Source organism: Seriola aureovittata, chromosome 22 (genome assembly GCF_021018895.1).
Source record: "Seriola aureovittata isolate HTS-2021-v1 ecotype China chromosome 22, ASM2101889v1, whole genome shotgun sequence".
Lineage (NCBI taxonomy): Eukaryota > Metazoa > Chordata > Actinopteri > Carangiformes > Carangidae > Seriola > Seriola aureovittata.
In genome coordinates, this window is record NC_079385.1 from 7,270,988 (window position 1) to 7,415,166 (window position 144,179).

At 41.7% G+C, this 144,179-nt stretch overlaps 4 protein-coding genes across 11 annotated transcripts; 3 read left to right on the forward strand and 1 right to left on the reverse strand.

The window, feature by feature from the left end:
• Positions 1-2,563: 2,563 nt before the first annotated feature.
• Positions 2,564-70,545, forward strand: LOC130163158 (proton myo-inositol cotransporter-like). 2 transcript variants are annotated; one of them, XM_056367067.1, is made up of 11 exons: positions 2,564-2,871; positions 2,981-3,557; positions 15,329-15,488; positions 17,063-17,271; positions 44,813-44,921; positions 62,749-62,912; positions 62,995-63,115; positions 65,000-65,125; positions 65,297-65,415; positions 65,891-66,043; positions 67,081-70,545. In XM_056367067.1, the coding sequence occupies exons 2-11, from the start codon at positions 3,008-3,010 to the stop codon at positions 67,305-67,307; spliced, it is 1,938 nt and encodes a 645-aa protein (XP_056223042.1). In that variant the 5' UTR covers positions 2,564-2,871; positions 2,981-3,007; the 3' UTR covers positions 67,308-70,545. The 2 variants fall into 2 exon arrangements, with proteins under 2 accessions (XP_056223042.1, XP_056223041.1); XM_056367066.1 differs by having other exon boundaries at positions 2,565-3,557.
• A 1-nt stretch (position 70,546) lies between these two features.
• LOC130163157 (uncharacterized) lies at positions 70,547-77,701 on the reverse strand. Of its 4 annotated transcripts, none has more exons than XM_056367063.1 (16): positions 77,683-77,701; positions 76,928-76,965; positions 76,789-76,828; positions 76,538-76,685; positions 76,053-76,182; positions 75,836-75,893; positions 75,594-75,708; positions 73,865-74,004; positions 73,014-73,135; positions 72,771-72,937; positions 72,619-72,691; positions 72,477-72,510; positions 72,182-72,209; positions 71,991-72,085; positions 71,021-71,729; positions 70,547-70,906 (listed from the first exon to the last, which is right to left on the reverse strand). In XM_056367063.1, the coding sequence occupies exons 2-16, from the start codon at positions 76,948-76,950 to the stop codon at positions 70,713-70,715; spliced, it is 2,076 nt and encodes a 691-aa protein (XP_056223038.1). In that variant the 5' UTR covers positions 76,951-76,965; positions 77,683-77,701; the 3' UTR covers positions 70,547-70,712. The 4 variants fall into 4 exon arrangements, with proteins under 4 accessions (XP_056223038.1, XP_056223040.1, XP_056223039.1 ...); XM_056367065.1 differs by lacking the exon at positions 77,683-77,701 and adding an exon at positions 77,091-77,377 and having other exon boundaries at positions 73,865-73,980; XM_056367064.1 differs by lacking the exon at positions 77,683-77,701 and adding an exon at positions 77,091-77,377 and having other exon boundaries at positions 73,865-73,989.
• LOC130163156 (ATP-binding cassette sub-family D member 2-like) lies at positions 77,651-95,581 on the forward strand. Its single transcript, XM_056367061.1, has 10 exons — positions 77,651-78,742; positions 79,459-79,639; positions 80,165-80,286; positions 85,026-85,188; positions 85,989-86,083; positions 88,228-88,373; positions 89,489-89,634; positions 90,587-90,671; positions 90,931-91,056; positions 91,251-95,581. The coding sequence occupies exons 1-10, from the start codon at positions 77,798-77,800 to the stop codon at positions 91,453-91,455; spliced, it is 2,214 nt and encodes a 737-aa protein (XP_056223036.1). The 5' UTR covers positions 77,651-77,797; the 3' UTR covers positions 91,456-95,581.
• A 1,455-nt stretch (positions 95,582-97,036) lies between these two features.
• On the forward strand, positions 97,037-139,964 carry LOC130163403 (kinesin-like protein KIF21A). 4 transcript variants are annotated; one of them, XM_056367583.1, is made up of 37 exons: positions 97,037-97,443; positions 111,496-111,718; positions 113,844-114,026; positions 114,516-114,665; positions 114,800-114,934; positions 115,047-115,211; positions 116,165-116,280; positions 116,467-116,662; positions 116,773-116,962; positions 117,799-117,862; positions 118,002-118,205; positions 118,951-118,998; positions 119,780-119,840; positions 120,114-120,225; positions 120,318-120,506; positions 120,651-120,850; positions 120,953-121,060; positions 121,341-121,409; positions 121,505-121,650; positions 121,737-121,881; positions 122,002-122,196; positions 130,889-130,990; positions 131,669-131,834; positions 132,134-132,154; positions 133,277-133,334; positions 133,905-133,959; positions 134,140-134,354; positions 134,604-134,774; positions 135,290-135,322; positions 135,528-135,664; positions 135,875-135,959; positions 136,075-136,164; positions 136,261-136,419; positions 136,529-136,646; positions 136,741-136,911; positions 137,056-137,255; positions 137,424-139,964. In XM_056367583.1, the coding sequence occupies exons 1-37, from the start codon at positions 97,400-97,402 to the stop codon at positions 137,479-137,481; spliced, it is 4,782 nt and encodes a 1,593-aa protein (XP_056223558.1). In that variant the 5' UTR covers positions 97,037-97,399; the 3' UTR covers positions 137,482-139,964. The 4 variants fall into 4 exon arrangements, with proteins under 4 accessions (XP_056223558.1, XP_056223557.1, XP_056223555.1 ...); XM_056367580.1 differs by lacking the exon at positions 118,951-118,998 and having other exon boundaries at positions 97,038-97,443; XM_056367582.1 differs by lacking the exons at positions 118,951-118,998; positions 135,290-135,322.
• The last annotated feature ends 4,215 nt before the right edge of the window (positions 139,965-144,179 follow it).

Below are 144,179 nucleotides of genomic sequence, written 5' to 3' on the forward strand. Positions count from 1 at the left end.
TGTTACAAAGGTCAGGGGTTGCCAAATGTTTAGCTGTGATTCACACCAAATTTGGGATTATCTGGCGAGCAGTTGCCAGGACAGAGTGACAGCCTGACTGACAAACATCGCCACCCTTAGGTTGTGCTACTAGCAGGGCTAAATCAGCTGGAATCACAAGGTTAATTTCCCTAGGAGAAACATTATAGGTTTTCACCACAAAAGCATGCACACCATATGTGCACAGGAACCCTGTCCCATTATTGCCCTCCTTCTCTAATGGGCTCAATCATGAGCCATTATCGGGCCATACTCATTCTCCATTTTGTGTGACACCACTGTCCATATATTGATCCACTTCATACATGAATGCACATTATGGATACATTTACAACCATGTCATTTCAAGCAGCACATTTACAGAGATTACTTTTTGTGTTTTAAACTTGATGAATAATGGAGAAGGTAGACAGCGATAATGAGTGTGTGAAGAGAGTTGTGAACATGACAGACAAAGGTTTTCATGGGACCATTGATACATTTTGTGCTTTAGAAGTCTTAAACTTTGAAAGGAGAGTGAGGTGTGAGCTTGAGATTAAACAAATGATATTTTGATAATCCGTTGATTGTGTTCGATATTTTTCGGGAAAATGCGATATATTGCTTAGTCCAAGGTTCCCATGTGCTAGTAAACTGCCTATTTTAAGCTGTGGAGCATTGGTTGAACAAAAGAAACAATTTGAAGACAGTGTGGTCTGAGAAATTGTGAAGGATATTTTTCACCATTGTCTGATAATTTACAGACATTTATTGTAAAATAATAATTAGTAGATTAATCAACTATGAAAATAATAATTAGTCGCAGCCTTTATAAAGATTATTCATTAAACCGTCTCACCTTTAGTCTTATGTCACTCAACAACCATTCGTTCTTTGGCATTGTGTTGGAAAAGCGAAACTGATATCATTGTTACGTAGTCGAAATGGTTAGTAGATCAATTAGTCGAATGACAGCAAATAAATTGCCAAATTTTTAATAGCCAGTTAATGGTTTCAGCTTCTCAAATGTGAATATTTACTAGTTTTCTTTGTCTTCTAAACTAAAGGTCTCTGGGTTTTGGACTGTTGGTTGGCAAATACAAGCAATTTGAATATGTCAGCTTGGGCTTTTAGAAATCGTGATGGGTATTTTTCATTATTTTCTTAGACTTAATGGGCCAAACAATTTCTAGATAAATCAAGAAAGTAATTTAAGTTGTTGTGTGACATATCTGCCAGTATTGATCATAAAGGTGTTCATTAGGGAGTGTCATGGTTTGCCATGGCAGACACTTTTTTTGTTAGTTTGTTTGGACTTTTGTGACTTCCTGTTTTATTTTGTAGTTGGTTTCCTTGTGTGTCTCAATGTTTTTACTTCCTGTCTTGGTCCTGTTTCTCTGTGTGGTGATTGTCTGCCCCGCCCTGATGTGTTTCACCTGTGTTCAATCACCCTGGCCTCCGTGTGTCTATATAGTCTCTGTGCTCCCCTTTGTCTGTGTCGGTTCGTCTGTTCACGTGTGGTTTGTCCTCGAGCTGTTCATGGCTGGTTTGTCCTTGGTCTGTTCATGTTGCCTGTTCATGTCAGCTTTGGTATCCCTTGTCTCCGGTTGTTGTTCCTTGTGTGCCCTCGTGCTTCGGTTTCCTGTTCTGTTGGTTCACCCTCTTTGTAAGTTCCAATGGTTTCCAGATTACTGTGACATAGTAAACTGAATTATCTTTGGCCCTTTTCACGACACAATATATCTCCATTGTTTTGGTTAATCAAAATGATTGAATATCAATGGAAAAATAAGATGAATGCACATATTGGGGATATCTACCTATATACTCGCAGCCCTTTTTGCAAAGTCCACATCAGAGTTTCAAAAGTTATAAATCCTTTTCCAGTCCATCTGTTTTTGTTGATCTACCAGTCTGACTTCACAGAATTAATTAGCCTATGTGAATAAAGTGGACAATACCTTTCACTATAGATTAAACTCTTTAGTGGACCTGAAAGGATCTCGCATTCAAAAAGTTTCAATACCTGAAGACAAACTTTTAATAGTTTAAAAGAAAACACTGAAACAAAGTGTCTATTCAGTTCCCTAGATGATCAACTGGTATGTTTAGAAAAGTTCCCTCTGCTCAACAGACACATGGACCTGTAGTACTATAGTCAGTGCTGCAGAGGGCAGCTGTTTCCCTATTTTACCTGAAGCTGCCTGTTGTAGGAGTATTTCAGGTGAAACATGATGGTATGAAGCTTATTTGAAATGTTTATAATTTATCATTAAAAATATGTATTTATATTTTTGTAGCCAAAATGTAATTTCATAAATAGGTTATCTACATTAAGTATTCTATTACTTATGTTTTAAGAAAATTGATGAAATTTCGTCACTGTTTGCAAAAAGCTTACATGCATCATTATCATGAGCTCTCAGTAAACAGAAGACATGTACATCCTAATTACCCTATATTTCAATATTGATTTTTAGTGTTTTTACTGAGCTCATTAATCTATGTTTTTTTTTTTTTTTTTAAATATGCAGTTTCCAAATTGAATTGTAGCAGACTATATCTCTCATCACAAATAACCCACTCTCTCCAGCATCATGCTTCCAAAACAATACTTCTTTGCGTCATGCCGACGCTGGTAGTGACGAACTGGTCCACTACACTCCTCCTATCTTACCTTTCCTCCCCAGTCCTCTTCAACTCTCTCATCAGGACCACAGGGATGTGATACACTGACACACACAAGGCTGCAGAACAACTTTATTCAGCAGCCAGCGTTATATTTGGGAGTGGGGTTTGGACAACTAACTTGGCTGTAACTCCAGACTGAGGGGGGGTAAATTAGTTAAGTGGGTGAGTGTGTTTTGGTTTTCTTTTTTTTTTTTCTTTCTTTCTTTTTAAGCAGTAAATACAACTCAGCAGCCCTGTCCTGTGTTGTATTTCCCATATGTCGCGGAAGCAGGTCGACCATGACTACAACCTCCGGAGTATGAGCAACCTGATGGGCGAGCGGTGGAAGAAAGTGAACGACGGAGGAGAGCGGAGTCTCATCAAGGCTCCGTCCAGCGCCAGCATCAGCAGCCAGGGCGCCTCCGCCGGAGCTTCCGCTGCAGGTGCCCCAGCACCACCACCACCACCACCAGCAGCCTCCTCCTCCTCCACCACTGGGGACCTGGAGAGGGCTGCCCGCAAGCAGTTCCAGCAGGATGTCACGCCCGGCTTCGTCTATGTCCTGGCCGTCTTCTCCGCCCTGGGTGGCTTCCTGTTCGGCTACGACACCGGGGTGATCTCCGGGGCGATGCTCCTGCTGAAGAAGGAACTGGACCTGAGCGCCCTGTGGCAGGAGGTGCTCATATCAAGTACTGTGGCCGCGGCTGCCCTGTCTGCCCTGCTGGGCGGCTTCCTCAACGGGCTCTTCGGGCGCAGAGTGTGCATACTGTTGGCCAGCTTCTTCTTCACCGTCGGGGGGATCGTGCTGAGCACCGCCCCCAGCAAAGAGGTGCTGCTGACGGGGAGGCTCATCGTCGGAGTGGGGCTTGGTAAGACGTGTGTCGTCATAATTAAACTAATAGATGCTTGTTTGAGAATTTTCCCTTTAGTCTTTGCAATATATGAATCCTACAGGCGAGAGTTAAAGCCTGTTTATGTGAAAGCATGTAAAATATCACTGAAAACAGTTTTCAATTACATTATAAAAAAAGACTTCATTGCATGAAGAGTGTCACTGAGGTAAAAAACAAAGTTGCTCTCACTGGAAATCAGTGGAATTATCTCACACCACTGGCAGCACTAATGATAATGTGATACTTTATTGATCTTTGTTTTAACATTTGCCCTGCACTTGCTCTCCATCAGAAAGTTCAAAGGTCAGAATCAGCTTAAGTGCCATATGTCTAAAAGCCTGCTCTTTTCACAGTGGTTTGGTTTGCTGCTCTCTGTCCTCCCTCTGCCTCTTCCTGCCTCAGGCCTGATATTTGCAATTACTCAGAGCTTCTGATTACACAGCATGGTCCTGCCGCTTGCTCAAGCTGCATGCGTCTGACTGGCAGACAACTTGCTGTCTTCATTATTATCCTCATTATGATTATTATTAGATTTGTGTGGGTACCATTAAGTGATAAAAAGAAAAGTCAATCTGACTGACAAATAAGAGGCGGATGATATCCCAGCATGCCCAAAGGAAGCTGAGATAAACCTACAAAGCACACAGGAGGCTTTTAGTCTCAGTAAGGTCGCCTTCATTAGACACTGATGTCAGAGTTACATTTATCAGATTGGCCTCCCCATCCCTGCTTCCTTCCCCCCCCCACACACACCTTTGCACATTCCCTTTCTGCTCCTTCCTTCCCCCACATGAATATTTTTCGCTCTCTGCTTTCTCCCCTTTGAATTGTCCCTCCCTTTGCACGTTCCTCCCTCCGCCCTGTGCATGCTTTTACATGCAATGCCGCCTTTTGATCAGAATTCAATGCACCCCAAATTATTTATAGCAGCTGCTGTTACTCATGAGTCACATCCTCTGTGGAAAGGGCTGTTAAAACTGGCTTTGCAGGCTGAGAGCCACGTTGATGGCGCTCGTCCGCTTGCATGCTGCCGCCTCCTTTGAGAGAAGTAAGCGCTCTTCTCTGTGATACGTGGAGGACCGTTATCCCTCCTCAGTCAACCTCTGGGATAAGAAGGGAAGATTAATTCTCTGATAAACATCCCTGTCCGACGTGAAGAGCTCTGTGTTTACTTCCTCTACAAACTGAAGCCCTTTGGTATTAATATTTGAATCAAGGTTTGCGTACAAAGCCCTCTTAGTGTCATTTCTAATGCTTCTCAGGATAAACTGCTGTAATTGGGATTTTTATTGTGTGTGTATATAATCCTACCACACTATTGTGAGCATTGTTTATCTGGTATCAGGGGTGTGCAGATGATGAATATTTCTTGGTTTTTATCCCACAATGAAGGAAGGTGTGAGGGCGTTAGTGCTGGATAAACAGCTGGGGAAGGCTAAGAGATAAAGTTAAAGCAGAATACCACAAATACTTCTGTCTACATCTAATTAGGATTTGCCATAATGATTTTGCAATGCATATTGGATGCAGTGTGATTTCTTTCCTAATTAGGAGAGAGCCTGAATGTGATTTTTAGGAACTTTTTTTTTTTTTTTTTTTTTGCCCGTGGGGGTCAGCTGATTGACAGGAGGTGCTGATATGAAAACACTTAACTCAGATGCAGTGGAGAAAAAAAACAACTGCAACTTTGATGAAACTAAATTAAAACGTCGTGTTTCCTGTTATGGATTGCACCTCTTGGGTCATTCACAAGTCTGTGGAAGATACTTTTCTCCCTAGACATGAATGAAGCCCATCAGTCGTTGACAAAGCTTGTGAAGGGTGAAAAATTTAGCCCTAATATCTTCAGCTACACTGTGCGTGACACCCCATTGATAAAAGCTCATAAAACACATTAACTTTTCCTTTTATACTAAAACAGTTCTTAAGCAAAGGCTGGTTTTGCAGAGGCAACAATCCTGGCTGCTCTCTTCTCTCTTATTTCCCCTGTGATGTAGGCTCATTCTTCAAACTTCTTTTTTTCGGTACAATCAATGGCAGATTTTACAGAAACAAGTTTGACTCCTGGTGGAGAAAAGGGTTCAGTTCATGACAGCAAACTGCTGCTACTTTTTCTGATGAAAATAAATAGAATGTGTAATTTTGAGTAGTGAACATAAATTAGACAGATGCTTCTGAATCTGCCTTGAATCCTATCCGTCATTCGTCTTGCACTTTCCAGTCACTTGTTTGTTTGTTTTTTTGGCACACTTGCTTTTGTGCATAAAGCAGCAGAATGAAACCACACTTCACCTGTCATGGGCAGTACTACTGTGAAAGCTGTCTTCTGTGGCTCTGGAAAAGCTTCATATTGCAGATATTACTGTATCAGTGTACATGTCATCCAATATGTAGTTTTTGTTGGGTGTAAAGTGTCCCTCTCAGTGGGTATCATTTGCCACAGTTTATGGAAAAAACAAGAAATCTAAGGGATCAATTAAGAACGATTAAATACCAATTAGTAATGGCCTCAAATATCCAGTATCTGCCTGGCTATAGAAAACATGTTGTTGATGGAAACTTCAGTTGGAAAGCATTTACTGTTTTCCGTACTCCAAATACAAGGACTTCCTGCTTTTCTCTGTTTTATATATATAAATCGGATGTATTTGGGTTTTGTACTGCTGGTTTAAAAAAAAAAAAAAAAAAGATAAATCATAAAAAATAACAGACAGATTAATTGATAATGAAAATAATTGCTAGTTTCTGTCCCACATCACAGGTTGCTGTCCAATTCCCACTGTTCTGCTGCTCATTCAGTTGCTGTTTGCTTTGCAGAATATTTGCGTACCTGTTGCTGGCAGGTGATCAACAGCCAGTTTCAAGTTGTAATATAATGTGATATTAACATAAACAATCATGGCAACGAAGCCAGTTTTGTGCTGTCCGTGTTTGTGTGCGTTTACATTCACTATTTTTAAAAGAATTGAATGTAAAAGATAATAGGTGAAGAAATGATGTCACCTTTTGCCAAATGAACATGTGAAATGAGGATTGAAAATGCTGCCATCGTTTACACACACACAAGCTCTAATTGCTAATATGAGGAGGAAACTAATCACCCGGGTCATTTCAGCTGTTACATTATAAGTGGCTGTTTCATTATAAGTTCCCCCTCCCCCTTCTGCCATGGAAATCTGTTCCCATACAGTGATCTTCATTACCCAAGCATGCATGAGCCAGGCCCTGGTAGGTAATGAAACACATTCTGGCACCACAATTAGCCGCTGGAGACACTAATAAGGCAACATTTTTCAGTGCATGCAATTATTCCGGCCTGTCACCTGCACACTCACATTAACATGGCCGCCGGTTCTCAGGGTAGCCGATTGCTTTGCATTTCTGAGCTGAACTCACCAAAAAGGTCGTCAGAGCTGTTTGTCAGACCAGGAAAGGCCATACACCACCATGCCCTGCCTCCCTGTATTTCTACCCACAAGCTTCTGGTATGTCTGCTCCTGGCCAGTTATTGTTGAGCTGACCTTTGTCAGAGCGAAGGGACTGTTGTGTGATGTGAGCTGTTAGTCTGAGCAGACAGACGATATTGAACCAGACTGTCAGGATTGACGAGGATTTATTACTTGACTTGGCAATTGCATTCAAATGAAGAGGTTTTCTTGGTGCACGGGGTATTTGTGGAGAGATGTTTCAATCTTAAAGGAGACATTGACTCTTGTTAGCTACTCAGACTGAACATCATCATAACGTAATGACATTCCTCCATTCAAACATTCCAAATAAAGTTACTGAAAGTCTTTTGTTAGACGACAGACCCACACATTAAGGTTATAATCCCTAATGATTTAATCATGGTTGATTGGGAACCACTTACGGTTACCGTGGTAACATCAAGTGCAGTGAGTGCTACTACTGCTTCAGTGCAGCCAAACAAAAAAACTCATGTTGTTTCAAAAATAATTGCAAACGCAAAAGCCACCCCATGTTTTGCCATGTGATTGCTTTTAATGTGACGCAGCAGCAGTAGGAAACGTCCTGGTTGCATCTGCAAATCTGAAATGAACTGTGAGGCTGCTATCAATGAGATACAGTAAAATTGCATTGTACCACATGCTGCATCATTTTCCTGTGAATTCCTTATGCTTTGCTTGGCAATCTGAATCCATTGCGGGAATGGCGGAGTCCATCACTGCCAATAAAAACTACTATTGAGAGAGATAATTACAGAACGTAAAGACAGTAAATATAGTATAATACAGATGTTTGAAAGTAAATTTTATTAAGGGACCCTCAGAGAGGTTTTCAATCTTCTTTGCATTAATATTATTGAATTGTATAATGTGGAGGGAGTTTAGCTGTAGTCTTTTAGTTTGATTCTGTCATAATGATTGTTTTTACCTTTTTTAAAGATTTGTATTTGCGATATTTGTAAGTTTTGCAATTCCTACATAGCCAGCATTAGCATTAGCAGCTGTTTACTTACCAGTCTTGCCAAGAGCTTCAGCCGTTGTTGCGTTTACATGACAATTGGTTATAACACCCTCTGAACAATGCTACTTCTTCAGGGCAGACTGGACGCTACAGTGACTCTGTATCGGAAAGTGACGAGACAGTCCAACCGGGACGGGGGTTAGGGTTATGATTGCATTCAAATTACAGTGATAAGAGGTCGCTTTGTTGGAACTGAATAGAGGTGAACTGATAAAGAAATTTTTCTGTAGAGTTTAATAGTTTTTCTTGGACAGCTGTTATTTGCTTTACTGTTTACCTAAAATGCAAGTGGACAAGCCAACGTGGTCATCAAAAAATTTGCCTTTTGAATACTTTGACACTCAGCTTAAATGCTGTGATGGTGCTTCAAGAATATTCCTCTTAAAGCAACTGATTATGTGTGAGCTCTGTGTCTGGCGAAGGTTAGCATTAAAGGGTTAACAAGAGCCATATATTTTTGTCTTCAAAGAAATCTGCTCTGACGCCTGAAGCTTAGTCATAGTCCATTCCTTCAAACATAAACACTGTTATGCGCACAAACAAAAGCACACACAGTCACCCTCACAGTGTGTGTGTATAATCATGTTTTCTGGCTAAATTATCTAGCAGTTGCAAATGTTGAATTGTTTTGTCCTTGAAAATAAAGGGTCTGAATAAAAAATAGTGCTGTTGATTACACCAGGTTAACATTTAATTATTACCTGGAGGCTTGCTAATTAATTGGTTGGTTTATATAATTAAGTCGCAGTTCTTGCAGTAACTAGGTGGAGGAGATGTAGACTTAATGAAGAGTGTTTTTATGTGCATATTATTGTTGTAATGTTGAGGATATAAGTTGTTTTTGGCTTGACATTTGCACATTTTAGTAGTGTTTTTTTTTTTTTTTTTTCAAAATGATTTTACAAGCACAAATAGTCACAGAATTTTGTCTGACAAATCTCTGGCGTGAAGTTAAGTCATATTATGTGATATAATATGCCTTTAGACAAACAAATTTCTTTGCAAAATCCAACATGAAATTAGGCAAAGCTAGTGAATTTGATTTAAAAAGGGCGCAAGCTCTCCTGCTTTTACCACTGAATTTAATCATCACTCACACCACTTACTTATTTGAAAGTCAACAGCAGCTTTCTCTTTTCCTCAGTCCGCATTTTCAAGGATCCTCCATTAGTCTCTAATTAGCTTCCTCCATCACCACCAGCTACTAAGTACCAGAAAATGTCCTGTCTGTGTCTTTACTACATCACAGTGATGGAGGATCTAGTGAAGTATCTCCCTCGTACTCTGATCAAGCGAGTCAGTCCCGAGCTTCGTGCCTAGAGGCTGCCTTCACAAGACCAGACAGATCCTTTGTTTAAGTGTGCTGTGCTGCTTTGAGGCTGAGCCTGACCAGACGATGACTTTAGAGTCATCGTCTGGTCCCTGGTCCCTGGTGCTGAAAAGAGAGCTCATTAATGACAAAGGGAACACGGGGCGACTGTGTTTGTAAGGGATTCACATACAAGCAAGTGAAGAAATGTACGTAGCCTTTAGTTGAGGTAGTTCTGCTTGTTTTCAGCAGCTCCAGTGGAGAAATTCAGAGGAATATATACATCCTTGAGACGGCTTCAGTTGTATCAAATAATACCACATGAAGAGACATGCCCTCGATGCAATAGTAGTGATATTGGACAAGAGCAACTCACATTGAATCTAGTTTGCTTTTGTGAGCTCTCACTATCTATTAGCTCTATCTAATCTAATCTATACATCTGTACTATGCTATCTATAGATATGTGCCAATGATCAAAATTAGACAACAACAACCAAAAACATTAATTTACATAAACTTAAAGGAAAATTCTTAACTTCACACTTGGCACATCTCTTGTAGAGATAAGGGAAATGTAACTCTGGCAATGTGTATGCGGGCAAGAAGTGTAAGCCTCTTAAAGCTTTCCAAGTAAGCTTTGGAATAAACTATTTTACATAAATCATTTGATTACATAAATCAAAAAATTTCCCTTTGAGTTCCACAAAAACTAGCTATCATAGCTCATGGATCATGCTAACTTTGCACTGGCTGCCTCTGTTGTAAAGATTTGGGAAACGCGACTCTGGCTAAACAACATCAGGGCTAAATAAATCAAGTTTTACTTTAATCAGTTGTAACATTTGTTTCTGAGTCTGTCCAAAAGTAAACACAGAAAGTAGGGGTGACCTGACGATCTTATATAGTGGATGACATTACTTTGACATATGATATACTTTTCAGATGAATCGTACAGATGGCATCATTAAAAGGTGCTACGTTTCTGTTGCTGCTAACCGACAGTCTTTATCCTACTCTGTAGTCTCTGCGACATGTGTGTAGCACTACTACATGTACCAGTTCTCCACCTGAGCAGCATCAGCATCACCGGCTGCAGTCCAAGACGATGGAGTTACAGTCCATCCATGGGACGAGAGACCTGACAGCAGGCAGAGAAGCACAAGGCAGGATGAGCCAGGGCTAGCTGGTTAGCAGTGACTGAACCTTCAAATTAAAATACTTACATATAACACCACAATAGATAAACAAACAAATAAATAAACAAATAATGCATTGTGGGTGAAATATAGCAGCGAGTGGACAAACACCCAAAAGAAACGTCAAAGTGGTAAGCTATGTATCATAACCTCTAGTCAGGACTTTCAAAATAAAATCGGAGCTGTTTATGACATTTTTGAGTTGGGCCTTTTGAGTTGAAGTGAGATGCTTTGTGTCCAAGTAACCGTATGCACAAGTTGTCACGTGATCACTAAATTTGCGGGGAGACTTGTGATTCAGATCATGGACTGTGATTCTACCTAAAAAGATTTAAAAAGCTAATGCAACATAAAATGACTACATTGCTGGACTCTAGAGACTATAGGCAAAAAAACTGTACAGTATTTGACCTTTTTACTGGCCTGTAACATATTTGCCATAATGGCCATATTTGTTCTGTCACCACCTGCAGCAAGATGTGAAATGGAAATGATCCATCACTCAGTAGGTGCATCAACTCAACATCAGCTGTAGTATCTCACTAACAGGCGTCTGTAGCAGCAGGCATGGCTCGCATGGAGACAAGCTGGTGATGCATATGGCTAAAATAGATAAAATAAGAGGAACAAGGAGAGAAAACTATCAGAGAAAAGGGGGGAGGAGGAGGTCTGAGGTGAATACAGATGGAGACGTTTACAGCTGATAGAGATCTCGAGGACTTGTTTGTGTTGGGCACGCTGAAATCTGTGCATATGTCTTTGTGTGTGTGCATCTCCATAATACCACATAAGTATACAAGCAAACACACAGGCACAATTCAGCTGTCAGATAAATAAGAGTGGAAACAGATTTTGTAGCTTTTGGTGTTTGCTGTCTCTGCTGATAGATGACTGAATGAAATGTGCTGCTGCTGTGTCTATAGGTTTAATCGTTAGTCAAACTAATGTAATATAGGCCTAGCTCTTTGAAAATGCTGAATGGACGTGCATTTTGTGAAAATAGCACATTGTTTATTTCATATTACTTATCTGAATAATTAATTAAGTTAAACTTCCATAATGTATGGTATTTAATTTCCTGAAGGAAACCAGATCATGTCATTGTTGAATAACTGATTATGGTGTTGGAGGTAATATTCTTAGGGCTGAAACTATCAGTAAATTAGTTAGATTTGTTGAGTGACAAATCTAATATAATCTTGATAATTTGTTTATTAATTGTTTACATTACGTTTTGAAGCAAAAAAATGTATTATTTATTCCAGCAATGTAAATATTTTCAGCTTTTCTTAGTCTTATAATAACTGTAAATTGAATATCTTTTGGTTTTGTACTGTTGGTCAGCAACTTGGAAGTTTTAATGCATATTTTTTCACAATTTCCTGACATTTTATAGTCCAAACAATGAATCAGTTAATACAAAAAATGATTTTCAGATTAACCTCTAATCAAAGAAATTATTAGCTGCAGCCCTAAATATGTTTCAATGCACTTGTTGGGAATATCACCCACAAGCAGTAATTATAAAAGAATTTTGTCTGTGATCGGATGGTTTTTAACAAACTGCACCTTGGGAGTCGTAGTTTACTTCATTCCTAATGTTTATAATGTACTGGTTGGAGCCTTGTTTATCAAAGAAAGGAAAATATATATTCTACTTTAGGATTCTTTGAGTTTCGTGTTCATTTAAGACTCGGAGGGTTTCCCCCTGCCAGTTACCAAACACTAAAAATGAACATGACTTTTACTTCCAAAACCCTGGACACCTGAAGTAACATAGCTGTCAGTATGCTTCTTACTTTTATAACTTAGAGATCAGTTCAATTCAGTGCACCTTTTTTTGAAGAAGGTTACACATTACAAATTGCTGTGGCATGTTTTGGAAATGGGTTGAGTAAAATTACTACTCTGCATGTTTTCCACAGCATTCAATCAAAAATTGTATGTGATGCCTTGTTGCTTTAAACTGGCGCAGATCAAATAGTTAGTGTCCATATGACAGGTATTAGGGGATATGTGTGACTCTACAGTAGCCCTGCTCAGTCCTGCTTAGGGGTGAAAAACAAATATGAATCTGCAGGTATTTGTCTAGTAGCAGTAAAGGGGGCTGCTAATGTTTCAGTAGTACAGGCTGCAGCTAAATGCTAAAGCCAGAGTGAAAATCTCCTAAGATGCATTTCTTCTACACACTGGCCACTAAATGTCGTTTCCTGCGATGTCAGATTATACTCAGAAACTTATGGGCAGTGTTGTGCCAGTTTAGAACCGTTTCAAATTTCAGTTCATACAGATGAAAATGAGCTAGTTCATGTTCATTTGTTCCATTTTTTAAAAATAAATAAAGGCCGATATTCCTTTTCAATAGAACTTCCTTCTACCCATCCGTCACCAGCCCCAAATCACTGCCACTCCCAAACTAAATGAATTATCGTACACCACTGACACAGCTACACCGATGCTACATGTCATGATGCCACTTGTTGGGCAAAACAAATACACCGCATCTATGACTGAAACCTGTTATTTTAAAAGTCCTAGCTCTGCTGTACCCTCTGCCATAGTGGTTATGGGTTTCTTGTCTCTCCTTCAGCAGCATCTCTCAAAAGCTTATGAATAGATTTCCATCAAACTGCCCTGAGCAGACAGGCTTCATGCCAAAGAGCAGTTGATTAGATTTCGGCGCTGATCCGGATCTTGGATTTCCTCTATCAGATGATGATGCTTTTTTAGCCTTAACTAAGATAAAGACTGGACTCTAAATCTTCAGGGTATGTTTGCATGGTCAATAAATCAATTTGGGAGAAAGAAAAATGTTTCTCTCCCCTTCGGTGGAACAGCAGGTTGGAGAACTGGTCTGGGTCTGTGAGTGCCTCTCTGATCATTCAGCACTGAAGGCTGGACGAGGCAGATACGTGACCACAGGGCTCTGAACCACTCCAGCCTTAGTACTGTGTGGTAAAAGAGTGTGTCCTTTTTAGATAATGTTGATGTTGTAATGTTCCGATGTTATGTACTTCTAAATGAGCTGCTTTGTAACGGTGCTGTGTTCTGTAGGTGATGGTGAGTTCCGCTCCCAGACCTCTCCACCCTCTCCTCTGTGGAGGTCTGGTGAAAAAAGGGCGAATAAAGACAGAAATCCTTCTCTTTCTCGGTTATCGATTTGTCTTCCCAGAGCTGCCACAGTGTGGTGCCCGCTCGGAGACGGCGCGGCTGGTTTCCCAGCAAGTGGTTTCCATAGCAACAGGTAGCGACGTAGTCATGGTGGCCGTTGAGGGCAGGGTGGTGGCAGTAGGGAGGGGAGGAGAGGAGAAGGGAGTTGGGGGGTGGGGGGTTGGGGGGGGGGGTGTAGAGAAAGCAGAGGTGGACTATTAATAGAGCTTATCAGGAGCCAGCTGCAGAAAGCTGCGGCCTCATGGTACCTCATCAGATTCATCCTGGGCAAACACACACTGTTTGCTTTGTGTGTATACAAGTGTGTGTGTGACTGTATGTGTGTGATGTTGTGACTGCGTACACAGTGTGTGTGTGTGTGTGTGTGTGTGTGTGTGTGTGTGTGTGTGTGTGTGTGTGTGTGTGTGTGTCTGATTGAATGGTCGCCAGATCAGAGTAGTGCACAACCCATGACTGAGATGGACTATAGTATTTCTCTGTGTGTGTTTGGTTTACTTTACATGCACATGACGTCATTATGGCTGTTGTTCATGTCAGGGTCATAGGTCAAAGTAATTTTAAACAATTAACTTTGTTACAGACAATAGAGATAATTATAATAATTATAATCAGTAATAATGATGTACACCCTGCTCATTTTGTAAAAAAACTTTGGTTTTGTGATTTAAAATTTAAAACTGATATATTCTCAAATCATTGTCTAACAAATGTATCAATCTTTGGCCAAAGTGATAACACGGATAAGATCAGTATCACAGTGATAATGTATATTTTCACAGTGGTTTTTATGGCATCAAATGAAAAGCAAAAAGTATACTTGTCTACAACAACTATGAAATTGCCATATTAATACATATAAGCTGAATTTGTGACCGTTTGTGGGATAAAGTGAGTAACAGCAATATTATAGTAATACTAGTAACGTTAGTAATTATGTTATAATTTAATTAGGGTTGAAGCAGTATTCATAGATTTTTTTATAACCACCTGGGGGGCAGCAGAAAAAGTTGTAAACAGCACAGTGACATAGTATTACCTTGTAAAGGTGTATGGTAAACATGCTTACAAACGGTTGCTTATTTGTGCATCCAGCAAACAGGTAGTAATATTACTTATTTTGAGCCGTGTTTCTGGCCATCTGACGAATAGGAGTCCAATATTAATTTTAGATCTCCTAACTCCGCCTATCTGCTGTTTGGTGCTGGGCATACAGTGGGTTTATCAAGGCTGTTTAGCTGAAAGCTGCGGGTAGCTGCAGCTCAGAACAATGCTGATGTGGGAGTGTTTACACTGAGCCAGAACAATGAGCTGAAAGATGCTAAAATGCCTTGTAGAGCAAAGAGGAACAGCAACGTTAGAAATAATTCTCTGTCTCTCTTGTTAAGATTGTAACATAAGGCTATAACGGCTTTGGCCATGGATCATATTTTGCACATCGCATACAGGTCATACAAAATGATGCAAATCCTTTCAGCCAGTCCTCAGTATATTCAGAAACATACATTTGAGAAAAATGCGTAACAGTACCTCTTGTTAACTGTTCTGATCATTGCCTCTTCCTCTCCCTCCTCGCTGTGCAGGTATCGCCTCCATGACAGTGCCCGTGTACATCGCCGAGGCCTCCCCGCCGCACCTCAGGGGTCAGCTGGTGACCATCAACACCCTCTTCATCACCGGGGGACAGTTCATCGCAAGCCTCATCGATGGCGCCTTCAGCTACCTGCAGCGCGACGGGTGGAGGTCAGACACACATTTCGCACATATGCACACAGACCAAAAGAAAAAAAAAAAAGGGACAAAATCTGAAAGCACCTTCAACACTGCATTTTATATATTCGGGTACTTGTGTTACTCTTACATGGGTATTTTCTTTAGGTACTTTTCAGAGGCTGAAAGGAATCCCGTCTCTCTTTATGATGGTCGTATGGTTAGATAAGATATTAGCGTCTTTTCTTTGGGTTCTTATCATATCAAATGCCAGAAAAAGTCATTCTGGCTCAGACTCTCACTTCAAATGTCAACACATGCGTGGGTCATCACCTAACATTTGCTGAGAGCAGCCGTACTGTACATTTGAAAGATACAGTATGCTGTTCACTCTGTTGTCATCCGTCCGTTACCTTCTCGGCTCTCTCCTGCTTCTGTTTGCGTCCTTTCCTGCCGTCACATGCAGATGTAAAGCCTCCGGGGGGTGGGGGGGGGGGGGGGTTGGGGGGGTGGCGGCTGTGAGATGCTGTGGATAAGAATCGTCCTTTTCGGAAGGATTTGCTTCAACTGTGGTTCTGACAGAGACAGTGGAAGTCGTTCAGACGGCCCTAGACTGGTGTGATTCATACATGATAATGGCTTTTTGGAGACACTTATTGAGCTCAGAGTATGAGCTACTGACGTTCTTTACCTGTGCAACGTGAGTATGTCCTTAAATGTTAGGTGAATGTCAAAAAAATATATTTTTTCCCGATCTCTGGATTATTGTAATGTATAAAAAACATTGGAGTTTGTATAAAGCAACAGCCCGCTCTTTTTCTCACTTCTCCTCTTGTAGAGATAAAGCTCTCTGTTAATTTACTTTTATTACAGTCTTCTCCTCCCTCGTTCACCTCTCTGATACCCTCTCATTCTTTGCCTCCTACCACATAAATTTTTAGACTTTCTGAGTGTCCCTTTTACAGAATGAGCTGAACCCTGATCGTGTGCATGAGTGCATACAGAGAGAAGCAATTTTCCTCTCAACATAATAGTCCTGTGTATCAGTGGTTTTGTTTGGGTAAAGATATAGTTTCGGTTTGCTGTCAGAAATGCAAAAGTTAAACATGAGGTCAATGAGTATGTTTTATAATATACACTAATGGTTAAATTTTCTCTTTAGCTGTATGGATCAGTCATCAAAGTGAATGTTTATACTCGTCTGCACGTAAATCCAATTACGATACTTACAATACTTCATCTGTTATGTTCAGGGTTGAAATTAAATGCTAAATGTAAATGCTTAAGGTTATTTTAAGCAGAATAAGCTAAGTGACGCCTTGACATTCTCCCCAGTCTTGCATTTTAATGAACTAAACCACCTGATGCCACCTGATGAAACCGCCTTTACATGAAACGTGCTGGTAAATAGCTCAACATAAATGGAAGACATGGGACGACCTCTGTGGATCCTATTACTGCAACAAATTCAAGATTTGCACGGCATACCCCAGACTACAATATTTATAATTAGCCAAAAGATAAAAATTTAAAAATCCTCAGAACACCTGGTTATGTAGTTTTCTATGATCATAACATTTTGATTCCTGCGTTCTCTACCTCTTCAGGTACATGTTGGGCCTGTCAGTGCTCCCCGCTGTGCTCCAGTTCATGGGATTCCTGTTCCTGCCGGAGAGCCCTCGCTGGTTAATCCAGCGCGGGCTGACCCAGAAGGCCCGCCGCGTGCTCAGTCAGATCCGAGGCAACCAGAACATCGACGAGGAGTACGACAGCATCAAGAACAGCATTGAGGAGGAGGAGAAGGACAGCGGAGGAGGTGAGCGGAGTTGTTCAGTGAGGCAAGAGAGGCAAAAAAAAGCTTTTTGTAAGAATCTTTAACATGTATTTTATTCATATTTTTGTAACGCCCATGTTAAAACAGGACCTGCACAGCTGCCCGTGCAGGTGGTCGTTTGCTTCAATGGGACATTAGTTTAGTGATTTGCGACTGGTGTTAACAGCAAGTGCAGTTTAATAATTCAGCAAACTTGAACAGTTTCCTCAGATCTTAGATCCTACTCAACAAGGACGATGTCTAACTTCTAACTAAAGGTCAACGCTAACTTCGATCCAGTGTGGGATTGTTGGACTCTGCCACTAACAAATTAAAAGCATTATACAGAGAAGTAATTACTGACTGTAAATACATCGTATGGCTCCTGTTGAAGAAATGCAGATGATAAACAGAATCAGATTTCATGTAAACTTTACTCTTCTACACTCTTCCTACCTGTGCGCATATATATGAAAGTACATACAAAGCACACAGTAAAATTAAAACCATTTGACATCAGCAGACTTAGAATATTTGATAGTGAGTTCCTGCACTGTGCAAAACCCACAAACAAAGTGAAACCAGTGTAAAATCCTGTAGCACTTTGTTTCTGCAACAGTCAGGTAGCTTTAGCTCAGCCCTGGTGTGGTTGAAGAACAAATTACTATCAATAAATAAAATCTGAAGTATTGTTACAAGTGTTTGGTGGTTTGATGTAAATGATATAAAGCTAAATTAAAACTGCATCATCACCTTCTAGAAGAGTAAAAAAAAGCATCGGTGAGGTAAGTGCTACAGGTTAGAGGTCATTCATTGTGCTGGCTTTCTGAAGGACTGGAATAATAGATGGCTTCCTCAACGGCTAAGGATGTGGGCGTCGAGGGATGAGTGGAAATATGTTTATAAAGAACTGGCTAATTCCTGGGCTCATATTATTAACACCTCACAGCTGACAAAGACACGACCCTGGGCCCTGAAGGCAGCAGCCTCCTTTTCAGTCACTCTGATTTCCTCAGTGAGGCTGATTAGACAGTCCCTGCTCTCCTCCTGCTGTGTGATGGAAGTCTGAAGCAGTAACAGTAAGTCTCTCAGTTGCTCTGTACCCAATCCCCTTGTCTCCTGTGGTGATGGTGGTGACCTGTCAGTCAAACAGTGTGAGCTGTACTTTGGCTACTGCAGTTTGAGTTTCTGTGGGTGGGGTTATTTCTATCCATCTGTTTTTAAAGATAACTCATAAAATCACCTGCCACTGCTCCTCCTTCCTCACACAACATCCGGTGTTACGAGCAACATATTATAGTCTTCACTTCACTGGACCTTTTGTGTCAGCCATACCATGAAATATCAGAGATTGCTACTTTGAGCTGAAGAATTTTCAGTTTTGAGATCCACAATGACGTTTCTGTGGTCAGCATTACATCAGTTCAGCTTTCGACAAGGTGGATCAGCTCTGTAACTGGACAGAAAAGACGAGGAGGTCACTGTGACAGAGCAAACAGAAATTTTCTTCTTCATGGTCGTTTAGTGTGTGAGCTGACCTTTTCTCAGACCACACGGATGCTGCTGTTTGATATGAGGCTTTGCCAGTGTAAGCAGATGTATTGAAGGAGGTTGTCAGAATAAAGCTGATGGAGTTTATTTGCTAATATTGCTGTTTCATTATCACCACTTGTGACAGACATGAGATTTTCTGTATTCAGTGGCTGTTCAGTGCTTGTGTGTGTGTGTGTGTGTGTGTGTGTGTGTGTGTGTGTGTGTGTGTGTGTGTGTGTGTGTGTGTGTGTGTGTGTGTGTGTGTGTGTGTGTGTGTGTGTGTGTGTGTGTGTGTGTGTGTGTGTGTGTGTGTGTGTGTGTGTGTGTGTGTGTGTGTGTGGCGCTCTTTTCTGAAACGCTATAAATCTTTACCCAACCTCTAATCTCTTTTCAATCCTTGTTCAAACCAGTCTAAGAAAGCATTCTCTTTCTCTCTCTCTCTCTCTCTCTCTCTCTCTCTCTCTCTCTCTCACGCTAGTATTTATATTTTATCATAATCTTTATCTTCCGTTTATGCGCGTGTGTGTGTGCATGCGTGCGCGAGATGGAGCAAGTGAAGTGAAGAAGTGAAGCACAATTAAACCCACAAAAGAGAGACATTATGCACATTCACACACAGAGAGCATATGGTGTCATAATCACTGCAGTGATGTGAATTTAAATTCAATCCCGAAAGCTGTCTTTGTCTTTGATTCACTCCTTGCAGAGGCTCAGTTTCTTTCTGGAACCCCGCGATCAAAACTGTCATATTTTATTTTTATTTTATTTATGTCGTATATGTAAATGTGCCAGTGTTACCCAAAAGACTAATTTTCAACTGCTGTCCCTTAGCCAGATGTTAAATTAGCCAATGAAATAACAATAAAGCAAACAACATGTAACAGGAGGAGGCAGGCAAAGCACCAAACACAGAGGATAAAAAACTGACATGTAGCGGGAAATATTTGTCGGGTCATGTCTTTGCTTTTCTAAAATCATAAAAAAAACAAAAACAGAGAACAAGAACAAAAGTGTAAAGAATTGAATTATATGATTTAAATGATTGTGCAAACTTTAGCATGTATGGCTAACTAACTTACTACCTATAGTAGCAACCTAACCCTGCATTACTTCCAAGGCCAAGCAGCATTTCATTAACTGCATTTTGTGGGGTTACAGGTTACATTAAAGTGACAGTAGACTAACTTTTTTTGTTTTGATTTATCATCCTGAAGTAAAAGTTGATTACACAATGTAATGGCTATAGAATAATGACACCATCTGCATTCAGATTGGATCCCTATTGTGGCACTTCCTCTATGCAATTCTGTCTGCCACCGGCTACGAAATCTCTTGGGGAAAATGAAGGCTTGATTTGTGACTGCGCAACCCGTGGTGATTGGTGGAAGAATCGGAGTAACTGCGGAAAACTCTACCACCAAAAGAAAAAAAGCTCCATTGCTGGAGGAGGCAAAGAAGAAGGAGGACAGAAAGTGACAGAAACCGAAGTAAACAAGAGTGTACTTTCCACATTCACTTGATGTAGAGAGCCATGGTCTGACTGGGACATAAATTCAGGCCTGGACTTATCTGTTGGAAGTGACTTAATGGATTTGTTTTCTGTCCACCGGCACACCGATGTGGCGGCAGCTGGCCAGGCTTTGTCCCGGTATTCCCTATGGCCAGTCTAATTATGGAGAGAGATCCAGGACTTGGGAGGGTTCAAATCAAGCATTCAGTTGGCCTTATTTCTACTAGATCAGTAATAAAATGTCTACTACTTATTAATTATTATTATTATTGTTATTATTATTGTTATTGTCAAATCCTTTACTTAAACAGGTAGTCTCATTGAGCACAATCAAAAACAACTACATGTTCAAATATACTGGAGGTATAAAAGCCAATAATATGGAATATAGTTCCCTGAATCACAGTATTCCAATTTCTCAATAGTACATTTGTTGTTTAATTGGCCATTACTTCTGTGCCTGAAAATCAAAGTGATAGTGTTTTTTTGTTTTATAGCTTTCTCTGCAGAGGTTTTTGTTTGTTTCAGCCTGACTTCAATGAGGAGACTCTTGTGAGTAATGGAGGGAAAAAGAGAGGATATACGAGGGTAATTAACAGTCAAGAGAGGACGAGTGGGCAAAAGACTGAAAGAATAGTAAAAGAAGGATGGATGAGGAGAGGAGAGGAGAGGAAACTGGATTCATCCTGCAGCTAATCAACCTTGACAACAGATGACACCATAACTCTGGAAGGTGTTGTATCCATAGATCCCACGGGTCGTTGTGGTCTGCAGTGAAGAGGAGCCTTTATCATGCATCACACTCACATAATCACACACTGATGTATAAAAACACACACTCCACATGAGCAGTGGAGTCTCCCTCTTGTGGGGCTTCTTGTGAGTCCAGCAGATTCATTTTCATTTCGGTGTCTCTCCCCTGCAGTCATCATCGGTGACTGTGTACCAGCAGAGACATAAGAGGCCGGCCTCCTGCTGCCTGCTTGTAATCTTGTGGCCAGTTGACACTTTGGTTTAATGTGAAATGTGAGTAATGGGCCCAGTGTCCAGACTTGGGAGTTGTTGTTGTTTCACTTGAGTTTGTTTCACATTTTGGTTTCTCACTAATTCCAATTAGCATGGCAGGAAATTTCCTGAGGAGACATTATTCTGTACAGAGCACATGTTTGAGTTGGTTTTGTTTGCAATGATGATGATGGAGCTTCAGGAATGAATTAGCAACATGCCCGGGGCACATTTATTGGGAAACTTACCAAATGAGTTGTGTAATGACAGCTGCTTGTTACTGAACTCTGAACACTGAACACTGAAAGAAGGTCCTGACAAGTTACCAACTAATGGAAAGTACATACCAAAAAACAGGCAAAATAAACATGACAGCAAATTAGGAGACTCGCATATGATATTTCAAAATAAATCTATTTATTATATAAAAAAATAATATAGAAATATATATAATATTTAAACTATTGTAAATAACATTTAAAGGCAAAATAGTTTGGTGTACAGGAGCAGAGAACAAAGATTTATATTTTATGAAGAAGCATCTTGTTCACATTAAACCAGCTCTGTATAGTATAAAAATCATGAGTCAAATACTTAATTTGATTAGTTCAGGAGCAAGTCAGAGATTTTGTTTTAAATCTCTGTTCAACTTTTATTTTGAAGGCATAAATGCGATCATAGCCTCCTGCACCTTGGGTGAGAATCAGGTGACACATCACTTCAAGTTGATTGCAGTATGAACACATACAGCTGCAACATTGTCATCCAACTGTCAGCTGTTTCTTGGCCCTCAACAAGACCACCAACGTCACTGTATTCATGGCCAGCTTCTTTCACCCTGAGATGCTTTTATTTTGTCAGATCACTTTGCAAAACTCTTCTAGTCTGAGATTAGAATAAGGAGGTTTCTTAAACTTTTAACCTGTCTAACTTTGCGAGGAAATAGACAGAAAGGGCAGACAGGACATGACACAAGGTTGTTTGACCTTTTTAATTTAGATCCACCTCTCGACAGAGCTAAAATCCAATGCTGCTTGTGTCTTCTCCCATTTCCTCTCCTGAATTCACTGCAGTTCTTTTCTTTTTGCTTTTTCAAACACTAATGTTTGTCCAGATCCATCGTCGCACGGTTTGGTCAAAAAAACATGAACACAAAAAAAAAAAAACCAGCCTATGTTTGGTGTTTTCTTTTGTGAGGCCTCAAGGTCTCACGACTAAATCCAAATTGAGTCTTTTACTGTGTGGCCGCCATGTGTGCCACATCATTTCATGGCTGCACCGCTAGTACGTTTGCAATTAACATGCTCTTTTTTAGGGCCAATGTACGACCTGAAGACCAGCTGTCGCCTAGCAACCAGACAGACAGGGTGACAGGCAGATGGAGAGGACAGAGAGATTGGTAGACAGACAGATGCTGTGAGAATTATCTTAAAAAAAAACTCATGGGTTAAAAACTGGTTACTGAGTCGCTTGATTGGCTCACTCATTGTCAGATTACATCAAACACACGCCTGATTGATCGGGGAGCAAGGTTTTTGTAGATAAGGAGACTAAGATCAGAGCACTGGAGTAGCAGTGCTTTTCTTTAATTTCCTTGATGAAAGCATGAAAGTTTGAGGTGAGTGTGAGGTGACATTGGTTCTAATTGATGCTCAGATTTCTTTTTTATTCGCTAAAGAACGGCCCCGTTTCCCAATAGCAATTCCTAAGAGGGAGATTATGTGCACGCTGTTAAGTGTTTGTTGACGTCAGCTTATCATGGTGCTGAAGAGACAGTTGAAAACACTTCAGTGTAATGTGGTGAATTTAACCTACCATGTTTGCGCTACTATATTGTTTATTAAGCATACCTAAATCACAAAGCATAAGTGTGGTAAATGACACATGAAACAGGGGTGGACGATTTGGCCAGAAGATCATATGACAATCTTTTTGCGTAGAATTGCAATCCGTAATGTCTGGATATGAGTGTCCCTCCCAGATTTACTGTGGTTAAACTTATATGATCGCATGATTAGCTGGGGCATATGGTTGCCTGGACACAAACCCTTTCACTTCAACTCAAGGCTAAAGGCCCAACTCACAAATCCCTGCATCCTCTTTCCGTCCTGATTTTATTCTGAAAGTCCTGACTGGAAGTCGTGATTCGTATCTTCCCGCCACTGTGACACGTCTTCCAGATGTTTGTCTGCTCTCTGCTATACTCTGCCCACAATGCTGTCTTCTGTTTACCAATTGTCTCACAACCAATCACACTTCTTGCCTAGTTCACATGGAGTATTTTTATGTTATGTCCCAGCTAGTGTGTCAGCGGTTAGCTTGCCAGTGATAGTAGTTCACCTACTAGCCTGGTGAGTAGTCACTGCATTACCAAGAAGACACATTGGTTCATTTTTCTCTGCCACTTTCTGCTGTAAGGATGCTTTTGGGCAACGGGCTCTGGATACTTGGTATCAGGCCCAAATAATTCTGTGTCCAACACAGTGAACAGAAAAGCTCGATTTTTTTTAATTCTTTTTATGTGCCGTGTAAAGCAGCTTGTGTTTAACACTTCTCAAATAAACATTAAAGGTTGTTATGTAATGTGAAGGCCGGGATAGCATGGGTAACAGAGTTTAACGAATAGCAGGCCCTCCATCAACGTGTCTCTTGCCCTATAGAGTTCTTATTTGAGTTCGGCTGTTACACTATGGTCAAGGTTTCTCTCAGAAACCTGGTTCACTCCACAAACCCCATAATTAACCTTTTCCTCTGAGAGATCTGCTCCTTTGGTTTGAAGTCCTTCTCTGTGATTGGCCCTTGGCCCTTCTAACTTGTGCTCAGCGGCTCGACTCAAGACTCTGGCAAAGATGTAGATGTTTGGATGTAGCCTTAGCGTGTGTGTGTGTTCTCACCTGGAAAAACAAAGGCGCACCATGCCCCTTCTGTGACATGTCGGTTACCATGGAAACAACACTTCTCACTTCCCCTCTTCCTCTCACCTCCGATGTAACAGTGATTATAGTGTGTATTACCCTCCCATCCTCCCTCTCACACACACACACACACACACTTAACACATCATGAATGTCCAAGGGTGCAAAAGGCCTAGTGGTCAGAAAGATGATAATCATGGAGGGATTATTATAGAATTAACAGCAGCACACATATCACATGGTTACCATCACCCTCTGCCAAAGTCTAGTCAGCATTATTATTATTTAAGACACGTCTTATATGCAATACAAGTTTCACATTTGCACAATAGAAACAAAAATCTACTCAGCAGGAATGAGTATGACCTTATAATCCTAATCAAAATCAGCTGTACTGTTGTTGATAAAAGCAAACCTTTCTTATTTTTCTTGAAATTGCTTAGCATTAATTATTGAATCCAAGACAACTCAGTCAGTTTGTATAGTAAATATAAATATGTAATATAAGGATATTGCAGCTAAAATTAATTTATTAATTTATTAATTTAAATGTGTGGGTTTTAATTTTAGGCAAGGGAAGGCAAGTTTATCTATACAGCACCATTTAAAAATTTTTACAGAGACATAGAAATACTTTTAGAATGAGAAATTAAAATTGCATTTAAAACACCATGTTCCAACAGATGAGGAGCATAAAAACTAAGAGCTTCACCTTGCTTGGTTTTTTATTCTGGGAAAACACTGAGTAAACCTGTCCCAGATGACCTGAGGGGTCCTGATGCTTCATAATGTACAAGTAAATCAGAGCTGTATTTAGGCCAGAGACCATTTAGAGCTTTATAGACAAATAATAGGATTTTAAATTCTACCCTTTGACACACAGAAAGCCAGTGCAGTGATTTAAGGAGCGGTGTAACGGCTCCATTTTCTTGGTGTTTGTGAGGGCTCTGGCAGCACATTTCTGGATGAGCTGTAGACCTGTGAAGACACCAGTAATCTACAGTAATCTAGCCTGCTGAAAATAAACACATGAACAAGTTTCACTGTATCTTGTTTAGACAGAAATCCTTTAATCCTTGCTATATCCAGGTGGTAGATTTTGTTTTTGTTATTTTGATTTTGTCTTGATGTGTCGAATGTGTGATGTGTTGAAATTTATGTCAGTTGCATGTCAGAAACAACTCCACTCATTGATTTGATCATGCACTTATTGTGTGCAGTCATGTTGTGACAGTGTTATGTAGACTTGTGTCATCTGAATAATTATGGAGAACAAAAGAGGCTCGAGGAGGAACCCTTGACGAACTCCACGTGATTTTTGTTTGCTCAGATTCATAATCACCAGTTGACACAAAGTAGTCCCTACCTTGTAATCATGACTTAAATCAATGTAGTACAGTTCAGGAGGCACTGATGCTGAGTGGTTTGTTTCTTAGAGGTATTGTTATAGATGTGAAGTCTTTTGATAGATGTTGTAATAAACCTGGAGTTTGGTTTTTCACCACCTGCATTCTGCCTGTATACTCTCTTTTTTGAGCCTTTACCACTGTGCACAATTCCTCCATTGTGCTTACTTCTTACCAGAGACAACTTTGATCTTCATGGGGACAATGGCATCAGTAACAACCTACAGCCTGCTGTTGTAGACATTATTCAATATTGTTTTCATTTAAAGTTTCAGTTAGAAAAATAAAATCAAGGTTTTTCTTAATAATAAAATCATTAATTAATAGTGGCAGGCCTGATATTTAATATAGCTAAGTTTAGTTTAGTGAAGGCATTGTCTGACATAGTCTGTGGCTGACGCACAACTGGAGTCAGATTAGATAAAGTAGCTGTGCACTTTGAGTACACTTTGTTAATCCTGCTACCCTGTGCTTGACCATGCCTCCAGCTGCTCAAGATAACCGGTATGTTCAAGGAAGCGGCATGAGGTCTGTCTCATCTCTGGTAAACGCCCGAGTCGTGGTGTCTGTGGTAACTGCTGTTTAATAGTTCAGCAATTTGACTGATCTTTATCTTGGCAGATTTAACTAACTCCTTGATTAATGGTGGAGGGGTGGCGTTGGGTCCTTGCAAGTATAGTCTATGGGCCGGTATTTTCTTTTGTAAACTGTCTTTTGGAACAGCTGATTTGCAACAGATAGTGTAGGCCAGATGCTTCCTCCGTAGCACCTGGCCTCCGATCATCACTCCTCCTGCCTAAACCTAACCAACCCAACCAACGAAGGTGACGAGTACTAGCCAATCTGAGGCACAGTAGGGTGGGTCATGCCTTCGCCATCTTAGGCAAAAAAATTAAATAAAAAATTGGCTTGCAGCAAACTACTGAATAATACACATCAGAGGTGATTTTAGAAGTGAGTAAAAATAATACCAACTGAAGAATAAGTGGGTATGTGCCATATACCTGCATATACACTGCACTACACCACTGGTTAAGTGGAAGTAATGAAAAGAACTCCGAGCGCCTACTTCATCTTTTGAATCAAACTCAAGATGATGATGTGTTGCCACCCTCAAGTCAATGAGCTATGATTACCGCCTTTTCAGCCTGAGAGGTGGCGAGGAGGTGGGGGGGAGGGGAGGTTTGGGGGGAGGGAAAGAGAGGAGGGGAGGAGAGGTCGAAGACAAAGAGAAAGTGGAGTGGAAAATGGAGGTGTTGGGGCAGCAATTATGATGGAGAAGCAATATTGTGGCAATATAGCAGGCCGGTTCTGTCAGCCATTATATTGCCATCTTTCACGAGAAACTTCATAGTGCACTGTATTGAGCACATTGATTTCTGTGGACGGCCTGTTCATAACAATTCTTGTTTCAAGCAACACTGAGCAGACTCAGATGTAACCTTACAATAACAAAGGGCGTGTATGAGTGATGGAGGCACCGTTAAGCAGTAGATCACTTTATACGCAGCAATTGCACATGACATTTCTGTGACAAAGATATATGGAGGGAATTTTTTTTTTAAAATACCAAAGCAAATTAGCAAAGCAATAAACATTAAAGGAAAATTCAATACAAGTCTAAATATATCTACATTTTGTTTAATCTAAGGGGGAGGAATATTGGTGATTAGAGCATTCAGCAGACTGGAAGTCAGCGTTCAAAGATCAGTTCACTCCTACCCATCATTATACAATGCTACTATAGAATCACAGGCAGATACTACTTTTAAAATTTAAGAAAAACCAATATACCGGCAGCTGCGTTATTTGTATTGCCAGCACTAGCCATTCTGGACGCATGCCAGGTGCCGTGAACCCTCAGGTGCTGCTGTGAAAACACAAGTTCTCTTCTGATGTTGTTTTTTTTTTTTTTTTTCGATAATTCACAAACAGATTTTTTGTGCATTACCACCACCTCCTGGTGTGTAAGCGTTATCAAGTCTTGCAAGAGTTCACGTTCATTTGCTGCTAATGGATACATTTGGGTCACTGTTCACCAAAAACATGGGCATGTTCAATGAACGAATTCTTTTAGCTACTGACCTACACTTAAGTTTGCTTTCTTTTTAACAGCAACAGCATGTGTGGTTGATTTAGATGAGGCTGTGAAATGTTTGTGTTTGCTGCTTGAATTTATGAATGGAGGCTGTAATCGGCCTGGATTCATGGAAGTTGTAATGGATTTCAATAGTAACCAATTTTCACAACAAAATAAAAGTATCTTCTCAAACCACTCTATTAGAACTCTCTACTTATCAGCTCTCACAAAGTGTGTATATTAGTTTATGCAGGTTAGATCATTACTGCTTATTAACTTAACTGCGTTATTCGTATTCTGTTCCTCCATTAAGTCTTGATCCTACTCCAGGATGGACACGGACAGCTGCTGACTTGCATGCAGACAGCTGACACGCATGTGCACCCATACATACTACAATCGGGTGTGTCCATATGTGGTAGCAGGTAGTGTACAGCGCGTGAAAAACAGCTGACTGCAGGTCAATGAGAGTGGGGAGAGTGAATCCAAACATTAATGCTGTGGCCGTGAAAACCGAAACAATGAGTTGAACGATCCTAAAACACTCCGTAGAAGTGAGGGAAATAACTTGATCTATTATGGATTTAGACATTTTTATGAGTTCAGCTTTAAAGAGCGATGCACAGATGTCTAGTGGAACATCCCTTTAAAGAATGATGGCTCTCAGTCTGTTTATCCAGTCTCCACAAATCACTTTGAATAGGAGAGATGAAAGAAATCACTCAGTGTCAAGCACTTTGACATCAATTTAGCACAATATAATCACTGCATTATATAGGACGTCTTGGCAGACAAACAGGCTCATCAAGATGCAGTTTAAAAATGAATACGGCTTCATTTGAAAGTTAGGAAAGCAGAGAGTGCTCAGATTGATTTAAAGTAGAGACTCCACCATTACACACATAATAAGTCGAGATGTTATAGAGTCTGTTTTGTATTTATTTATACATATCACTCTGAAGACAGTTGTTTTTTTTCCCTGTATTTATTTGCCGCCTCCTCCTTAAACCTGCCTCTGTGTTTGACTCATGATTGTTTTAACCATCCATCTCCAGGTAATTGAATGGTACACTGTGTTAGCTATCAATAAAAGTGTGCTGCATTTATGTTCCTGCTGCGTGTTTATAAATGATTAATTTCATGCCATTCTAATCGCCGCTTATTCATACTAACACGCGGGCGCAAACACCTCGCACACATACCTGGGTAGATGTCTGTGGGAGTTTTCACATCTACCCTCCATGGCAATCCTAATTCTCCCACTGATCTTTAATAATTCAGGATATTTGAACATTTTATGAAACTCCACTTCTGCTCTGGGTCTGTTTAAATCCACGAGGAAATCATAACGAGACCAGAGCTTTATACAGAGGAAGAAGTGTTTGGAGTCACAAAACAACAGCCCTATTCAGTGTTGTAAATTTTTAAACATGACCCATATATTTTAAAATTATTCTATTGGTCAAAATAAATGAGAGTCATTAAAAAAGACTAATACATTTTAAAAGGTTCGAGGGGCCTTATTTGATCAATTCCACTGGCTCCAGAGTTTGTAGCATCCAAACATCAAGATTTCGTGACGTAAGCTGGGTTCACGGCTCCGCTCTCAAATCAAGACTTAATTAAATCTGCACATCCTAAAGGCACTGTCTTCTCCTGTCTCCTAATTTCAATAAATATGCTTTCTGCTCTCGTCCCACCTCTTGTTCTTGGGCGTTAGGAAACCCAGGTGGGCTCCGTGTCAAATATGTGCGTAATATGAACAAATATTTTGATGTAAGACGAGTGGAAATGATTTTTTTTTTTTTCTTTTTGCCATCAGTTTGAGCAACAATGAGCTGATGGCGGTGGATAGCAAGGTGGAGTGCAGGCAAATGAAACCAACATCCCAACTGGGAAATTATTATGGAGGCTGCATTAGCAGAGGATGCAAAGCAAGGCAAGCTGCTCATGATGAGAGGGGAGATTAGGGAATTATCTTTCTCTTTACTTCAGTAATTGGTTTCTATCTAGGCCTACACGGCCCGAAAAAAAAACAAAGTATGAATGCATTCAACTCCAGATTCAAGTTATCCAATGCTGGTGCAGACTATGAATTCACTATTCATCAGCAGCAGAATTCTTATTGATCTTTATAAAATATTAGCAGACACTTGAAGGTGTTCACATTATTATACATTTTCATTACTTTTTTGTTGAAAAATCAATGCACTCAATACACAATGAGGAGCATGGGGATTGCTTTTTTTTTGTTTTCAGCATAAAGAATAGGAAAAAGTTTAGAGAATAGTTAAGCAGCTTAAAGGTTCGAAAGTTATGAGATGAGTTGTTGATGACAAAGAAAATGGATGCTTCTGGTAAAATACATTTTAATGGTGGATGTAATCTATCGTAGCAAAAGTAATGAGTTTTTTTTTAGTTTTGACCCAATGGCATCACAAGAATGACGAAACCAAAACATCAAGAGGAAATTGAAGGCTTACATAAATAGTTAAACATTTTGGGAAATAGGTGTATTCATTTTCAAGAGTTAGATGGGCAGATTGATAGCAGTCTCAACGTACCATTTGTTTCCACACTTTGTTTAATCTAATACAATCCATACAGCAGCCAAACAAGATACAACATTTTAATTTGGAAAGCTTCAGAGGTGCTGTTAGGCAGATGTTGTTACCATTGGGCAGAACCAGGTTAGTTTCCACTGTTGGTGTTGATTAGCTACAGGCTAACCATCTCCCTGCTCCAGCTTCACATATTCAGATGGTCCAGGATGCAGCCGCTGGGATGTTGAGTGGTACTAAAACAAAACGCCAGCACATCACCCCAGTCTTAGCCTCCCTTCACTGGCTTTCTGTTCATTTCAGAATTCAATTCAAAGACCCTGCTGATTACCTTTAACTCTGCTCTTATAGATCTCTCAGATCTCATCCCTTCTACATGTCCCACGAGCTCATCTAAAACTAAAAGGTGACAGAGCTTTCACAGTTGCAGCTCCAAAACCCTGCAATCTCCTGCCATCGGACGTCAGACTTACTTCTTCCATCTTCCATCTCAATGTTTAAATCAATGTTAATGACATATTGTATTCACTGGCCTTTTAGCTCACTAACCTTCTAGTCCATTGTCATCTTAATATTGAGCTTTTTCTTCTTGCTGTCTTCTTGTTTGAGTTATTATACTTATATATCTCTTATGTACTGTAGGCCTATACTTTTTTAATTCATTTTAATTGACCTTTGTACAGCACTTTGGTCAGCTCAATCTGTGTTTAAATGTGCTATAGGATTAAAGTTGACTTGACTTAAAGGACAGACACAAGCGTAGTATCAATCAATCAACTAACTTTTTGCAAGAAAAAGAATGAGCTCATTTAAGAAAATGTCTGAACTATTTCTTTAACAGTAAGAATTTAGTGCTGAAATGAAACTGAGGCATATTGCAAGACTTCTGAACATTTGCAATGTTATCAACACTGTTAAAGGTAATCCGTGATCTAAATCTAAATCTAAATAAACTGATTTAACTGAGCTTCTGCCAGCCGGCCTAAGACCACATGCGTACTACTAAGTTTTCATTTGAAGATGGAGTTTTAAAAAGGAAAAAAGCGATCTCTATCCAGACGACCATTTCTGCCCCAGATCAGAAGCGCACACACATTCAGTACATGGCCTTTCACCACTGGTAGTCGAGGCTGATAAGACTCAATCAGGAGGCAAGTGTGGGTGTAAACGCAGCAAAAGAGATAAGTTTTAAAACTAAAATGTATCGGTGCGGATGTAACCTAAAGGCCTCCGCACGCTTCTATAGAAGTTCTTGTCAGCTGATCTTACATCTTCTGAAAGCCCGTCCACCCACACCTTTCCTACATCAGAACTGAGAGGCTGCATCGGGAAATTTGTGCAACTTTTCGAAAACCGACAATCTGACAAGCGCGCCCAAGTGATGCAGCAGATTTCTTACTTTCTCCCACTTTATTTTTTCCATTTCTCACACAACTGCTTTAGTCACCTTTCGAGCCTTCAAGGAGAGACTGCGTGAAGGCGTGCAGAATACCCGCTGGTACGATTAATGGCTTTTCATGCCTGTCTATTACTGCAAGCTTTTCGCCCTACGTTCACCTGTGGCCATTTGGACATGTATGAACACTTTTGCCTTTTAGATAGTTTGTTTTAAGCTCAGCAGACCTTTCAATGTGACAACCTTGGACAGATATGTGCACCTCCACAGAGGTAGACCTTGGCTTTGAGGACATTCTCACTGCTCATATAGAGAAAAAAGTCAAATGTGATTTTGATTTGTCTGCATCTGAAAGTTTAAAGAGGTGCGCTCTCAGTGTGCTGCAATTTTTTAGCCTTGACTAATCGTCACTAAACTCACAATGGAGGCAAAATAAAAGGAGGCTTTTAATGGCTCCACTAGAGCTTTTCACGTATATGAATTGCGGAGCACAATGTGAATGAAATGAAGGCTACTTTAACGCGCAGCCATATCCTTGTGAACCAGTTGGTCCCAGTTTCCGCAGCTGAAGCTGGGACTCATCCAGAGATGCCTTATTCAATTAAAATATGCTTGTTGAATTGGTATGTTTTGGGTACAGAAGCTCCAGTGAGCCCTGGCTGAAATTAACAAGCACAGTAATGGTTATGACTCAAATGTTCCATCTGTAGAGGTGGGTTTATTAGGTCAGTAAATTATTTTTCAGCAAAATGATAACCCAAATAGGCTTTAATGGGAAATTAGAAATTCAGATTGATATAGGAAACGGTGCCTATGTTTCCTGTTTCCCCCCGAGCCTCCCCCACTCCCTCTCTCTTATTTCTGTATGTGCGTGTGTGTGCGTGTGTGTGTGTATACTCCTATGGAAGACCCTTGCCATTTGCAATAGGGCAGGTATGCAGCTGGGGAATCATGAATCTCAGTAATTCATTTAGATAGACTACCAGCAGACTTCAGAATAGCTCCAGAGGTTTTATTAGTGGCCAAAACGCAAACATGGAAATGGATAGGTGCGCGTGAGTGTGTGTGTGTGTGTGTGTGTGAGAGAGAGTGTGTGAGAGAGAGAGGTTTGTGAATGCAGCTTTTACAGCTGCATTCAAAGGAAATGATGCACCATGATGCACAGACTGGTTCATTTTACGTGCTTAGAGCAATGTTCGGCTCCACCAATGATCAAATCAATGCATCACAGTCATTTTCCTAAATATTTTATGTAAGCTGGACGCAAATTTTATTTTACTTCAAGCATAAATACATCATTGAAAACCCCCCCAAACCTGGACTGATGCGGCAGATGTTTCTTTCATAACTGGTGCAAATACAGGAGTCTGGATTTATTTTTAACCAGCCTGTTTCTAAAATCTTTAACCTGGCAGGATGTACTGGAACTCCAATGAGCAAGCAGCTTGTAGTCTGTGTGGTCTTTGTACACAAAAGCACGGTCTGTGGAGTAACCGCTGCTTCAGCCTCTTAATTTCCAATTACTATCACTGGCTGTAGAAAAACAGAAGTCAATGGTCTCAGTCCGGAAGGGTTCATATAGCCCGTTACATATTGCTCCGAGTTGGGAACACACATTTGCATTAATGAGGACGTATGACTCCACCACTGCAGATAGCAAAATGATGATCTTCAGAGTTACTTTGTCTTGTCGCAGTGACCCGATGTTTCTATCAGGAGGTTTTATCAAGAAAACTGATGATTAACAGCAAAAATCAGCGACTTCAGTGACTCATCATCACACTGAAAAGTTAGTGTTGAAGCTGATTTCTAAACATAACTTTCACCTTTCTTGACTATATAACATAGATTGTATTTATCATATAATCTGGAATAATACGCTTGTTACAAGAAGAAGAATAAGTGCTGATTCCTTGTTCCTTGTTTTCATCACAGCAGCGCAGTTTGATTCCCCACAGAATACAAATCTCTGTAAGATCTCGCCGTCTCTTCAACACACATTTGTTTCCTTGTTCCACATTCAAATGTCCTCTCAAATAACTGAGCCAGCACTTCAGAGGTATGATAAGAAGTTTCAAAAGGAGTTTTTCATTCACCCTCTATCTCGCTGTTACAGCTTGTATCCTTTCCCTGAAATGAACTTTTCTGGTGGATCTACTCGAGTCTTGATATTATCTTCTTTTTATTATTATTTTTATTCACATCTCTATCTATTTATCATTTTGTCTGTACCGCAGATTGTTCCGAATATTTACTTTGCTTGAATGGATCAATCAGACATTGATTTGTTTACTTAATCGTCTTTTGGAGGCTTCGTTTTGAGCAAAGTTTTCTTGTTCGGTATGAGTCTCGGCTGAACCCACTCCGTTTGCCTCAAGGCTGCTCAGACAAGAGGTGCTCATGAGTGACTCATGCAGAGAGGAGAAAAAGATTTTTGACAAGATCAAAATGTGAGAACTTTCTTAAGTGCTTGCCACTAAACTCCTAACTTTCAAGTTTTTAGTTGTGTTTAAGGAGAGGGATCAACTTTTTCAAGGGTGACATTATTTTTTTGTAACCTGTAGTTGATGTGAATGGCAGTTTAGAGAGGTTCCCTAAACTGCATCAGTGCAGTAACAGACAAAATAACAACATCTATAGATGCAGTCTGAATTATTTGAACTAAAACAGTGTATTAGGATGTCACGGCAATTAACACACCAGCAGGTTAAATATGGATGGTAGCCAGTCGACTGCTGTTTCCAATGACAACAGATCCTTTTCCCCCTGTGGTTTTCCTCTCACCTCTTCTTAACTCCCAGCATCCATGACAGCAGCTTGTCTCCTTCTCTTCCCTCTCTTCTCATTTTTTTCCTATATTTTTTCCTTTCCTTTCCAGCACCCCCCCCTTTCCTTTTTTTCTTTCATTTGCTCCCTATTCTTTCCTTTCCCCTCTTCTCCATTCCTGATCTCTGCTTTACCTTTTTTTCATTCATCATCTCCTTTTCTTCTCTCCTTTTTCCTAATTTCCTTTCCTCTCTTTTCACTTCATTTCATTTCTTCCCCTATTCCCTTTACTTCTGTTTCCTTTCTTGTACTCTCCTCTCCTCTCCTCTCCTCTCCTCTCCTCTCCTCCTCCCCTCTCCCTAATGAAACACATTCGACCAGTATAAACTCACTCTGACCCTGGAGGAGAACTGGATCAGATTCCGATCACAAGCCACGTCACTTAGAAAACATGAAGGTCATCTCTGTACGTTTTGAAATGCAGATCACACTTTGCTCCGCTGCTGCTCGTAACGACTCTTATACCAATGAAACGCTGATGTCGCCAATCATTCTGCCTTTGTGAGTGATGTTTGCTATTACACAGATTGGTGTGCGGATTGAGACCAACTGTCTGAGTTCACACCGCGTGCGCCATCTGTTTAGCGATCGACTCTTGACTTGAGTGGAATGTGACTGAGCATTCATATCGTCCTTTGTACACCTGATTGTGAGGAAGTGTCAGTATTATCTTCCACCTATCACTTCAATTATATTCAATTCAATTTTGTATTCATTCAATTTGCTTTATTTGCATAGAAGTTCAGTGCTGTGGCTCTCTGCAGGACAGCCAGGAAATTAAGAGAAATCTAGCAGGATGTACTAGAGCTGCAAATCATTACGTGTAGTGGGGTTAGTGAGGGTCCGGACCATCTAGGGCAGGGGTATTCAATTCAAATTCAAAAAAGGTCCAGTTAGACCAAATTTCCCCAAACAAAGGATCCACTTTACCAACATTTTTCCAGCTCTCTTCTCATCTGCCTCGAGTCACAATGATTGGCTGAGTAGCGTCACGTGACCAATGCCGTAAAGACTAGAAAAGCCGCACCAGTTACAATAGAAACATTGAGTCAAGTTATATACGTTATACGTCCGGGTCTAGATCTGTGATAGACTGGTGACCTGTCTGGGGTGTACATGGACAGTGAGTGTGTTATATACCGATAATATACACACCAGTATACTGGTTAAGATTGGTTAAGATCAGGTTCTTGGAGTATCTCAGTTGTGTGTTGTGAAATGTGTGTTTTGTGACAAATGAAGTAATGGTGGCATGGGGATAAGTGAAGATTGCTGCGGCGCTCAAAATGTCTATCTGAACCCCTTTGTGCATAGAGAGGCCCCATTAGAGGTCATTGTTCCATTTGAAAGGGATAATTAGATTTTTTGAGAATTATTTTCTGTACATGTTCAGAGTTGAAAATGATTGTTGAACTGATTAGACAAGTTCAGTGGACTCAAAGTGCATGCAGACATTTGCCTGGGTAAAAGATGCTTAATGTAAGTTTTCTCTGCCGCAGAGCGTTGTTACTAACCGGGAGCAGGTGGTGATAATTGTCACTTGTCCTCTGATCAGCAGTGTCTTCATCTTCTCATGCTGAACCGAGGACAGACTGGATGCTACTGTGGGCCCACTGTCGCAAAGTGGTATTGTGATGCAGGATGGGCCTGGGCTAGCTGGTTAGCATGCTAACTACCGTAGGAGAAAAGAAGCGATGGAAATAGAAGCAAAACAAGAGTTAACATTGTCGTTGCATTCCACCGCTGGAGACAGCTGTTGGCGAGTAAAGGAATGAAGTTTGATGCTGAACGCAGTGTTTCTTCTAGACTGGTCAGTAAGCAGCTGTTAATGCTAACACTTTCTATGTAGCGATAGCAAAAACTTACATATAGCACCTTTAAGTAGAAAAACTAAGGTTTCCCAAAAGTCAGACTGTCCTCTCACTCTCCCAGGCATTACCTGTCCTGAGCTGTGGCTTAAGAAACTGCAATAAAAGATTAATGGAAGAGAGTATAGAATGATGGGTTTTAGCTTCGTGTTGCTGCCACTCCAAACTGTGTCGACAGTCTTCAGACTAACAGTGAATAGTATGCGGGTCATTGTGTTGCAGAATAAGTAGGGAGGAAAATCAACAGTGACAAATAGAGAACAAAAGAGCTTGTTTCTCCGAGCTCTCCACTCCTCTGTTCCCCTTTTTTCCCCGTTTTGCAATGGCAGATCTATCATGATTCCCCCTCTGTGCCTGTCACCAGCCCTGCACAGATAGATGGATACTGAACCAGCCTCTTTCACACGCCCTTACACGGTACCTTTGTGTGTGTGTGTTTGTGTGTGTGTGTGTGTGTGGGGGGGGGGGGGGGGGGATACATTGTTTCACCATTTAAAAATGTGATAATGAATATCTGCCAGCAGGAAAAAGTTGGCTCAGACTTTAGAAGGAAGAATCTCCAAATGGCAGATAAAGTAGGAAGTGTGAAAAAAATGAGAATTGAATGTGCAATGTGTGTGTATATTTAGTACAAATGCAGTTCTCGATAGTGTGTTTCCCATGTGTTGTGCAGCTATTATAGAGCACAGCAACAGAAATCAACAAAAACATGCAAAATATATAAACATTATAAAGCTTATGATGGTAACAATATGGTTACAATGATTACATTGATGGTGTCTGATGATGATGATCATTATCATGTGTCTGTGTGTGTGTGTGTGTGTGTGTGTGTGTCCAGAAAAATTGCCCATCTCTACTGTAGAATACTAAGATCTAAAATGTAAAAGTATGTATCCATAGTTTATTCTGTGTGTGTGTGTATTTCTGCTATTTCTTCCCCTTAGGCAATCAAGGCCTTGTTTTCTCCCTCTCACACACACACACACACACACACACACACACACACACACACACACACACACACACACATTATGTTTCTACTCTCATCCCTCAGGACTAACTACCCACCACTTTGGGGTCAAACTGGCAAAAGCAGCATCTGATTCTTGCGTAACATTTGTTTTAACACTACAGTTTACTCTCTGAGCTGTCATCTGGAGGCAGGAAGTGGCTTCTGTTCAGAAAATGAAAAAAAAAAAAAGTTATATCCTTAAACTTTTGCTGTGTTACTTTTCATCTAGCGACGGACACCGTGTCTCCAGGGAAACTTGTCTGAGCGCTGAATAATAGAAATCTCAGCTGGAAAATCAGATGGAGTTTAAAAATGAATGCGCCTCTGTGTCGCGTCCTCCTCTCAACTTCAGGTGCCTCCGCTGGTTTGATCTGATTCATAACCAGGCTGCAACATCTCAACGTTTTTCAAACCAAAATGGGAAAAGTTACACTGTCTGGCTCAGTTTATTTCCATTTCTTTCTTCCTTTGTGTATCTCTGTCCAGTGCCACCAGGCCACAGACACGACATGAGAGACTGACAGGAAAACCTGAAAGGCCGACTCCCGCGCTTTATTGATTGATTTCTCGGATGTTATTAGTTTCAAACCGGGGAGATGTTGGTTTTGTTGACGCTCACACTGAGACTGAATCTTTCAGAAACACTGTCAGCTTCTGCTGTGACAGCAGCTCCGCATGACACTAAGTTTTTCTCTGTCTGCTACTGCAGTGTACTGTAGCTGCAACATAAGGTGTTGTATTTTTTCAGTGTTAAAGAAATACATGCTTGTGATAAGAATTTGGAGGGAGAGCCACATTTGGAGTATTTGAACATCTAAAATCATAGGGGCCGACTGATAAGGAAACTTTTAACATCAGAGAGCTGCCAGCTTTGCCACGCCACATTAGTTTCATCCAAGTACATGGAGCATGTCCAGGCTTTCTTTAGTTTTTGGAGTTAATCGTGGGAATAAGCAGGTCACATAGAAATGTGGCCACTGAGGGACTGAATATTCCACTGGAAAAAACAAGTAACAAAGTAATTTTAGAGCGATCAGAGGTGAGTGAATCAAGGAGAGTTGAGGGATGAAGAAGCAGATAGCTGTGATCAGAGATGAAGATGTGTTGAAAGGTTCTGATCAAGAGAAAAGGTTTGGCTGACATTTAATAGGCTTTTTCCAAACCTGCTACATCTGTCCAGTATTTGAAATGTTGGTGAATAGTTGCTTGAGTCTAATTATTAAATGAAAATTCTACTATCCTACCATAATGTTGAATTAGTATAAGCTGCATTGCCACTTCTGTGTATTATTCTATGTCAGTCCCTGTGTGAGAGTGACTCCATTCATCCATTCATCCATCCATCCATCCATCCACCCACCTGTCTGTCTTGTGTTCGGCTCCTGGCAACCACTGGCCCCTCAGCGCCCTTAGATAAACACAGCTGCTCCCCTGCACCTGCAGACAGGAGTCTGGGATACTGGCAAGATTTGATCAGCTCCACTTTAAAATGCTGCTTCTACTAACGCTACAGGTCCAGAGGTGATTCTCAATTATCTGGGCAGAGAACCAATCAAGATTCTTGCTTTCCATACGAAATATGAATATTTTTAGATTTTGAACATCTATTAGAAGTGGATACATCCACATCTCACATATAGTGTCTTCATAATAATATCCAAACAGCAGGCCGCACACGGCCAGAAGCACATGTCAGCTCCAGGTGACTTACTTACCTGCCTCTCTTACAAGTACTTGGCAGCATCTTCTTTGGCTGATTTGATTTGCTTCACCCTCTCGACTGTATCATGCCTACACTTGATGTTAAGGTGGTCCAGTGGATATTATGGGCTGCCAAAGAATCAAAGACGACAGACATAAAGGCTTCCTCAAGTGCTTCAGTGAAAAAAAACAGAAGACGAAGAGAAGAAAAAGAAGTCTTCTGTGTGTTTGAAAATCACACAGTATGTTGCTATGACCTCACTTTAGTTCATTAAACAGAATTTAGGAGACATCGAAATATTAACTGGCACAGAGTCTAAAGTCTGTAAAAATGACTTAAGTGGCTAATTTGAATATGGAGATGTTCTGCTAAGACTTTAATTATCCCAGTGCGCCCGTAATCATGTCCAACCGAGTAGAGCTTCCCGCCATATTTAATTAGTCTCGCTAAATTCTACCTGTTTTTGTTAATCAAACTCTTATTTCAGATGTAGTCACCAAATACCCACATAAATAATGATAATATTAATAATTCTGGCACCATGATTAAACTGAAAGTGTATCAAGTAGGATCTTGCAGAACAGAATTTTCACCCCCAGTTTAGGAAATATTTAGATATTTTGAGAAACACTCATTCGTATTCACCTCGCAAGAAGAGAAGAGCCAATAGTAGCTTTGCAGCCATTTTAAAAGCCAGGCTTGTTGAAACATCTGCCCATGAGTTGGGACACAGCTATAGTGTAGCAACCAACCCACCCAATCCCCAACTTTTAAATTTTAAAATTCTGTTCCGTCACCTTTAGAAAGCGTTAGTAAGTATGTATTACTTTTTAAAACCTTTGGACAGTGCTAAATGTTTCCCATCTTTATGCTAATCTAAGCTAACGGCCTCCTGGCTGTAGTGTCTTAATTAGCATATGGACATTAGAGTAGTATTTGTCTTCTCATTTAACTCTTAGCAAGAAAATGTATAATATATTTCGTAAATGTCGAACTATTCTTTAACATGAGGGTATTTTTGCATAAAACATTTACCTGTAGCGTCGCTTTAAAAGAGAGATTCCGCCCATTTGGCTTTTTAGTCGTAACATTAACTTTTAGGAAACAGCCATTTCTTTGTCATTTAGTGAAACAGCAGAGGTGTTCCGCAGACAGCCTTTGCGGTGATAGTCCTAATTTCTATTCTCTATTAGTGCTGACCTTCTGTTCTGATCTTGACTGTGTAGAGTGCGAGGTGTCACGATCCGGCTCTGATGAGGAAGATGTGAGAAAGGAGAGAATAGGGGGAAGTATGTTGAAGGAATAATTAGAGTGAAGGTGGCGGTTGAGGTAAGAGGCCTGCAGATTGCCTGCTCAGACTTCAGCCCTTGATTGCAGCCTGCTCGGTTACATAAGTAAAGCCTGCTTTAGCCACTTACTTCCTGAGGACGCGGTGATTGGATGGATAGAAGGTGCTGTTCCTATCCATCTTAAAAAGCAGTGGCATTCCTCTTTCCAGACTGACTATCTTCATAATTCCTCCTGTGCTTGCTTCCATCGACTTCCTCACTGGGCCTCTTTGTTTCCTTGATTGTCCAGCTGCTCTTCTCCTCTTGATACTACTGACCATGTATTGACGCAAAGATAGAAATACACTGATTTACAAAAGATTTGCAAATCAATACGGTAATCAGTCAACATGAGTTCAGTGCACAGATGCCTGCCAGCGTTCCTAGAAAGCGAGCTGCCATCTGACTCTTTGTTCCTCTGCAGCTCCTTCCTCTCCAGCCTGTATATTTCATTAAGCCAACTGCGGCACATGTTTGAAGCGTGAATAAAAAGAAACATCTGACAGGACTAACGGTGGGAAGTGGGCACTATAATTGGCCGTGGGGGTTGTCACGTTAAATTGGGGCTTTTCCCGTAAGCAGGTAGCTGAGGAAACGAGCTGATAGGAGATTCCTTCATTGAATATCAAAGAGGAAGAGAAGAAGAAGAAGAAGAAGAAGAAGAGGGAGACAGGTCCTGGTTCTCATTAAAAACACATCTCAGTCTCCCCCTGCTCACTGTACAAACAAACCATATTATAGTCATAATGGCATAGGATCGATCACAGAGCTCATGTGAGTCTGTAGTGACCTTCGTGTGTGTGTGTGTGTGTGTGTGTGTGTGTGTGTGTGTGTGTGTGTGTCAGGCTGTCTACATTTAGGTTTGTGTGTTTCACTCTCAAAGGAACTGGTACATCATGACATTTTTCCTTGTATTATTCATGCATTTACCCATAATCTTTACACCTGAATGCATAATTTGTCGGATGAAGTTTTGTATTTAGTTGGTCGCAAGACAAGATATGTCTCGCATTTTGAACAAAATTGTGTTATCGTGGCACTGCAGGGCAAAATAAATGAAATAGACAAATAAATAAGGCAGATATTGTTGGAAAGCTTCAATATGGAATACTGATGTGCAATTACTGCAGTGCTGTGAGACTTAATCACTGCGCTTGTGGCTTGCTGGTAGCTCGCCGTCTTGTTTTTCATTGCCATCCTTCTTTTTCAATATCTCATCTGATTAAATTATAGTTAGGTTGCGTTCAGCTGAGGAAATGAAGCCATGTCTTTGTGAGCTTGTGTGTGTGTGTGTTTTATGCATGTATGTGTCGCCGCACATATACCGAATGAGTGAGTGCCAACGTGCTTGTTTTTGTGTGGGGGGGAAAGTAGTGTATGTATGTTTGTGTTAATGTGCTTGTATAGGTGATGTATGATCGACCCTTCACTCAAACTGTTTGTTTTTGGTCTTATGTGATTCTGTGTGTGAAGAAGAGAGCTTCTGTTTGTATGATCGATTAATGTGACTGTGTGTTTGCCCGAGTAAATGTAGCTCGACTTCAGGTCTCAACTCTCTTGACTTGGGCCCATGAATCCTGATTTCCCTGTTGGCTAATCAGATAAGAGTCCTCTGCTCTGGTCTCTGGGGATCAACCAATCTCACTCCACCGGGTTAGAGCCAGGGAAATGGCTCAGCCCATAAACGCATCACTTCCTCTTCACTGTCCGAGGTCAGAGCTCTGCTCCACATTAAACCTTGACTTTAGAAGCTGAATTTGAACGGCTCACAGGAGAAAAACAGCAGCTCATTGGGAACACAATTCTGATAAAAAAATGCCCAAAGAACTTATCATTTTCAAAAATATAATATCAACAATATAAACAATATTTTTCCCAAAAATATTTGTAACCAAACCAGGCTAAGGGATTCATTTTACTTAACCTGATGACATCACTACAACATCAGGGTTATTTTTCTTAATTATTAGAAAGCGACCTGAAGACGCTCTTTTCACAGGCTGAGTCATGCTCCTCAGTACAGATAAACTTTGGCAATCAGCCAAGTGAGTATATTATCACTGTGCTGCTGACAGTGTTGAACTTTGACTTTCACAGGCTACTGAGAAACAATACTCTTCTACTGGCATTTGGAGACTCTCAGGACAAGACCCACAGACAAAGCCGGAAAAATGAACTGCAACAAAAAGCCAGGAGCACAATGATACCATTGACTTTCAACAGTCAACATAATATTATACTGACAAAATATGAGGAAAAGAACGCATCAATTAAAAAAAACCTAATCTAAACTAAGATGGGGTTTGATAGCATTTGAGATACAGCTCCAAATTCACATATTAAATTTTAATTTAAAGTTGTTTAGTGGGGAATGAAGAAGAAATGTACTGTTTTTATTTCACTCGGTGCAGTAACAAAACAAATTTCAACTGTCAAGTGGTAATTTTAATTGTGATTTAGGTACCAATTACCAGATGAGCACGACACTGACACTAATAGAAACTAATTAACTATCAAACCTAAACCATCGACGCTCTGCTGTGCTGAAGGGTTGTCCTGACTCCTCCCATGATGCTCTGGGGCCGAGCTACAGCTGCAGAAGCTGTAGAAAATCAACACAGTGAAAATAATAATAATTCTGCATTATCATTCAATGAATGTTATTTAAATAAACTGCTGAAGTTTTGTATGCACAATGCACTTAATGTTACCTGAGGGTGAACTCTTTCTTCATGCTGCTACAGGTTACAGAATCCGACAGGTGACAGAATACAGTGTAACACCAGTGGCAGGCTTGTCTTTCTCAAGTTATCAGAAATGCCACAAGTTCTTTGTTGATAAATAGGACTTGTCATTCGTCCTGGTACACATACAAGGTGACAGCACTACTCCTGCTAAAACTTAGTTACACAAAACCTGATAATGCTAAACACGAACGATGCATCTCAACATGAGCCCTTAGAAAATGATTGCAAAGCCTGCCTATGTGCAGCAAATGTAGCTTGTGCTTATGTAGGACACTTCAAGAAAGAATGTCTTAAATCAAGGCTAAATGCAAGATTTTATAAAAATCTATAAAAGTCTTAAAGTTGTTTTTGATTGCGTCAGAGTGTGCTGTGCAAATTGCCTCTCTTTTCATCAAAAGGATGAAAGTTAAAAAGCCTCTTTCAGCATTTCAGAACTAAAAGGAATCAAAGATGAAAATGTGCCTCGAAGTCTGACAGGCGGCCATCAAAAGGAAGGCTGAAGTGTGTTTGTGTGTCAGCAGGGGCCCCCTTTTGCGGAGTCTGGTCTGCTCGTCAAACAGCTAAAGGAGGCGTCCACTGGTCCAGAGTCCTCCCACGCACAGCTGCTCCCAAATAACCAGCCTGTGTGTGTGTGTCATCTCATATTTGCGGGCTCATGCCATCCTCGTTTATGATATGTTTGCATGTTCTTGTGTGCCCTGGCATTACCTGTGTGTTTCTTTGTGTGTGTATTCAGGCTTGTTTGTCTGATCTCTCTGCACTCCGCGTGCTTCCCTCTTTATCCGACAGCTCCATGCCTGTCTCTCATCCTATTAAGACTTCTCCTCCCAGTGGAACCGCTCGTGTGTGTGTGTTTGTGTGTGTGTGTGTGTGTGTGTGTGTGTGTGTGTGTGTGTGTGTGTGTGTGTGTGTGTGTGTGTGTGTGTGTGTGCGTGTGAGTGTGTGTGTGAGATCACAGTCTGGCTCTGTAGCTGAGCCAAGTGGGACTCGGCAAGACCAAAGCCCACGTCAAATACTTGTTTCATCCCAAACAGAGATATCCACCATCTGAAAAAGGAGGGGGGGGGGAAGCAGCTACTGTGTTATGCTGATCCTCAAGAGAGACGTTTTGTTTTTGCACTTTTCCAGCACCACAGGGAGATCAGAGGTCAGAGTCAGCAACACAACAGCAACCCTGGAGCTAACAAAGCATCAGCATCCTGTTAAAACTTCAGTGAGGCAGATGGTTACTGTCACAGAGGATTGAACCTTCTGTGGGTCTTCCAGTATTAGCGCTCATTATGCTAACCTGATGCCCAAATCATTAATATATTATGAATACGGGGATTTATCAGCTAACAGACGTGACAAAACGAGTGTGTACTTTGGAAATATGAAAACATTTCTTGCCAAGACTTAGATTAGAAAATCGGTACGACTCTTGTGTCTGTGCGATAAATATTAATGTACAGCCGGTAGCTTGTTAGCTTTGCTGAAAGAAATCAGTTGTTATACTCAAGCCAGCCTGACTTTTGTAGCAGTCGGGGTCTTGCTGTTCTTACGGTGGGTAGCTGATTTTGGAATTAAACTCTGTTAAAGCCAGTGCATGCTTCACAGTGAAGACCCGCTGAGGTTGAAATTAATTTCTGCCGTGCCTCTGCTTGTGCCTCCAGATGGCCCGGTGATCTGGCGGATGCTGACCTACCCCCCGACTCGGCGGGCCCTCCTGGTTGGCTGTGGTCTTCAAATGTTCCAGCAGCTTTCAGGAATCAACACCGTCATGTGAGTCAAACTGTCCGCCACAGTTTTAGCTCAGTCGTGCACTATATGTCCGAAATTATTCTCCAGGTTGGCCCGTGACAACAGACCATATAGAAATCTGTATAGAGTCTTCAATGGTCAGCGTGAAATAGTGTATAATGGTCCAAGGATAGTTAATATTTGTAGTTTTGAATTGTGCATAGTTGTCTATGATTCAAGTCCATTCAGACAATTAGTTTTAGTTGATGTCTAAAAATTACATTTTAGTCTGCTGCACCCAGAAGGCTGTGGTAACGATTTTGTGAAAGAATAACTAAAAAATAACTCATGCATATCCTGAGTAACAAAAGCAATTACAGTCTGCAATGATTTCCATAAATGTACCTCACATTCATTAATAAACCTTTCTCCTGCTTCATCTCCATCAATTCTATTTCATGTTGATTTCCTTCTTTTATCCATAGACATGTCTTGAAAAAAAGTTACACAGTATCAGGTTTGTCATCTAAATAATATTGTCTTATTGTGAAGTGAGAGCTTAAATTAAATTATTAAAGTTCAACACACATTTTTCCACTTTTATTTAGAACAAAGAAAACACAGCAAAGTCTTTACAACTACAGATACACTACTGGTCAGTGCAGTTGACTTAGTTAAAAACAACTTGATTGTTTTGTGACCTGTAGAAAATGAACAACTTTGTTTGTCCATACTCTGTTCAGTCTTTAACGGGTAAGTTTTCTCTCCCGCCGAACGTGGTTTCTTGCTTCAGCCATAGCTGCATATACAAGAGACTTGGTTATAATACGCCCACTGAGCAGCACTACATGTTCAGGGCAGATTGGCTAACTGGTTAGCATGCTAACTTCAGTAGAAGAAAAGACGTGATAGAGACATTAACATTGGTGTTGCTTTCCACCACTGGACACAGCTCTTGGTGAGTAAGGCATTAAGCTTCATGCTCAACTCCCAGTGTTTCTTCTAGACTGGTAAGTAAACAGCTGTTAATGCTAATGTTTGCTATGTAGCAATAGCAAAACTTACAAATAGCTCCTTAAACTACAACACTGGTGAACACCCTCATTTCTGTGAAAGAGGTTGTTAGTTCACATTTTTGTTTATATTGTTTGAGACAGTTTACACTGCTCTTCAGTCATATAACTTAACTTTTTGGTTTTTATCCTGGGCACTGTGCTGGGGAAGCTTTGAAAGCACAACTTTGCAAACTACCAATTTATACCGGAAGGAGTTGAACTTCAGCAAAAATACACTAGAGAGAAATCAGGTTTATTTTAACTACAAAAAGAAGTTGTTTAAACTACTTTGTAAAAAAGAAAAAAGTGATATGAAATCATAACAAAACATAATACAAAAAAGTTGCTTGGCAACAGAAAATACTCGGTTGAGTTAATTGTAAAACATGGCAGCTTGTTCACTGCACTAGCTGCCTATGGCCATGGTGATTCTTCCTCAGACTGCGATTCAGGAGGTTTATCCATGATGATGTTGTCGCTGTGTGAGCTCTGAGGAACACCCACCCGTGGCTTTTGCACATGCACTACGCAAAGGTCAAGTGTGTGGTGTGGACTGCCTGGACTGCCCTCACAGCGGTCAGGGCTGGTCAAATGGGGTTCAATTGTAGTAGTAGTAGTAGCAGAAGCAGTGGTGAAATGAAAATAAAAAATCATTCTTTTCCTTTTATGGCCTCGAATTGTTTGTATTTTCAGTAGTTAACAACACAACCAACTACCAACATCTTGAGCAGCCATTACATTTTTCAATATTTATCTAATATAACATAATTCAACACATTTAATAAATATATAAAATGTATTTTCCTGACTGAAATTGGGAGAAATGTGCCTGTTGAAGCTGTGTGCTCCATCATAGATTAAAGTGAAGAGCCTCCAGTGTTACTGGATCATGTTGCCATTGAAAAAGGAGTTTGTGTGTGTGTGTTTTTTTTTCTTTTTTATTTCCTCCATTTTCAGGGTTAATCAAAACAATGATGATACATGACACTGAATCCGCGTGTCACCTGTCTTCCCATTGAACACAAGAGGGATCTAGACAGATGTATTCGGTTTAGCAGCACAGTATTAAATCACAAAACATTTCTTTCATCTTCCACAACACAGCGTACAACAGGGAGCAGTAGCCTCATTGCATTACTGCCCACTTGCCTGTGAAGGGACGGGCCACCTTTCCTCTTTTATTCTTTTTATCTTTCCCTCCGAGGAGATTGTGTCATCTGTCTCTGTCTCACCTCCCCTCTGAGATAAACTATATTACAGGCTCTGTAAACAATCTGTGGCTATGTGCTGTTGCTTAGCAACCTGGCGGAGGTGAGAGTAATAGGATAAGTGTGCGCGTGTTTTTGTGCGTGTCTGCATGCATGTGTGATTTCATTTGGCACTATGGACTTGGGCGACTGAGCATGTGCACCTGTGTGACATACATGCGCTCACGTGGGTGAGTGTGTGTATGTGAGACTAAAGGTATGGCCGTGTGTATCCTGAGAAATTCAGCTCTGGATCCGTCACAGATCTTGTTATCTGTCTCACTGTCACGTCTGACTATTGACTGTCTGTCTCTCCTACTGTATATTCATCTTCATCTCCTGTAGCTGACAGTGTGAACAGCAGAGGGGACAAACTAAATCTGTCACAGCTCTGTCCCGATGCACCTCTCTGTCTCTCTGACTTGTGTACCTGCCAGTCTTCCAGTCTGTCTGTAAAGAGTATGCCTGCTAGTTTATCTGTGTCAGCAGTGACCCATTTACACTGAGTATTAACACATCTTCGATCAAGATGGTGCCAAGATTATGTTATGTTTATACCTGGCATTAAAATGTGTCTCTGGTCTACAAATTGAAATCTGATTGCCCTTTCATTCGGAAAACTACCCACTGAGGCTTTCTTTGGTGATAAATACATCCTGCAGAAGTGACATTAGAGACCTCACCCTGCTGACAATCAATTCTCTAACAACAATCTCCCAGTTTGAGTTGTTTGCTGTTTGTTTGGTGTGATCTAAAACGTTTTATCCAGCTCATGCAAATTCGACTAGCAGTGTGATCCCATCGCAGCATGGTCTGTAGTTGCACCTAATGTTCTCAAGTGGACAGGAATGATTGAGAGTGGGATACAGTGATCCGGGACTTGAGATGAATGTGGTCCAGAGGCATAGAGTGGGATCCACTGGCCCCTTATCTACTTCTAGGGGCTTTTCTCGGACCACACCCATCTTTATGCTCAGCCTTCATTTAAATCTCAACTACACACCTGTTTCATGACTGACTGACTGTCACACACACACACACACACACACACACACACACACACACACAAGGTGAAAACGATACCAGCCTCACTGTCAGTCACGGCAACAACAGTTGTTAAAGACGCTGCCCACCTACACAGGTGTTTGTAGTTATTCTGGCTGATTAGCTCTCCCTCAGATTGAAGGTGAGCAGGTTAAGGTTAATGCAGAAGCTATTATACTAACAAACGGTGCTAGAAACAACAATAGATTTGGAAATTGTCCTGTCCTAACAGGTGCAACACAATGAACAGGAGAGTGAGAGGGAAATGTCAAACAAGTACAGACTTTACAAGCCCACACAGCGCTGAGTTATCTGAATTACAGAGTTCAAATATGAAATAAATATCAACTTTCAAGTGGTGATTACTCCTGGGAAACTTATCTCTCTGTAAGCTCCAATATACAGCGGATGCCTCGTGTCAGCCGCAGTCTGTCAATCAATGTAATGAAAGCAATGAAGATTCAGTGGATATAGTTTTATATTGTTAATGTGCCGTATTTTTTAGCTCTCACAGGACAACTCAGGGAAGAATTATAAATGTCCTGAGTTGCCGTGTGGCACGGAGACTCGCAAGTCGTAATCATGGGAATCCTTCCCATCTTTCTCATTCATCCAATATGACATGACTTCGGCGTGAGGAGAGATCTAGTCAGGGAAGATGAGTGAAAATCAAATGTGTAGTTTGACAATGGATGTTGGCATTAAGGACAAAACACTTTGCTTGGTCTATCCAATAATCCAGGATATGTTAATTCCAGATCTAACTGATGTGAATAAGTTATTTCCAAACCATCATTTAGACAGAATATCCGTGGTTTTAATGTGAAGTGTCAGAATCTGAATAAAGATGCGGACAGCAGAGGCTAGGCAGGTACAATTGGAAGAGACTTTCCTCCCAGATGAGGGTATAATCAGTACAGACTGATGGAAGCAGCAGAGAAAGAAATCTACAAACAGCCAAGAATACAAGGAACAGCAAATCCTGTAGTACAACTCAGGCAACATTACAACTGAGCCAGGACACTAATGGGCAACAAGGTGCAGCTGTGGGAGGCAGACAGCAGGTCAGGGCTGACGAGGGAACGACCCACAGGTGTACAGAGCAGGAACTTTACTCTACATACTAATTAACATTTGTTCAGTGTGAAGAATGTGCTGTAAAACTACAAGAATATGAAATATTTAGGACAACATTTGGCTTGAACTGAGAAAATTAAACTGGCAGCAAGAGTCCAAAGTCAGTTTTAAGTTGAGCACTGGCTGATATTTTGCCATCTGACACATTCTCAGATTCTTCACACACTCTTGATGTTCTGCGATTCCTTATATGGTGAGTAATAAAAAGCTAATGATTTTGGACACTGAGCGTCCCTGGTTAATGGGAGAGGAAAGAAACACAACACATAGAAACCAGGCACAGGGAAAGAGGGGAAGGGAGAGGCCTCGGCTGTTACCATGACAATGGTCCCCATTCACTGATGAACATAATGTAAAGATATAAAAAAAAAAATTAATCTAGTCTTCAAAATTGATATCTCAATTCTCTATGCTTGTCTGTCTTCTAGCATAACGTAGTGGACTTTCTCCATGAGGATTTCTTCCATTCACGCCTGTGTTGTATCTTTTAGTCTTTATCAACACCTGTCTGTTTCTTTTTTTCCAGCACTGATGTCACTCATCCTGTGTGTGCGCCTCTTACCTCGGTATATTTTGCCAGCCTGTCTGTCTACTACCTGTCTTTTTGTTCCCATGCGGAGCTGCCAGGCCAGCCCTATTAGCCAGTGAGATATAAAGGAGGCCTGGGGAGCCAGTAAATCAGCCAGGCTTAGAGACAAGCTCCACTCTCCCTGTCCCCAGCTGCTTTCCCTGATTAAAACCACCGGGCTGGCACAGAGAAAAGAAAGAAAAAGGGCAGTGAGAGAAGCTGGCAGACTGGCAAAGATATAAAAAATGCAAACCAAACTAGAGCGGCACATTTTGTCTGTCACTCTGCTCTAACAGTCCTTGACAGGAACGGATTGATGGAGTTCACGGATTTTTCTTTTTTTTTTGCGTCAAATATGCTCAGATGGAGCCGTAGCGAGGCCGCGTTCCTCAGCAAGGGAACAAGGGCAAACGATCAGCTGAAGTTGTAATCGATCAGGCAGCTCGACCAATAAAACCTTGACGATCTAACAAACCGTTTTATCTAGTTAGTTAAGAGATTTGCCACAGATCTGCCTTGTCGGAGCTGACTCACACAGGGAGATCATTGCTGCCCCTGACAAGTATTTCTATAGATAAAATCCCAGTCTGTCAAATGCACTTACAGGTAACTGAGAGGATATGTCGTTTTCTCAGCCCAACATTATTATGTAATTTAATCGATTGGAAATGTATTTTTTCAGTCAAAGCTTCGCTACATGTTTTACTCTCCATCTTTCCCTGTGCGGAGGTCACATGTTTTTAATTGGGGCTCAGGTGCGCAGAAAGGAAGAGGGGGTTACGAAGGGGCTGGCGGACTGTCAGAGAGAGAAGATTGTGACAGAGAGTCTGTCAAATGGAGCAGTGGTGTGATGGAGCCGGGGCCACTTTACATGGGAGTGCTGTGAATCCGGTAGTCGCTCATCATGCTGTATCCCACTGAGATCCTGTCTTTGTTCCGTTCACTTAACGCGGCTGACGTACAGCTCGGGAGGCGCACTTTGCACTCTGCCGAATGGAAATTTAATCTCCGTTGAAGCAGATCGGGGGTTACTCTTCCAAAACGTATTCCTACATTCCACGTACGCGATGATCAGTGAGGCACAGAGGTTTTTTCGAGGATGGCGCGGACATCTTCTCAAACAAAGGTCACTGCTTGTTCAGTAGCTTACTTGCTCACACGTCCAGATCAGACACTTGGATGCAAATGTGTTTTCTCAGTGGCGGCAGTGTGCTGTCAAATCGCATTTATACAGACGTCTTCAGATGAACTTCATCCAAACTCTGGGTTCAATGGTGATATTCCCCTAAAACACACAACAGCTGGATACCGTGGCGAGGACCCACGGCCGTGGCCAACATCCAGTCTGAGATAGATTGGCTGAGCCCACAGACACCTGCACTACCCAAACTAATGTTTATCAAACACAAATAATGAGCTGATGTGATTTTCTGTATATAAGTTGGGTCTATGCTTTAGCTCCTTTTTTGGCTTTCATCTCTTCTGATAGACTTCCCTTGCCTTAATCCTTTTTCTATGTGAGTTGGCATCTCCTGGCGGCGAACAGCAGCGTGCTGGTTGGCGGTGCGTCTTGAGCAGCGTGGGCGACAAATAACACGTTAACTAATTAACTAATGAGCTATGATGCGGTTCGACATCAACCAATCGGAAAATTTCTCTAGAAAACACAACTGTTCCCATCAAATATTTGCTCCCAAGCACAACGGAAGAGATTTTGGAAAAACTGCAGCGTTAGGTTTCCCCATCCTCTACAACGTGTCCCACGACTTAAATTAAAAAAACAAACAAAAAAACAACAATGCATTGACAAAGGTGTGTGACATTGTAGGTATTCCAGATGAGTTGGCGAAGTGAAGTCCATAATATATATATTGTGTAATTAGGAGGGATTTGCATGCTAACTAGCACCATAGCATGCAAATCAGCAATCCAATCCATTCTTTCTTCACTCTTGCGCTCTCGGCCTGAACATACGGTTCCAGTATATTATTTAGGGAACTAAAAACATGCAGCCACTCTGTAAAAAAACATTCTCCAATGCTTATACTGCATAATGCTGATATGCGTTGACATATACAAGCATGTTTGGATTTTGTCAAGTCACGTCCTATAAAGTCATGCGCAGCTCTCAGTCATTCTCAATCAAAATTTTATCAAACATCGATCATTTATTGCTGTGTGCTCAGCAGCCCAGTCTACATGGCAGCAATAGCAATCCATCTAATAGGAAATTTCTCAAAAAATCCATAGAGCGACGTCACAAGTATGGCTAAAAACAGTGCAATATGTAGCTAACTGGCCACCTACCAAGCAGCGTGGCTGCTTTATGCGATTATTGATGAAAAGCTGCAGGACCAGTCGGGCTTGTCCCCCGCAGCGCATCAGAGGATCTTATGTAACAGCAGACATATGTTAAGTCGTGAAAAGTGCAGAATATGCCCCATGACAGGTATGTGGGTACATGCACACAGTCACACACCTATCACTACTTTTTACAGCAGGTTGATTTGAACTCGTATGTCAGACCCACTCTCTCTGGACTCTCTGGTTGTTATAGGAATAACCCCCCCCCCCGCCCTCACACACACTCAGGCCTGTCAGAGAAGCCCATGTGATGAGAGATGTGTTTGTCAATAATACATCTCACAGGAACCAAAGAAGTGTCAGGTGCTGTGTCTGGCCTGCTCGTCTTTCTGCCCCTATGAGTTGTGTCTGAGTGTCTGCCAACAGATAAAGCGATGGATGGGCGTATAGATCACGTAGATAGATAAATGGATGGATACATACACACTGCTGGGTTTTCTTTCAAAACTGTCTTTCCTCTTCTTTATCCACCTTTTTCCCTCTCTTTTTTTTTTCTTTTCCAGCCATAAACGAAGAACAGTGTGGTACAGCCGTGGGTCAAATTAGATATCATCCCTCCCCATTTGCAACTGGATCATTTTGATTCAATTAGCCACATGATCTGGCATGTAAAGGTCACCGCGGGCTGGTGGGGGGACGGCTGTGTGTGTGTTTGTGTGCTTGTATCTTGTCAGGGCGGGCCATCGGACTGTGTTGAAAGGAGAGAAGAAGAGGGTGGAGGGAGAGATGACACTGTCGGTGATGAGGTGGAGGACGGTGTGGAAGGGGCATCAAGACAGATGACATGGGGGGTGGGGGTGGGGGGATATATAGATTTTATAAAAGAAGGTACATTTTGTGACAGGGAGTTTGAAAAGGTTTGTTTTCCAGGCTTCACAAGAAGTATAAAGGCTATCTGGCTCTTGTTGCCAAGGAAAACCAGTCCCAATACCTGTACAGTCACAAAAAACTAGCAAAGGCTCATCGGGCCTACAAGGACATTGATCGCATGTACATAATGAATACTGTAATATACATTGAGTCACACTGCAAACTCCCTCCAGTTATTATTTTTGAGGCATGTATCCCCGTCATGTTAGTTTAAAAAACTGCAAGACTTTTTATTAGCCGCAGACAATATCTTGTCTGTTCGTGGCATAACTTTTTCTCAGCCGAGAAACGAGGAGATAACCGGTGAGAGAAACAGGTGTGACATTCTTGACAGGTGTGGAAATCTTGACACGTTCACCACATTTCCCTTTGCCCATCTCTGCAAGAAGTATTCAGAGTATAATGGGCAAGATGGTGCAGGTATTCATCAGACAACCGCAAACTATTTTGACCAGAAAAAGACGGAATATTGCAAAAGAAATAAGGAAAGGTGGAAGATAATCTGTAAGCGAAGTAAAAAATCTCTTTCGTGCCTGTAACTTCTGTCCTAGAACAATAAAAAAAAATTTTTAAAAAGCTAAATACTGCTTTAGTGTGTTTTAGTCAGTGTGTACAAAACCCCAAGTCTTCATTTATATGTGTTATAATCACCAAGAACAAGCTGGTAAATATATATTCCAAGCTAACATTAGCTAGCTAATGTATGGATGTAACTTTTGTGTATTTTTTATTCAGATTAACAACCAGTATAAGCTAGCCCCTAGAGGCTACATGGCTAACTTTATGGCTGGCTAACATTGTAGCTGGCAAGCTTGGCAAGTTTAATGCCTGGGACATATGGTATGTCAATTAAAATAAAATCATAGAGGTACATAAATGCAAATGTCCTATATTTCATTTAATAAAGGACCAAAAACATATCAACAAAAAACCAACCAAAATTAGATTCCTTGAGAAACCAAAAGTTGTGATATTAAATGTATCTATTATATACATTTGATAAGATATGATACGTATGTTGTAGGTAGGCAACTGGGTGTTTTGTTGTTGACACAGGCCAGTTGGCCTTCACAGATGGTCCCACAGACAAATGTCATGTTGGAAATGTCACCAAACGCCAGTTTTACATGGTCACTCTGCTGGCAGGCCTGCAAGGAGCTGGCAGAGACCTCCTTGTGGTGTGTGTGTGTGTGTGTGTGTGTGTGTGTGTGTGTGTGTGTGTGTGTGTGTGTGTTTTGTGCATGTGTTACAAAAAATGCCAAAATCCATACCAGAGATACAGAATTTTTTTTTTTCTTTTATATGTGCTTTCATGTGTTTATATGTTTTCAAACGTTCCTATAAGCAGTTTAACATGCCAATTTCCTCCACTGTCTCCGATGGAGTCGCAGTAAAGCCTCTTTAATGAGAAATATTCTAATTTTCCCTCTAATCAAATGCATAAAGAAACACACACTCCTCACAGCAAGATGCCATTTATGAAGCATATGTATTCTATAGATAGAGAGTAATACATGTTTCAACAAATGCAGAAAATGAAACAATGTCTTGTGTAATACAGTCATGTATAACACAGGTAACTGACTTGAGTGGAAGACTGGTGCTCATTTTGAGTTACTTTATATTCATCCACACAGGTGTTTTCTCCTCTTCTGCCTGATTAGACCTCTCCTCGGGACTGTGGGTGCTTATCGACCACATTTGATTGACATCTCGCTCAGTCTCTTGTTAGTTTTGTTTGCACCTGTTAAAGCGGGCAACTTACACCTTTGATGTAGAGATGCAGTCAGTGAGGATACTGAAAACACCAGAGATGTTAAAATATAGTTAACATGTAGTATAAATATAATGCTGAAATCTCTAATATTGAAATAAAAAAATGTATAACTGTACTGCCAACGTAAACGAACAGATCACGACCACGTTCCTACCACTGACTCCTATCCCATAATAGCCCACCAACCGTTCCTCTTCTGTGGAGCAGTTCATAGTGAGATAGAGGAGCATGAAATAAATATGGATGGTGGATGGCGCAACGCGGCTAACGGGCTACAGGAGCCTATTAGGCCATCTGTCTCTCGGTGCCTCCAAAAGTCAGCGCTGTCAACACGATGCTACTGGTCAATGGTGCAAAGTGGTTACGCCTGTTAAAGTAACGGGAGGAGTGAGAGAGACGTCAGTCAAGCACAGTCTGTTCACGCCCACGCAGTCCGAAAAGGAGACCTAAGCCGGAAAAGCGAAGGGAAAATGTGGGTGTAGTACGAGTGTGCGAGTTTTAAATTGGATATTTCTTTTATCAGTCTTTTGCCACCGTGAAGCAGGATTTCATCACTCGTGTCGCTATAGATTGTAATACCTTCTTTTTTATAGGGAGCCCAGGCAGCCAAGTTTTCCCAAACGCATTGAAACAGACCAGTTGTGGTTGGTCACACTGTAAATACTCTTTGTTGTTGCTGCTGTTAACATTTTGGCCACTTTATTAGGGTCAGCCAGGCAGAGCAAAGTGTGTTTTTATTCTGTGATGAAGACAGACATCTGCAGATGGTACACCCGATGCTTTGCGTGTGTGTGTGTGTGTGTGTGTGTGTGTGTGTGTGTGTGTGTGTGTGTGTGTGTGTGTGTGTGTGTGTTCTGAATGAGAACAACCAATCTGCGGTGTACCTATTTGGGCTGAGCGTTTATGTTCCAGAGCATAAATGTGATGCAGTTCTGTTGTTCTTCTGCATTCATTTGAAAAATAGGCCAGTTCCCAAGAGAATCTCCATCTTTCTCTCTCTCTCTCTCTCTCTCTCTGTCTCTCTCTCTCTTGCACACTCTCTGCCTCTCTTTCTGTCTCTCCCTATACATCTTTTTCCTGTGTGTCCACTTGCTGTTGTTTTCACACCCACATCCCTCCTTCTCCGTTTTCTCCAACCATTCATTCTCCTTCTCGCCTTTCAATCCTTTTCTCACTTCCTTCCTTCTTCTTCTTTCTCTCTCTCTCTCCCTCTCTCTCCCTCCCTGCCTCCTTCTGTTTCTCCGCTCTCACACCTCGTCACTTACTCTCTTACTCACTGAGCCGGTCACTCGTTCATTTGCACCCGCTCACGCACAACTTCCCACTCACACACACACTCACCCTCTCTCTCTCTCTCTCTCTCTCTCTCTCTCTCTCTCACTGTTGGCTCACAGTTGATCCCTCCCTTGATCTACCTCTAAATCCATACTATTAAGTTACATAATTGGATCAGTGCTCTGTCAATAAGTAGCACTCTGTTAGAGTGTTCTGTCTTATAGGGAAACCTTCTTCTGTACTTCTCTTTCACACCCTCACGCACACGCGCAGGTTTTTGTCATCGTTCATCCGTCAGCGCTCCGGCAGCATCGAGACCCTCCGTCAGTCGGGCCTCTCGCCTTCGTTTGCTCTTGGATGAAAAGAAAAGTTTTGGTGGATAGTCCGTCATAGAGAAGTGAAAAGAGTCAGCGGGAAGAGGTGGAGGCTTTTCTTTGTGTCGGACTTAAAGTGCAAGCATGTGGCTATTACCTGGAGGCTGTATATACCAGTGTACCAGCTGGATGCTATGCCGCGCACTCTACCTGCAGCAGGGCAATCTTTTTAAAAACACAATGACCAAAAAATGTTTACATGAATTGATTGTGATACAGATATGAGGAGTTGAGCTCGTCAAGATAAACAGTTGGCGCCGCTAAATTCTCTAACTGGATGCCATTAAACGATTGTAGAAGAAGAGAGGTGCAAGGAGTTGACGTTCATTTAAGGAGCATAATTCAAATCTCAAACAAATGAGGATTAAATGGAAAACTTCTCAAATTAGTTTGAGAAGGTTACAGTCTTCTCATCGCTCTGCACATATCTGATATTGTCTGTATGTCATGAGTTATTCCCAAAGCCTGTCTCCATTTCGCTTTTATTGACACATCAGCATTAAGGCGTAAAAACTTTTTTTTGCAATATTGAAACATTATTTTTAAATGTCATTTTCACTCATCTTTTATGATGCACAAATTAAAAATGCGCACAAAAACTGTTGGAAGGGAAAGTTCTACATATTGATGGGGACTCCTGGACACAATAGTGAGTAAAACTTTATGTGCGTACAGTTTTATATACTCTGCTGAATGAAAAGCAACACCAACAGAGCCCCTTTGTTTCCATTTTACCATTCACTACCTCACTAAGCTTCCACGAAATTAAGTTTTGCTGTGCGACTTTCTGGTATGACTGGGCAGAAAGCCAAAAAAAAACAAATTTTTTCATATCACCCTGAAATAAACTGAAAACAGTCTGTGTCTGAAAGCTGGGGAAGGAAACCTTGAAACGTTAAACACTTTGGAAAGCGGTTGTTAGAAAAGTAAAGTTTTTTTTTTTTTCTTTTTTTTTGTCTTTGATTTTGCAGTTAATGGGCTAAATCATGCAAAGCCTCCTTGTGGTACATGTTGCGTACTCCCAAGAGTCAGCAGCCTCCAAGACGATCCCGCAATGTGTCAGTAAATGTCAGCTATGAGTCAGCGGCGTCCTCGCGCCACCACCCGTGTGAAATGGGCAAAGAACGGCATGGAGCGATCGAATGCACGAGGGGGATAAAGTGGCGCGAGAACATGTCTATTATCTATCTATAAGTGTGTTACGCCTCTGCTGTATCTCCATCGCAAATGAGTGTATTGACGTTTTCAGTGGGAAATATGACATAGACACTGATAGAAATACATTTACGGACCAGCCACCTCTACAACACACTGACGTTCGGCTAGAGTCTGGTTTCAGGGATTTAATATATTCCATTTAGTGTTGATAGGTGTAAGTGAAGACCTGACAAGGTGGTGACATGTCATACAAGACCTTAAAATGGATGCATGGAAGTATATGCATATTTTCTCCTCCATCTGTCACTCTCCCATTTGCTCCCCCACGCCTGCACTATCTTCAGTCCCTCGTTTTGCTCCTCTCTCTTCTAATCTGAATTCCCCCCCCCCCCGTGTCTGTGTTGTCACTCTCCTTTAATGTGCTGAATGAGAGGTTTGGATTCGAGGTGTGACAGACCTGTGGATCCATGTTTCCATTTTCAGACCGGGGTCAGGGCCAGATCACACCTTTCCCTTGTTTGCTTCGCACCGACGCTCCGCAGGCTCTCTTATGTAAAAGACAGTGCGTGTGTTTGTGCATGTGGGACGTGGGTGTGCCTGTTTGTCTGTTGTGTTTGTGTTTGTCTTTTTTTTTTTTTTTTTTTACTGAATTTGTGTAAAAAAGACAGTGTGAATCTCCTTCTAACCAATATTTTAATGTTTTGTGTTTGCGGAGGGAAAGAAAAGATAAGAACTATATGGAGCTTTAACACTACAATGATTTCAGTACAATGGTCATCACTGAATATTTACAGGGCTCTTTGTACTTGTTGTTACTCTCCGTGTCTAATGATGGCATACCAGGACTGAAAGCTTATTCTTCTCACTTTATACGGTTGTTGATAATAGCTGCTCTTGTTCAAAGCTGTTTCGCTTATAGAATGAGAAATGAAGAATGTGTAAGGTTGTGCTTAATAACTTATGTGCAGTTCTAACTGAGAGAGATAAATACTTTATGCAGGGGTCACAGCACAAAGTGACATTGGCTGGAAGCTGGGTCGGTTAGTCGCTACTTCGGCTATAGTTGGTGAACTGCTGCAGTATTGTACACCGTGTTTTTATGCTTCCAGTTAATAAAGTCTGTTAGCTTCCTGTGTTTTGGACTCTCTGGCTCTCCATCCCCTCAGCTCTGTCCAGATGGCGTACTGTTGATCAAAAGCACAAATAACAGAGTTCAGCGAAGTTGCTCTCTAAGCAGAACACTCTCGCTGATTAATTCGCCTCCTTTGAGCTGATCTTCTGATTGCAACGATTTTATTGGAATCAATTTAATTCACCTCAGTGTTTTTTGTATTAACTCCTGGCCTGATCAGTCCTATACTCAACACTTTTCTTTGCATTTAGACTCAGTAGATTTTCTTTCCAAACAAACACAGCAGCAGCTGAGCTCATTAATTAACATTTTCTTGAGAATGAAAACAACCTGGATCTGGATAGATGTACCGTGGGACCACAAGCGTTGAGCACCGACAACCTTTCAGTTAATCCTCAGAACGGCTGCATCAGTCGTAGCATTTTAACATTTTGCTTCTCTCGGTGTGGTTTATGAAATCACTGCTGCAACAGTTCAGTTTTGATTACTGCAGCTCCCAGAGGTCCAGGTAATTAGATCAAATCCAGTCCTGACTCCCCTATGACCCCCGACCCGCCCACCCCCCCCCCACCATGACCCCTCTTATAAACACCAGGTTCCTTTGTGATCAGAAATGTTATTGTTTAATGTATTTTTTTTTTTACCCCTCAATTGTTTTGGATGAAGAGTTTTTCTGATTTTCACATAAAATGAAAAGCAACAAGAATAAAAATACGTCTGGAAACACCTCAGAGGTCTGTTTCATTCGAGTCCTGCTTGGAGTCTTTCCTGTCACTCTGTGATGTGTGGTAATAGTTGACAAGTGGGGGGGGGGCTTTCAGACTGAGTTGTGTCACTTTCTATCAGGGGTGATATTATGCTATCACCCCTGACCCTGTCCCGTTCAGGCTTGCAGCAGTGAAAAAAGAAAGATGGATATCATCAATATCAGTGAGAAAAATTGAGGCAAAAAGTTTCACTTATTTCCTGTCTGTGTCACTTCAAATAAAAAAATAAATAAAAAATCATTGTTACATGTCTGACATACTTATTGTCAGTCGGATTGATTCCATTCACAAAGAAACCGGCTCATTAAAACGCAGCCACCGTCACGTCCTTCCATCTTTTTCAGCATTAAAACAAAACTGACTCCCAGAAATTAACAAGAGGCCATTTTCAAGAATCTTAATGACACGACAAAAAAACCCCAAAAAACACACTGTACCACAATGTTCTGTGTGTACCCATTAAAACAATGCATTCTCATCTGGGGAGAAATTTCCACTAGGCTACTGAGCTGCTGCGCTTCTTTGTGCATTGATCTCTCGTAGCAAAATTTCACTTTGTCTCCCAACTGTTTCTCCCTTGACGCTGTGAGATGCTCTCTGCAGATGTGCACAGACACGCGAGGAATTAGCACAAGCAGAAATTAAACTGTATTTTTCTCAAGGTGTTGCCTTCTTATCTCCTGCTAACAGTTAGCACTTCATTACTGCCTGCACTTGTTACTAGAATAACAACTTAATACTTTGCACAAGGGTTTTTTTTTTTTTTTAAGGGGATACAAGTGTGCAGAGCGTGGATAATCACAGATATCAGATCAGGAATTAAGCAGGAACAAGTGCACTCACTGTCGGGGGCTTTTAAAGTCCAAGATCCTGTTTTCTGAGATGCTTTTAACATTAAACACGTGTCTTGGCACAGTGGTCAGAAAAATGATCACTTTGTTTCTGCAGGGTATTATTCACTGTAGTTTTTAAGTTGGAACATTGCGTGTGTGTGTGTGTGTGTGTGCGTGTGTGTGTGCATGTGTGTGTGCGTGTGTGTGTGCTGTAATCAGTAAGATGCAGGGCTGGAGATGGAACACAGCAGGCCTCACTGCTGAGAACAGAAATTGTGCTTTTACTCCTGCTGTTACTCCAAAACTAAGTCATTTCTTGTGTGTGTGTGTGTATGTGTGTGTGTGTGTGTGTCATGAATCTGCATCTACGTGTGCTTCCATTCAAGACATGCATTTGCCGCTATATATCTAAGTTTGCAGGTGACTATTAAGGCTTTTTGTAACTTCCATCACTGCGTGCTCCTGTAGGTCAGGCTTTTAAACCAGACTTTCACAGCATCTCATTGCTCTCTCTGTTCTGTCTGACTCGATACCGGAAAAGTATAAGTGTTGTTATGCAAATCCCTCAGTTGAATGTCTTTCTTTTTTTATTCTTTTTTAGGCAGGGAAAGGGAAAGAGAGAGCAAGAGCAAGAGGGAGATAACAATGCTTTTGTAGCGATGAAAAGCAGAATGCTAATTCTGAGTTGCCTGTAGAGACACAGAGGCAGACAATGCTGGAGATATTTTAGTACTTTAATGAGTATTACCTCCTTTGTATTTGTGTCCTCTGAGGGTTTTTTGTATACAGACAGCATTGAGTGCATGTGTACAAGCTGTTGAGGGCGAAAACATGCCCCCCCCCCCCAAATCAGTGACACAGTTTCCATACGGACACCTTAGATTGAGTTCTTGCAGGTGTATGTGTTTGTGAGTCCCATCACATGCGTTTCTTAGATCTTAGTTACATGATATCATAATTGGAGCGGGAAGTGGACCCCATGCAGGTGTGTGTGTTGTTGACCGCAGCCTGTTTAGAGCCTTGTTGATGATGATTGGAGGTAATCTGCCTACATGGAACGACATGGTGCCAGAGTTGCGAGGATAATTATACTGTATGAGAGCAGACAAAGGGAGGAGCGGGGGGGGGGGGGGGGGGGGGGGGGGGGGGGGGGGTGTTGAAAGTGACTGGTGAGAGCCTATTTATAGCTGATCACTAACTGTCTCTAGATGAGTGGCTGGTGCTGAAGTAGAGAGGCTGTGATTGGTGGATGAGTGTTTGGCTCATAAGAAGTGCGGTTGCGTTCCTGTTCAATGACTTGACTAATGATGATACTTGTTTATATATCATTTGTGTTATATAATTGTTTATCAGAATATTGGTTTGAGGCCTATGTACACGTTCATTCAAATACTCAGACTTCTTTACAATCTGACCACTAAGCCGTGTCCCAAGTCGGGGGCCGAGTCATTCGGAGGCTGCGTTTCAAGTTACAGCGGCGCGACTACAGGCTCGTGTCACTTCGAAGGCTCCTTCAAACGAGGCCTTCTTGTCCTTAGCAAGGATCTATAGCCAGGAGGTGGTTAGCACAGGTTAGCATAAAAACGGGAAACCTTTAGCTGTGTCCAGTGGTTAAAAATTATACACACACTTCCTTGCGGTTTTCCAAGGGGTTAGATTCTAGACTATAACTGTGTATGAATGCAGTGGCCCCATGGAGGCTGCATTTGAAAACCGATTGCGTCACAGCTGCGCGACTAGGCTGTCCCATTTCGAAGGCTCCTTCAAATCCCGGGCAACATAGACTCCAACAGGTGGATCCTTCCTATCCCAACCTATCCCAAGATTCATTGTGCGCTGGCAATGAAAATAATATGTTATCAAACAATGCTGACAGAGCGCCCAAGGGTTACACTTGTAAATGTAAGTATTGTTAGTTGTTACTTGTTACTTGTGAAGTTACATGTTGTCAAGGTTGCTAGGCAATAGGTGCAGCGCTTTGTGACACAATGGTTAGGGCGGGAACAGCGTGTGATGCAAAGCGGAAATCCTCCGTAGGCCAGATCGTCTCATTTCATTACTTAACTTACACGTCCGCACATCTCAGGAACAGTGTTCTCATGACTGACGGAAACACTGGCCACAACTACAGAAATAAGAACCTGGAGTTATCCCTCATTGGTACTGGTTTAAAAAAAAAGGACAGTTTTCTGTTCTAAGACTGGACCAATATTTGTTCTAATGTCACATCAACAGTTATTCAGTCATTTTCTCGCGTGTCCCCCGCAGGTACTACAGCGCCACCATCCTGCAGATGTCGGGAGTGCGGGATGACCGGCTGGCGATCTGGCTGGCCGGGCTCACCACCCTCACCAACTTCCTGTTTACCCTGCTGGGAGTGTGGCTGGTGGAGAGAGTGGGACGCAGGAAGCTCACTCTGAGCAGCATCATAGGTACGTCGCTCAAAATGTCCGCATCAGGCCGTGATGTGTTCAAATCCCACCGGTGGTTATTGTATGCAATGTTTTTCAACAGGTACATGTTTGAGTTTGAGTCTTTTGGCCATCGGGTTTCTGATATCTGCCCAGCACAGTCCTCCTGTCACCTTTCACCCATTGGACCCCGCCATTGCCAACTCTACCTGCTCCAAGTACCAGTGAGTAAACACACACACACACACACACACACACACACTGTTTGGTTCCAAGCAGCTCCAAAACACTGGCCATCTAATCTAAATGACTGTGCAGTTGCAGCACAGTTATCCCACATACTCTGATGCTGTTACGATCAAAAAAAGAGTTTTTAAAAACTCCTGCACCTAAAATTGATATGAGCTGTTGCTGTGACAGCAGACCTGAGAGGATTCCCACTGCAGACTGCCATCCCAAAGACAGAAAGTAAGGAAGAGCTTTACAGTGTTTGATGTGGAACAATTCAACAATCATGCGCCTTCAGCGGATTGAGGTGCATACATTTGAGATGTTTATTTAATAATTAGATACTTTTAAGCATATTATGCACAGATATAAATGGAAACACAGATGTATTGTAAAATAAAAGCATAACCCATGTTTTTTAAGATTTGTGCCTTTTACCCTTCGTCTGTATATCAGAAAAGGCCTGAGTCATAGTAGTCATGACACATTTGTGCTGATGTTTGGGGAGATGGAAACAACTGTGGAAAGATGCTGTGTAAATATTGCTCATGTCTATATGACTTTTATCATTCCCCCGTACCCTATAACTCAACCTAAATCAGACCCAATTCACTTCATTGTCTCCATTAGCCACAAAGGGCAAACACACACACACACACACACACACACACACACACACTCACTCACTCACTCACTCAGACAACGCTGAGTGTGTTTCCACGCGAGCCAGAGATCAGCTGCCTCTATGTCCCAATTTGCTCTCACTTACACAGACACCAGATGAAACTCGTGTGTAAAGACGAGTCTTTCATCATAACAACAAACAACACCTAATGGACCCGCCGTCCAGCACCCACACACTGCAACACACACACACACCACGCTCGAAACACAAACACAGAGGTAATTTGAAGAGATGAGTGCTTTTACCACACTGTAGTGGCTTCACTGAGTTCACTTTACCCCCATAAGAGCCCACACACTCCCTCGCTGGACCACGGCAGCATCACAGCAGCGCCGGAGCCACCGCAGGCCTCCAACACACTCACTGTGGATGGGACATCCCGTTTCAGGATGTACTGCAACCTCTTGGATATGTTGTTGAATTATCAATCGAACGTCCCCCCCTAAACCCTGCACCTCCTAGTTACTGTTACATTTTCAAATTGCGAGGATTTGAGTGTTCGCCTGGAGCTCAGCTGTTGCATCTCTCTCCTCGCTTTACCTCAGTGTTTACTTTTGCTTCCTTCAGCTACTAATACGTGGTTTTATTTTCATCTCACTGACCTCAGTGTGTAATTAGAGCAAGGTGCCCCTGCACACAGGCAAAAATAGCCCTCTGAAACAAAACACGCTTTTCATGCGGTCCCATCAGGCGCTGCAACAACGAACCACAAGAAGCTGCATGAAAAAACAAGGCGCGCCCTTGTTTGTCACTAAGTCAGTGTTTCAAACCCTGTTACATGTGGACCGCTAATCACATAACTGGCAATTAACAAAGACGAAACAGAGGCACAAAGACAGGATAAGGATGAAAGATAATGATGGTGAATAGCACACCATTTGTTTTATTATTGATTTATCACTTCCTGAATCTGGGGAACAGTCCGTACATTAATTTCATTTGTGTAATGAGGCAAGTCTCAATGAGAGGGCGTGGAATGCTCTTCTCTGTTGCAGTGAATACAAGTGTATTTGCAGAATTAGCGTGCAGCACCAACCCAATGTTACACTTTTACATCTGCAGACAGCGTTTGTCAGTATTCCACAGAAGTCAATATACAGAAAACACAAGGGAAAGTAGAGGAATGCAGTGTGTTTGGTTGTGTTCAGGGAGATTATAGCTAATGTGTGTTGTACGTGCCGTTTGTTTCTCGCAGGCTGTGCGAGCCGTGCATGCTGGACCCCAGATGTGGTTTCTGTTACCGTGAGAACGGCTCGGCGCTCCTCACCTCCTCCTGCGTTCCCGTCAATAAGGCCTCCACCGAGCAAGCAGCGTGGGGCAGGTGAGTCACAGGATGCTGCGTGAGCACGAGCATGTGCACGCTGAGGATGCAGCGCTGGGGGAGGAAGAAACTTTTCTTAATAACAATGTGAAATGACATTTAGCACCTTGAACTGGGCGCTGATGTCAAGAATGATTAACTGAAGCCCCAACCCCATCCCCCCATGTACAGATGCTCCAACTCCAGCCTGATGAGAGATCACACCTACTGGGCCTACAATTACTGTCCCACCTCCTACTCCTGGATGGTTCTACTGGCGCTGGTGCTCTACCTGGCTGCTTTCGCTCCAGGTAAGAGACTATACGTCTGCTTGAAATGATCAATCAGTGTGACTTTTATCTTTCAGCCATGTCGAGATGTTTTTAATAGTGATTGGTCCTATATGAATTTAGGTTTTGCTCACATAAGCAATATAACATAGTGTATTATTAGTGTTTTATCAGAGTGTGTCCTCGTCTGGTTCTGGACTTTGTCCTCTCTGCTGGCTGAGGTAATCAGAGACCACAAATCCACATCAGGTTTTGAAAAAGCAGATTGAGACCGCAGCCAATCGCTACTGATTTGCACCGTTGTTTGTTTCCACTGTGACTGTGGCAGGGAGCCTCACATTGATGCACCGCTGGCTACACCTACAAGTGAAAATGAATTCCAGGAATTTAAATATCCCACATAGACACAGAGGGATGTAATCTCATCTGCTCCTCTGTTTAAACTTGTCTCCACCTCTTCATAAAGACAGGCTCACCCGTTATCTCTCTCTCTCAGGCATGGGTCCAATGCCATGGACCATCAACTCGGAAATCTACCCTCTGTGGGCGAGGAGCACAGGGAACGCCTGCGCAGCCGGAGTCAACTGGACCTTCAACATTCTGGTGTCGCTCACCTTCCTCCACCTGGCTCAGTACTTCACCTACTACGGTCAGTTAATGGGCCGCAGGATTATGAGAAAAACGATTATTTTCTTTATTTTTGTGGAAGAAAGAAAAGGAGACAAAAGTAGAGAAATGTGCTTTTTCTTTTCTTATAAACCCAGTCAACCTGAACTCGAGGCTGTAATTGTAATCAGACCGAACACTTGTGTCAGGAGGCGTTACTCCCCGCCATCAGCGGTGCCAGTCCTCATCCACTTTCATCAGTGCTTACACAACCCCACAGCAGGTGTTGTGTAACATCCATTTGTCCTTACCTTTACGTCAAGACCAGCAAGGAGGTAACAGCTGAGTGATACCCCGAGGTGTTGCAGACCACCCCTCCACCCCCCCACCCTTTTCTATACCTCCTCAGTCAATGTGTCTCAACAGCAGGTTTCTCCTCAGACAGGAAGGAGCTGACCTTTTCGAGGAGCTGGCAATCGATCCATCAGGGGTGATTGTGGAGGCATCCTGAGCGGCAGCGAGTTAATGATCGATTCAAGCCGTTTATCCGGTTTATAAAAATCATTCCCTGTGAATGAAAACGGAAGAAAATGTAATTATGTTGTCATAGAAATGGTAAAGGTATTTAGCATAATGCATTGTTGTCCGTACGTTTAAAATGTCCTTTTGCTTTGACAAGGAAAAAATAGAGATCACAGTGGCCAGGAAATCTCATTAAGCCTCTGTCACTGTTTTGTGTGTGAACGCTTGTTTCTGGGTGCGTTTGTGTGTTATTTCCTGCCTCCGTTAACCCTGCTGCAATGCCACTTTGACAGGGGCACGTTACTTCTACTTCACATTCATGGTATGGTGACCAGTAGCCTGAAAGCAATATATCAATCTGGTGAAACATTTTCATTTTTCAGCGCACACACATCTGTGTAGAAGTTCAGGAGCAGTCAACCTCTTAATATAAGCGTCCTCCAGACTCTCTCCGCTTCTTTTTCTGTCCATAAATGAGTAAAAGTGTTGTCTCTCGTTTCTTGCGTTGGTCTGTGTCTCTCCTTAGTGACGGCGTGTTCTTTTGTTTTCTCTTCCCAGGAGCTTTTTTCCTCTACTCCAGCCTGGCCTTGCTAGGTTTTGTCTTCATCTATGGCTGCCTGCCAGAGACCAAAGCCCGGCGTCTGGAGGAGATCGAAGCGCTGTTCGAAAACCAGCTTTGTTCCTGCGGCGCCTCCGATTCAGACGAAGGACGGCAGGTTGAGTACATTCGGGTCAAAGGGTCAAACTACCATCTATCGGACAACGACGCATCTGACGTGGACTAGGGAGAATGTTAGGGTTGGTAAACCCCCTCTGGATGTTTCATTAGCTTTAGTGATTACTGAAACATGCACAGTGGTTGGGTCTGTAATATTTATATTTTTTTGCGCGAGAGCTGAGGAGTCATTAACTCCCCTCAGTGTGAGGTTAAAAATAAGAGTTTAAAAGGCCTTTTGCTTGTATCAGTAATGTGAGTTCACTTTCACATCAGTCAATTCAGGAATCCAAAATCACTGACAATGCTTTAGTTTGAGTATGAATGTTTTATTTTCAGCCTAAACTCTGAATTGAGGGTGAACTGAAACATTCCCCTTTCCACACATAATAGACCTGAACATAAAAACATACAGGTCCAGTGTCTTTGTGGTGGACACTTGGGCAGGAAACATGACTGTTGAACACACACTGAAAATACTAAATATAAGGGACTCTCTCATGTCCACTGATGATGATGTACTTCACAAAGGGGGAGGTGGAAAATGTCCCTAATATTTTGTACATTCATTTAGTAAATATTAATTGCGATTTAAATGTGATGTTGTACGTACAGTATAATAAAGTATAACACGACACAGCCATCCTACGGCATCATGTCAGAATTTGTTTCCATTGAAACCGCTACAGTAACTGTGGCCTTGGAAACCAGGTTTGTGCGTCCACGCGATTTTTCCGCTGGCATGACAGCAGTTGTAACTTATCGTTGATCTACAGTATAGTACCATTATGCCTTTTTTTTATGTGAAACACATCTCAGTTAAATGTCGTTTAAGCTTGTAGCAATGCACATTAATGTCAGTTCCTCACGATGACAGTCTTAAGCTTGTGTTTGGTCTCACATTTTTATGAAAAACAAACACCAGAGATGTACAGCGTATTGTTTAAATTTAGCAGACTTGTATTGTCAGTGGGTGCCTAAGCAAAACCACTTACCACTGTAGTAGCACTGAAAGGAATAAAAGTTCTGTTGCCATAGTTTCTAATTTATTTCTTGAAATACGATTTTTTTTTCTCTATCAGGTTTGCAACAAATTACTAATTGCTTTAGCATTGTCTGTTTTTTCAGTTTCGGCCCTTTATTCTGTTGCCTCTAAAAATGCAGTTTTTAACATAATACTATGGAGACTACAGTTTAATGTCACTGTCATGGCCTACGCTATGAACCAATGTTGATGAACCTGCATGTGTCATTAACCACAGCTGGTTGTTATTGCTGGATATATTGTGCATTTAATATTCAGCAAAGACGACCAGTCTGTTCTGTCTGTGGTGGTGAAGTAAAACCTTAGTTTTATGATTGAGATTTCAAGTATTTCATTCTGTCTTAACATGATTATATTAGTGCCTGTGTATTGTGAAGGTGCCTAATGGCCATTTTTCAGTCACATTCCCTAAGTGGACATGTATGTATTATGTCATGTTATGATAACTACTATGTCTGCATAGCTTTTTTTTTATTTGACATGTACATATTTGCATTTCAGCTGTGATGGAATATTATTTTTTTACTATCATTTCATGTATGTAGATTTCTGTCTTCCTCCATAGCCTTATGTACAAATAGCAGAGCATATCATTTATGTGGTTCTCGTGTCAAAAGTCCAGGAGTAGGATTTAGTGTAATTTGCCAGTGTTGTTTTGTAAAGTAAAACTGTGTGAGGTTACACCTTTGTTAGTCACATAGGTTTCAGTGTATCAAAAACTGTTAACACCGGAGTAACTTTATGTAACAAAACAAATCCGGTAAATAAGGCGTTAACAGGCTGCGCTGCTACTGTCACGTGGCAGGCGAAGGACAGTGAATTTTTGACATGTGGGTCCTAACCCATCATGAATTAATACAATTTAATACTTTTTATGGAAGTTGTTTATCAAAAGCCGTGGCACAATGTGGTGACATGTTAAGTGATCCATCAAAAGTGAATAGTATTTTCAAGGTGTCACACTCACGCATGGATGCCTATGGAAACGGTAGATTGGTACAAAAGCAACTAGAACCATATTCCATTCTAATAAATGGTAAGAGAGTAATAACATAGCGCGCTAGCTTCAATCAATCTGTTCTTCAATCAAAGTTAGAAAATATAAACATAGATGTCCCTTAAGCAGCTTTACACGACCATATTCAGCTCATTATCTACAAATCATTATAGTTTATATCAGCTGATCAGTTTCAAAAGCATGCCATTAGTCTTTGAGTGATTCCCTTCCCTACAAGCAGTTGCTGTTTTTTATTAATTTCAATAAGCATTGGAACTTGCACGGACTTTAAACTTGGTAGAAAAAAATGTAAAATCATAGCAAACATTTAAAGCAAAACAACCTCATCACAAAAATCTATCATCAGGTGAACTTAAAAATCTGTCATACGCTTTTGAAAATGATCAGCAACTATGTAAAATACCTGTGATTTCTAGTTATGGAGCTAAAACATGCAAAACATCTGGAGTATGGTCCTTTAAGCCAATGGGATAAAGGAACCCAGCAGTTTACATAACTTTTGGTAACAAGTAATTATGAGAATGGTCCCTCATATCCTGTTTATTCAGTTATCAGAAAAAGATGATTGACGTAGACCAGTTTTTCTGCTCTGTGAGTTATAACTTTACTATGTAACATTATTCTCCCCTAAAATTGGCTCGTTAACCTTTTCAACTAATGGGGATTACTTTCTATGTGCTTAAAAGTTAAAAAAAATAACCATGATTCAAAACTTGAAGGTATTGTTTTAACTGTTAGTTTCAATTGGTTCAGGGTGAGGTGTCTCAAAATCACACAACCTAGTTTTGTACTGAGAGTATTATTACAGATAAAACACACACACACACACACACACACAAAGATGAAGCTGTCCGTAACACAGACTGTGTAATGAAAACTTGTGTCAACCAAATATTTAACGTGATCGTTTCAGGCTGCACCTTATCCATGATAGTGTGGTGTCCAGCCCTTAACATCCAGTTGTGTTAACACCGTCCTCTACCACAGTGGGGACATTTAATGTGTACTTATGGTGAAATGGTTGCAGTTTTTCTCTATGTGAACCAGCTATGTGTGTTTCTACAGTTTACGAGGAACTACAAAAATACAAATAAAAACTGAAAAAGAGTGCTGTATAGTTTATTTGATTATTGTTCGAGCTGTAAATGTTTTGCTAGAGTTTATATTCTATAAAAAATAAATATCTTCATGAAATCTTAACACTTGAATATGTATATGGGGAAAGAAATAAACTTATGAGTCAGAGTAAGGCTTTGGGGCTTTATTTCACTGTGTGTGTCATAGCTTTAAGAACAAACGCTATGAAAACTTTTTAAAATAATGCTTTGAATTAAAATCACATGCACAGAACAGGCATGTTTTTTTTATTTCCTGCTGCCTCCATCCATCTACCTTCCTTAGACCCATCCGTATCATCCCTCCTCCTTCCTTTGCCTGAGCAGGAGCAAAATGTCGGCTATTTCCTGAAGTGTTTCGGCCTTGTCTGAGGGGCTGTGAACTCCGGTGGCAGACGTGGCCTCCTCCCTTGCATCATCTGAGAGGTCTTTCATCAGAGGACCATTTTCTTGTTGCCCTCTCTCGACTCTCTCCTCTTCATTCTCCTTACCTAAATCAGAAACGAGAAACAAGGGAAATGAGTATTTAGCAAAATCAGTTTTGTTCATTTCCTTCTGAAGTTTCTCAGTGTCTACATGAAATGACACATTCAGTCATGTTGTACCTCTGCCATCACCTATGCTCAGAGCATCCAGAAAGGGGTTTATGGGTCCCTGTAGGAATACTTTGCTATCGCTGTCGTTAGCAGCGAATTTGCTTATAATGCTGCTGCCTGATATAGAACCAGCCTTGGATTTCTTGTTGCTCCAGGGCGTTTGCTTCCCTCCACTCCTTGTGTTGCCTGATGAGGCTGTGTGTGTGTTTGACTGTGCAGCAGTATCCGTCTGCCTCCCTGTGGCTGGATGTTGTACTGACATGGCAACAGGTGGCAGGTACAAGTTGAACTCGGGGGTTTTAGACGCACTGTCTGCAATAAAGCTGCACTGAGTCGAGGCGTCGCGTGTCTCGGCTGTGGGGATGTCGGCAGTTTGAGTTCCTGCATGTCGAGTTTCGCTGGATGTTTTTTTGCATTTGAAAAGCTCTGGGCTCTGAGTTTCAGCCTGAGGGTGAGGAGATGCAAACTGAGCTGTGCTGCTTCCTATCTGTTGGCCATTACTTCCTAAGGCTATATCTGGGCAAACCACACTCTCCATAACTTCCTGATCAACTGTGAAGCTCAATTTGTTTTTTATAAGTGAGGTGAGAGGCCTGGGCTGACAGTTTCTCTGTTGCAATTCTCCCTGTGAGCCCTGGTTGGGGGTATCTGTATAACAGACTTGTTCCATATATGAAGAAGGAGAAGCCTGGAGATGTGGCTGGCAGTATTCTTCATCCTAAACAGTTAGAAAAGGAAAGTCTGTCAGATGTTCCCAAAGAGAGCAGTGGTGACAAATATTTGTTAACACTTGCTACACACTCTTTAATTACTTAGATTTTTAAATTAAAATAAGACTTAACTGTGGTTTGAAACAGATTTGTTAGAAGGTTATCCCTCTGGAAAAGTCATCACTTTTATTTCAGACTTTTTACAAAACTCAAAAGAAACACAAAACAGCAACAAGTTGGACAAAAGTTCCCAACGTCACTTAACTTACATCATTTGAGTCTGAACTGAGGTAACCTCCTCCACAAGAGCAATTTGGCAAATATCCACAGCCATTCATGGGGCCAGTATTGTGTCCAGGACATGCTGTGGGATTAAAAAAGGCATCTATTCATTTTCTTTCTTTCTCTAGCACATACACAATGAATGGACAACTTAGTTGGAGATGCTGAGGAAACTCACCAAAGTTTATGTCACTGCAGTTGGAGAGCTGAGAGGGAAACAGAACTGACTGTAAAACTTTAACTGCCCACATGAAATGATCACCATACAAATCCTGTTAGAAGCTCTGTACAACAGCTCGTGATGTTTGGAGAACCAGGCAAAATTTTATTACTGATCTACTTGGCTTTTACTTAGATTTTTATTGTTTGTTATCTATCAATTCAATCTTTGTTCCTTGGCAATTACAGACTCTCCCACTTGGTGGCAGTGAAAGGCTACTTTAACCTTAACACACGGATGTATAAGAGTTTACCTCCATTCCCATGGTCTGTGTGTCAGGGACAGTTCTGACAGTAGAGATTAAGAAAGAAAGTCCAACGTAAGAACACCTTGAGAGAATAATGCATGCCAAAAATAATTAAGTGTTTGCTTATATATTAAGTACAAACACTTACTGTGGTGCTGAAGATTTGACTGGTGTTCCATCTTTGAGATATATCTTTGATTGTGCACTCATAAAAGGAGAGGCTGAAATCAAAGTTAATGTTAACCTGAAGAAAAAAAAAAGACTCATTGTGCTTATTTGAAGGTTTCAAGCAGTATTTACCCTCTCTTTCATATTCTTCATTACTGAATCCCCTAAAGACGTCCTCCTCAAACTGCTGCTCAGTTTCTGACTGGTTAAGCGTGAAGTCCAACATGGGCTCCATGTCCTCTGGTTGGTTAAGACAGAAGTTGACCTCATGTCTTGTGCGGTCTTTTGCCCCTGAAACACTATGACACAGTGGTTACAAAATGACCAGTTCATTCAAGGAGAGCAAAAACATTTACATTCTAGTGTTGGTCTCACTCTGCTTCTGGACTTCCAAACAGGACTGCTGTGGGTGTCTCCAGTTGGTAGAGGGTTGGGTTTGATCCACAGGACCAGAGCATATTGTCTGTCATAACTCTGGGCTGGGAGAAAGGCTGAAACTAACAAAATAAATTCAGATTAGATGTTAGAGAAGCATCATATTTGGGAACACACTGTCACCTGTTAATGCTTAGACCTTCATAGGAGCTCCTATAGTTAGCTCGTAGAAATAATTTGGCCAATTACCACAGAGTGGTCTACAATACTATTCTTGACACGGAATAATGTAGATAGTATAGTAGTAAGTAGTAGTAGTAATAGTAGATCAAGCCATTGTCAGTTTATTATTGTCCAGATAATACAAATGTTACAAAGCCAAATTGATTGTTTTGTCGTATTAAATAGTAATTTACTGATCTGTCCACTTGAAAAAAAAATTCACGATTACCATGACTATTTAATTCTATGCCTGGGATGACACTGCTTGACAAATTTGAAAGTTTTTAATTAATATTACTGGCAGTATTGTAAGCAAATGCTTTCATTTGATTACATTTGAGGTGGCAGTTTGACCTGCTGCTTTGCTCAGGGTGTGGACAGGGTGTGGTACTCTTTTAACCAAAGCAAAATATTACTTTAAGGTGAAATGCAAAGCAGGGTTATAGTAGGCTGATACTTTCCTATGAGCAAAATCTATGATAACCTGTTTAACAGCACCAACATAAATGTAATTGGAGGCTTCTTGCTTGCCAACGTGCAAGAGTGCAGCAGTCAACTCTAACCATGGAATAACATTGTTATATTAATGTGAAATATTTCTTAAAGATATAATATTCTCTTTTCACTACCTTGAGCTGCTCCAGGCCTGACGTGGCCCAGGGTGGCGCGGAGCAGTGAGGAGGCAGCTGTGTCTGGCCTCTCAGCTTCAGGGGGAATATTCCTGAGGTGACCAGTTTGGTTTGGCCTAAATTGACTGATTGCATAAAATCTTCTCATGCAAAGTAAAAATGCATAATTAACAATATGTCATTTTATTTCATGCAAGTCTGATCTATAACAGGGTGTCTACAGAGATTCAGGGATGAATTTACTACCTTTTTACTACCTTTTTACTACCTTCACAATATTTTTTACTACCAGCACAACTTTATGCTACAACTGTAGCGGCGTAAAGTGTGGCCTACCTGTGCCCCCATTATTTTTTCTGTGCTGGTTTTTTTTTTTTTAAACTTAGGGGCACGAGTGCTCCGGGTGGGGGGGCAGCATAGAGCCATGACCATAGGAGTTGAATTAATCAAGAGGTCACAACAGGCCTTGCTCCATAGGTTTTACTCAATGTAAAAAGTCAAAAACAATTGCATAACAATTACAAGACTTTTCAGAATAAATAACTTAATTTAAGTTCAACACTGGGCACAATAACTGGCCAACACACACACACACACACACACACACACACACACACACACACACACACACACAGAGGGAGCAAACTTTAAGTGTAAGTCTGGTGTAAATTGACCCATAGTCCTGTTGTATAAGCTCACCACATGCAGCACATAGGAAAAAGAATGAGACAATTTGGGACAACATAGGCCAAGTTATGGACAGGCAGCTTAAAGCCGACCCAAGGGGACATGCTTTGGGGGAGTTAGCAGTTGGCACTGCCCCCATGCCCCACGGGACGAGATGTAGCCGTAATAGCCGATGTAGCACTGCTAGCACTAGTGCCGGTGCAAAATAGTGACAGCGGTAGCTGCGAGTTACGACCCCGCATCCTTGCTTGGTGGCTAGTCGACTCCATGTGCGATTTAACTACCTTCACCCCCATCCATGTAATATGTATAGTGTTCTTACAGACGTTGCAGTAAGCCTCTCGGTTGTTGCCAACTACTGGCCGAAGCCAGTCTTTAAACGCTGATTCCTCCATCCAGAGGTCAGAAAACTTGCATTTGCCCATGTCTGCGGCAAACTAACGAACTCGCACAGATGAGCCAGCCAGGTACCCAGATTCAACGAGCACGCGCACGTGACCAATGCACGTACATCATTCCATTGATAATATTCCTATCACTCAGGTCCTACTCGCAACATAGAAATAAATTCACGAAAGTTTAATAATTTAATGGCCTGCAGGTAAGTTACACAAATTGAAAAACGCATAGGTCCAGTTGGATGGAGGCTCAAAAATTTACTACCTCGTCAGATGACGTTTACTACTTTTTACTACTTTTTACTGGCCTTAATTTGGCTTAATTTAATTTACTACCTTTCACTACTTTTTACAACCCCGCGGCCACCCTGTATAAAATCGTCACCTTCCTAAAATAATGGCCTAAGTCATGTTTTGACAAAAATGTTTTTTTTGCCTAAATCACCCCCTCATGATGCTGGCCACCTCTGGTAAAATCGCCTGAATCCTCAGTTGAGGGGAACATGCAATTCTACCCCCGGTTGTATAATGGCCTATGTCAAAAGTGTGACTCTTTTGTTGAGTTTTTTGTGTTTCCTGAAAAACCTGAAAAAATGACTTAGGCCATTATTTTAAGAGGGTGTCGAAATGCTTCACAGCAACACCTTGGCCTGAGGGGGCTGATGAAGTCGAGGAGAAGGGGGTGAGGGGGTCAGCTATGGGCGGCAGGTAGTCAGACGCACTGTTGTCGGAGAAAGCTGACTCCAGCACTGGTGACAACTTGAGGTAGAGAAAAATAAGTGATTACTTTAGACAAAGCAGCTAATATTTGTTCACGTTCAGCAATCTTTACTAAGATGAGAAATGTTTAAAAAAGTAGAATATAAATAACTATAAAGTAACTAACCTGTCGACACTTGAACCCTGGTGGAATAACCTGCGTTCTCTTTCTCGTTCCGTGGACACTATATATACAGATATAAAATAGATACAGTGTTCATTATTTATTGATCACATAACAAACCACTACTCTGATAACACTTGCTGCCTCATGCAGTTGTGTTACTGAAGTGGATTCTACTGCAATTACAATGGGCAATTTGACAAAATCACTGCAGCTGTACCTGTACTGAGGCTGGCTGTCAACAAGACTCAACTGTGATGGAGAACAGGGGCTCATTGGGAGTACCAGAGGCTTATTTTGCTTACTGGATCCTATTTTACTACTGCCAAAAACTGCTACCTTAGGAGGATCTGAAAAACACAAACGATTTTTACTGCCATGACTTGCCATTATCAGGCATTAATAATGGAAAATAGTGGTGGAGACAAGTCTGTAATCATATATACTCACGGAGCATTCATTATGCAAAACAGTGTTATCTGATGCTTTAATACTTTCATGTACTGCAGCCTCTTAATCTGATATCTCATTATAAAACACACAATGACTATTTTTTATCATCTTTCAGACATTTCATCAGAGTGAAGACAGTTTAGGGCAGTTCATTATTCTTCTGAACTTGTTTAATGACTTCAATTTCAGCTTTTTACTTATCAAAACTGTCCATTTGTAATGTTTCTGCCTACATCAGCTGTTATCTCTCACCTTTCTTTTCTTTCTTAGCAGCAATCTGGTTGACAATAAACAAAGTCACCAGGTCCATACTACCAGAACTAGTGTCTCCAGGGGATGCTGGCAGAGCTATTCCCATGGTTTTCAATTTCTGTTGCATTTTTCTCTTTTCAAAGAACTCCTGTGAGAAAAGAACAATACTTTAATATTTAGGTGGACATATGGAAGGAAAACTACACCTGTTATCTTCTTGTAAAATCATAGAAACGTTATTTGGCTGTCACCTTCTGTTTTTTACTGTCGTTTTTCATCACTAACCGGTTCCTGCAATGAGAGTCGTTACAATGTTCACATCATTCACATTATCTAGCTTAGCTTTGCTAACGTTTATGGGCTAACGTTAACATCAGCACGACAGCTTACCTTGAACCCCCAACCCAATTCATTTTCAACGGCTGTAACTATGAAGGAAGCAAAGACTTCAGACACGTCAAAACTTCAGTGAAGTGGAAACAAAACAGCTATGGTTAATGTGAGTGTGAAAGTTCAGAAATAGGTAGCTTCGTGTTTTTGTTAGGTATCTAACCTTAGTTGAAGCTGTTGCTTGGAATATGTAAGGGTGCGAGGGAAAACCGCTATCCTTCCTCGCGCCACTTGCAAATGTTCTTAAATGTCTTTTAACTACTTGTGTAAAAGCCGTTAGTGATTAATGTTACTTTAAACAATATATTTTACTGGAAAACACATTATAGGGTGACAGTTTTGGCCAAAAAATGAAATTACAAGTAGGATACCGTGTAAATATATAGTACATACAACATATACAGTCTTTGCAGTAGACACAGCAGAGGTGCATTTGCTTGCGTCCACCACGCAACCAATCCTGTTTTGCCGGGGGCGCGACCAATGAAAAAAGCCGCTGAGAAAGCGTAGGACGGAAATAAATAGCGTCAAGTTAGAGGAAACAAGTACAGTAAGTAAGGAAGTAATGACAATTGAGTTTAAAAATTAAAAGGACAATCTTAACGACGCCGTTCATACATGCTTGTAGTATAGGGGAAGTTGACCTCGAGGCTTTATTTTGACAGATACAACCGGAAGTACAGTAGGCGCTGTTTTTTTTACTTGACGCTGGTACTAGAAAGAGCAGGATGTAGCGGTACATGTATCTGGCTCACCTCACATCAATCCAGCCATCAGAAGTCCTTCTCTCTTTTTATATCGACGCGGGGAGTCTGGTTTGGGGGATGGGTGTTGTAAGGATCGTCAGCAGAGACGACTAACGTTTGAAAAATGTCCAATATCCTCGATGCGGCGTCCAAAGTGAAATGGGACCGCACGGCTGCTGCGAAGCGAGCCGTGTTTCTTGCGGCTGCTGCTTACGGTGTCAAAACACTGTACCCCATCATCTGCAATCAGCTCAGCAAAAACAAAGATCCCAGGAATAATGGCCGGGTTTCAAAGGCGGAGAATGGCTCTACTTGTTCGGGAAAAACACAGACAGATGCTGTGGATCACAGGAAGGCATCCCCGGGTGTAAATGCACAATTTTTCAAGCAGATCCTCGAACTTGGTAAAATCCTCTTCCCCAAGCTTGTATCCAAAGAGCTCGGTTTGCTCTCCTTGCACTCGGTGGCGCTGATATCCAGGACGTTTCTGTCTATATACGTGGCGAGCTTGGACGGCAAGATTGTCAAAACGATCGTGGAAAAGGAACCCAAGAGCTTCATCATCCAGCTGATCAAATGGCTCCTCATTGCCATCCCTGCCACGTTCGTCAACAGCGCCATCCGGTACCTGGAGTGCAAACTGGCTCTGGCCTTCCGCACCCGCCTGGTGAACCATGCCTACCGGACCTACTTCACCGACCAGACCTATTACAAAGTTAGCAACATGGACGGGAGACTCGCCAACCCGGACCAGTCTCTCACTGAAGATGTGATGATGTTTTCCCAGTCGGTGGCTCATCTCTATTCTAACCTCACCAAGCCTATTCTGGATGTGATGCTGACCTCTTACACGCTGATCCAGACTGCCAGGTCCAGAGGGGCCAACGCCTCCGGGCCGACCCTGCTGGCCGGGCTGGTGGTCTTTGTCACGGCGAAGGTCCTGCGTGCCTGCTCGCCCAAGTTTGGCAAGCTGGTGGCCGAGGAGGCTCACAGGAAGGGCTACCTGCGCTACGTGCACTCCAGGATCATTGCAAATGCTGAGGAAATAGCTTTCTACAGGGGACACAAGGTATGCAGGGGAGAATGATGATTTACGTAGAGGTTGCTTTAATTGTGCAGCAGCAGTGTAAGCCATAATGTGGTGGTAATGACCATGTGCTATTATGTGTCTGTAAAAGTACATGACATTTAATCAGTCTGGGAGATAGATGGGTTAAATCGTGGCCTGATTAACCTGTTTGGGATTCCCTTTAAGTCCACTGCACACAGCTTCGCTATGTTTTCCCAGGTTTTCTGTTTGTCAGTTGGTATGTGGTACTATGATGAACTTTATTTAGGAAAAAAAGCACCATGTGAGCACTGTGTGAACTAGAAAATAAAGGTGAAGGAACTATATTTTGACAGTGTCCCTCTATGAGACAGAACTCAGTTGATATTGTTCTGTTGTGGTGCAGATCCCCAAATAAATGTGCAAGTAATTAACTGCCAAAAAGGAATTTGCACAGTTAAACCCTTGGAGGCCTTAACTGTATTAGACAAATTTAAAACTCTATTTATCATCTATTCCCTCTATAACACATTTTAGATCATCTGGATGAACCACAACCAGTAAAAAAAAGTTGATATAATGTCATAAGATGTGCATATCAGTTTAATCAGATTGATTGGTGCACACACAAACAGGCCAGTTGAGGATAACAGTCCGCATCCTGCACAATGTTCCATCACAGAAAACTCCACGAAGGCAGCGTTCTGATAAACACTGTAATACACTGTCCACTGCAGGTGGAGATGCGTCAGCTGCAGAAGTGCTACCGGGCTCTGGCGGAGCAGATGAACCTGATCCTGTCCAAGCGTCTCTGGTACATCATGATCGAGCAGTTCCTCATGAAGTACGTGTGGAGCGGCAGCGGGCTCGTCATGGTGGCCGTGCCCATCATCACGGCCACCGGCTTCGCTGACAACGGTGAGGAGGCCACGAGGGGTCTTTCAAACATTTACTCCTGAGAATTAAGTCGAGGCCGGGCTATAAAAACACTCTTCATTTTATCACAAATCACACAAGAAGCTGAAGCCTAACTAGAAAACAAACAAAATCCAACATATCTTTTGATGGTATTTTGTGTGCTGAGGTTGAAGCGCATCTCCAAACCAGCAGCTACTGCTTCCTCCTAAAGCAAGAGCCGTTTAGCATGTGTGAAACAGTAACCGCCTCTCACGCCACCCCTGATGACATTTCAGCAGCATCAGAAATAAAGCTATAACTGAGTCCCTCTTTTTGTTGTACTCCTGGTCCTGCGTCACTGTTGCTATTTAAAGAACTTATTTCCATGATATTGTGGGAATGTGGTGCCAACTGGCTCACATGACTTTCGGTTACAGTAAACCACAGAGCTAAAGTTTTTCGCTTCAGCCGGCATGCCTGTGGATTGTAGTCAGATCACCTGTCTCACTCTCTGTCCTGTCTTTTGTCTCTCCGTCCGTCCTCTAGAAACAGCAGATGGTCAGACGCAGGTGATGGTGAGCGAGAGGACGGAGGCTTTCACCACCGCCCGCAACCTCCTGGCCTCAGGTGCCGACGCCATCGAAAGGATCATGTCCTCCTACAAAGAGGTGAGGATGCGGCACGCTGATGTTAATGTAGCATCACTGGGGTGCAGCATCAGTCCAGCCATCCGCCATCCATTCGTCCATCCGTCCATGAGGCTTTCCTTGCCCTGCTTTCTATCACAAGTTTCTAATGAAACATCTCAGTTTTTACAGGAAATACCAAAACAAAAGTCACTGCAAATTCCTTTCATGTGAGCATTTGCTTCTGTAAACTGAATATCGTCGAGTTATCAGACAAAATAAGGCATTTGAAGGCCTCATTTGGGCTTGATTGCTATTTTTTTTAAGGGTTTCTTTTTACATTTTTGACACATTTTTGCAGCTTTATTTGTTTGTTTATCCATCAGTGCTGCGGGGGAACTATCAAGGGACCTGACAGACATGGAAGAAAAAGTGAAAATAGATTGTGGATCAGTGCTCCAGTTTTCTGATCAGGGGCTAAACAAGGCCACAGGAAGAGGAAGTTCCCACCATAACGACACATAACTACCCCGATGAGTTACTTCTTAAAATATAAATGATTTGTCAGTAGAGTTTCAGATATTCACATGAAGGACAGATGCGTGAGCGCGGGTGTCTGGATCGTTTCACTGGCCGGCGTTTACTTGGACAAGTGGTCGAACAGATGGGCGGGTGGGATGGATGAGTGCAGGGGGAAGAATGATTGACAGACACGTACTGTACATCCATCTTTCTCCTTCTATTCTTCCTCCATGTGAAACTTGCCATGTGTGCTCAGGAATGTATTTGAGTCCAGACTGGAAAAAAAAAAAAAAAGCAAAAGAAAGAAGCCAGTGAATGAAAGGCCTTGTTCACTGAGGGCCAAATCCCTGATCTCTCGTTGCATTTTAATCCAAAAAAAAAAAAAAAAAATAGCAAGACCCATTCATGCATTCTCTCTCTCAGGCTGCATTTTGAGGTCCATAAGAGGATTTGGTTGCGGCACATTTGTGGTGAAGCTGTACTGCAAGTGCAGCTGGTTTGTACTTGTCTACTTCTGATCATATGCCCACCCTGTGCTTCGGCATGTGTTTTTTTTCCAAGCTATCCTGTAATTCTGTTTCGCAAAGTATGCAGCACTCGAGCAAGGGTCGGGTGAAGCTGCATTGCGTCTCTGCGTCTGACTTGTCTGTGACAGTTTTAGCCGCCTGCACTTGTGGTGAAGAGGAGGAATTGAAACTCTTTTCAAAAGTGTAACGGGTTGTTGTCTGCTTCTTTCACTGTGAGTCACCTCTTCTCAAAACCTGTACTAGAATGTGAGCACGCAGGCCCGAACGCACACAAGATTGGTTCCACAGTCAAACACAAGGCCTAAACTTTACTGCCGTGAAATTTCAGAAAATATGTCCCAAGCGAATTGTTGTATCTAAGTAATATGCAAATCTGCGCGTCTTCTCATTGCAACTGTCTAGTGCGAAACGCTGCCCTGGATGATGCGAGTTTTGGCCTGCATGCAGCTCCGCTCTTTGTGATTATTGAGTACAGTGAAGGAGCGGCAAGCCCCTGCATGCAAGGCCAAGGGATGTGCGAGTGTGTGTGCAGTTTTTAACAGGCAGCGGGGATGGAGCACATTCGTGAGGCAGTGTGTCCTGCTCACTCGCTGCCTATTTTGATATGAAAGTGCACGGGGGGGGGGGTCAGATGGTCCTATGTCATGTCCTAGCTCATGGTAGTGTGTTACCTATCTTGCAGATTTGATGTTTTCTTCTCCTAGAATTCAGCCCTGTCTGTTAGCCATTTTCTTTTTTCTTTTTTCTTTTTTTTTTTTTTTTACAGCTTTTTAAAATCATCCCTGAAATTCTACTGAAAACGCATAATGTATTATCCAAGCGCTAGAATCCGATTGTTCCTCTGATATGTGTTTGACTCCATTAAATCTGATTCATCGGAATAGAATTGAAAAATCTTCAATAGGCATCAATTCCTCAAAATAGAATCCACCTCCTTTCATGTCACTGTAGGTCAGCCAGCAGTGATTCCTGGTGTTAGGCGTCAGAAGCACTTAATGAAACGAGAGGTTAACAAAGAAACACTCAGGGTAATGTGTGTGTGTGTGTGTGTGTGTGTGTGTGTGTTGTGTGTGTGTGTGTGTGTGTGTGTGTGTGTGTGTGTGTGTGTCCAGAGCTCCTTCTCTCAGGGCTTAGCCTGGCTGTGAATAATCCTCCATCTGTTGATCTTTCAACCCACACTTCTGTATCTCTTCCTCACTTTCTCACTCACTCCCTCTCTCTGTATGTACTTAAATGAGGAAGGACCATTGTCAGATGTACTGGCCTGATTCGTCATGACTTTTATACCCATACACTTACACGTTACAAGAAGAACCACAGCAGTATTTTCTCGGTCAGTATATATGTTCGCTTCTTTTTGGATCCCTAAGCATTTCTGTTTTGTGCAGCGCTCTTTTTGGTAGCTTTGTGACCATATTGTTTAGTCATTATTTCTCCATGATAACATATTTTTGGGGAAGTGGTTTAAACGCACATCAATACAGGCCCGTCACACCTGCCCACTACTCGCCAAGCACTGTCTCCAGTGGTGGAAAGCAACGGCAATGGGCCCTGGACCTTCGCATCAGTTTCCCATAGCAACTCTCTGTAGCTTCCAATCTGTCCTGAAGACGTAGTGCGGCTCAGACGGCTTATTATAACCTCTATTATAAAAACAACTATGGCTGAAGCTCGTGTCAACCCACAATCCCCACCACCCGCTCCCAGCAATAAACCACGTTCAGCGGCAGAGAAAACCTACAGCTAGCCCCTGTTCAATAAGTTGTTTCACTTGATAAATGACTAAAACATCTGAATTATAACCAATTAATCTTCTGGCTGTCTACAGTGTTGATTGACTAATGATTCAGCACTATACTCAGTTCTGTTTTCAACAGCTCTGAAGATATTTTAGGAGATGCATCAACACGGAAAAGCAGAGTAATAAAGGGACATTTCATATCAAAAGTAACACATTTTTTATTATTTATTTTATTATAAATATTATTTTATTTACCTTTTGATTTGCTTTTTCACATGAGGAACACAGTCACCCCTGTCCTTTCCTCTTTACACACATTTTGTATAATTTGCTGTTTGCTTTCTTCCGTCTTTGAGCCAGTCCCATCTCTGTAGGCCCACATGGTGTCCACGAATTCCCAGAACTGGTGTTTGTTGTTTAATATAATCAAGCTGTGTCAACAGCCTGTATTGTCTCGCTGCAGGGTGCAGCACCAAAGCCAAAGCAGGAGGGTGATTTTTCTCTTGTTTTTTTTTTCCATCTTTCCTTATGAGTTTCATTATATTTTAATGCAGAACACCCTCCAGTTGCTTATAAAGGTATTTGTTTTCCTCCTTTCCCCTTTTCCCCTTTTCATCTTCACAATTTTTTGCTGTTAAAATGATTACAATTGCTCTCATACATCTCCTAAACGTAATTAAGATTATTCCCCTCATATTTTAATATATTCTTAGTATGTGTTTTACATAATTTAGAAATCTTTAATATACTTTTTCATTCACTGTGACTCCCAGAAGCCATTACACGTTATGTACAGCAGTTTGTCACATCTGTGTGTGTGCTCACTCTACGCACTGTAAACAAGCGGAAGAATAAACAACTTTGAGGGTTATTACTCATCCAGGCGTATACTCTTGGTTACGCAAAGTAAATATAGAAATACAGCCCTAACAACAAATCCTTAATTAACATATTACAGCTACAAATATTTGTGTGCATCCATGTGCATATTTGTTTATACTGTATGGATACATTTGTAATTACTTTCTTTTTATCTAAAAAAAAAAAAACAACAACAGCAGAAGCAGATACGCTGGTTTAAGCAACACATTTGTATGTACATTGTTGCACACACACTTACAATCTCTAACAATGTTTCCCAACTTTTTATTTATTTTTTCTTCATCTGTTAGCTATTTCAACTATTTATCAATTAAAAAAACTATTTCAGCTGGCAATTCTATAATCTTGCTCTCTATTCTTTTATCTAACTATTTCAACCATGTATCAATTACTTTTAGCTGATCAAACTAACTGTTTAAACTGTTTAAATGGTTTATTTTTAGCTAGCATGATCTATTTCATCCATCTATATTACTTTTGGCTATTTACTTTTATCAAAGTATTTTCACCATATTACTTTTGGCCTGGTTAACTATTTAAACTGTTAACTTCTAGCTTCCCTTATCTGTTTCAACATGTATCCATTACTTTTAGCTAACTGTCAAATGGTTAACTTTAGCTAGCATGTTAGCCTTTTAGCCATTACTTTAAGCTATTTCAACATTTCTTTTTCATTTTCATTTTATCTCAGTATTTTCACCATATATCTGTTACTTTTAGTTCGGTTAACAATTTAAACTGTTCACTTTTAGTAGCGTTATTTGTTTCAACATTAACGCTAACTATTTCAGCCACATATCCATTACAACCATTTAGCTAACTGTTCAGACCTCTGCTTGCTTTCTAACTAGTTTTTGCATACTGTCAATCACAACACATTTGTGTTACAGCTGACTCAATATGTAGATTCTTTTTTTTTTTTATTCTCCACATACTCCCAGGTAGCTGCAGAAGTCTCCCTGGTTGAGAATCACTTCTCTAACACACTCACACAGAGACTAATCAGCACATGGCCATGACAGTGACCTATATCGCTGTCTGTCTATTGGGTCATGCTAATGTCCCTCTGACATTTATGACCTTTGACCCCTGTGTGTGTTTTGGGACAGGTCACCGAGTTGGCAGGCTACACTGCACGGGTCCACAACATGTTTGAAGTGTTCGAGGACGTTCAGAGGGGTGTTTACAAGCGCTCCTCTCTATCAGCCACAACAGGAGCAGAGAAGAAGAGCAAGCCTGAGATGCACATAGATGGACCACTAGAGATAAAGGGTAGGTCTGGTCTGCTGTATACACACACACACACACACACACACACACACACACACACACACACACACACACACACACACACACACACACACACACACACACACACACACACATGCACATAGGCACCTCCCTCTGTATTTAAATAAACTTGAAGAGAGAAACAGGTAGTTACCAGTCCCATCCTCTGCACGCTCCTGGCTACTGTTGCTATGTTGGGAAAACTTTTACCACTGCCGCTGTGTGCAGTGAGGAACAAGTTGGAGGCTGTGTTCAGTTAAATAACGCCAATTCAATTCAAGCAATAGTCAGTATTACATCCATGGTTTATTGTCAACCCCTCCCCCCACTATTTTCTCCATATCTTTAATTAAGAGTTTAAATTAGAAAAACATCAGCACTGAGTTAAAGGATAATACGTGAGTTAGGTTAAGATTCAGTTAGATCTCCAGAGCATCTCATTGTATTGGTTTTCTAGGAATCACTCCTCTTTGCTCTGCGCTCCTATTGCACACTGACTACAGAGTACAATTTCACATTGCATAAATATCCTTGTGTAAACATCATTTGACCCCAGAATGAAGCTCCTGTGAGAGAGCACTGCTAAGCGAAGAGATAAGTGAAGTGATAAAGAGGGATTTTTCTTTTTTAACCCCATAATTCCTGCTATGTAGGTATTATCCCATCCATATCCATGCTTATGCCTTGACTGAGCGAGTCTAATCCTTTATTTTCACTCTAATACACAGTCGCTCTATATTTCTGACCCTTCTTATCGAATTCTCTCTCTCTTGTGTCTCCAGGTGAAGTTATAGATGTGGACAAAGGCATCGTGTGTGAAAACGTACCAATAATCACACCCAATGGGGACGTAGTAGTGTCATGCTTGAATTTTAAGGTGAGACAACTCCACTCTATTGTTTTCTACTGTCTGTTCTGTCCATTGTATTCTACCATTTAGCTTGTATCGTACAGTGTTGCTCTGCTGTAGTCTTCTTAGTTAAATGGACCGACATATGAAAAAGCAACAGAATGCTCCTTTGTTCCAACAGCCACACCAAACAAATATGAGCTGATATATCTGCACACGCTCAAGAGTTTCAGCTTTTCTCTGAACCCCTTCTCCATCATCAAACCCCCTGAGGATTTTGGTCTAGGTGCCGTGTATTACTGTTTTAAGAACAATCCTCTGTGGTCTCATTAGGAAAGAGATGTATCCTTTGTGTGTCAGTGTGTCGCTGCCCTCAGGCTGTTGACTGCTTCAGCAAGCGGAAAAGGATGTTGTGGTGCTTAAACTTACACAACAGTAATGAAATATAGTCACATGTTACTTTCCAAACACTTCAGATGCTATATTAGGATATCAGTACCCCTTCCTATACACACTCACTGTGTGTACTGCCCCATCTCTCCTGAGGGGCTGCTCTGTAGACATAAAAAAGAAATATATACAGTATATATATATATATATATAATAAAAACATTTAGCATTTTTATCCATGCTGCATTTAGGGCATGTTCTGCTTATTTCCTTCTCAAACTTCAGAGAAGCTGAGGGTCTCCTGATCCCATGACCCTGTAATTGAGTTATCTTGAGTTCATTGCTAATAATTTGACAAAACCCTGGATTCTTCAAAGCTGGCTCTAAAGTTTATTTAAAACTGTTGTCAGAGAAACATGACTGTGAGCTCAAAACTACAACAGTGTGAGTTTATTCACAGTTACTTGGAACATGACAGACCTCAAATTATTCTTTTGCTTAGCTGCACCAAATGAGAATTCAGTTTAGCTGGCTAACACAATCTTAAGCCTGGATTAGTTAAACCTTGCCTCAGGTAGCCGTCCGCTTCATGACTTTGTTTTACCATCTGCAGAGTAATGGTTGTGGCTTCAGCGGAGGCCCTGACCTCAATTTCTAAATAAATGAATAAACAAAAGAGTGTCCTGAGGGAGTATTGCTTTCAAACTGCATGCTAACAGGCGTCTGCACGAACTGTACCGAGCAGCCTTGAGGTCAGTATACCTGAGCGCCCTGCTGACGTTGATTTAGTCTGTAGATATCAGACATACTGTATATGTTTGCGCTGTGTCTGCACTCACAGGTTTAAGACTTTATACAAATATCAAACATCAAAGGTTCAGTCACTATTTTTGCAGGATGTACATACGAGACAGACAGACAGTGACTGATCGCTGGTGAGGTAACTAAGATAAAGCCGGCCAAACCTAAAACAAGCATCACAAATGATTTACTAATGACATACTTTTTTTTTTATTATCACTCACAATATTTGGACAACTATTACCTCTTAACTTATAAAGGTATGATACATGTAGGTGTGTGCAGTGATCAGTCACTCTAGCCTCCTCTGGCTAGGATGTTGCTGTATAGTTAATAATAATAAATTGTACCCACTCTTGTAGAGAGGTTGTTTATATTTCTAACTGTTAGATATTGTCTTCAACCTATTTTGACGCCTTTATTTTTATTCCATTTTAACGGTTCAGGTAGATGTATTGAGAGCAATATACGAGGCAGTTATGATACTGTGGCTTTCACTTTCATTTACTCTATTTTGGTGCAGTGACGCTCCGTTCAGAAAAAAAATATTTCTTCATTTGTTTTTTTACTTTGCTGTGTCTTTTTTGTTGCCTCTGTAGTTGAAGAGACAGAAATCAGTGTACGATGCGCTGCTGTCCTGTTAGCCTGTTAGCTGCTGGTGAACTAGAGGCGTTTAGTGACATCTGGCTCCCGGCTGTAGCTCGGGTGCAGTTCATTTTCAGAGACGGTGAACAAACCTATGTATACATATGTAATACCGTGTATTCTGATAAAAAGCAAAGATCTCTGTGGAGTCTTCTTGCGTTTACATTTCAGATCTCCTACGTGTAATGTGAAGCAGACTTACGCTGCACATCAAAAGCCGCACACCCACCGATACTCCCTCCACAGCTTTATATCCTAATGACTTGTTTGACATGTAACGATACTGACGGCCGGCTCCACTCCGGGAGGATTAATAATTTGTCTCTTCATTCCAGGTAGAGGAGGGGATGCACTTATTAATCACGGGGCCGAATGGCTGTGGGAAAAGCTCTCTGTTCAGGATCCTCAGCGGCCTGTGGCCTGTTTACGGCGGCCGACTACACAAACCCTCTCCTCAATATATGTTCTACATCCCCCAGAGGTACACACGCAAAAAACACATCCAATGCTACAATATCACACAGCAACAACTGTAGGGTTTGACCCATTGTGCCGTTGAACCCTACCAGTAACTTAATCCACTGTAACAGGATCTTTGTGTGGGTGAGTGTGGCGGGCAAAGGGAAACCAGAGCACTGGCCACAGTGAAATATTTACCACCCAGACAAGGCTTGAAATACTTTCGGCTACAACATTTACTCCCATATACCATATACAAAAAATGTAGGTTTAAAGACCACAAGGTGAAAGTATCTGAGGCTTCTGTGTATCTTCTCCTGTATATCAGTGTTTTCCCATTAGCATTGTAGCCACTTGACAGTAAGTATCATCAGTGCACTGTCTTCATAAAGTGTGAATGAGCGTGGATGACAAAATCAGCCGTCATTACCGGAATTATCCAAAGTTTAACTACTGACCCTCCAGGAGTTAAAATGACCTGACATGTCATGGGCACGTAGACCGATAATATCAAAACATATCATTAACCCGCTGTCATTTAGAAGGCTGCAACTAACGATAACGAAGTTGATCATTATGAATAAATATGCAGATCATTTTCTCAATAATTGTTGTGTCTTTGTCAGGAGAAAGTTGGGAAAAAATTTAAGTATTTAAGTTCAATTTAAGACGATCCTCCAAAAATTCAATAGTAGATTGACTGTAGTCCTTAAACTGACCTGAAGTAAAGACAGACCTTCAAGCGTAATCCTACCCAGGGCTGCGTAGAGCTGCAGACTCAGCCGACTCCCTCCTGCAGGGCGGTAAATATTTTATACGTGGGATGAGACGGCCACCTGGCAGCTGCAACAGAATCCAATGCACTATCAACAATAGAAACAGCAGAAGCATTATGGATGTCTTTCCCTTTTAGCTTTTTGTTCTTTAAGTGTGCAAAAAAAAAAGAAAAAGTGGCCCGTTGTGCACTCATGCCCTCTTGTTCTTTAGCGTTAGCACTTAATGAAACGAGAGGTTAACAAAGAAACACTCAGGGTAATGTTTGTGTGTGTGTGTCTGTGTGTGTGTTTGTGTGTGTGTGTGTGTGTGTGTGTGTGTGTGTGTGTGTGTGTGTGTGTGTGCGCGTGTGTGGGTCTCCAGGCCCTACATGTCCATGGGTTCACTGCGGGACCAGGTGATCTACCCAGACTCTGCGGAGGACATGGCCGCCAGAGGCATGCGTGACAAGGACCTGGAGGCCATCTTGGACATAGTCAACCTCAACCATATTGTCACCAGAGAGGGAGGTAGGATAAGTAACAAAAACAGTTCCACACAGATGTGAGCTGTGTGTTTACAAGCAACAGGCTGAAGGAAACTGCACAGAGGCTTAAAATAGGGAACGTTTTCTGACAACTGAACATCTGGACAAAGTACACTAAATAACTATCATTAAATACAAAACAAACAAAATAACTATCAGATAAAACAACAATCACCAAAATAAAATACACAAATTAACCCATCACCAAAATAAAACAACAAAGTGTCCATTAGCTTTTATAAATCCAAGTCTAATTCAATACTATTGAAATAATCATTACAGGTCTTAAAATGCAACTCAAATCCTTTAAAGTTTGTAAACTGTATCAGCAGCTGTCCTGGTGTTTTGTGGTAAACACAGCGGGTTCTGCATCTGAAGCTTGACCTTGTTGCACTCAGGTATTACTTGTGTTGCCCAAACTTGAGTGTGCAGCTAATTGGCAGCCGCCCTTCTCTCATTGACAAACAAACAGGCCTATTGTTGAGAACCAACTGCTGTACGAAGCTTAGAGCCGCAAGAGGGCTTAATGTATCAATGGCTGCACTGTGAAAACGATGAGAAGTTTTTTCACCACACGCGCAGATGAATTGGCACATATGCAGTGGCGGACGTCGGCACGTATGCGATATAACCCGACTGCCAAGGATTATGTGTTTCATCTTTAGAAAGATCACACACTGTCCTGCAGGAGAAAGCAATCATCAGTGCTGTTCCCCTCCTTTGTGATGGCTGTTCGTTAAATAGGTCCGTGCGCTTTCTTTCCGTTGCGCTGATAAGGTTTTAATGCCCTACGTGCTGACATCTCCATCCTGATATGGATGCAACTGGAAAACATTTTTGCTCTCATTTATCTTTAGTCCCAAAAAAAAATCACCACCTTTACACAACATCTTGGCAGCAAGCGATCTCAAGGTTAACGTCTTCTTCTCGTCCAGGCTGGGATACCGAGCTGGACTGGAAGGACGTGCTGTCGGGAGGCGAGAAGCAGAGGATGGGCATGGCTCGCATGTTTTACCACAAGTAAGGAGAAGCAGCGTCATTGTTGTTTAGCCATCATACGCTCGACATACAACAGACCTGGAGGGTAAACTGCCAACTTCACCTCTGACATTTTTTTAATCCACGGGTCTGCACCGTTGGTCGGCCCACTGCTTGTATTTTAGCTATGTTATTTTTCTAACTTTTCGTGTGTGCACATGAGCTGACTACATGAGCAGTCTCATTATTTACCGGCTGTGTGGATAGCAATTATCAAAAACTTTTCCTTTGTGTGTGTCAGGCCTAAATATGCCCTGTTGGACGAGTGCACCAGTGCTGTGAGCATTGACGTGGAGGGAAAGATTTTCCAGGCTGCCAAGGACGCCGGCATCTCTCTGCTCTCCATCACACACAGACCTTCCCTGTGGTAAGAAACAGAAAAAGTTCTAGTTTATTCAGTAAAAAAAAAAAAAATATATATATATATCATATATATATATATATATCATATATATATATCATATATATATATATATATATATATATATATAATATATCTGATGAACCCAAGTTTTTTTTTTTCCACTCTCTCACTTCAAATCCTTCCCCCTCCACCTCCAGGAAGTACCACACCCACCTGCTGCAGTTCGACGGGGAGGGAGGCTGGCGCTTCGAGCAGCTGGACACGGCAACGCGCCTCACCCTCACCGAGGAGAAGCAGCGGCTGGAGGCCCAGCTGGCCGGCATTCCCGAGATGCAGCATCGCCTCAACGAGCTCTGCAAGATCCTGGGAGACGACTCTGTCCTCAAAACTGCCGAGGAGTAAGAGAGAGAGAGAGAGAGAGAGAGAGACAGACGGGGGAGGGAGGGAGGGAGGGAAGAGGCCCAGAGGGGGAAAGAGACAAGTGGGAAAGAGCAGAGAAGAGGTGGGGGAAAGAGTGTGGGAGACGGAAGAGGCAATGAAAGAAAAAAGAAATCCGGAGGGGGTTTGTTAGTATTTTTTCAGGCTTTTTTAAAAAATTTTTTTTTAGCTTGTGTAGATTTTTTTTCTTTTGCTCCGAGCCTCTTCCGTTAAAGCAGGAGAGCTTTTAATGCCAACTAGTCTTTCAGCTCTCCTCTCTCCTCTCCCTCTTCTTTTAATCGTCACTTTGCCCTGCTGCACTCTTCAGAGGTGGAGGGGGAGCATGAAGTGGATTCACAAGTATCCTCCCCCCCACCCCCGCTTGCAGATCGACTGCATACTCAGCTGTAGATTTTAATGTTTGATTTTAGCTCATTATATCAACTTTGAGATCGTTCTGCCACAGTTTCAAAGTGGCAGAAATCTAAATTAACCAAGAGAACGAATTTGTTAGTTTGTTTTATAGCACTTTACTCTGCTTCTAGGGGGCTGTTTCTGTTTGTCATGCTAGCTCACAGTGATAGCTGCATTCTAGCTGGAAAACTTTTAATATAAAACCGCTAACCGATGCCCCAAACAGTATTCCAAACCCAGTCTGCTGGGCTCTGCAGGATCCACTTTTGTTTTTACCTCCATAATTCAGCAGTAGATTTGAGCTTTTACTGAACTTAACATGACCTCTTTGTTTGGAAAGGTCAAAAGAGACTATTTTTCACAATATGCCTTTGCTTGGTTTGTGTATATAGTAGTAGTACAATCCCTTTCTTTATACCTCATCTTAACCCATTTTAGGTTATGGCAGACCCTTAAACCACTGGTACAGGCTCAGTTTCAGACTTACACAAGGCTAGCAGAAAAAAAAGAGCCAGAGGTCTATTATTAGAGCAATTAGTGACGCAGGTCTGACCCCAAAACTATAGGTTTCTGGTTTATTGAACAAATACAATGAGCTGAAGAGGCCCTCTTCAAAGGAAGAGGAGCAGGAACAAGCCGGTAGTCTGGTATGGTCTGTGAACAGTCACACGTATAAAGTATACTGCACATGGGCGAGCAGGTAGCCAGGTAGGTAAGACAGTGTAACTGTCAGATACATGTACACACTCAGTGGCCGCCTGTCGAAGCCCCCCCCCCCCCCCCCCCAAGTTGTGTTGACACAAAACACACTCGTGTGTCTGCTGCGTGTCAGGTGCCTGCTTGGACTCTGCTACGTCAGCAGTGCTGCTCCTGTTTAGATGCATGAAGGTACTGGACAATGAGCTCATACCCTCTGTCAATTAGCAGCTTATGCAGTGACAGGAGATTTCATATACATTTATTAATGACGTAAGAAATGCTTTATTTCTTACCCTTCTGCAATTGAGGCTGATAATCATTTAATATCAAGTGTGTGTTTCAGATTAAATTCAACATATGATTATGTTATACTATATGAGGCCTTATTGGGTTCTACCTAATTTGCATATTTCATAATTGGGCTCATGCACAGTAGTAGAAAGCTTAGAGGTCAGACTTATTTATAGATTGAAGACTTGTGGCTCAAAGACACTTCAGCAGGTTGTTCGTCTCTCGACTAATGGCTGCCCCGAGGTCCTGGTGGTTTTCCAGTTGCTGTCAAAGTTAAGATTGTTTTTCCTCATTTAGCCTCCATGTTTGTTACCAGCAACTTACCTGAAGTTGTGATACTGTGAAAATAGTGATTTGTTATGCTAATATCATGTTTTTGTTCTTATGGAAAAACACTGTGGTGATTCTAAACTGTGGCAGTGGCTGCTTATGTTTATAGGGTGTTATTTGTTTTCTTTGTGTGGTTCAGACCTGTGTACATGCTCGCCGTGTCCTGCACAAAGAGGCTGAGGAGCAGTGAACCAGGCTGACTTTTGCCCCTCGGTTAAACAGGATAGGAGATCATGTGTTCCCACTGTGGCATTCATTTACAATATAGCCTTCAGATTTCACCATAGACACATGAAGTTTTATACGTGGCCTCATTCGCCCTGGGCCTCAGGTTTTGCCAAGTGACACAAAATGTCAGCATATTTTAATGGCAGAAAAAACAACCAGAGACATTATTTCATTCTGTAAAAAAAATAAAAAATGAAAAAATAAATGTGGTGACCCACATTGGAAACATGGCTATAGTGAAATCTGTTTGTATTTTGTACGAATGGTCCAGATGTTGCACAAACAGGGGGAACACAGGACTTCGTCTTACTCTCACACTGTACTGCATACAGGACTTGAGTGACTAGCGCAGTGTGATAATATTAAGTCATCTCACTGGTTAATAAGCCACTGTTTTGTTAACTATTTTGGACACCGACATAACAATGTCGGTGTTGACTTCTTGTTGAAGAGAATGGACAATCAGTCGCATCATCAGCAGAATACAAACAACACCATGGCTTGTTATTATCATTCAAACAAATGGGCAAATGAGTGCTAATTTTAGGTCTATAACTACACCTGCATTATCTAATTTGGTATGGAACTTACTATGTATGTTGTTTCTTATGCATGTCAAAGTTTAATGACTCCCTCAGGCCTTTTTCTTCAGCCTGAGCTCCGACTGAACCCAAGATGTCTACAAGTGCCACATCTTTCCTCCATTGAGATTTTAAACCTTTGAAACCTCCTTCTTTGGCTTTTAGTGGACAGTTCAAGAAAAGGATTATAGAGCATTTGAATGCAGCCTTGGTCCGCTCAGGAGGATGGCTGCCAGGTTACCAAAGGACAAACTTCGGTTTTTGTTCTCCCCTAAATGTGACTGAGGAAGAAAGACAATGACTGAAACGTTCTTTTAATATCTAAAGGAATGATAACTGTTATGCTCTGTGATGGCCTTGTAATACTAAATAATAATTATGCTTTCATTTGGTACACATGGGCATTACTGTAGGTCTTCAAAATGGCATGGCAAGCCTTTTAAACAGCATTACACACATGAGTTTCTGACCTGAAATACATAATCTTTCCGTGTCCTCCGTCAGACTCTGTTGACAGGAGGGCAGACGAGCCGCTGAATGACACAGAGTCTGCGACGTGACACTGGAACATGAGTAGTAGTGCCTGAAATAAGTAGGCGCGATCGATAGGCAGTAATTAGGCATTTTTTCATCTGGGAGAAGCCACGATGAGGTGCCTTCTCGTTAGCAGGCCCCCGGCACAGATCTTACGTTTCTTCAGGGAAGATCAGGCAAAAGGGTGGACAGTGGGTGCTGCACCCTTATCCATGGGTGAGGTAGTAGGAGACAACTGCTATACTATATCACATAACATGGCACCTCATCATTTTTTTTTTTTTTTTTTAGTAAATATAGCTTACCAGTGAGATGAGGCCCACTGTGGCCTACTACACTGTATGACCCTGCTTTATACAATGATGACATCCTTACTAACGAAACTTTGACACTGAAACGTTCATCCTATCATCCCTTCTGTCAGTAAGAGATTGAATGTATCCAACATGTATGATAAAGTAAATCCTAAGGTTACGAAGACAATGAATACATGTGGTCTGGTCATACACGTTTCTGTCATGGTTTGACGGTTGAGGATTTTATAATTGTGTTTATAGTGCATGTAATGTTATTTTATTAGAGCCACTTTAGGGTTTTTAAAGTGGGATTTGCTGTACATGTGGTGTGTGAAGTGGGATTATGGGAAAGGAAAAATGCTCAGTGAAAGGTTGAGAGTTTTCGAGACTGTCCCGGAAAAAACACAGAAACAACATGCAGTGATTCTCCCTCAAAGGCAGGGGCTTCTACAGTTTGGACTCCTAATCCATAGTTACTTTAAACGGAGCTCTGTTTGCAATCAAAACTCAGTTACATATAACGATTTTATATTTTGAATTCCTGTAACATTATCCCAGACCTCCTTCATTGAAATCTCATCGTGCATGTGTAGGAATCTGTATTCTTTAACCTTAGAATCAAGGGAGGTACATCGACATAAAGGTCATCTGTTTTGAAAATCATGTGCTAAGGTCACTTTAAGTTGAAAGATGAAGATGTATTTTCTTGTAAATAAAACAATACATTGCAACCTTTAAGAGTGGGTCATCTTGTGTTCATTTCCCCAACATTAATTCACCATTTCCCTGCAAATGTGCATCTAAAATAGAATAGTTTATCACTGATTTATTTATTTTTTTTCAATGCTGAGAAGTGAATATCATGTCTTTTTTAGCTAGAGTAAGTGGTTGATTTGCTCTTACCAGCTCTTTTAATGTAATAAAAGGTGTAGTAATTCTACTGATCTCGACTTGAAGCATCCTAGAGGTAAAGCATAAACCCATCTCAGCAAGCTAAAGGCCATGCCACCACTTCACTGTGGGGTATTTAGGCTGATAATGTCAGGCCCGGTCCAAAAACACAACACGATTTCAGATTCGAGGCGGTATTTCTGTCCGATACGCAAGACTGGGAGCAAACTCAGGCTACTGTAGCTGATACAGAGCGCAGAGGCCTGCAGCTGCTTTTTGCCTGATGACCTCTTACTGGCTCTGTACTATTTTTGTTGCAAAAGACTGAGCAGGAACTGTGTCCAAGTTGGAAAGCACACACTCGTTGTAAGCAGGGTTTCACTACATAGTGCATTCAAACTAGAAACATGAAGCAGATCCAGCAGAACAGCTAAAAGAAACATCAAGATTGACTTGTCTTGTGTCATTTATTGTTTGTACAAAAGTCTGTTGATTTTTTGTATGCTAACTGCAACAATGACAAGTAGCATAGCTCACACTATGCATGTGGGATTGGGACACAGCAGGCGAGTCTGTGAAGCCATCTGCTGGCAGAATCAAGTGACACGTCACTTCAGCTTCACCAGTGCAATAATAGGAGTTGATCACAAGGTGGCAGCATGCCCAAGAAGCCATATTCATTTATTGACCCTCATCTTCTAAACCAATCTGATGTGTGTCATCTTATGAAATACAATATGGCTTATTATGAAAATATGAGAATGAGAGGAATGCAGTCAAACTACACACAGACAGAATAGAAATTGGTTTCATTTGAATGGATTTTAATGATTGTAAATTCATATTTAAGGCTTCAAATTGTAATTTGGAGGGGGGGGGGGGGTACTTAATTGGGCTGGACCTGCTGTCCATCAGTCTGTTATGTAAAATAGGCTGGTGTCAGGCTGGTGAGAGTCTGATTGAGCCTTTTCTCAATATATTTTTTCAAATAACTTTATTCTACAAATACAGAGGAGACAAGAGTCAGCATATAGCTGGCAGTTTATTAGGTACATATAGGTTAAAGTAATGCAGTCTAATATAATAGATCCTGCCTCCATCAAGATCAAAATTTTATAACGTTATAAAATTATTTTTATTATCATTATTGTCATTCATTTTAGTAGTAGTAGTAGTAGTAGTCTGGTTATACATTTTCTCCACATGTCCTCCTGGGCTGTGGTTGAGGTTGCCCCCCTGTCTGTATTGGTACAGCTCAGGAGGAGGAGTCTGGTTACGTCCTCCGTCTTGGGAATCAACACGCCGAGCGGAGTCCTGGCTCGTCCACACTCACACACACACACACACACATACACACACGGTGCACCCAGCCTGGGCATGAGGCTGAGACGATGCCTCTGTTGAGGTGACCACCACAGGACTATGGCAGATTAATAAAATCAGCTCCTAATTAGCGCCTCCATTTGATAAAACATGGCTCCTGTTTCCAAGCGGGTGAGGAGGAGGTGAGAGCGGCGGCGGTGGAGGCTCAAGATAGAAGCGCTTTTCTTGGAGGTGTAGGGAGGAAGGGAGGGGGGGCGCTCTCTTGTCTCGTAAGAGGATAAAGAGAAAAGGGAAATCGAGCTATTTTTAAGCGGACTGTTCGGGCCGGACCCCGGTGACACCATGACCAGCGGGCCGGATGAGAGCACGGTGCGCGTCGCCCTGAGGTAAGGATGCAGCGGCGGACCCTCCTCTCCGAAGATGCTCTTGCGACACACCTGCTTTAACCGTGCACATGTTATTCCTGCTGCTTAACCGTCCACCTTTAGCCAACATGTAAACATACATCTGGAGCTAGTGCATCCATTCTTATGTCTGTATCCTCAAACCCTTCAGAAACGACACCCCTCCTTCTCTGAATGTGCTTTTATTTTGAAGCTATTCAGCAACATACACATTGTCTTCTCCACACCCATGCCAGGAGCTGCAGTTTATAGCTTATTGTCTCATTCAAACAACAAATATAGACCACTGGCCCGAGATTACATGACCTTCTTTTGTTAATACCTGCACTGCATGTACATGCTGTGTAGTGGATTTATGAATGAAGATCTGCGTGTGGATTAGGCCGAGGAAAAGCCTGTTACTATTCCCATACATTGTTTCTCCTGCACAACACGCACTGGCTGATGGTCTGTTTTTAAACGTCGACACCTTATGTGATATTTTTAATAGCATACAATGCTTTGGTAGAAGTGTACTTAGTGTATTTTGTGTTGTGTTTCAGGCAGTGTGTGTTTGCTGTATCATGCTGATGTGACCTTTGTCCCCTGAGTCACCAGTTATATCAGTGCTTCCCAGAAGTGTCTCTGCCATCTATGTGCGTGTGTGGCCCAGACGCAGTCCAAACAATAAGATACATAACAAATCAATATAGACGTCCATAGATTGATATGATAGGGTGGCAGCAGTGATCCAGCGTGTGCGTGTGTTTGTGTTTGTTAAGGAAACGCAATCTGAAACATCATGTGAACTGGATCAGTGGAAGAGAGAGGACAAAAGCGTGTTCCTCTCATGTTTCTCTTCTTTCTGCCTAGCTTCACTTTGTTATAGTGCGTTCAGACTTTGACCCAGCACTCTGTTTACTGAGCCAACTCAGTTTACTATCCCGTCCCTGTCCTTTATGGATAGTACATATTCTGTATCAGGCTATCTCTGGCTGTTCAGCACTGTGCAGTCTCACTATTAAGATTCAGATGGCAAGATTACATTTGTCTGGTTTCCTCTGTAATGTAATATGGGCAGAGATGTGCCGCCTTAGTTTACTGTAGACAAGTTTTAAAGATGTTTTCAGCTTCGCAAGAGACTAAAGAACATATAGGCACATTAATAATATGGCAAGTCAAGTTACAGACAGGTGTTTAACTACCTGCTATTGTATCTTCTTTAAGAGCTCAGGCTTCATTCATTATTTGGTGAGCTCTGTGTTTCCATCTTTAGACCTATTGACAATCAGCTGACTTTTCATTGGTTCATTCATCCATTCATTCTCTGAATCACTTGTCTTTCTTTCTTTCTTCACCCTTTCATGTAAAGCAAGCGTTTGAATTTATAAGTAACTAGAAGGGCAGTCAGAGAGAGCAGGCCAGTGTCATATCAATTCATCTTTGTATGATCCAGATCTGCATAATCCTGCTGACGAATAAATAAACAAACCAACAAACGGACACAGGTTAAAACATAACCTCCATGGTGGAGGTGACTACACATGAACTGACACTGTCTCTGTTGACATGTTGCAGGCACAAATTAAGAAAAGATTATGTCCCTTCCTCTGTGTGGCAGTTGTATGAATTTTGGAAAGATTTGTTAATGTTAAGATTTGTTGAAGCTAAAAATGAAAACTAGTTCATTTAGAGGTGGGATTGGGGACAAAGCTAGAAGCAATACTTGGTTCACAGTGAAAAAGATCTGATTGTTGAAGAGTCTGCACTTCAAAGCCTCTGAGCTTTGAAGTGCAGACTCTTCTGAGGTCAGCTGTGGGATCTGAAAATGCTTTGTCACTAATCTCTCTCTTTTTCTTTGACACACACACACACACACACACACACACAAGGCAAGCGGGTCCATGTCCTGTCTCTGAGGCTCTCCTGACTTTACCTGCAATCTCCCTGTATCACATCAGGCTCCTTTCTCTGTGTTAAATACATTAAATACATTTTAAATTCAAGTAGGCTGTGTTAGCATGAAAAAATATAGTACTTTCTTCACAGCAGGTTCACTCTGTCTGCTGTCAGCAGCCATTTCTTAGCCCAAAATCTAGTGCTAAGGTAAAGCACCAAACAGAAGACAGACAGAGTTAGCAGCTAGCTGTTAGCGGAGCATTTACAGCTTAAGAGCCAGATAACAGAGCTAAAACAAGAGTAGATTTTTGACCAAAATTCTGAAGGTAGCTAATGCTAATGCTGCTTTACATTTGCTGAATGTGGAGTAGGTTTGCTAACAAGTTAGCTGTAGCATCTTTATAATACTCTCTTTACACCAAAATGACTGCGTTCACTCTTTCATCCCGAGTGCAGAGTAGCCGTGTAGCAATGTCTCTGGTTTTACCGCACTGTGCTGGGCAGGTGACAGGTCTGTTTAATGTGTCCATATACGTTAGCCTGTTCACCTGGGTTTTGTGTTTACATCACTGGAGCCTCATAACACCTGCGTCTACTGCAGAGTCATTTGACCTGGGAGTGAATGCTGATTGTTCCCTTTTACCTTGCCAACAAAAGCCAGATGTCAGCGAGTCTTAGTGTGTTTTTTGACGAGTGGAAAAGAGGCTTAAGTTAATAATTAGTAAATGTTGTGTTTAGAGCTTGTTGTACTGCCTGACAAGTGGCCAAAAATCAATTTAGTTTAAGTTTAAATGACTTTAACTTTAAGTTATATCTCATATGATACAATAATTATGTCCACCCACAAATATACAACATGAATAAGAGCTTGAAAAACCACTGGAGTACACCATTAAAACACGAATTTACTGTGACAACAAAGATGAAAGAAATAAAAAAGAGTCAAAATGGTTTCTTGTGTTGTTACAGTGAATCTCTTAAGGCCCTCCCGTGCTAGCTAATGTGATTTCTGTTTTGCTGATGCAGCTGGAGCCTTAAGACAAAATGTGTCATCATTAACTGAAAGTACAATTTACTTTCACTTAATAATCTCTAGAAGACACACCTTTTAACCTGCCTCTTAATCACTGACTTCGTACATGTGAACATCAAACTACATCTTCATGTTGGTGATTTCAGCTCGATTAATCACCGTGGCAACATTCTAATTATTTTGGAGCTTCATAGTTGTGGTGAAGCTGAACTTAGAAGCATCTTAGAGGTTTTGACTGGCAGCCCCCCCCCCCCCCCCCCACTCTGTAATAGTTTAGTTAGCCTTGTGTGTGTGTGGTTGTGTGTGTGTGTGTGTGTGTGTGTGTGTGTGTGTGTGTGTGTGTGTGTGTGTGTGTGTGTGTGTGTGTGTGTGTGTGTGTGTGTGTGTGTTTGTTTGCAGTAAGCAGCCATCAGGTTGCCAACCAGTACCTGCCTCAGCCTGCGAGGCTAATGCTGTCTGTTAGCAAGTTCCTAATCCCCCACACCAACAGGTCCTCAGTGATGAAATGCTTCTTTATCATCCTAATTCTGTCTCCTTTTTTGAGGTAGCAGGCAGAACAAGAAAGAAAGGGATCTGGAGCCTGAACAGGGGGAGTTTTTTTGTTTTTGTTTTGTCATTTTGATTTATTACTGGAAAGATGATGTAACGTAAAAGTGTATTTGCTCTTTAGAAATGCACTTGCCTCTTCTTCAGTGAGATTATACTTTATTAAACATTAGACGCATGTGCTGTGCTGTCGTGTGGTTTTAAAGGTTTTTCTTCACACCTGACAGCGTACGGATGGGGCACTTCTGCAGCACATTGTTGGATGATTCAGCAAACACGTACACTGTTTGCTGGGTTGTCCTCTGTGTGAATGTATTTGTGTGTGTGTGTTCATTTTCTTACGTAACACCGAATCTTTGTATGTGTGCGTTTTCGCTTACAGGCATACACATGCGTCTCTTGTCCCATATGCTATGAAAAAGTAAAACAGGAAGTTAATGATTTATTCAAGAATTAACTCGTGATACTGACTTCGCTTTAAGGAGCCGGTCATGTCACTCATTCGTTTATCAGTTTCCTTGAATTGCAGCTTTAATAATTCAGAGCTGGCAGCCAGGATTAGCCTGTGGCAAGGATTCAGGTTTCGTACTGCTGAATTTAGAGGAAGAGAGTTTCTTTCTCTTTAATTAGATGGGATAGAGTTAGTGCTTTTGAAATTGGTAAACTGATTATGTTTTAATCCTCATTTAAATGCTTGAAGTTCCACTTCCACAAGACAAGTGAAATTTAGAGTGGGCCATTTGAATACAATTTGATAACATTTAGAGTATATGGCAGTATTGATATATGTGATTTGACTCATTGACACATTAAAGGGACTAAGACCTGAAACAATTAGTCATTTAAATCATATTTTCAAGCAATAATGACAAAAACATGTATGTATTCCAGCTTCTCAGATGTAAAGATTTGCTGCTTTTCTTTGTCTCATGTGATAGCAAACTGAACACCTTTGGGTTGTGAACTGCATTCTGGAAAATTTTGATGGACATTGTTCAGTATTTTTCTGATATTTTATTGGAAAAATTATTAATTGAGAAAATAATCTAAATAATCTTAATTGTTAGTGGTGGCCCTTAATGGAAGGTAGAAACATTACAGCAAAATCATCTCATCGTATATATTTCGTTTGAGTGAAGTCTTTACATTTTTTAAGCTATGGAGTTTGTATTTAAAAAATCGAATCAGAATGAATTTGTCAAATGCAAAGTAGACCTAAACGCCCCCCAGCAACTCTTAATATCCAAATTGTCTGTCTCCTATTGGCTCCTCTGAGCGCCTGTCATATACAAGCCCCTCCCCCTTTGACCTTTGTGGATTATGTTTGAGGGCAAAGGCTGTTTGCCTGCTGCTGCGATACAAAAGCATTGTGTGTGCTCATATGCTTGTGTGATTGTGTGTGTGTGTGTGTGTGTGTGTGTGTGTGTGTGTGTGTGTGCGCGTGCATGCATAAACCTGTGTTTGTCCAGGCATATTCATGATAAATATTCATGAACCAACTCAAGTGAACCGAGACGCAAAGCAAAGCAAGCTGCAAGCCATCTGCCAGCCGCTGTCATGTGATATTGTGGTTGAGATATTCAATAACTTCAGTCTAAACCAGCACAGGCAAAGGTTAATTCAGTATAGATTTAAGATTAGTTTCATGTAGTGTAGCTGTGCTTTAACACCACTGGTTTGTTCTTGTATATCTGGCCACACACACTCCTCATGTTTTGTTATTTTAACCACCCCTCATCCTTGAATGTCCCATAAACGTATGCAAAACATGTTTTTTACTATGCTGTGCTTATTGTTTTTCTTCATTTTACTGCTTTCAACTTGAATTTCCATTGGAGTCCCATGTGTGCCGTGACTGGGCTGAACTGTCCTTGTCAAAAAGGAATGTTTCCATTAATCTGGTATCAGTGCTGGAGGCCAGTTGTGTGTCTGTGTGTGTGTGTGTGTTTGTGTCTGTGTATTATCCTCATACGCCCTCATTGGCTGCCAGTCAGGGTGACAGCAGCCGCCATCCTCTGCCACCTCTCCACCTCTCCCTCCTTCCTGTCCTGTGACCTTTGACCCAGGAAGCAGTCGGTGCTGTGATCAGTGACCCTGTCAGAATTTCTCCACGGCAGCTTGTTTTAGCTGTCACCACGGTGACCGGAGGTCCTTTCAAGCCTCAGGGTGTGCAGCGATGGTCCTGTGAATGGACGGCACTCACTTGCCAAACGAAGAACTAAAACGCTGAGTTAGCAGAACACCCTCTTTTTCTCTTTCCCGCTCTGTCTCTCTTTTGACCCCTTCTCCATTTTCTGGCGTCGTTCCCAAACCTCCTTGGCGACATCACTGCCTTGCTGTTTTCACACAAGACCCTGAGGGAAAAAGACACATTCAAGGTCTTTACGTCTATATCACATCCCGTGGACTGGTCAAAGTTTAACTGCAAAATATCAAGGATGCATCCTTCATTGAGAATAAATGGAAATCCCCGACATATACTTATTAAAGCAACACTTAACATTGTTATTGTGGCACGAATCATTTGCGAATAGCTCGTGCTAAATCTTGCATTTCCAGAGTTTGGCTGCTCTCAGCCTCTTAGCAGTTGGAGACTTGGAGAAATACACTGAAGAGAGAGATACAGTGAATTGGCTCTTGATGTCAAGACCAGCTGCTAGACAATGTAAAGACTGTTACTAAAAGCACAGTCTTGTTCTACTGCGGCGTTGTGGTGGATAAAAGAGTAGCAGCTCATTGTGGCTGTATTTTCACTGTCCATACAGTCTGCTTTCTCTTTTTTTTTTTTTTTTTTTTTTTTTTTACATCTTTCCATCATTTCTGTTCCTTCTCATTCATCTTCTTGCCCAGGGCGGCCGTTAGAAACATACCACACAAGCTGGTCCACATACACACACACACTCATAGAAGATACAAACACGTAAGTCCACCTGCTGCTATAAAAGAGCCATGCTGTTTATGTGTGCATGTGTTTGTGCGTGTTGTTATATAAGAACATCATTGCACCTGAAGGCTTGACGCACACGCATTTAAAAGGATGTGAATGAATGCAGTGGTACGATCGTATTTCCTACAGTCACCAAGTCTGAAGAATAGAGAGAGAAGCTTTTCACTATTAACACTTCAACAGAGGCCTTTGACTAGAAGAAGGGCTGTAGTAACTGTGTGTGTGTGTGTGTGTGTGTGTGTGTGTGTGTGGTGTGTGTGTGTGGTGTGTGTGTGCGCATGTGTGCGCGTGTGTTGCTCACCGCAATCCGATTCTCTGCGGTTCTCTCGTCTCAGTTACACGAGCAAGACTTGGCCAGCAGAGCGTGTGTGTACGAGGACTTGTGTGCACCTGCAATTGTGCGTGCGTGTGTGTGTGTGTTAGTAGTGCACTGTGGTCCCTCATTAACCTCTGCTGGATGGCATCACTGTCATCAGTCCACACAGTTACTGCAGTCCGGTCACATCTTCATCAGAACCCTCAGACATTCTTCAGCTGCTTAGTCTCAGATGTTATTGAGGCCTGTGTTCAGCCAATGTACCAGCTGCACACACGTTAGCTTTAAGCTAGTTAGCAATGCCTCATTAGTGTACTGAAGTGTGCTTAAGTGTGCGTTTGTGTTGAGCTCAGCGTCTGACTGATCTCACAGCTCAGCAGTTGGGTTGTCTGTGTGTGTTTATTAAGTAGATTCATAAAGCTCCTTAAGATTAAGGTAAGGGGAAGGTACACATGTCAACAGGGAAACGCATTTAATACTTTATGCACAAATATTCAACTTGTACGTACGCGTCTTTACATCACTTTGGAAATTTGCAGAATTCACGTCTTTCCATCGGCTCTATATGCAGCTGTACCACCTCTACGATTTAATTTCCACTCTGTGACACGTTAAAACTCAACATCAGGAAGATGTCCTGAAAACTATCTCATCAGCCGCTGAGAAACAATATTTAATGTAATTTGGGTGACTCAACCCTGAAAAGCAAATTCAGCCATGTGTTTTGGGACGTAATGAAAGTAGCGAGCAGATTATTTTGCTTTTAACCAACTCTTAAGTGCAAGATCCAGAAATATGTGACTTTACATGATGATGTCAGGTGATGAGTCAGTGTGCCGATGGCAGCGTGAAATGTGGAGAAAAGGGTTTTGTTGTCTGCTGCTGCCTCATGGGCTCAGATGTTCCGTTCTGTTTTTCTGCTGAATCACTGGGTGCAGTCTGTGCCACTTGTACATGAAAAACAAGACTAAACCAAAAATTGACTGCACATTAGGTTATCTCGTCAGGAATGAAGCATCAGGCTTTTTTTTTTTTTTTTGTTATTGTTGTCAGTGATGATGCAGAATGATCGGCTGCATCTCTGGGAAGTGAATTGATTGGACGGTGGGGTGATGTCAGCGTGCGATTTGATTGGCTGTGTTTAAGGAAGGATTAGATCGGCAACATGGTGGTGATGGGCTGACTCATCACCTATTTTTTTTTTTTTTTATCAGTATCTCATTACTTCTTGTTTCCTCACATCCTCTTATGTTGTTCATGAGGTCAGCAGAGTTAATGCTGATGGATTTATTTTTATGTTATCTATCTCTTCTCATTGCCAGGATCAGATCCAAAAATCTGAGGTAGTATCCAAGAAGCTGCAGTCATGTCTTCTTTATACTGCGTGTGTGAGTGTGTGATTCAGTGTTGCACGCTGCAAGTGCAAGTGTCCCTGTTTCTAGTTGGTATGAATAAGAGTTTTCTAAAAAATCCTTTGTGACAGAGTAAACTCTTAGGTTTTTTACTTTCATCAGCTTTCATCACATTTCCTTTTCACTGGATGATGTCTGTGTGTGTGTGTGTGTACGCGTGAGGAGTTCACCGTTTCTCAGGCTGTCACTGTAATCGCAGTAATGAGACTGAGAGCAGGAGCCTAACAGGCCATGTCACATGGGGAGAGGCTGACAAAGCCCCTGTGTCTCAGTCTTTAATGTAGTGTGTGTGTGTGTGTGTGTGTGTGTTTGTGTGTGTGTGTGTGTGTGTGTTTGAATAGGTACTGGAGATGTGTATATAGACTACAGTGTATGTGAGTGTGAGTCTACCTTTTAGCCCTTTCACGGTGAAGTGAACTGTATCTCAGCGCTCTGAACTCTTCACATCAGTCAGTGTCATTCAGCCTTCTTTTGTTAAACTGCTTAAAAGCTGCAGTTTACTTCCATGTCAACAGTCATATTGGAACAGAATTGCATAATGGGTTGATTTCTGAATGGCTGAGGAAGGTCATCTGTCCTCTCAAAGTGTCCTTTAGCCAAACACTGAACCCCGACATGTTAGCAGTCATTGTTTGTCACTCTGGATAGAAAAAAAGTCAACTAAAGCAATTAAAAAGTAATTTAAATTACACTTTTATATCAGACTATTTCTTGGCTGACAGTAGCTTCATAAGGCCCTAAGCACATTTTCTTGGACAGAGCCAGGCTAGCAGTTTTCCCCAGCTTCCAGTCTTTATGCTAAGCTAAGTAATCAGCTGCACGTGATACCAATCCTCTCATCTAACTCTTGACAAGACAGCAAAAGTGTATTTTCCAAAATGTTAAACTATTCCCTTCAGTAAACGGTACAAAAATATATGTTTCCAGTTATCATTGCAAGCTGCGCGTTTCCTTTCTTTTTTAATATATCAGGATATTTATTGTGCTGTTGTGTCCTTTTATGTCTTTTGGGTTGGTTTTTAACTAACGGTCACCTCCTTTACAACTGTGTCCATCAAAATCCGTTCTGATTTATGTATTATATATTTATTTAAGTAACAACACAAACCTTTACATTATAGTGTAAAGTGCCTGGTGATAAATACTCCATAGTCATTACATTCATGTATCCCTTTAATCCCTTCCACTCTGGAACTTCTTAGCATTTTTCTTTCTTAGCATTTCAGCCAACAGGCTGAAACTGTCATAGCAGATTAATGTTTTGTGCAGTTACACTAATTACACGCAGGTTTTGACTCTGCCTTTGGGGCCCCTGATCTGTGTGTGTGTACCTGTGAATGAGGGTTTTTCACCTTTGATTTTCAGTAATAATTACAGTTGTTTCTTGACACTGTAATATCTATTGGAAATAGGGCAATACACTAAATATTAAGCACAACTAAAACAAATCAATTTTGAATTTTAGTGAAGAATCAAAAAGCTGCTGAACAATGTAGTTACATGCTTACATGCATGTGCTTGAATGTGCACGTTTAGCAAGCGGTGGAGTTAAATTTCCTGGAGAAACAGCCTGTGCGGAGCCAGCGTGTGTCACTCTAGAAGGTGGATTAGTGCTGTAAGTCTCCACAACGCTGAAGGGCAGCCCTTATTCAGCCAGGAGAAAAGAGTGTTTTGGGTTGAACCACAGAGTGAAGCCTGCCAGCTCATAATCACAGCTAAAGTCAGTCAGTCACACTAATAATACACCAGCAGTACGTGCTTCACACCTAGCTTATCCCTCACATGCTTACGTTTAAGAGAGATGTTTGATGCCAGAACTTGTTTAAGTTGTGAATATATACACATCTAATAGATACTCAAAATAAAGGTCCATTGTCCCACAACGCTCAAACATCGTTGCTGTAAAGCTAAGACATATTTGAACTCAATCTATTTGGTATCTGTTACACACCATCAGAAATCTAATGATGCACAACATGGATCAAACCAATCGCTAGGAGAGGTGTTAACCCATTAAATACAAATAGGATATTTACCATTTTACATAGCACACTGTATGTTTTGAGAATAATTTTCTATCTTAAAGTCAGCCATTGACTTTTAACATCTATCCTAGGAACAACTTAGCAGTGTAAGATTGTTGACCAGATTTCTGTGCCAATGCAGAGTAAAATAGTTTTGTTTCTTTTTGTTCTTTTTGTTTTTGATCTTACAACCAGAAATGAATGTTAGCATTTCTAATCATGACCACAAACTTTCTATGACCTCGTGTTTTTTCTGACGGAATAGGAGTAGGAATATTTTTTGGGAAACAGTCTTATCCGCTTTCTTGTTGAAGGTTAGATGAGAAGATAAATATCACTCAATATCTGTCTTTTAAGTATTAGGCTAACAGCCAGGAGACGGTTAGCTAAAGCATCTTAGAAAAAGGGAGAAGGGGCTTGCTTCACATTGAAGCAACATGGTGAACATAGTAAACGACATGGTAAACATTATATGAACATTAGCATATAAGCATTGTTATTGTGAGCATGATAGCATGCTGACGTTAGCATTTAGCTGAAAGAATAGTTGCACAGAAGTAGAGGTTTCTCAGGGACTAACTTCTGAAACAATATGGTGAACAACGTAAACCACAGGGTAAACATTAATTGAAACACTAGCATGTCAGCATTGTTATTGTGAGCATAATGGCATGCTAATGTTAGCATTTAGCTCAAAGCATCGTTGTGACTAAGTATAACTTCTTCAGGGTCTAATTTCTTTGCGGTACATTAAAGAAAAAATTGTGTCACAATTAATTTGACTATGATACACGGGGAAATTGGTCCTTTTTTACACCTTGAAGAGCCAAGAAATTATTGAGAAAAACAGCAGTTTCAAAAGCTTGAATCAGTGTGGTTTACATGAAAGGCCATCATCATCAGAGAGATAATAGGTCTGTTTAACTGGCCGGTCAGGGGCTTCTTCCTAATGCGGAGATTGCCATCAGTGTTTTGTCTGGCCTATAACCATTATGTCTAGTCTCTGTCTCTCTCTTTCTCTTTTTTTCTTCTCCCATTCTTTCTCTTTATGTCTCGCTCTTACATTTTTCTCAGACATTTCTTTTCCTCTTTACCCCACCCGTGGTCCCTTTATGAATGGGGGACCCTGGGGATGTCGTAGGACTCAAGAAAACAAACATTGCATCAATGCTTTGTGGAGGCGAACACAGTCAGATAGACTTGGCATTTATTCTAAATGGGGCTCCAATCATACAGGCTTGTTCCCTTGGTTCCCTTTGAGCAACTATTCACTGACTTCATGATATTTTACTGAATTTGACATTTTCGAAATTAAACATCTCTTGTTTTGTTTCACTTCTTGAAAGCACTCAAAAATGAACAATAATCCAGTGACTTTATACCCCCGCTTTAAGCAACAGTGAGTGCCTCCATTGTTAAAGTGGATTACAGAAATGGCTCTCTGTCAAGTTTTGGGATGGTGGCCAAAAGGATTAATGCAGATTCACTCCTGTAATGCCCTAAACCACCCCACCATTAGGTCACAGTCTCCTCAGATGACCTAAACCCTCTGATTAACAGTTACATCACTTTTGCCTGGAGCAACCTCTATAATGTGCAGATTAATAGGCACTTTTGTCAAACTTAAAGCTGCACCAATCAATATTTTTACATTAACAATGGGTCGAATGACTGTGCATAATGTGAAAGGCGTCACTCATAAAGATGTCTGCAGTGCTTTAATTTTTTCTTTAGTTTTATAAATTACATCAAAAAGTTAAAAAGGTTCAGAAGATAAAGCTTCCTTTTATTTCTTGGAATTTCATGGCTTCAAATTCTGCTCCCTTGATTTGAAAAATGTGATATAATTTATTATAATAATCCACTCATGGATGGCAAAATATGACGTCAAATAATCTAGTTATCCATCATATGATGAGAATCAGTAAAAATTAGATTTTCTTTTAATTGGCTGTGTCGTCCAGATTTTTAAATAAACTGTAAAAACCCACAGACCTGAACAGAGGGAAAAGCTATTTTTTGCCATTACAAGTGTTTCCCCCCTTCGTTCTTAATTTCATAGATTTTTATCCAATTTTATGGTTCTTTTTCTGAGTAAGTGTCTGATTGTCTAGCCAAAATTTACTAAACTAGGAGATTTTTCAAGTGAATGCCGCCTGCATTTCAAGGACATTTTTTAATCATACTCTTGTAGTAAATAGACTGAACTATATCATGACAAAGAATTTGAAAAATCCAAGATATTTTTTATATAGAACTAACTAGATATTTTAAACATAAAGCACAAAAAGCAAACTACAAAGGATTGTATATCATACATTTTGACTAGTTTCACCTGCTTTGACTATCAGTAATGAAAGTCATTCATTGTGTAAAACTGCAGTTTCTATGAGAAGTTTTGCATTTCTGCTGCCCACAGCACAAAGCTGACAGGGATAATGCTCTACAAGTGTTCAGCTACTGCAGAAAGGATTGTATTTCTCCCCCAAACCTGCATCACTCGGTCCCTCCCCTCTCGTCTTTTCTCATCAGTGCTGTAATCCCAGAGAGCGTCTGCTAAATAGCTGGGATCTGATGTCACATGCACAATGACACCTCTGTGGTTGTTTTGCTGCAGCCTCACTAGCTCCTACTTTCTTTCTCGTCTTTGCTTGTGTGTCTTTCTCTTTCTGACTGTCCTTTCAGGCCATTCAAAAGTTCTCAAGACTCTTGCTGTGATGAATGGGGCCAAGCGCACATACACACACAAAAAGCCACCAATGTGCACGCTCACAAGTATTGCGCACAGAATGCAAACAGCATGCAAAATGCCACATCCTCTTAAACACGCTCACACACACACACACACACACACGTACACGTACACACACAGTTGAGGCCTGCAAGTAGAGAGCAACAATAGCAGTGTGTCTGGGTTATTATTTCTCAGTAAAGTTCTCATTTATCTGGGTTCATTTTGACTGCAGCCTCGGGGGAAATTAATTTAGTACCTACAAAAGGTTTCCCGACAGGAAATTTCCAGTGTTTTTTTTTTTCTTTTCTTTTTTTTTTTCAAATACATATCCAGTATTATTCCTGAGTATTTCAGTATTATCTCAAATATTTTCATATAAGTTTTGCTGTGTATAATCTGCACTATTTTTCTGTGAAAGCCTCAAATATTTCTGACATTTTAATACTTCCAATATGTCCAAATATTTCCACTTCCTCTTCAGGTGGACAGTGAGTTCAGTGATGAGAGGCAGAGGGGCATCATGGGAGGAAATGATGTAATAACAGTATATTTATTTGCACTAAAGCAAACAGAGCGATTCCTTAATGAAATCCAGGGTGGGACTGTTTACCCAGAGCTCTTTCACTCACTCACTCACTCTCTCTCTCTCTCTCTCTCTCTCTCTCTCTTTCTCTCTCTCTCTCTCTCTCTCGTGAACAGTGAGGGCACTGTAGTGTGTACTGGCACTGCATGGTCCTACGCGCACGTACACGCGACAACACTGCACAGTAGTAGCACTCATCTGCTTACAGCTGAGTGAATTATTACCTGCCTTCAGCTCAGCTCCGTTTTATTTCACTATCAAACCTGCAATAATCAATCAATCATGGTTTTTAAATGGAACACAAATTCTTGATGAGGCTTCAGATGCATGCACAGACAGCTCCACTCTGCCTCTGTCTTACACACACACACACACACACACACACACACACACACACACACACACACACACACTTACAAACATCCACAGACCACAGCCTTGAAAATCCCTGAATTTAAAAATGGAATTAAGAGAGTTAAAGTTATATCTGCCGCTTAGAAAGCTCAGTAGTGGAATATTCTTTAGTGAGAATTTAAATCAATTCCTCTGTCTTTCCGCCAGGATTCGTCCTCAGCTGGCCAAAGAAAAGATTGAGGGGTGTCACATCTGTACGTATGTGATGCCCGGGGAGCCCCAGGTGGTCCTGGGTAAGGACAAGGCCTTCACCTATGACTACGTGTTCGACATGGACACCCAGCAGGACAGCATCTACACCCACTGCACAGAGAGACTCATCGAGGGCTGCCTTGAGGGCTACAACGCCACCATCTTCGCTTATGGACAGGTCGGTCAGCCTCACACATAATGCAGCTGCAGAGTGTCACTTTTTCTTCTCTTGCAAGTTCAGCACAGCGGCGTAACACACACACACACACACACACACACACACATCCACATTTGCTGACGTTTCCACTTTGCATCCCTCAAGGGGAGGGAGCTGCCTCCAGATTTATGCCGGCATGTGAGATGAAGATGATTTCATTTCATATCATCAGACAAGAAATGAAGGGAGTGAACAGGCCTCACAGCCACAGCAGCTCTGTCAATACACTATCAGCTGACATGTTCCAACCTGCCCCCACCACCACCGCTTTATATTGGCTCTGATAGATCAGCTTGAGAGGGGGAGACCGAAGAGGGAGTCTCTTACCCAATGAAAGCAGAACGGGAGCAGATTGCTTCACCTCATACCACAGCAGAGAACTAAAGCACAAAATCAAAACATATTTGAGAGACATTAACATGGAACTTTAACCTGCTCACTGACAACTCCACAGCTCTGGGCTCTTCAGAAAAGGCATTTTGTATTCACACATTCATATGTATAGAAGAGATCTGAAGTAAAATGTATTAGATCAACTGTGAGGGATGTGCTCTGCCTTTACTGAAATGCTTATTTGTGTGCAGATAAGTGGCAAAAATGTTCCATTAAAGGTGCACTTCACCTGTTTTACATGCTCCGTGCAGATGTTTAACAGAAAGCCTGCAAACAGGTGGTGTGGAGTTAAAAAGGTGTCAGGTTTTTTTTTTTTTTTTTTTTTGCTAGACCAAATACTAAAAACAAAAACTCAGCATATCTCCTCAGTCTGGACCAGGCTTTTTTTTTTTAAAAATGTGTCTCCAGCAAGTCTCACAGTTTTATGGAGGTTCACTACCCCTGAAGACGCATCACGAGCTTTGCTAATGCTAATGATCCATCTGTTTAAATCACACATTATAATGGTGTCACTCACTCAGATTAAGTTTTGCACAAGACAACATTCATCACAGAAGATGTGAGATCCTAACTCTTCCAATAACACAGGAGTCTCGACCGGAATGCAAATCACAGATGTGTTGGATGCAAACTTTCTATTTAAATGTGTTGCTTAAAGCTACTGATCGGTCCACATATAGCATGCAGGTAACAATACGTACATAATCTTTTTCCTTTCATAAGTGAGGGGAATCACTAACTGAAGCAGAATAAAAAAGTGTATTAGTGCGCCTTTATGCAAATACACCGAGCGTAATTAATTGAGTCCCATAACTCTGTGGTGGTTTTGTCTGCTGCTGTTATGATAGGCGGGAGGACGGTATGTAACACCGACTCTGCTCGCACTCAAACTGTCATCGACTGCTATCTGTGATTGTCTGTCAAAGACAAAAATGCACGTAGGAATGGAGTGTTTCTCTCACACAGCATCTCTTGCTCTCCAGTTGAACAACAGCGGTTAAACTTTCCCTCTTCTTAATCTTCCCCTCCGCTCCTCTTCTTTCTGTTCATTATTCTCTCTTCACATTGTTCCTGCGGCTCTTGTGTTCCTGTCAAAGAGCCTTTCACAGACTGCAGGGGAGGCAGCGTGCGCGGACACGCGCACGCGCACACACACACACACACACACACACACACACACACACACACACACACAGAAGTATAGTGCAGAAACATAATCACACAGGTGCAGTCTAATACAATAAAACAGAAAAACACACAGTCTTCCTCGTTCACTCGCACGCACACACACACACACACACACACACACACATTTGGACACACACTCCCTCATCTATCACATCCACACACAGACTGCCAAGGTCTTTCAGGCATTTCAACAGGGAGGGAAAGAGGTGACGTTTGAATTTGAGCTCAATGTTGCATTCCTCTTTTTGTCACCATGGTGACCACATAGAGAGGTCCCCTCTGACCCCCCCCCCAAACTCCTCAGAGCTGCACCCTTGCTCCTTCTTCTAATGATACCAGTCTTGTATTCTGACATGAAGACTTTGTGTTTTCCTAAATCATGGTACAGTTTATCTCACAAACACAACACAGAGAGATTAGATAGATACACACATGATGAAAGCAGGAATAGACCTTATTCCCATTTGGAAAAGTATTTGATGACTGTCTTTTTTTCTGCGTGCAGACAGGTTCGGGGAAGACCTACACCATGGGAACCGGCTTCGACGTCAACATCGGAGAGGATGGGCTGGGTATCATTCCCCGGGCCGTCAACCACCTGTTCAAAGGGATCGAGGAGCGCAGACAGGCCGCCACCGAGCAGGGCAGGCCAGTCCCTGAGTTCAAGATCAATGCACAGTTCCTGGAGGTGCAGAAGCACACACACACACACACACACACACACACACACATACACACACACACACACACACACACACATACACACATAGAGGCAGAGCAAAATTTAACAATTTCACAGGATAGAAATCAAGGTGCATTTATCAGCACTCAACACTCAAAACATCCAGTCCACTTAAGATCCATTAGTTACATGTAGCCAGGACATGCAGACAGCAAGAGGTCAAAGGTCAGCAGAGGGTGAAGGGTTCAGGTTGTTAAAGTGTCCAGATGACCCTACGGCCATTAAACTATCATTAGTCTGTCTCTGTGGTCATCCACTGGCTTTATTTTTAACGGCCAACAAGTGGCTGCTAACAGCTGGTGAGGAAGCAGCTGAGCAGGAAAAGATGAGACTGGGAAGTAATGACAGAGGAACGACAGCATTGATGATGTATCAGTAACAATAATCTGTGTGTATCACTTACTTTTCTAAAAATTAATTTCACCTGCTCTCCAGCTGTACAACGAGGAGGTGCTGGATCTGTTCGACTCGACGCGCGACATCGAGGCCAGGAAGCAGAAGTCCAATATCAAAATCCACGAGGACGCCAATGGAGGCATCTACACTGTTGGGGTCACCACCCGCACCGTCACCTCTGCAGCCGAGGTCAGTTTTAACACCACAACAGGTTCCCGGAGCAGGTTTAAAACTAACTTTAAAACCAAAAATACCCATGATGTGAGAATACTCACTTTCTGTTGTGATTTTTTTTTCTCTCCCCTCCGTCTCTCGTCCAACAGATGATGCAGTGTCTAAAGCTGGGCGCTCTGTCTCGCACCACCGCCAGCACCCAGATGAACGTCCAGAGTTCGCGCTCCCACGCCATCTTCACCATCCACCTGTGCCAAGTTCGAGTCTGCTCTCCCGATAACAACGTGTGTACTCTATTGAGATGATCATCAGCTACAATTTCACAATGTAATGTTTAAATTATAGCTCCTGGCTGAAGCAACTTGTACTCATGTTTATTTTCTGTTTCTCCTCCAGGATAATGTAACAGACAACCGTTTAGCCAGCGACTCGGAGATTAATGAGTTTGAGACGCTGACGGCCAAGTTTCATTTCGTTGACCTGGCTGGTTCAGAGAGGCTGAAGAGAACTGGAGCGACAGGAGACAGAGCGAAAGAGGGCATCTCCATCAACTGTGGGCTGGTGAGGAAGCGGAGGGCATGTCTCAATCTGCAGTGCTGTCATAGGTCGATTAATCTAGTGTTTTACGTTACCTGATATAAAGCCATAAACTTCTGTGGAGATTTTTCTGGAGTAAGAGAGCCCCCAGGTGGCCAAAACAAGAATTACGCTTGATCACACTTTCACTGAGGCTCAATCCCAAAGTCACTCCCTAAGACTTAAGCCCTGAAGCCTCACAGATCTAATTGACGTCCCCTGGTAAGTGATTGAGTGTGAGAGGTTGCAAGGGCTCAAAATGGTATGATTATAAAATGGTATATATAAAGAGGAATGGGACAGCACTTTGTGACATTATCACGTTACTTTAACAACGCCAAAATATGTTGCACACAATTATGGGTTTGGATCTTTTGATTCTTCATTTTTTCATTTCCTCACTTCGCTCCCTGTTTGTAAAGAAAATATTTGGATAATAGATGATGAAAGCAGCTGTGGACTTTATCATCATGCCATCACAGGACACATAACTACACAGTTCTGGCTCTCAGTCACCGGTGAACTGTGTGTTTATTTCCTTGTAACGTTAACGTTAGCTCCATTCATCTATCTCATTCTTTTTTCCCTTTTTATGGCAGTTGTAAACCATTTTTTAGTAGCCATGGTAACCCTGTGTTTAATGTCACACTGCTATGAACTGTGGGTAATTCTCTCAGGCATACTCTGCAGAAATGTGGACTAATGGGCCCAAAGTGTCTGCTAGAGAGCCCTCTTCCATTTGATGGTTTTACAGTGGGACAGCCCTAAACCCTCATGAGCTTTCTGGGAACGCATCTCAAAAGTCTGTGAGTCCATGAGGGTGGATGTTGGGATTGGGCCTGACATGACAGATTTCCCATCACAGTCCTGCAATTTTGAAAAAGTCATCCAACCCTTTCTCCTCAATGCCTTTCCTTTCTTTCCCTCTGTTACGTCAGCTTGCTCTGGGGAACGTCATCAGTGCGCTGGGCGACAGGAGTAAACGCTCCACTCATGTGCCTTACAGAGACTCCAAACTGACACGGCTGTTACAGGACTCACTAGGTGGCAACAGGTCTGTGAGACACTTGCAACTATTACATTTGTATTTGTATCTAAACCAGGACAAAACAAATGGAAGGGAATGTGAAGACCTTTCACAGGCCTGTAAAATCAGCACTTGTGGAGGTCGTAATTATCCTTAAAAATTCATAAAAATCCATGGGGACTGATTGTTGTTCTTCATCTCTGTGCTCTTCAGTCAAACTGTGATGATCGCCTGTATCAGCCCGTCAGACCGGGACTTCATGGAGACTTTGAACACTCTGAAGTACGCCAACCGAGCCCGAAACATCAAGAACAAGGTGATGGTGAACCAAGACAGAGCCAGTCAGCAGATCAGCGCTCTGAGGACTGAAATGGCTCGACTGCAGATGGAGCTGATGGAGTACAAGACAGTGAGAACACACGGATAGTAGATGGAAAAGAGAAAATAAAATCAATGTATTGGATGTGAATGGACAAACACTATTATTTCATGATATGAATTTCCCTGTCTGATACTCAGGGGAAGCGAATGGTGGGTGAAGATGGGATGGAGGGCATCAACGACCTGGTCCATGAGAACTCAATGCTGCAGACAGAAAACAACCACCTGAGGGTGAGGGTGAAGGCCATGCAGGAGACCATTGACGCTCAGAGAGCCAGACTTACACAGATCCTCAGTGACCAGGCCAACCAGGCTCTGGCTAAAGCAGGTAGGCTGAAGCAGATTTAAAAACCTCATTACTATCTGCATTGCTGTAGTGGGGAACTACTGTATGTTAGCACGGTAAAAATGATTTAAAAGAAGCTATATATGTATTAATACTGTATGTATGTATCTATCTATCCATCTATCCATCCATCCATCCATCCAATCGCCCTGGATATCAGTACAAATTTGGCTTGAACAAATCACAACTATTTACTCAAAGGCATCCCATTATTACAATATAGTACTGAAGAAGTGCTGTTATTGTTCCTACTGATGCTTCCTAACTAATTACTTCATAATATATTCAGCTGCTTTAATTACGTATTTTGGCATCTGGTAACACCTTTTGTAAGAATTATAATGTGTTTTCACATACTTAAAAAATAGACTGTGATTGTCACTCTTTTTCATATAGTTTTAATGTTGATTTAAGTACAAAAAAGTAGATGTCAATTTGGTTTACTGTTTACTTATACTGAGTCTATAGTCATGCTATTGGCTCTGGCTCAGTGGGGCTTTGAGATAAATGCTAACGTTAGAATGACAATGCTAACATGCTCACAATGACAATGCTAACATGCTGATGTTAAGCAGTTTTTTGTTGTTGTTGTTGTTGTTGTTATTGTTTTTGTTTTTTATTTTACCGTTTTAGTAAAGCATTTTAGCATGCTAACATTTGCTAGTTAGCGCTACACGTACAAGTACAGCTGAACCTAGATTAAAAGTTTGTGAATCACTGTAAGAATAAAGAGTAGTTTTGTAGTAAAGCTACTGTACGTGCATCTGACAAGTCGCCATTAATCCATGTTAAAGCTAAAATGATGCTTCTGTTTACAGGTGAAGGTAATGAGGAAATTGGAAACATGATTCAGAACTATATCAAAGAAATCGAGGAGCTCAGGTGTGTATCCTGATACAATCTCATTTAGCAGAGTCAAAATGAGTGCGAGCACTGACTCGGGTCATAGACATAGTGAAAGGTAAAAATGTTGTTAATGGACGTGTGATAGTATTTGAATACAACTCTCCGCCTCCCTCAGAGCTAAACTTCTTGAAAGTGAGGCTGTGAGTGAGAACCTGAGGAAGAACCTGTCTCGAGCCTCCACTCGCTCCTCGCTGTACGGAGGCCCCGGCTCCTTCGCCCCCGCCCTGCACGCCCCCGAGGAGGCCGCCAGCGACGTCATCATGATGGCCAAGAAGGACTTGGAGAAGCTCAAGAAGAAGGAGAAGAAGAAGAAAAAAAGGTATACTGTTGTATTGGCATAGTTGTTTTACAAGTCTATATGGTGCTGTGGCAGTTTTTACCATGTTGTGCCATGGCTGCCAAAAGCAAACAACAAGACATTAAAGCTTATAACCTTCTTTAGAGGTAAATTAGAGTGAAACAAGCTTTGTGTTAGACACTGAAAAGGCAGGGTCTTTATGTTTTGTCCGTTGCCATGGTAAGCGCGTGTGGCCTGGTGCATTGTGGGTTATTATCTCTTCGCTCTCTGCATTAGCAGTTTACACCCTGATGTTTTCTTTGATGGAGTGTGTGCACGATTTAGATGGTGACAGCCGATGATGATGATGATGATGATGATGATGATGATGATGATGGGCAAGCTGTTGCATGCTGTGGCACAATGATCATTTGTCCTTCTGTTGTGAGTCGGTGTCCATGTGTCCTTGCATTTCTATTTATATATTTGTGAGGGCCATATTATATACTTGAGATCCACACGTTACAAAGAACCAGTGTAAGTTTTTCTTGCCGTGGTGAAATCTGTCTTTGTCGTCTGCATCTCCACAATCAGGCGTCATCATTGGAACGCACTGCATTTGCAAGAGTCTCTGCTTCTTGCTGCTCCGTCTCACTCTCTGTCTTTCTCCTATCTTGCAATATTCCCTCACTTGCTCCATCTTCCCACGGCCTGTCTTCTACCTCCTCCTCCCCTCCACACCTCCACACCTCACCGTCCTCACCCTCATCCCCATCCCTCTCTGAAGGCTGAGGCGATACGAAGAGATTCGCCACCAAGAGGTTGAACAAGCCAGGTTTGCCAACGTCCCATCCTGGATTGGGTCGAAAACTTAAACTGAAACTGATTCAATTACCAGCTAGTTTGGCACAGCAGTCTACTTCATGTATTTTGTGACCACACTGAAATGCACCAAGTAATTGAAAGTATTTCAGTTGATACTTGACCCAGGTCTTAACCCCAAATCTTCCTTTCTAAGTTCCCAAAGTAACTAATCTCTAACTTCTTCTGCACCTACAGGTGGTTTACACTCCTGGAGGGAGGCAGCTCTCTTAACCAAGCCCTTACCTTTTCCTCTTAACCCTCTGCTCTCGCTGTTTTTCCTCTTCGATGCACACTGCTAGATATTGATCAGATCTTATCATAAGTAAAAAAAAAAAATAAAAAAAAAAGGGATAAGAACTGGAGTTGAATTTGGGGAAAGATACTAAAAATATCTGTATTATATTATATTCTGTAGTATTTGGTCGACAAATCTTAGTAGTGTGTGGCTGCCCTTCTTACAGTGGAATTAGTTTGTAATATGATTGGTAATAACTGTGAATCATGATCATTTAATCATTTTATCGGTCCCAGTGTATCATTAATGTTTTCCCTCATGCAATCACAGTGAATTCCTTAATCAACATTGATTCCACATTTGCTCCTGATCCAGTGAAGTGAACAATCATTTGCATGTGTCCTTCACCCATCATTGATAAAAAAAATTTTTTAAATGCTCTTAATCCAAATCTGACCTACAGTGTGAACGTTCTGCCCGTGGTTGGCAGCCGGCTAACGCTTTTTTTCTCCTCCAGCGTTATCAAAGAGGAAGTCCCAGACAATGACCAGGAGCGAGGCAATGAGGAGGCAGAGGTGGTAAGTGAAGCTTTGAGATTTTTATTTATTTAAGCAATATCGCACGAGAGGGAGTGATGTTGTGTGAGTCGGTCACAGGTACGAGGCAGCAACGGTTAATATTACACCTGTGAAGCGGAGTGATGCATGTAGTTAAAAGTACCAGTGCTGCTGTACTCTGTATCAGCACTCATGAAATGCCTCTCGTCCAATCAAATTACTTAGTCTGAACTAACTTTTGTATAAAGATGTTTGTATAAAGATGTTTAACACATTGTACTTTCACATCTCCAGGAGGGCAGCGATCACGAAGAAGGGGAGGATGCAGATGGAGACGAGGAAGACTTTGACATAGCGGGAGAAGAGACGTCCGATGAATCGGACTCTGAAGAACTGGAGGAGAAAGGTAAACTTATCTTTCACAGGGAAAAGGCATTATGTACAGCCTTTTTTCTTGGACTATTACATAGCAAAAAATGATTGCGTGTTTGTGTGCAGAAAACGTCCAGGCTGACCTGGCCAACATCACTTGTGAGATCGCCATCAAACAAAAGCTGATAGACGAGCTGGAGAACAGCCAGCGGCGTCTGCACACGCTCAAACAGCAGTACGAACAGAAGCTGATGATGCTGCAGAACAAGATCAGAGACACACAGCTGGAGAGGGACAAGGTGCTGCACAATATGGGTAAGAGACACATTCAGGCAGACACTTGACTTTAGTAACAAACCACTGTAATTGGTACCTAAATACCCCGCTGGCACAGATACGATAGGCTCAGACAAAATGAATGAAAGGCTGCTCCATGTCCCTCTTTCTCTTCCTCCCCAGGTTCAGTGGAGTCGGGCACCGAGGAGAAGGCCAAGAAGATCAAAGTTGAGTATGAGAGGAAGCTGAGCTCCATGAACAAAGAGCTGCAGAAGCTCCAGTCAGCTCAGAAGGAGCACGCTCGCCTGCTGAAGAACCAGTCGCAGTATGAGAAACAGCTCAGGAAACTCCAGCAGGATGTGACCGAGATGAAGAAGACCAAGGTGAGGAAATGGGTCATTTGCAGCCGCTCTTGCACGGATGTGTTGTTGCAGTGCTGATTTTTTTGTCTCCTGCCTTGTTGTGTTGTTGTGTTCATCCACCAGGTGTCGCTGATGCGTCAGATGAAGGAGCAGCAGGAGCGGAACAGAGCCACAGAGTGCAGGAGAAACAGGGAGATCGCCACTCTGAAGAAAGACCAGCGCAGAGCCGAGGTGAGAGGGATGGAAACATTCCCGGAGAGATTTATTTCTAGTCGTATCATTTCCATTGTATTAATTATCGCACTTTATTTTTATTGTTAATTTACTGATAAGCAGATTCATAAATACGTTAAAATGACCTGATATCCAACACAACACCACTGTGTAGTTTGGAAAATTGAAATGGTATTTGTTAATATAGTTGTTTGTTTCTTGTGATGATCACTGACTCAAAAATTTTATTTCTTGCTGTACTTAGCAGTGTCTTCTTCATATTCGTCTCACCTTACAGCACCAGGTGAGGCAGCTTGAGGCCCAGAAGCGACAACAGGAGTTGGTTCTACGCAGAAAGAACGAAGAGGTAAGACGCTCGGGGAGGGTTCTGAAATTAATCCATAACTACGGTACATTACTAATTCTGTTTGCACTCAAATGTGTTTCGCGAACTGTAACCAGGTGACAGCTCTCAGGCGGCAGGTGAGGCCCGTGTCCGGGAAGACGAGCAGGAAGGTGAGCTTACCTGAACCTCTCCATGAGCCGTCACATCGAGCCACACCAGTAAGGCTGCACACGTCTGGAGCATCCCAATCCAATGGAGCCAGGTGTGACATCTGAGTTTGTGTACGATATGTGTGAGGTGGTGTGTATTACACGCTTGTGTGATAAAGAGTAGTGTCTTCCTACTTAGGAGGTCTCCAGTGCGGATGGGAAGCATCTACCTCAGCAGGACAGCCAGGGCCAAATGGCAGTCGCTGGAGAGACGTGTCAGTGACATCATCATGCAGAGGATGACCATCTCTAACATGGAGACGGATATGAACCGACTGCTGAAGGTAACAACCTTTAAAGAAAAAAAAAGAGCAAAGTTTTTCTTCTTTTCCTCTTTTCTTTTCTTCTGGAAAAGTAATGACTCCTTTTTGTTCCGGCCTCTTTAAACTCCTCCACCATCGCAGCAACGTGAGGAACTGACCAGGCGCAGGGAGCGAGTGTCCAGAAAGAGAGAGAAGATGGCGGTGGAAGGTGCAGACGCTGACCGCTCCCTGGCTTCCCTGAATGAAGAGCTGGAGTCTCTGAGCGCCAACATCGACTACATCAATGACAGCATTGCAGACTGCCAGGCCAACATTATGCAGATGGAGGAAGCCAAGGTGAGAGAGAGATATGAGTAATCTATTTAATTCTTCATTCTCACAATGCTTATAGTGGTAATGCTTGTAGCGTAGAAGCTGCCTCTCATAAAAAGAATAAGGTTGGGCGCCAGACAGGCAAGAGTTAATCGATCTTAAACCTATCAAATATTTAAATTATTTATATTAATTCCCTTTAGAGAGAGCACAAAAACCCAGCTGCTCGCTTACTTCAGGGCTACAAAAAATCACATAACCCAGGTGTCTCAATATTCATATATTAAATAAGTCAGCAACAAAAACAAATATCATCATCATCTTAATTAAATCATTAATACTGGTCTTTAGAAATCAATTTACAGAAATTAAATAATCAAATCACAGAAATTAAATTCACTCCGTAATCGGGCTCATAATAACTATAATCACAGGCTAGCAGTTTAGCTCAGTTTAGGTGGAAGGAGTTCAATTCAGTGCAGTTCATTTCAGTTCATTTCAGTTCAGTTCAGTTCATTTCAGTTCAGTTCAGTTCAGTTCATTTCAGTTCAGTTCAGTTCAGTTCATAGGAGGTCTGTGGGGTGTGGGTATATGAGGATGGGGTGAGAGGGTGTATGAAAGAATGAATGCAATTGAATGAATGAATGCAATGGAAGTCAGTGGGGGTTTTGAGGATGAGTGTAAGTGTGTGTGGGCATGTGAGGGGCAGGTGAGTTGAGCAGTCAGCTGGAGAAGCCTGGAGAATGAGGGGTGAAGGGACTTATCTGAAAGGAGTGCGGCCTTTGACCTGGACAGAGAGAGGTGTTTTGCTGAGATCCAAACCGGCCTGAGACTGTCGCCTGTTCCCCGGAGCTCAATCCTCTTCTCCTTAAACCGATCCTTTGTTCCTTTCTTTTGTGTTTCTTTTTCCACCTCCAGTTTACTCAGAGTTTTCAGTTCTAGGTCCCAGTACTGGTTTCTTTTCCTTCATTTCATTTTCTCACTTCTCACTGAGTCTCTCACTGTTTCTGCTTCAGCCTCCTTTGTTCTCCTTTGTTTGAGCTTTTTTTTTTTTTTTTTTCCCAGGTCAGGTGTCTCTCTTTTGTAACCTCTCCTCCCTCCTCTTGTGTGTGATGTCACTTCCTACTCACAATCCTGCCCTGCTACACTCCTTCCCCCTTCGCCAAAGACCACTAATGGTGGTCGTTCAAATTTCCTCCTACACCTTAGTCCAAGAACCCACTGAAATCCTCGTCCTCAGAACTTTCCTGGAAGATCTCTTGCATCCTTTTCCTTTCTATGTGCTCCAAATCCTCTGCAGTGGGGTAGAAAGGCCGCAGATTTGAGACATGTACAGTCCGTACATCCTCACCAGTATCCTCCAAAACCACACGGTAGTTCAAGGGTCCTAGTTGTTGCACAACTCTGTAAGGTCCTTTCCATTTCCGTGCCAGCTTAGCTGTGAACTTTTTCCCAGCATGTGACTGAGGAAAGTTTCTTATCCACACTCTTTGCCTTGGTCTGAAACCCACATCACGGCGTTTTTTGTTGTAGCTCCGCAGCTGCCTTTGTTTTGACTTCCTGATGTTTTCCTCTACATCAGCTTTGAGTTGGGCCAGCTGATGGACAACATCATAGGCAGGGGCATTAGGGGGCCAAACTTTAGCTTTCAGGACCTTATCCAGGGGACTATTAAGTTTTCGGCCAATTTGCAGTTCAGCAGGAGTAACTCCTGTAGTCTCTTGAACCGCAGAGTTAATAGCAAACCTGAACTCTGACAGATACTGATCCCATTTAGCATGATTATTGTCCACATAAGAGGCGATCATACTTTTCAAAGTACGATTCACTCTTTCCGTCATGTTAGTTTGTGGGTGATAGGCGGTGGTGAGTTTGGGCGTTACAGTCCATTGGGCGCAGAGTTCCCGGAACACCTCAGACACAAACTGACGTCCTCGATCAGACAAAATGTAATCAGGAACGCCCCATCTGGTAAAGATCTCACTTTTCAGAAATCGGGCCACAGTTTGGGCGGTAGCAGTTCTTAGGGGAGTCAGCTCAACCCAGCGAGTAAAATAATCCACCACAACCAAAAGGTACTCATGCCTCTGTGGACTTCTGGGCAGAGGGCCCATCAGGTCTATGCCGAGCATTTCATTCGGAAAGGTGACTTTGGTCTGCTGAATTTTCCCAGCCGGTTTCTGGTTGTCAGCTTTGAGACTCTGACAAACCATACACCGTTTGATGAAAGTTTTCACCTCTGTCCACATACCAGGCCAATATGCTACCTCATAAAGACGTTTATAAGTTTTGAAGATGCCGGCATGACCACTGAGAGGGCTTTCATGATAATCTCTGAGTAACTCCTGGACCAGACTATGGGGAATGTAGAGTCTGTAGTGGTGTTGATTTTCTGATAGTTGTTTTTTGCGATATAGTTTATCCTCCAGCACAACAAACTCCTGTTCCAACCTTTTGTTCCCTTCAGCTAGCTGTTTAAGGATTTCCTCCACTTTCAAGTCTTTCTGTTGTTCTTCCATTACCTTCTCGAGAGATATTGATATGTTTCTATCTAGTTTCTTTGTGTACAGAGTGCATTGGAAATCAGGATTGATCCTGGAAAGAGCATCGGGAGCACTGTTCAATTTTCCCTTCCTGTATTCCACAATGAAATCAAACTTTTGCAACCTTAGGGCCCATCTGATTAATCGACTGGTGGTTTTGGTTGAGGAGAGAACCCACTTTAAGGCAGAGTGATCCGTGATGACAGTGAAGAGTCGTGGTTCAAGATAGTGTTGCCATCTCTCTAGAGCCCAAATGATGGCTAGACATTCCTTTTCAGTGGCAGTGTAATTCTTTTCAGCTCGGTTTAACGTGCGACTAGCATAAGCAAGCACCACTTCCCTTTCATTGTTTTGTTTCTGGGTCAACACTGCTCCTAGGCCTGTATTGCTGGCGTCAGTATACACACAAAATGGCAAGTCTGGGTTGGGATGACCTAAGATAGGGGGAGAGATCAGACAAAACTTCAGCTGATCAAAAGCATGTTGACATGTTTGACTCCACACGAAAGGGGCTCCTCTTTTCTTTAGGTCATTCAAAGGACAGGCTATTTTTGAGAAGTTGGGCACAAATTTGTGATACCACCCAGCAAGTCCTAGGAATCTCTGGACTTCCTTAAGGTTTTTAGGAGCTGGGTAGGCTCTGATGGCCTCCACTTTATCAGGATCAGCACTTACTCCTTTTCCAGAGACAATGTGACCCAGAAATCGGATTTCTGTTAGACAAAATTTTGATTTCTTCAGATTGATGGTTAAGTGGGCTTTATGTAGTCGATCCAGCACAGCTTGCAACCGTTCGAAATGTTGAGCTACAGAGGATGAATACACAATGATGTCATCTAGATAGACTAAACATATGTCACCCTTCAGGCCGTCCAGAATGATCTCCATCAGCCTTTGAAAAGTGGCTGGTGCATTTTTGAGACCAAAAGGCATGACATTGAAATGGTACAGTCCAGCATGAGTGACAAAGGCAGTTTTTGCTTTGCTGTCAGGGTCCATTGGTACCTGCCAGTACCCACTGTTTAAATCAATTGTGGAGAAAAGAGAGGACCCAGAAAGTGACTCAAGGATCTCATTGATGTTAGGGAGCGGATAGGCATCAGTTTCAGTGACAGAATTGACCTTCCGGAAGTCCACACAAAATCTGTGACCGCCATCTTTCTTCGGAGGCAGAACTACTGGAGAGGCCCACCCAGAATGGGAAGGTTCAATAACTCCAGAGGCGACCATATCCCTTAACTGTTCCTCTACAATTGCTTGTTTGGCAGCAGACATCCGGTAAGGTCTCTGTTTGATTGGTACACAGCTAGTGGAGTAGATAGTGTGTTGCACAACATCAGTTCTTCCAGGCTGATTTGTACAGACCTGTGGGTTAGCCTGCAGGAGCTGCCATAGCTGTTTCTTTTCTTCCTCTCGTAAATGAGCATCAGACACAGCCTTATTAATGTAATCTTTTGCTTCCAGTCGCACAGGTTCCAATATGAGAATGGGAGGTGGAATGGAGCTGATCAGAGAAAGAGTTTGACTTGGACTGGATTTTGTCACCTGAGGATTTGGATTTGATTCCAGGGGGGGTTTCTGAGGGACTGAAGCACTGCCGGGCTGGAATGGATAAGTCACAGATGGAGTGGACAGAAAACTGTAAACTTTATCAGCGACATTGATTATCATTTTCACATTAGAGATGAAATCAAGGCCAAGAACCATACCATAAGCTAGAGCTTCTCGTCCAAGTACAGCAACAGGCAGAGTGGATACTCTACCCTGAAGGTCAACACAAAGGTCTCCCCACCCAAGTGGGATGGCAGCTTCACCATTAGCAAGATACAAGGGACTCCCTGTCCATGGTTGGAGGTCATTTTTTGACCCCTTTAACTCCACCCACAGATACTCATGCATTAGAGTATAGCTGGCCCCTGTATCGACTATGGCCTTCCCACGCCATGTACCAATGAAAACGGGAACAACCAGTTGTTGAGGACTTGAGGTGGACTCCAGAGTATCCAGAGGATTAGAAGTCTCTGATATAGATGCTTTGTAACATGGTTGGGCTTTTGGCTTGAACTGTTTTCTTGATTTCATAATGTTCATGGAACCATTACCAGATTGACCCTTTTGCTTCGGATCCCGTGGGAGGTGTTTTGGCGGCCCCTGCTGCCGAAAAGGAGTAGGTGAGTTGGCACTAGGGGAACTGTAATGGGGGCAAGAGCCAGGAGCGTGGTCTCCCTTACATCTCCAACACAAGACAGAGGATTTGGGTTTGTCATTAGGATGAGAAAAGCCAAGGTTTTTGTGATAATGGCGCTGGACATTAAGAGTTCTCATTTGCTGATTGTATTCAAGTTGCTGGATTTGGTCTCTTTCAAACTGATGACCAAGCCGCACCAACTCTTCAACAGTGTGAACCCGTCCCCGGAGCTGACTAGCAAGAAGAGGTTTGATGTTTTTCAAGATCATCTTGACGATGTTAGCCTCTGTGAGAGACGGGTTCCACCTTTTACAAAGAGCTCTATAGGAGAAAGCAAAGTCTCTTATGGCTTCATTCTCTTTCTGCCTACAGGTTCTGACACGTTCAGCAAGTTCATCCTCGTAGTCTTCTGAAAGGAAAGCAGACAGGAAGACAGTTTCAAACTGACTCCAGGTAGTGACCTCTGATCTAGCGATCTCCCACCAATCCCGAGCAGTACCATAGAGAACAGTCCTGAAAGTTGCCAGAATATCAGCATCAGCTAAAGGATGTAGAGCAAGAAAATCATGGCACTTGGACAGATACTTAAGGGGGTCTGGATCGTCAGTGGGTCCACCATAGGTAGGGAAAGTCAACCTAATATGATCACTTTTTATCATGTTGGGGTTTATAGCCACGGCTGATGATGATTTACTTGGACCCTCACTCGGACCAGAAGACCCAGTGGAGGATAAAGCTACTCCCCTGAAAGTTTCCAGCTTACTTTCCAAATCAGAAGTCTTCTTATTGAGAAGTTGTAACTGTTCTTTCTCTTCCCTCTCCACTGTCCTCATGTGTGTGGTCAGCTGCGTTAGTTTGTCACTACTAGCTTCAACTATATTGGATAGCCTGCTAATACTTCCTTGAATAGCAGTGTGATAGCCTTTAAGCTCCTGTTGGATCTCTACTTGTAGCTGTTCCACCATGAATCGAATCTCTGACAGCAGTGAAGTTTCAGAGTGTTTGACCTCCTCTTCCATCATCTGTTTGATTCCCTTTACCAGCTTATCCATTTCAGTTTCTGTACCTTCTTTATGTGTTTTAATCATGGCAAAAAGTTCCCGATGATTTTCACTCATTTTATCCCCAAGATGCTTAAATTGTTCCTTCGAAATATTTTGACTTCCCTCCAGGGATGTTGTTAGCGCTTTAATAGCCACCCTCTGCTCTTTTATCACTGTGTACATCTTTTCCCAACCTTTTTGTGTTTTGTCTACTAGTTGATGCAGATCCCGAGCAGGAGTAGGTATTGCCCTTGGGAGTTCATACTGAACTGGAGATGCAGAGTAAGGAGAAGAAGCTGTGAGGTTTAAAGCTCCACCTCCTGGATCATGTAAAGGAGCCCCATCCTCCGTTTCCCAAGCAAGAGATTGATTAACTGAGGGAAGATTGTCCAAAGGGGGAAAGGATCTATGGGTTTCATGGACCTCAGAGATATGAGCCTGAGGCTGACTAGGAGTGAGGAAATAAGTCTGTAGGTGGGCCCCAAATCCAGAGCGTGAACCATGAGAGATAACAGGAGTTGGAACATCTGGAGCTTCCATTTCCAGAGTAACAGAGGGTGATGTTGGGGAGGGTTGTGTGTGAGCCATAATGTGAGAGTGAGTATCAACGGTCCCACAGAATACAGCACTTAAAGGTCAAAAGTCCCAAACAACACACATTAACAGTTCGAAGCATAAAAACACATAACCATAGTAGATAGCAAAGGCACTTCACTTCAAAATACCCAAACAGATCAAAGGATAGGAGGACAAAATTTAAGCTTAGCAGGTTAAGTTCAGAGTAATTAAAAGCAAAAGCTCAGGGCCCCACGTTGGGCGCCATTTCTGTAGCGTAGAAGCTGCCTCTCATAAAAAGAATAAGGTTGGGCGCCAGACAGGCAAGAGTTAATCGATCTTAAACCTATCAAATATTTAAATTATTTATATTAATTCCCTTTAGAGAGAGCACAAAAACCCAGCTGCTCGCTTACTTCAGGGCTACAAAAAATCACATAACCCAGGTGTCTCAATATTCATATATTAAATAAGTCAGCAACAAAAACAAATATCATCATCATCTTAATTAAATCATTAATACTGGTCTTTAGAAATCAATTTACAGAAATTAAATAATCAAATCACAGAAATTAAATTCACTCCGTAATCGGGCTCATAATAACTATAATCACAGGCTAGCAGTTTAGCTCAGTTTAGGTGGAAGGAGTTCAATTCAGTGCAGTTCATTTCAGTTCATTTCAGTTCAGTTCAGTTCATTTCAGTTCAGTTCAGTTCAGTTCATTTCAGTTCAGTTCAGTTCAGTTCATAGGAGGTCTGTGGGGTGTGGGTATATGAGGATGGGGTGAGAGGGTGTATGAAAGAATGAATGCAATTGAATGAATGAATGCAATGGAAGTCAGTGGGGGTTTTGAGGATGAGTGTAAGTGTGTGTGGGCATGTGAGGGGCAGGTGAGTTGAGCAGTCAGCTGGAGAAGCCTGGAGAATGAGGGGTGAAGGGACTTATCTGAAAGGAGTGCGGCCTTTGACCTGGACAGAGAGAGGTGTTTTGCTGAGATCCAAACCGGCCTGAGACTGTCGCCTGTTCCCCGGAGCTCAATCCTCTTCTCCTTAAACCGATCCTTTGTTCCTTTCTTTTGTGTTTCTTTTTCCACCTCCAGTTTACTCAGAGTTTTCAGTTCTAGGTCCCAGTACTGGTTTCTTTTCCTTCATTTCATTTTCTCACTTCTCACTGAGTCTCTCACTGTTTCTGCTTCAGCCTCCTTTGTTCTCCTTTGTTTGAGCTTTTTTTTTTTTTTTTTTCCCAGGTCAGGTGTCTCTCTTTTGTAACCTCTCCTCCCTCCTCTTGTGTGTGATGTCACTTCCTACTCACAATCCTGCCCTGCTACATGCTTTATAACTAAAGGTAAAGTAGGGTAAAGGATTCTTGCCATGGCTAATATACCATAGTTTGAGATGTACTTTATGTCAGTATTGAGGCAGTGAATGAATATGTTAGTTTCCACAGTGACAGAAAGGATGTGAAATGGCAGAAACTTACTGTAGCGGCTTGGTTTTTATGATTTGAAGATTCTGTGGCTGCTGTCTTTGGTGCTAAACTGTGCAGCTATTTATCAGTTGTAAGCCTGCAGTCACTAATGAGGTAGCATTGGGAGCGCTGTAGTGTGTTGGAAGTTGATATAATGTGGTAATTTTGTTTAATACCTGTGTGAGTCCCTGATGCTCACAAAAACCCTTGAATCAAGGCAGGCTTGGGATTGGATTGCTGTCTGCTAGCTAGTTTCAAACTACCTGTTTACTAAATTGGATTTCACCAATAAACTTCAGTTCAAGTAAAAACTGTAGAAATATATAAATTGGTTGCTAGAAAAAATTAGTGCTCTCCAATCGAAATCATTCACCTATATAAAGAGGAAGTCACTTTTGCATCACATGCTGTAACGTAACTACCAAAAATTACCGTTTTAGGCCAAACAAAATATAAAAATTAACTGGCAAATCTTTATAAATAGGTGTGACTCTGCATACATGGAGAAATGTTTAGTTAAGTAGCATTCATACAGTTACCAGTCTCCAAGTGGGACATATGATTATGCTAACAGTTCTGGACAATTATAACAGTAATTCACATTATTTGTAAATTTAGGCTCATTTTATTGGCATACCATTTTGTAGGTCCTGGTAGGTGTATTCTGTTACCTTTAAGTCAGGCTAGCTGTTTCCCCCTATTTCCAGTCTTTGTGCTAAGCTAAGCTAACCAGCTTCAGGTAGTAGCCTTATATTTAACACAGAGACAAAAGAGTAGTATCAGTCTATCTCCTGGCAAGTAAGTGAATCAGCATATTTTTCCAAAATGTCAAACCATTTTCTTTAAATAATGCACAAGCTACACAAAAGCTAGTTTCTTACAGTGACACTTATGAATGTGTTGTTATTCTGGGCAACAGGAAGAAGGAGACACAGTGGATGTTACTGCAGTGGTCAGCTCCTGCAACCTATCAGAGGCCCGCTTCCTCCTGGATCATTTCATGACTATGGCCATCAATAAGGTACCTACCGCCCTCAGCAACTTAATGTTCTCTCTGTCTTAATTCTATTAGCGTGTTTGTTTGCATTCACGTACTGACAAGAGGTAAAGTCAGGTTTCTCTATGACTCTGGAAGCAACTTATTTAACCTAATAAAACTTCACTTTCATCTTTACTAGTCATTGTGAGTCATGCAGCCCCACCCCCAGCATTATAATCCAACATAGATCAATTACAAACTAACACGACGCAATACTTATTTTTTATTATTTATGATGCCTATGTCTTTCAAAATAAATGTAGTATGTGAATTTAATTGTATGTTGATTGTTGATGTTGCTGGTTGTTGGGGCAAGTATTTTACAATTTATCTGTTCATCTTGAGCTTACTGCCTTTATAGCCATTGCTCCTTTATAAGATTGAATTCAATGAGACTTTAAATGGAACAACTTCATTAAATTAAGTTTCAATTAGATTAGATGAGATTAGATTTGATGAAACCTAATTGGTCCAGCGAGGAAATGTGATTCAACGAAGCAGCAAAAACCAGGACGGACCGAACAAATGAAGAAGTGGAAGTAATTGAAACAACATGCTGAAGAAACGCAGCCTTCATTATGTTTGACTGCTTCTAAGATATACACATAATTTATTACTGCGTCTCCAGTGATAACCTGTCTGCCATGTGGTCACTGTCAGGGTCTGCAGGCCGCTCAGAAGGATTCCCAGCTGAAGGTCATGGAGGGCAGGTTGAAGCAGACGGAGATTAACAGCGCCACCCAGAACCAGCTGCTGTTCCACATGCTGAAGGAGAAAGCTGAAATCAACCCAGAGCTAGATGCCCTGCTGGGCAGCGCTCTGCAAGGTAGGAGACACCAGTAAAATAAGTATAATAACTGGTCCGAGCCTGTCAACCACACTCACCTTTTCAGTCATCTTCTCTTTCATCATGTGGCTACAGTTTATTTTGCAGGCTTCAGTTTCCTCTCTATGTGTGCAATTGAAGACAATTGATGCGATGTCACCGAAGTATTCCTCACTTGAAAGAACACGTCGCTAATAGATCAAGCCTGTAAAATAAAGAAAAGCCCTTTTTCTCATCTTTGGGTTTGATTTTGATTTGATTTCTGTTTTGTTTTCTCTGTTGTGTTGGTGTGAACTCAGAGTTAGGTTACCTGTCACCAGGTGAGTATGAGATGCATAGAAATGTGACTGTGTTTGAGAGAGCGGTGGCACATGCACACCACAATATTTCCATTGGATTTCCTCCCAGTTTAAGACAATTATGGGAATAGACTTTAAAATCAGAAGAGAACATTTTGCCTTTTTGGTCGAAGGTGCACCAAATAACATTTTGGAGTCTTTGCAGGAGAAGGCTGCTTAGATATGAGCTGCTCGTTATTCTTCAATAAACTCAAAGTATTTTACACATTATAATTACTGTCATCAACAATTAAGTTGCAATTTTCTTTTCTCTTGTGACTTGCTTCCAACTCCAGTTTCCAATATTAAAAAAATAATTTCTTGTTCATCAAACCAAACAGATAAAGAAAAAAGAAACAGAAAAAATGCCAAATGATTACAGAAAAATGTTGGAAAATGAGTCTCAACAAGATAAGTTGTTGCCAAAGGAAAGAATTTGAGTTCTAGTTTTTCTCAAGTGTAAGCAATTTTGGATTAAAAGTGCTGATGATAACCATTGGTCTTCACTAGATTAAGAAATCTTGTAGTGTGCATCGACCCTCAGTCCGTTTTAAAAAACTAACCATGCTGAAGTAACTCTGCCACGACGTGCATGACGTGTTGTGCTAAGTCTCCCCTGTAAGACCACCTGCTAGTCAGTCCCATTTAATCAGGTTGTTGTCACTAAAACTAAACAGCAGTAAAAACCCACGCTGCTGCAGGACTATAAACTGAAGTCTTGTGTTCACAGCGATTTGTGCGTCTACATTTTTGTGTTCGTAGCTTTCTGTCTCTCTCATGCTTTCTCCATCCTTCCTTTACACAGGACACACACTCCAACACTGTAGCCTCCAGTCGCATTACGCTAATGACCCCCGACCGCCCCCCTTTTATTTATAACTAAACCCGGTGACCCCTGGTGACCTTGTTATAAACTGCTGAAGCTGTCACCATTGTTGTGCTGTAAAATGTAGCTTTGTCTTTTGTGGTTTTGTGAAAATACAGTTTGTTAGCAGATATACAATATGTACCATATGTTTTGCAAATTCAACGAGGAACCATATTTTTCCATGAAGTTTGCTAATGTGTACGTGTGTGTGTGTATGTGTGTTTCCCCTGGTGCAGAAAATGGAGATGACAGCAGCAGTGACGAGTCCACCCCCAGCCCAGCCGCAGAGGGCAGGTAAACACAGACAATTCAGCAGCACTTTTCACATTCAAACTGTTCTTATATCTTTGGAGTAAAACGGAGGCTCATGTTTTAGATGTATAGGGTTAAACTTTCAAGGCTGTGCTATTACACATGCTGGCTAAATCACCTGGCTTAATGAGACACTTTGGAGGAAGCTAATGTCATTAGTGGCACCTGTGCTTCGGCGAGTCAGGATGTGTGCTGTGAAAAAAGGCAGATTCAGTTCAAGGAGTATCTTATCCGCTCATCTTTTAAGGATCTTTGTGGGTCAATACAGGAAAGGTTCAGTGTTTAGTTTCAGTTGATTCTTACACAAAACATTGTGGTAAAAGACGGTAATTTGATATATGTGCAGGAGAGACGGCCCCGTCAAGTACAGGATTTGCTAAATGTCATTCACAGTGGATCTAAATTACAGAACAGCGGCTAAAGACCTGCCATTATCAAAGCAGATTACTTCTTAAAATCTCTTTCCTCTTCTTAAGAGTAGTGTCATATAAATGTGAATAATTATAATTAATTCTGTTAATAACTGGTTGAAATTTCCTGACTATGTTTCAGCACACTTGCATCAGATCTGATGAAGTTATGTGGCGAATCCAGACCGAGGAGTAAGGTACTGACAATCTTTGTAGACCTGTGTTTGTCTAAGTTAGAGCAACAGAATATGTTAAAAGTGAATGTCTGTTTTCCATTCCACAGTAGGTATTTTTTAGGATTTGGAATAATTACTAACTAACCGGACATTGACTTGTGCATCAGCTGATTATTGAGTCAAACGTTCCTGGTCCCTCAGGCTCGCAGGCGCACCACCACGCAGATGGAGCTGCTGTACGCCAGCAGTGGGGATCTATCCTGCGAATCCCCCACCGGAGACTTCTCGGCCCCTCTGCTGCCGCTGTCGGAGCGCCTGGAAGGGCCGGCGGACATGCTGGGTCACACGGCTGGTGAAACCCCTGACCGCGAGCAAACCGTTTCCCCATCTGCCCTGTCTGCCAGGCCAGCTGGCATGTAAGTGTTAAAGGCAGCATTTCTCTGCCGCAGTAGACAGATATCTCCAGAGCTCTGTGCCAAAACGTTGAATATTTATTGTGTTTGGGGTGATTTTTCCGGCAAGTTCATCAGACAGCACTGTAGGTCTGTAAGATGGAAGATTGTTGGTAGCGAGGCAGTGTGGTGATCAGGGAGATTCAGCCAGCACCCTTGAATAAATCCCCATATTTATCACAAAATGACTCCTGACAATTTGACTGTGTGTAGATCTGGAGCCAGGTCACCTACAGGGACCGAGAGGAGGCAACTGGAGCGTTCGCCCCTCAACCGAAGGAAGACGCAAGAGAAAGGACCCACAGTGACACATATCCCAACACCCACACACACAACTGTTAGCACAGCAGAAGCCAAAACGAAAAGCAGTGACTACAAAACACTGTAAGTTTAAAAAGTACCATTAATTAACACATAAGCCTTTTTTTGTTTTTAGCCATGCTGTGGCACTCAGTCTAGACTGAAATATCTCAACAAGTACTGGATGGGTTGGTATAATATCTGGTGCAAGATTTGACTGAGTTAAATATCTTGACAACTTTTTGATGGACCACGATGAAATTTAGTTCATGCCGCTCTCTGGAAAACCTCTAACAACTTTGGTGATCCCCTGACTTTTCATCCCAATTCCGAATTATTGATTAAAAAAAAAAAAAAAACAACAACTTTCAACTGATAATTTAAATACCTGCAAAACTAATGACATTCCCATCCCTGCTTAAAATCAGCATGTTAGCATTGTCGTTGTTAGCATTATGTTAGCGTAGTGTCATTAGCATTCAACCTCACAGAGCCGCTAACATGGCTGTACACTCTTTTATCCTTTTGTTGGTGTTTCCTTAAATTGAAGTTTTCACCCCGTTTCAGCTGTTTGATGTCATTTTGTTTTATTTTGTCAGGCTGGAGGAGCCACCTGTATTTGAAAGCCATAGGTAATCCACCTCTGTTTATTCATTTTTTCAGCTTTTTAAAAGGACTCTTCTGGGCTACTTCTCTTTAAATGCAAACTGAAACGCACTCTTGTGTTTTATGTATCGTAGCGTAACTCTACGAAGCTTCTCAGAGGCCGAGGACTGGTTGGTAAATGGAAGCTAAATTCACTAGGTACAGTTTATATTGTGTCTTGTGTTATTGTAGAGGTGTGATCAACCCTGTGACGGCCCCTAAGAACAGCCGGGGGGCCAAACTCCAGTGTGTCTACGTCGCTGAGGGCCACACCAAGCCTGTTCTGTGTGTCGATGCCACTGATGATCTGCTCTTCACAGGATCCAAAGGTAAAAAAAAAAATATTATTTCCAACTCAAAAAACATTATTGCTTTATTTTAACTTCCTCAAACTCAATCAGCCCTGATCACGATCATTAACAAACCTTTTCTGCCTATTGTCTAACATGTGATTTGTGTGTGTGTGTGTGTGTGTGTGTGTGTGTGTGTGTGTGTGTGTGTGTGTGTGTGTGTGTGTGTGTGTGTGTGTGTGTTTTCAGACCGTACATGTAAAGTCTGGAACTTGGTGACGGGTCAAGAGATAATGTCTTTAGCAGATCATCCCAGCAGTGTTGTCTCAGTCAGGTACTGATATGCAGGAAACGTACAAGTTCATTATGCATTATTCACTTAATATAACTGTATGTAGTCTGATGTACTTTTGATAAATGATTTCCTTGTTTTTGTTGCCATATTTCAGGTACACCTCTAGCCTCGTCTTCACCGTCTCCACTGCTTACATCAAAGTCTGGGACATACGAGATTCTGCCAAGTGTATACGGACGCTTACGTAAGGGCACCACCCATAACATCCGACGTCTATTATAGCTTCACCTGAGTGCAGTACGTCTAATGGCGATGTGTTATACGTGTCTGTGCGTGACAGGTCGTCAGGCCAGGTGGGCTCGGGAGACACGTGTTCCTCCGCGCGGAGTTTATCCATCCCACCAGGAGAGAGCCAGATCAACCAGATCGCCCTCAACCCCTCTGGCTCCTTCCTCTATGCTGCTGCTGGCAACGCTGTGCGCATGTGGGACCTCCGCAAGTGAGTTTAAACACAGATTAGAGGTTTAGCTGTACAAACCCGTTCCTGAGAGGCAGAGAGGAGAGAATTAATCTCATCTTCCTTCCTTTTTTTTTTTTTTTTTCTTCAGGTTCGTGTCCACGGGGAAGCTGACTGGCCATTTGGGACCGGTCATGTGTCTGACTGTTGATAAGTTGGGTCATGGACAGGATGTTGTCCTCACCGGCTCCAAAGACCATCATGTTAAAGTAAGAGACAAAACACGCACACAACTGTAATTACATTCCCATTCTTTTGCATGCAGTAAACAACACCATGTTTTTTTTGTTTTTTTTTCCCCAGATGTTCGAAGTAGCAGAGGGCGCTCAGGGTAGCATCACCTCCAGCCATACGTTTGAGCCCACTCATCAGGAAGGCGTGGAGTCCCTCGCTGTGTACGGAGACGTCTTCTACAGCGGCTCCAGAGACTATTACATCAAAAAGTGGGACTTGGCCGGTAAACAGCTGCTACAGGTAGCCTCCACATTCAAGCTTGTCTCCCCAGATTTCTAAATCTCATATAAGCTGACAAAGAAACGACTGAAATCTATGACCTGAGATACAAAATAGAGTCTGCTCTAACTAACCCGTCAGCTGTTTTTTTTTTTTTTCCTCCAGCAGTCGGCCAGTGCCCAGGCAGACTGGGTGAGCGCTCTGGGCGTGGTGCCAGGCTCCCGGGTGCTGCTCAGCGGATGCAGGGGAGGGCTGCTGCGTCTTTGGCACGCCGACTCGCTAGCACCCCTCGGCGAGGTCCGCGGACACGACAGCCCCATTAATGGCCTGGCCACCAACAGCTGCCAACTGTTCACCGCCTCGGAGTGAGTCACACAACATTTTTCATTACTGTCAAGTCTGTAATGACACTGTTGTGTGTTTTATTGCAAACATATTAAACCTCAATTTTTTCCCTGTGTGTGTGTGTGTGTGTGTGTGTGTGTGTGTGTGTGTGTGTGTGTTTTGTTTTGTTTTTTATTTTTTTTTGACAGTGACCGCACAGTGAAAATTTGGGAAACTAAAGGATCTTTGGAGGAAGGAGTCCACTGACATCTGATTCCTTCTCTTCAACCAATCACAATGAATCTGTCAAACTGTGGATGGGTAGCCCAGAGTGGAGTGTGGGGCCCCCCCAGACTGAAAAATCATCATCTTTAAACAACACCGATCTCTATTACTGATTTACTGATACTCAAACTGGATCACCACAAACTCAGTGGAGTCAGAGTCAGTGGAACAGAGCAGCTGGAGTGAACAGCACCTCTCATAACTGTAAAATGAAAGGAAAACTACGGATTTAAGGATCCGCGTTAATTGATCCAGGAGTCTCTCCTGTGCTTTCAACATTCCTCTCCTCAGTTCAGCGCAAGACAACATGGATACCTTCTTTGCATACAGTGAAATTTGCTGAGAAAAAAAAAAAGAAAAAAGGGTGCAGCGCTTTGCTTCCTCGCACCAAATGAAAAAGACAAGCATTCCCCTTTGAATCTCCTGCTCACCAGCAATGTGAGTCTCTCCTGTGTGTTCACATGATGTGTTGTGTCTTCCTGTCATTGCTCTACAGGCTGATTCAGGTTATGTGTGTGTGTGTGTGTGTGTTTGTGTGCGTGTGTGTGCGTGTGTGTTCTCTGTAAGCAAGGACCAAATAACTACTGAAACTTGCATGTTCTTCAGCTGTTACTGCCGGACCCTCCAGTGGAAAGATAGAGGCCTCTAAATAAAATAAAACATCATGTCATCCTGTGACAATTTGCAAATTTTCCACTTTTCTCTCAGCGCTTTCATCAGTGTTAGGTCAGTGTTCATTAAATCACCTGCTCAGCGATATTATATCTCTACAATAACATGTATCACAGCTGAACTATATCCTTACACACTGCCGTACAGAAGCAGAGAGCAGTAACTACAGAAACCTATACATACAGGCTTACAGAAACAGCACAGTGATAAAAAGGTTTACACACTCTACAGTTAAACCCCTGCTTTTATCTGTTAGCAAACTTGTTAAACCCCGGGCAGACCAGTTGTTACATCCAGATTAAAATGTGTTTAAAAGTGTTTCCCCGGCTCGGATATTTCAGACTGAGGTAAACACTGTTTTCCTCTCTCGTCGGTGATGTGTTGTCGGCGGTCAGCTGGGTTTCTGGTTTCAAGTATTCTCTGGTTGATACACAGACAGTTTTGTAGCCTTAAGTGGTGTTTTAGTTTTCCCCCGTGCTCTCCTGTAAGCATGCTCCCATCTTGCTTCTCCGACCCGCGTCTCTCAGGACACATTTTTTCTCACTTCCAGGATTTCGATTCTTTTAGCTGAAAAAGGTTGCCCTATTTACGTTCTTTAAACTTTAGTGTCTGCGCAGCCGTTTCAAAAAACGGAAGTACAGCTCTGGCATGCAGAAGTGCTTTTAGGACATTTATAGTAAGTAGTGTAACGGTTAAATGAGACTTTGATGAGAGGCTGTTTCTAATCAGAATAATGGAAATGGAAATCATTCATGTTGATGCAATCAAGCACCTTGTAATCCCCTAAATCATGGAGTATTTTGTGAAAGCATCTATTCCTGAAAGATGTGTGTGTGTGTGTGTGTGTGTGTGTGTGTGTGTGTGTGTGTGTGTGTGTGTGTGTGTGTGTGTGTGTGTGTGCGTGCGTGCGTGTGTGTGTGTGCGTGTGTGTGTGTGTGCGTGCGTGCGTGTGTGTGTGTGTGTGTTGTTCAATCCAAACGATGTGATAAGTTCTCAGTGCGTTCTCCATCCACAGTGTTGTTCACCTCTGTTAACTGCACACACGCGACAGCAGAGCGTTTCAGAACATCAGTCTTTCAAATTGAGTGTAAAAAAAAAAAAAAAAATTACTATTTATTTATTCTTACTTTGATTTTGCTGTTGTGTGTTCCTTATTAGTCTGAGAGTTTGAACTCATTCCCATCTGATGCCTCTGAGACGATGGACTGCACAGAATTTAGGGGATGGATTTCTCCATAATCAGAGGTGTATTATCAGTGCCTGTTATAAATCCTAAACTGTGGGTATTGAGTTGTCCTATTGCAACCTGATAAATGTGGACTGTTCCTCATTAAAATGTTCAGGTAAGCAATTTATCATGAACTATCCGCGCATTTCTTTGAGATTTATTGGAAATACACTTGCTGCTGTGGTTTAGACATTGGAGGTAGACACTGTTTAAATCAATAGGACTAAAATAATTGCACTGAAAAATCATATTTTTTAGATAAGTTTCCCATCTGACTCACAGCACAGTTTACAGTAGAGTGGTTTTCAGTCCCGTTGGTTTGTACTTGAATTGCTAAAGAAATGATCCCAAAAAGAAACAATGGGCTGTAAGTGTTCAGTCAAATTCAAGATAAACCTTAATAATCCTTCTAATTGTAGTTGTATCTTATTTTGAAATTTTTCTGTAAATCTCTCTTATGTAAATACAACTGTTGTTGTTGTTTTTTTTTCCTGCTGATTCTGTTGTGCATAAATTCAAGCCGCAGTGTGAAAATAGATTTTAAAATAAACCGGTTTTACAAGTGTTAAGTTTTTTTTGTTTTGAAACCATGCATTAATGGTTTATGACCACATGGTGGTAGTACTGTATAATGACATGTGATGTACTGGATCTGAGATTTTGGCAACTTGCTGTCATCTGCATTGTGTTTCTCCTGGCATGTTTTTGGTGGACACAACTGCTCTCTGGGTGGGGAAGACAAAAATTCAAATTCTGAGTGATCCCCTTCAGTTAAGTGAATCATTTCCAATTAAATCCCAGGCAATACCCACATCCACAGCCCATGAATAAAAATGACAACCATTGAAATGAAGCAGCTTGATCATACGAGATGGTTAATGAAAAACAGCTCTTGGCGGCCTGTTTTACTTCCTCTAATGGATATCAGTAATTATGACTATAATTCTAATCTGTGGAGTTTTGTTTGGTGCTCACACCCCCACCCCACCCACCCATGATACCTGTCTCATAAAGAGGGGATTAGGGGGGTAGCTTCACTCAAGACAAATAACAGCACAGCCTCACATACATTACATATACATACATTACACAGTATCTTTACCTCACAAGAATTCACATAACCTCTGGATCCTATGTGCTCTCACTAAATCATCATTTATCCGCGGCGTGCTCCGCTCTTCCTTTAATTATCACTGCAGGCAGTAATATTGTGCCCTGTGATTTACTCCAGAGCAGCAGACACAGACAAAGATGGAGGGAGGTGGGAAAAAACGAGTTAGAAACTCCCCCTGAAGATGCAAATTAATGTGAACAGTGATGGAAGGATCAATATTTAATGTGTATCCGCACTGCGAGCAGCAGAGTGTTAATTGCCCTCGCAGGAATAGAGCACTGACTCGCACTGCCCCGTGTGTTCTGCATTAAACCTCTGTCGAATTGCACTTTATTCTGTTCTAATAGGTTCTTTCTCATGACATCCCCCACAATGCATCTTTCAAACTAATTCAGTCAACGTAACTTATTTCTTCCCTCTCCTAATTTTGACAGGGAAATGGTTGCTCATATTGAGAGGTGTGACCAATTTGCATTAATGTCATTTCATTGTCAGCTTGGAAATGAGCCAGCCACCATGTCCTCACTGTATATATACATATGATTTGCACATGAGCCAGTGGATATAATAGAGGTTCACATTAGGTAGATACTATAGCTAACTACTTTATTGCAGTGGTTCCCAACCTGGGGGGGTCAGGATGCCCATAGGTGGCCGTGAGATCAAGGTAGAAAATAAAAACCAAACACTGCTACACAGAGCCGTCTTTATTTTTTTTTAGAATTTTCTCAAATTTTCCTCTTCTTCGTCTTGTCAGGTAAAAAGTATTAAAAATTATTCTTTAATTGAGCATCTCACATCTTATGTACATGCATTTTGCCATGAGGTATTGGAAGCACAAACAAGGTAACTATAGTAACCATGGCCTTAGAGGGATTTTTTTAAAAACATTTTGGGAAATATGCGTATTTGCTTTCTTGCCCAGACTTAAATTAGAAGATTGATATCATGACTGTCTGACATGTCTATACTCTAAATATAAAGCTCAAGCCAGTAGGCGATTTGCCTAGGTTTGCATTAAGACTGGAAGCAACGGGGAGCAGCTAACCTGGCTCTGTCCAAAGGTAAGAAATCCACCTACCACACTAATTAGCCTCTGTTATTCTGCGTAACCTGTACAAAATGGTGTAATGGGACATAACATGCTGGAACTTAAATAATTCCAGCATTGTCTTTTTTATATTTAGCTTTTGTTGCATTAAATTGATGGTTAGCTTAGCTTAGCTCATATATACTAGCATTAATGGCTGTCGCATGACTATTTCAAACATCCATCTAGATTTGACATGATTATGAACATGAACCAGAAACTCTATTACCTTTTTTGTGACAGAGGGTCACTTGAAAGGACATACAGACAACATTGGACAACAGTGTGACCTTGGCCCTATGAATCTGCTTTCTATCAAACTGTCAACGCCCACAGTCACCTATTTGCTCCCTTTTATTATGCAGGCTAATAACAAGGCAGGTAACTGGGCACACAGTGATCTTTATATAAAAATAAATTCTTGGAAAAACACAAGCATGTTGACCTAAAAAATGCCGAGTCACTGTCCGACCGGCTCCTCGGGATGTTTACCGTTTACAGTAATTATATAACACGCATATTACTGGCACATACAGTGCACCACCCATGATGATCAAGTTTCACCAGGAATCAATAATGACTTCCCAGACGTAGGGCAAGGCCTGAGAGTTCCACTTTAAGTTTAATTGTTGCGCAATCTATAATGAGTTTGGACGACATATCCTCCTCTAATTTGCTCAATGAACACACTGATTGGTGATGAGTAGGTGCCCTGTTGGATCCCCTTGTTTCACAGCTAAATCTGTCAGAATAATGTGATTTGTACAGCTGCAGGTGCTTTGTATTTACTGAAAGATTAAAATCAATACAGGTTAATTTCTATCTGAAATGTGTGTGTGTGTGTGTGTGTGTGTGTGTGTGTGTGTGTGTGTGTGTGTGTGTGTGTGTGTGTCTTGCTCTCCTCAGTATTTGTGCTGAGAGATTCCATGAAAATAAGAAGGGAAATGCATTTATTGTACATAATAATGATGCACTCTATGTTTCAAAACATCTTCTCAGTATTTCTCTCCCATTGTTATGTGGGCCATTAGTTGGTGCATTAGAGACTTCTACTACGCATTCCACTGTTTTTACCTTTCGGATTGAATCATGAAATATATATGAGCATCATTAGCGGCAGGAAGGTTTAGTTTTCTGACATTTCAGCGAGCTATTCGCTTCAACCTGCCATATGAAAAAAGCACATCTTCTTTGCATTTAGCTGCATTGACAACCACGCACAAACAAACCCAAAGAGGGAATAGGTGGGAGAAGACGTGTCTGAGATTGAAACAGAAGAGGAAAGAAATAAGGTGTGGGGGATGGAAACAGGCAGAGACAGCCAAATGGTAGTTAAAGACTTTTTTTTTTTTTTTTCTGAGCGGCAATGAAGCTCAGGAGGACAGGGTCAATATTCACCACCCCGGCATCTGCAGAGTGAATCCTCCAGCTAAAAATACAGGCGCTGCAGCTTTATGACCAGAAGTGATGATCTGTGATACTGCTGCTTGCTCTTTTAATGTGGCTACAAAGACCCACCTTGATCTGAGTTGTTAGGAAAGTCAGTCTGGGAAGAACAACATTTGCAATATGCTGGTGAAAGCATTTTAGCATGAAATTAGAGGGCAGTGCCTTGAGAAATAGCATATGTGTTTCAATTACTGAATCAGTTTGAGTTTTATGTCTTAATAAAGAGACCAGTGTGAAGATAATGATGGATATTAACATAAACTATAGATGACCAAATACCAAGCAGGAGGTCTTCAATGTGTGTGTGTGTGTGTGTGTGTGAAGGGAAGGGGCTGACAGAGGGAGATAAACCTGATAGTAGCAGCCACAGTGAGCAGGTCAAGTGTGTGCTCTTGTGTTCACATTTACATGCGACAGAGGAAAGCTCTTTACATTCAGTCATCTGCTGTAGATCTCTTCATGTAAGTGCAGGTGGGTATCAGTTGTGTGTCTAGTGGCTGAGTGTCAATGACTATTAAACCCAGAGAGCTCTCCAGTTGAACCCCGTGTAGTGGAGAGTAAATGAACACATTAGAGAGCGTAACTACCTGGGACTTTAACACCAGGGCAACAGGACATTAAGGATGCGGCTGAGCTGAAAGAGAAAGATAGAAGGACATTTTACACAGTTTACTCATATTAATGTAATAATATTTATTCTACCAATTCAGACCTGGCTTTATATTTTATACTCATTGATGTATCAGGAAGGTAGCTCGGGCAAACATCTGTAACTTGTGCATTTACAGATATTTAGTCAAGCTAGCGATGTACCTCTAGGGATGGCAATGCCAGACTTTTGAACAGTAGGTTTGGTCCGTCACTGGTCAATTACTGAATGGATTGCCATCAAATTTGGTGCAGTCGTTCATGGTCCCCAGAGGATGAATCCATCTGATGTTTATGATCCCCTAACTTTTCCTCTAGTGCCAATAGCAAGTCAAAGTTTTCACTTATGCAGTGAAATATCTAAATGACGGATTGGAGCAACATTATGTATAGCTGTTCATGGTTTCCAGATGATGAATCCTCCTATTGGTCCTGACGATCCTATGTTTATGGTGATTACCATTTCCTCTAGTGCCACC

What these genes read in the sequence shown, in the direction of transcription:
- LOC130163403 (XM_056367583.1), top strand. Translation starts at nt 97,400, where the DNA reads ATGACCAGCGGGCCGGATGAGAGCACGGTGCGCGTCGCCCTGAG. An exon ending in AGCAGTGACTACAAAACACT is followed by an intron (nt 134,775 to 135,289) that starts GTAAGTTTAAAA and finishes TTATTTTGTCAG; the next exon opens with GCTGGAGGAGCCACCTGTAT. An exon ending in AGCAGTGTTGTCTCAGTCAG is followed by an intron (nt 135,960 to 136,074) that starts GTACTGATATGC and finishes GCCATATTTCAG; the next exon opens with GTACACCTCTAGCCTCGTCT.
- LOC130163157 (XM_056367063.1), bottom strand. Translation starts at nt 76,950, where the DNA reads ATGAATTGGGTTGGGGGTTCAAG. An exon ending in ACGACAGTAAAAAACAGAAG is followed by an intron (nt 76,686 to 76,788) that starts GTGACAGCCAAA and finishes CTTTTCTCACAG; the next exon opens with GAGTTCTTTGAAAAGAGAAA. An exon ending in CAGGGTTCAAGTGTCGACAG is followed by an intron (nt 75,709 to 75,835) that starts GTTAGTTACTTT and finishes CTCTACCTCAAG; the next exon opens with TTGTCACCAGTGCTGGAGTC.
- LOC130163158 (XM_056367066.1), top strand. Translation starts at nt 2,966, where the DNA reads ATGTCGCGGAAGCAGGTCGACCATGACTACAACCTCCGGAGTATGAGC. An exon ending in TCAGGAATCAACACCGTCAT is followed by an intron (nt 44,922 to 62,748) that starts GTGAGTCAAACT and finishes TGTCCCCCGCAG; the next exon opens with GTACTACAGCGCCACCATCC. An exon ending in TCTACCTGCTCCAAGTACCA is followed by an intron (nt 63,116 to 64,999) that starts GTGAGTAAACAC and finishes TGTTTCTCGCAG; the next exon opens with GCTGTGCGAGCCGTGCATGC.
- LOC130163156 (XM_056367061.1), top strand. Translation starts at nt 77,798, where the DNA reads ATGTCCAATATCCTCGATGCGGCGTCCAAAGTGAAATGGGACCGCACG. An exon ending in CACCGGCTTCGCTGACAACG is followed by an intron (nt 79,640 to 80,164) that starts GTGAGGAGGCCA and finishes TCCGTCCTCTAG; the next exon opens with AAACAGCAGATGGTCAGACG. An exon ending in TGTCATGCTTGAATTTTAAG is followed by an intron (nt 86,084 to 88,227) that starts GTGAGACAACTC and finishes TCTTCATTCCAG; the next exon opens with GTAGAGGAGGGGATGCACTT.